This window comes from Cricetulus griseus, assembly GCF_003668045.3.
Source record: "Cricetulus griseus strain 17A/GY chromosome 1 unlocalized genomic scaffold, alternate assembly CriGri-PICRH-1.0 chr1_1, whole genome shotgun sequence".
Lineage (NCBI taxonomy): Eukaryota > Metazoa > Chordata > Mammalia > Rodentia > Cricetidae > Cricetulus > Cricetulus griseus.
The window spans coordinates 56,772,783-56,893,741 of record NW_023276807.1 but is presented as its reverse complement, the minus strand read 5'-3'; the positions used below and the strand labels follow the sequence as shown (position 1 = coordinate 56,893,741).

The 120,959-nt window shown below is 45.7% G+C and overlaps 3 protein-coding genes and 2 long non-coding RNA genes across 9 annotated transcripts in view; 3 read left to right on the top strand and 2 right to left on the bottom strand.

Annotated features, from left to right (window-relative positions):
• Window positions 1-20,800, bottom strand: part of LOC107978065 — a 49,992-nt gene extending 29,192 nt beyond the window's left edge. For both annotated transcript variants that reach the window (XR_004772581.1, XR_004772582.1), the window contains exon 1: window positions 20,637-20,800. This is a non-coding gene — a long non-coding RNA (uncharacterized LOC107978065). The remainder of the gene's footprint in view (window positions 1-20,636) is intronic.
• Window positions 20,801-35,431: 14,631 nt separating this feature from the next.
• Window positions 35,432-39,687, top strand: Znf703 (zinc finger protein 703). Of its 2 annotated transcripts, none has more exons than XM_027395378.2 (2): window positions 35,432-35,892; window positions 36,540-36,817. In XM_027395378.2, exons 1-2 carry the CDS (start codon window positions 35,637-35,639, stop codon window positions 36,659-36,661), a joined length of 378 nt encoding a protein of 125 aa, XP_027251179.1. In that variant the 5' UTR covers window positions 35,432-35,636; the 3' UTR covers window positions 36,662-36,817. The 2 variants fall into 2 exon arrangements, with proteins under 2 accessions (XP_027251179.1, XP_027251178.1); XM_027395377.2 differs by lacking the exon at window positions 36,540-36,817 and adding an exon at window positions 36,831-39,687 and having other exon boundaries at window positions 35,508-35,888.
• Window positions 39,688-65,731: 26,044 nt separating this feature from the next.
• Window positions 65,732-73,175, bottom strand: LOC118238930. Its single transcript, XR_004772259.1, has 2 exons — window positions 72,443-73,175; window positions 65,732-69,160 (listed from the first exon to the last, which is right to left on the bottom strand). It is a non-coding gene; the product is annotated as an uncharacterized LOC118238930 (long non-coding RNA).
• Erlin2 (ER lipid raft associated 2) lies at window positions 73,026-88,195 on the top strand. 3 transcript variants are annotated; one of them, XM_027395381.1, is made up of 12 exons: window positions 73,026-73,152; window positions 74,273-74,394; window positions 76,588-76,669; window positions 77,743-77,789; window positions 78,250-78,311; window positions 78,449-78,574; window positions 80,008-80,081; window positions 80,236-80,294; window positions 80,876-80,967; window positions 82,145-82,234; window positions 84,759-84,838; window positions 85,208-88,195. In XM_027395381.1, the coding sequence occupies exons 2-12, from the start codon at window positions 74,288-74,290 to the stop codon at window positions 85,406-85,408; spliced, it is 1,020 nt and encodes a 339-aa protein (XP_027251182.1). In that variant the 5' UTR covers window positions 73,026-73,152; window positions 74,273-74,287; the 3' UTR covers window positions 85,409-88,195. The 3 variants fall into 3 exon arrangements, with proteins under 3 accessions (XP_027251182.1, XP_027251180.1, XP_027251183.1); XM_027395379.2 differs by lacking the exon at window positions 73,026-73,152 and adding an exon at window positions 73,170-73,291; XM_027395382.2 differs by lacking the exon at window positions 73,026-73,152 and adding an exon at window positions 73,329-73,466.
• Window positions 88,196-91,089: 2,894 nt separating this feature from the next.
• On the top strand, window positions 91,090-105,222 carry Plpbp (pyridoxal phosphate binding protein). Its single transcript, XM_027395383.2, has 8 exons — window positions 91,090-91,246; window positions 93,741-93,848; window positions 93,927-93,962; window positions 94,482-94,557; window positions 98,951-99,085; window positions 101,120-101,262; window positions 102,681-102,779; window positions 103,685-105,222. Exons 1-8 carry the CDS (start codon window positions 91,148-91,150, stop codon window positions 103,814-103,816), a joined length of 828 nt encoding a protein of 275 aa, XP_027251184.1. The 5' UTR covers window positions 91,090-91,147; the 3' UTR covers window positions 103,817-105,222.
• The last annotated feature ends 15,737 nt before the right edge of the window (window positions 105,223-120,959 follow it).

Below are 120,959 nucleotides of genomic sequence, written 5' to 3'. Positions count from 1 at the left end.
TACTGCTCAGAACAGTCAGGATATGGAATCAACTGAGGTGCATATATGGACAGGTAAAAGGATAAGGTACATGTTTATTCTGTGGAATATTATTCACCCATTAAAATATTTAATCCTATTAATCATGTCATTTGCCGAAACATGTGTGTAACTGAAAGATATTATGTTAAGTAAAATAAGTCAGATAAGAGGTCAGAACTGTGTGATCTTACTTGTCTCTTGTATGTGGGAGAGCTTTCACTGCTGTGCCAGTACTACTCACACTACTAATCTGATTGCCTGCAGATGGCTGTGGTTCTCCTCTGCAGACTAAATGTTGTGCTCCCACAGGGTTATTGTTCTGTTCCCAAAGGTTCACATCTTGTCCCCATAGCTGTGCCCTAATGACAGTATGAGCCCTCTGCTTCCTTGCCCGCAGTAGCTAACAGCTGCTACCCTAGAGAACGGGTCCATATCATGACTTTTATAGGACCTGAGCTCTTAACTTCAAGGGTCTTTTTCTCTATAATGCAAAAAAAAAACAGATTATTTGATCTTTAAATAAATGCTTAGATATTAAAAAGTATATTTCATGCCATCATCAATAGAAAGATAAATACATTCACATGATATTTTTTTAAATCTATCTAAATAGTTTTTCTCTCGTCATTCTAAAGGAGCTGAGACGTTTTATAGGAATTTAAAAGTATTACAGGCATTAGGTAGTAAACTATAAGGTCAGTGTAGATGCTGGCCACCGGAAGGATGATGGAGGAGAAAGGCAAAGTCAGCTCCCAACACTGAGCATGGATCACCTCTTCCACCCCAACAGACAGTGCTCTCCCTATGTGCTTGCTCCCCCTTAAACTCCCCCATATGCCCTCCCTATGTGCTCCCCCTATGTGCTCTCCCTAGATGCTCCCTCTATGTGCTCCCCCTATGTGCTCCCTCTATGTGCTCTCCCTAGATGCTCCCTCTATGTGCTCTCCCATGTGCTCCCCCATGTGCTCTACCTAGATGCTCCCTCTATGTGCTCCCCCTATGTGCTCCCCCATGTGCTCTCTCTCATTATGTGCTCCCTCTATGTGCTCTCCCTATGCGCCAATGACCAAGGAGCTTGCAAGGCACTAAGACACAGTTATGTCAGAAAAAAAACAGCCTCCCAGAGGAAAGAACTTTCCCACCTAGATGCCCAGAAAATAAGAACAAGAATCCACAGTGGGGTGCATGAAATTAAAAGGCTTCTACATTTAAAAGAAAACAACAGAGCCAGGAGACAACCTACAGCATGAGAGGAAATCTTCGCCAGCTACACATTTGACAAAGGATTAATATCTAGAATATATACTCAGAAAGCTGAACACGAAAACATCAAAAGATCAGGTCACCTAATAGGCAAATGAATTGAACAGTCTTTAAAAGAAGAAATACAAACAGACAATGAATATATGAAAAAGGGCTCACTATCCTTTGCCATCTGGGAAAGGCAAGTAAAAATTATACTAGGATCCCATCTGACCCAAGTCAGAACAGGAATCATCAAGAAAAATAACCAAAAGTGATGGCACTATGGAGGTCAGTATAGATGATCCTCAAAAAAGAAACAAGAAAATGAATAAAAGGAGGTCTGCTATCCGAGTTTGCCTTCTGTTGCTGGGATAAACACGGTGACCAAAACCACAGGGTGGCAGTGGGGGTGGGGGTCGTTGTTTAGCTTACCTTTCCAGGTCATAGTTCATCACTGAGGGAAAGACAGGGCAGGAACTCCCCCAGAAGCAGAGGCGGAACCATGGAGGAAGAGTGCTTACTGGTTTGCTCCTAGGCTTACATTCAATTACCTTTCTTTTTTTTTCTTCTTTTCCTTTTTTTCCATTTCTTTTTTTTTTTCAATTTTTTTTGGGGGGGAGGGTTGGACAGGATTTCTCTGTGTAGCTTTGGAGGCTGTCCTGGCACTCGCTCTGGAGACTAGGCTGGCCTCAAACTCACAGAGATCCCCCTGCCTCTGCCTCCCAAGTGCTGGGATTAAATGCATGCACCACCAACGCCCGGCTCAACTACCTTTCTTAAACATCCAACTCTCACCTGCCTAGGGATGGCTTTCCTACATCAAATTATTAATCAAGAAACTGCCCGCAGAAGTGCCCACAGGTCAATCTAATTAAGGCAATTCTTCAGTTGAGGTGCCCTCTTTCCAGGTGTATCAAGTTGACAACAATGATTAGCCATTGTACCTACCGTATGAGCCAATTATACTACTCCCGGCAACCTAGTGAAGGAATCTAGTCAAGATGCCAACGAGGTACCTGCACAGCCACGTTTATTGTAGCAATAATCACAGCTTCCAAGGTAGAGAACCAGCCTCAATGCTCATTAACTTAATAAATAAAGAAAATGTGGAGTGCCCATGTATGAACTCCTAAAAGTTAAAATTAAAAACATGTGGAATAAGAAAAAAAGAGAGAGACGCACAGTGGAGTTTTACTCAGCCATGAAGAAAAAGTTAAATTAAGTCATTTGCAGGGAAATGGAGGGAACTAGAGATCATCATGGGAAGTGAAATAAGACAAACTCAGAAAGACAAACATTGCATGGTTTTTCTTCTGTAAGAGAGTAGAGAGAAAACTATTTTGGGAAGAGGAAGCACGCCAGTGGAGGATGGGAGAAGGACTGGCGCTGAATAGCCTGATACATATATATGATACACAGGATGGAAATGTCACAGCAAACCCCAGCATTTTGTCCAATGAATGTATGATAATAAAGAATACAAATAAATAAATCTTTTTAAAAGTATCCCACTATGAGGACTTGAAATAAGTATCCCTTACCCCAAATGTGTTCCTACCATTATTGTCAAAAGCAATGTAATTTGACAAGAGTATCTGCCCACACAACATGGCCAATATCACACCTTCATTAAAGGATGAGAGCTACTTCCATTCTTCACCACCATGAACTGTTGAATGCTTTACAAAACATCTGACTAATTCAAAAGTACATTTTGTTCTAAACCGGTTTCCTTTATTTTGCAACCTACACATATTTATAATCTAATATTTGCTAATACATTTAATTTTAGCTCATAGTCTGACTTATAAGGCATACTCACTCACTAAGATAACTAGCTCATCCCAGTCTTCCCAGAGCCTGATTTGGGTACTGAAATTCTTGCATCCCTCAGGTCCCAGGCATACCTGGACATTGATCAACCTATAATGATACTTAAATTTCACCAACCTGTATAGAATTCAATGCCTAGATCAATAAGACAAAACTCACTGAGAAAATCATTATTTTGGAAAAGATCTTCTCTAATGAAAACAATGTTGGGTTGTGGTTGTAGTTCTGGAAAGTGTACATGGGAACCAATCACACAGTTCAGAAAAAAGTGTGTGTCACTGAATGTGGCCACACAAGGTCCTGGGGCTCCCAGAGCAACTTCAGTGTGGTAAAGAGTAGCTGTGAGCTAAACACTGGGCCAAGCTCTGGGTGTTCAGTTGAAGAGAGGGAGGAGAGATTATGTGAGCAAGACGATGTCAAGATCATGAAACCCACAGAGACAGCTGATCTGAGCTTGTGGAAGCTCACAGACTCTGGACCGACTTAGGTCCTCTGCATCTGGGTGACAGTTGTATAACTTAGTCTTTTGTGGGGCCCCTGGCAATGGAACCAGGACCTGTCCCTGATGCGTGAGTTGGCTTTTTGAAACCTATTCCCTATGGTGGGATGCCACGACCAGGCTTGATTTCTAGAGGGAGGAGCTTGGTTCTGCCTCAACTTGATGTGCCATACTTTGTTGACTCCCATGGGAGGCCTGCAGCCTTCTGAATGGAGATGAAGGAGGAGTGGATTGGGGAGGGGGCGATAAGAAGGGAGGTTGTGGAGAGGAGGGAAGGGGTTGGTATGTGAAAAAATTGAATGATGTAAAGAAAAGAGTATCTGTGAGTTAGTGTTGCACCTTGGGTAAGTGTCTTGCCGTAATGGCTTGATCCCCAGGTGATTCCACTGAGAGGGAGTGAACACTTTAAGACCTAGTGTGAGGTCTTTTGGTCACTGGGGATATCTGTCAGAAGGAATTGCAAGGCCTCAGCCCTTTCTTCTACTGTTCCCTGGCTATTATGTAAGTGTTTTTTGTCCTACCAAGCATTTTTGCCATGATGTATTATTTTACCATGGCCCCAAAGCAACAGCATCAATCAGTCGTGGACTGAAACTCCAAAACCATGAGCCAAAATAAACCTTGTCTCCCTCTGTCTCTAAGTGATTCTCTCAGGTGTTTGTTATAGGACAAGAGACAGACTAATGCAGTCAGCTCCCACTCCTCTGGGCTCCCTGGAATGTTTCTCCCATGAATATTTTAGATGAAATAGCAAAGGAGAAAAGAGATTTGGGCAGTGATCCTCAAACCACAGTGCACTTAGGAAGAATCTGAGAAATTGCTTAAAAGGTTACAATTCTGGGCCCTCTCCCCAGAAAGTTTGGTTTGGGAGAGTCCAAGAAACAGTGATATTCACAAAGACCCAGGATGATCTTGATGAAGTAGTTGGTGGCCCGTGCTCTTTAAGATTCCGGGCAGCAGGGAAAGTGGTATAAACTACTTCTCCTCTTATAAAAAGTAAAACAGAGTCAGAAGCTACCCAGAAGGAACAGAAGCCATAGTTATTATCTATTGCCATGACCACAGCAACTCTTATAAAAGAAAGCATTTAATTGGGGCAAGTTTACAGTTTCAGAGGTTTAGTCCATTATTATGATGGGAATCGTGGCATCACGGAGGCAGGCATGGTGCTGAAGAAGTGACTTGAAAGTCCTACATCTGGAGCCACAGGCAGTGGGAAGAGACAGCCACTGGGCTTGACATGGGCTTTTGAAACTTCAAAGCCCACTCCCAGTGACACAGTTCCTCCAACAAAGCCACATTTACTCCAACAAGACCACACCTCCTAATCCTTTCAAATAGTGCCATTCCCTAAGCACTCAAACATATGAGCCTATAGGGGCCATTCTTATTCAAACCATCACAGTAATAAGGCAGGGGGTGCACAGTGTTGGGACTTTCCTTACCTAAAGAGCCTCTTGCAAACCTTACACTTGCTGTACTATGTCAAGCAAAGCATATCTGAACTAACCAAGGCAGTCATGCTCTCTCTGTGCACACATGCATGCTGTGCTGGGCAGCTATCATAGTAATATATGTGTATATTATACCAAAATGAGATAATAGCAATTAAACTGATTATCATATAACAGACAGTGTGTTTGGTGCATCTACGAGCCCTGGGGTGTGTTTAACTTATATCAGTAATCTTATTTTGACCGTGTTAAATCTAGGATGGCCATAATGAAGGTGTCCAATAGGCAGTTGGATACGGTAGCCTCTGTTATAGAAAACACTCAGGGGCCAGGATAGGAGTAGACATATAGATTCAGAGAAGCAACTCCATATAGACTCCTGGGCATCAATAAAATTCAAGCAATGACTGTGGGCCAGGACAGATCAGGGCTTAATATTAAGACAAAGTTTCTGTGTCCTACAGCCTTGTCAGCAAGCTAAGCTCCCTACACAAACCTGAAACTGGTAGAGTTAGGGTATCAGTAAACGGAAATTACAAAAAAAAAAAATGGCCCTGTGTGGAAGGCCTTGATCTCTCAAGTTCTGGATGTCCCTCATTACAAAAATCCAGAGGCCACCAACAGAGGCAAACGAGGAGGATCACCCCCATAGACAGGCCTCTACCGCCCAATCATAAACAAGGCAATATTCACATATACAGCATCCCCACAGGAAAATGCACTTGCAACCCAAACCACAAAACATGAGGAAGTCAAGATTCAGTGCACTGACCCTCCCACTCCACCCCTACTCCAAAAAAGAGAAGAAATCCTCTCAACGGTGGTAGAGATCCAATAACACTCTGGATGGGACTTTGAAATCACCACAAGTGGTAATCAAAAATCATGGAAAGGTTTGAAAGATGTGGTATGTGCTGAAATTGGTATCTTGGGTGTTTAGGATTGCACCGTCCTGGCCATTGTATGTCAATGATATGAGAAATTGGAGGGAGAAAGCTGGGGCCAGAGGCTGCAAGTCCAGTCCAGCGGCTTCACACCCTCCCTGTGGATAATTTCTCCTGTCGTCTGAGCGTCCATAAAATTTAACTGGCACATCTCTAATGACCTTACGGCCTGTTTTATAGTTTCTCTCACATATATAAACTGTATACAGGACCTGACTAAACTCAATGCTCCTTGTAGATGTGTGTGCAATGTGTGTATTTATACATACATACTATCTTTATACACATAACTTGTTGTGTACCTTACAGAACCTAACATGGCAATGCACATATGGGAGGTAAATGTTTAATATAAATTAATTAACATATGGCCAGGAACTTTGTAAATTACTGACAGATCAGACCCATGCACTATGGACCTCTCACCTGGACTAGGAAAAGAAAAGCCAGTTGATGGTGAATTACTATCCCTTCCCTTGGAACCAAATATATATGCAAACTCCCTCAGTCTATGTGTACATCATCTGTGACTGCATTTGTAAATCAGCAGAATTAGCTTTGAAAAGAAAATGTGTGCATATATGTGTGTGCAGGTCCACAGGCACATGTGTACACATGCTTTTGTAAGCCAGAGGGCAACCTAGGGTTTTACTTCTAAAGCACCTTCTACCTATCATTTTGAGTCCTGGTCTTTCACTGGCCTAGAACTCACCCCCATAAACTAGGCTAGCAGGCCAACAAGCCGCAGGGATCTGCCTGTCTCCAGATGCCCTGTGCTGGGATTACAAGCATGTGCCAACATGCCCAACTTTTTCTTATGTGGATTCTAGAAAACAAAGTCGGGTCCTCATTCTTACAAGGTTGAAAATATTCCCCAAAAAAGCTGAAATATCTTCCCAAGAAAGAAAAAAATCTCCTGCTGTATTTGGATTTCCCTGGAGCAAGCTGCTAAATAATTCTTCCTGAATGGAACATCAGTCCATTTGTGTTTGCTTGTATGTCATAGTAAATGGTGCCCTCATCTAACCATCCAACTCCTAACTAGAATTAGCTCTTGCCTTCCCTCTTTGATGAAAACTCTCAACTGAAGGACTGGGCCTTGGGAAATATCAATTCCTTAATAACTTGCACAGGGACACAAGCTGGCCACAGTGAATATAAAACTAGCAGATTCAGGACCTTTTGAGGTACCCATAACCATCCTTGTAGCCAAAAGTTTCCCACATAATATTGACAAGGATACAAGCTGACTTTAATCAAGCATGTAATGTTGTCTGCATTTGTCCTATGATCTCTAATACGGCTTGACATATAATACCTAATAAGAAAGGTACTAACATGACTGTCTTGCAGATGAGAAAATAAAAGAACTTCCCCCTAAGTTCACTGTAAAAATCTACTGTGTCAAGGTCAAGATTCACACACCCAGGTCCACCTGAATGCATTGTGTGTCCTCTGCTCTTCATAGTGTCCACCTCAGAGGCACAGCCTCCAGCAAAACAGAAAACTTGGATTTGGGAGCTAGAATTGTTTCTTATGACTCTGTAATGTAAGGACACACAAGCACTAACTTCCTGTGTTTTCATTCCAATCTTATTCATGGATTCTGGGTAAAGACTACATGTTTCTGCTCTTATCATGCTGCCTTCAATTCACTCCATAGGGAATCAGTGATCCTGTTTGGCTTTTGTGTGCCCAGTGTGAGGCCACCTGCTCACTCATATGGCCAAAGCAATGACAAATGAAGCATTGAAATCCTCTTGGGTTTCTTTAAGGTATAGAATAAGACCATGGTTCACTGCGTTTACTTAGACCATTGAAATGGTCCATTGCAAGCATGTCTAACAACACTGTACCCGATTACTAGCTAAGCTCAAAATAAACTAACTCCAGTAAATAAGTCCCAGCACAGAAACAGAAACACCAAAAATTTTGAGAGATCTCAAATTAATAACTTAATGATGCACCTGAAGGCTTTGGAAGACAAGAACAAACAACACCCAAAACAGTAAAAAGGAAAATATCATCCAAATCTGGACGGAAACGAATGAAATAGAAATGGAAAAAAATAATACAATGAAAGAAATGAAATGAAGAGCTGATTCTTTGAAAACATTAATGAGACTGACAAACTTTTAGCCAAAATAATCAAAAGAAATATCAAATGGATTCATATTAACAAAGTAGAAGTTAAAAGGAAGACATTACAATGGATACCGGGGAAATTCAGATAATCATTAAGGACACACTTTAAAAATCTATATCCTATCAAACTAAAAATATCTAAAAGAAACTGATTTACTTCTGGATGTATATGACCTACAAAAGTTATATCAAGATGAATTTAAATATATTCATAACAAGCAATGATATAGTAGCAGTAAATAAAAATCTCCTAAGAAAAGGAAGGAAAGAAGAAAAGAAGAAAGAGAAAATCCAGGGCCAGACAGATTCGGCACAAAACTCTACCCAACAATCAAAGCCATCAGAGAAGAACTAACTCCAATATTCCTCAAATTATTATGTAAAATAGATCCAGTTTGACCACTCTTGGGAAAATACACAAAAGACTCTACATTCTATTACAGAGACACTTGCTCAACCATAACAGCTACTCATAATAGCCAGAAGCTGAACACAGTCTAGATGTCTATCAACAGATGAATGAATAATGAAAATATGGTACATTTATGCAATATTATAACAATGTTAAAAAAATTTCATAGGTAAATGTATGGAGATACAAGAAATCATCCTGAATGAGGTAACTCAGATACAAAAAGACAAAGACTACATATGTTCTCATGTATGTAGTTGTTATGTTTTAAGTTTTTGAAATGTATTGTACAATATGAGTAACCACAGAGGTTAGGTATCCAGTATTGGACCAGAGGGAAGGAAAGGATCTCCTAAGGAAGAAGAAAGGAATATAGTGCTATGGAGAGATAAATGGGAAACTAAAGTAGGAGGATTACATAGGGAGGGGGATGGGAGAGAAAGGTAAGAGAAGAAATATAAGAAGGGGCAGCTAACATTAAAGGCCAATAGAAAAATCACATGGAACCTGGTATGGTGGCACGTGCCTTTAATCCCAGCATTTGGGAGGCAAAGGCAGGTGGATCTTTGTGAGTTTGAGGCAGCCTGGTCTACATAGTGAGTTCCAGGACAGCCAGGACCGTGTAGAGAGAGGCCCTGTCTCAAATATTCCAGGTTGCTTGAAGGATCAATTCCCAAACATTATAGACTATTACCAAGACTATTGTTTGTTCTACACAACCTGATGGTAAAGTCCTATTGCTGAATATAGCACTTACTTATGTTGTCAAACACAGAGAAGGTGAGGTGGTGCCTAACTAAAGCCTTCACCCTACTGACTAGCATTCATGATACTGGAAGGTATTCTGCACACTACCAGAGGAGAAATGTAATCACCAATATCACCAAACAAACCTGTACCCTCCATCAGTGACCTGTATATAAGATATGTTGGTGCGAGGATAGTGGCATAAATGTTATGAGAATAACCAACCGCTTTCTAATCTGAGATGGAACCCATACCTGACACTGCTAAAGCAGCCAAGAACCTGATGGGTCTTGGGCTTAGAGGAAAACTTAATAATATTATTCTGTTGAAGGAACATCACAGTGCAATGAGTCCTAATGACACACTGCTATACCCATAGATTGGTGCCTCACTCAACCCACATAGAGAAGCTTCATCTTTGAGTAGATGGGAATTAACACAGAGACCCACAAAGGGTCAATGTTCCGACAGTGAGAAACTTCGGAGCATTCAGTCCTCTCAAAGTTCAAGGATCTCTATAGAAAAGGAGACAGAAAGAATATAAGAGCCAGAATTGATGGATGATTCTAAGGACACAACAGGACTGACAAACAGGAACTCACAGAGAGTATGAACCCTGACAAGACCAGCACAGGTTCAATCAAGATGGAGTCCTACAAGTGAGAGAGGGAAGTGAACACTGGCTCTCACCCCTAACCAAGCAGCATTCTGCAACTCGTACCTGCTGGCAAAGGTGTACAGGCTGGTTTTGTGTGTCAACTTGACACAAACTAGAGTCATCAGAGAGGAAGGAGCCTCTGTTGAGGAAATGCCTCCGTGAGATCCAGCCGTAAGGCATTTTCTCATTTAGTGATCAATGGGGAAGGGCCCAGCAGATGGTGAGTGGTACCATCTCTGGGCTTGTGGTCCTGGGTTCTATAAAAGGGCAGGCAGAGCAAGCTAGGAGAAGAAAACCAATAAGCAGTTCCCTGCCATGGCCTCTGCATCAGCTCCTGTCTCAAGGGTCCAGCCCTGCTTGAGTTCCTGTTCTGACTTCCTCCAGTAATGGACTATGATATGGAAATGTAAGCAAAATAAACCCTTCCCTCTCCAATTTGCTTTTTGGTCAGGATGTTTCATCGAAGCAACAGAAATCCTAACTGAGGCGAAAGGAAAGCCCTGGTTTTCTTCAATGGAGTGTCACTGGGTATATCAAATATATTCTGGGGCAGGCCCCGTGCCCAAAAATAATTGGACAAACACAAAATGAACTTGATTGAAATTTTTGTGGACTTTGCCCCTCATTTTTATTTATTTTGACTTGGGGGTTAGTCTTAGTGGGTTTTTGCTTGTTTATTTTGATTTTGGGTTTTTAGTTTTATGGGGGGATCCTGTTTCTTACTTTTTGTTTTTGTTTCTTCTTTTGTGTTTGTTGCTTGTTGAAAGATAGAAAAAGAGTATAAATCTGGATGGAGGGAGAGGTGGGGAGAATCTGGGAGAAGTTGAGAGAGGGTATAAAAGCATAATCAATTTTTATTACATGAAATTTTTAATAAAAATAATAAAAGAATAAAAAAGGATGTGACACTTGTAGATCACCCACACTCCAGTATGTGAACCCACACACAGAATTATATGGACAGCACAAATTGGAATCAATGGATTATTACATTTAAATACATAATGAAGACATGACATTGAGGAGTAAGGAGATAGGGGTGTCTCTTGGAGGAATTAAGAGGAGGATTGGGGTGAATATGATCAAAATAAATTATATTTTCTTAAGGAAACTTAATATGAAGGGCTTTTTAAAATGTTTCTTGGGCTTATGTATATAATCACAGCTCTAGAGAAATTGAGCCAGAACAGTAAGTTTAAGGCCAGCCTGTGCTTTATATCAGGATCCTGCCTCACAAAGAAAAAGATTCTAACAAACCACAGGATCATCAAGACAGTAGAAGAAATACAGTTTTGGTCCATTCACCCTGGGTAATACTAAAGTAGTAAAAAAATAATAATAATACATGAGTCACAGCTACTTGCAACAATACAAATGAAGCTTAGAAACATAATGTTTAGAAAAGAAAGAAAAAAGGGAAGGAAGAAAGGAAGGAATGAAGGAAAATAAATCCACCTACTACATGTGTTTGTCCTAAAAAAAAAAAAAAAAATCACTCACAAATCCTTTCTTCTTCCCCTCCTTCTTCCTGACTTGGAGAACTGTCAATGACTTGCTTCAATATGACAAGTCATAGCAAAAAGTGGTAGATGACTTCTCGGGGTAACCTTGGGGACTCACACAGGGAAGAGCTTTAGCCTTCCTGTCAATACCCAGAGAGAACTTTGCAGCCACATGTGGGAGCTCAGAGGGAAATCCTCCAGCTCCACTTCAGCCTTCAGATTACCTTCAGATTAACTTCACATCAGGAAAGACCCTAACTCAGAACTGTATCATTAAGCTAATTCCATACTTGTTATCCACAAAAAGTTGTGAGGAAAGTATTTATCATCTTAAGCCTCTAAATTTAATAAGTTGTTCTCCAGACATACAAAACTCATACAACAATGTGATATAGCTTTTATAAATCTCAAAGCAAGAAAGGTGCTTATATAAATACATTCAGGTGATATATATATATATATATATATATATATATATATGTATAATGGAGAGACAGAGAAAGATAGAAAGACAGAGAGCAGAGAGCTCTGGAGTCCTACAAGTCACTATGTAGACCAGGCTGGCCTCAAACTCACAGAGATCCACCTGCCTCTGCCTCCTGAGTGCTGGGATTAAAGGCGTGCGACACACCTAGCTAACAAAAATGTTTATTTAGTTAAATAATATTAAACGAAAGCCAGGTGGTGGTGGCACACGCCTTTAATCCCAGCACTCAGGAGACAGAGGCAGGTGGATCTCTGAGTTTGAGGCCAGCCTGGTCTATGGAGCAAGTTCCAGGACAGGCTCCAAAGGTACACAGAGAAACCCTGTCTCGAAGAAACAAAAACAAACAAACAAAAAAGGATATTAGACAAATCCTTCCACTGATAACAACTATAATGGTTAAATTAAATGTACAATACAACAGCATATAAGCATCTGCAAGTAACAAACTTTGGAAGAAATGATAGGCCCAAGAGCACAAAGGGAGGAATTTGAGATAAGCCCTGTTTTTGTCTCAGGCCTTTCCTCTGGGTCCCTTGTCATGGCATGATGTGACACGAAGTAGACTGAAGGCAAAGCTAGGAAGTCAGAGGTCAGAGTTCAAGGCTGTCAGTGGGGAAGTGATCTAATAAAACTTGGGAATTTTTAGTTGAGATCCCAGAAAAATTACTTGTCTGAAAATGAGTTACATCCTACATTAAGGAGAACTATCTCTGAGATTTCTGAGAGTACAAACACCCTAATAAAGCTCCTTGATAGCATCAGGATAACTTGACCACTCTAACTCCCTGACACAAGAAAATTAAATAATTTTTGCTTTGTTATTTACAGGGTTAGGGATGGAACCCAGGACCTTGGGCATACTGAGCAAGCCCTTTACCCCTGTGCACACACCAGCCTTTAATATTTAGAAAGAAACAAAGTCACATCATCCAGAGACCACAGTTTTGTACATAGTGCCTGAGTTCAACTGAAATTTACCAGACACACTAATAAGCATGATCAAATGAATAAGAAGCAGAGGGAAAAAACAGATAAGACAAAACAGCAAAGACATAATTGAAATTATCCAACAGACTTTAAACTAGTGTTGGTGTGTTTAAGAAAATAAAAGAGGGATGGTTTTACAATAGAACTGTGGTCTGCTTCTTTATAAAAAATTTGAAACTGAAATCCTAGAGTATTTACTGAGATTAAGAACAGAATAGAGCAATTCAAAGTAAATTAGACATTCAGGTTTTGTTTTTTTAAACAAGGAAAGGTTTTTTAAAACAGAAAAGATACATAGCAAAATCATCTAACATATTTGTGACTCGTTCTCAGATGGAGGAGAAAGAGAATGGTAATGAAGCAAATTCCAGCTAGGAATCTTCCAAAAAAAATGATGAAGACAGAATAAAATAATGCTACAGATTTTTAAAAAAAAATTGTAAGTCCATGTAAGATAAATATAAAAGTACTACAGCAGTATATATTGTGGAAAATCTACTAAAAATGAAAAACCAATAGCAAATTCATAAAGGCAGCTGCAGGAGGAAGCAAATTCTTTCAAACAAGTTAATAGTTAAAACTGGAAGTAAGCAACAGGAAAAAAAGTAGAATCGGAAGAGAGTTACAGAGAATCACTAAAGTAATCTAAAAAATAAAACTTAAAATTCTGTGCTCAGTGACAATATCCCTCAAAATGGAAGGCATGGCAAAGACATTTTCAGGAAACAAAAGCAGAATTTGGAGAATTCACATAAAAGAAACACCAGAAGCATTTGGAAGGCAGGAGATCCCAAATGAAAACAGAAATGACTAAAGGGCTAAGCAGTACCAGTAGGTAAAATTTATGACGAATTTAAATTAGTGTTTACTGGATAAAATATAGTATCTTATAAAAACCAAGATAAACAGAATGAGATATATGCTTAAAATAGTACAAAATATAAGGGCCGGGTAAATGGAGTACACATGTTGTTAGGTTGTCGAATTGTTCAGGATGTGATATAAGTACTACTTAAGGTAGTTTATAATAAAATAACAACAGACATTGAAATCTCTTGCATGATTACTGAACTCACTTCAGAAAAATACACTAAAGCAATACAGATTAGTCCAGTCTCTGTGCACCAATGCCATAGAGATTACAGAGTAATCATAGAGAATAATTTTAAAAATTACAAAAAAAGCAACTAGAATAGGGAAAGGGAGCAATTTTCACAACAGTTCCAAGGCAGGAAAAATGAGAGCAAAATTAACAAAAATCACTTGTAAAAAAGTAAAAAAAAAAAAAAGTATAGGATGATAGATTTAAATTTTAATCTCCAAGGTTACTTTAAATATAAATGGACCAAAGACTTCAGTTAAAAAACAAAGATTGAGCCAGTGAAAATGTTCAATGGATGAAGGTTCTTACCACCAAAACTGATAATGTAAATCAATCCCAGGATTCACATGGTAGAAAGGAGTTCATTGACTCCCCCAAGTCCACACATGATGGCATGCCCTCACCCACACACACATATGAGCTAGCACACACACTTAATTAATTAACTAATTAAAATACAATGAAGTTGCTGGATAAAAATTACAAAAAATCTAACTATTTGGTGCTTACAACAACAACTTAATCATGAGGAGAGCTGTGGAACAGTTTATAAAACACAGCCACAAACCCTCTGGCACATCTCTCATTAAGAGTTGGGTCCACTTGTCTTCACCAATCTGGGCCTGTTTGTGGTTCCTTCCACCCACAGAGAATGACAAAAGCAACACTGACTTGGGAGGCAGATTATAAGAAGCAGCAGTGCATGCTTTCATGAATCAGTCACTCTTTGCAATCTGGGCCACTGTTTAGGAGATCTGACTACCAAGACTGTCGTGTCATAAGGAAGCCTAAGCCATATGGAAAGACCACATGTAGGAACTCCAGTCAATACAATAGCTGGGCGACACATCACATTATCCAACTCCAGGTACCAGACACAAATAAAGAAGTCTCCAGACAGTGTTCCAACCAAGGCTTCAGATGACATAAAACAGCAATAAGAGGCCTCTGTTATGTTGTGTCCAATTTACTGCTCAATAAAGCCTATAAGTATACCAAAAACGCTTGTTGGGATGATTTATTATATATGAACAGATAAAGGTTAGTACTGAAAGGATGGAAATGATACACCAAACAAACTTCAATCAGAAGAAATCTGGTGGAGCTAGACAAGGATGAGACAGGGTAAACCAGCACAGGCATGTCACCTGGTGATTGAGTGGTTAACTCAATAGAAAAACAGAGCAATTCTAAATTTGTATAGACATACTAACATAGTCTCAAAATACATAAAAGTTGAAGAACTAAGGGAGAAAAATACTCAAGAACAGCTGGAGAGTTTTTTTTTAAGAATTGAAATATTTCAATGTGAAACTAGGGGTGTCTCACTTGGTAGAAAGCTTGCTTTGCATGCACAAAGCCTTAGGTGCAATCCCAAGGCTGCAGAAACCAGACAGTGTGGTTTATATGTATGTACACACACACACACACACACACACACACAGGGGAGGGAGATATTACAAAATAAATGTTTTATTTTGCAGCTCTGGGATACCACACCTAGGGCCTTAAACATTCTGGGTAAATACACTACAATTGAGTTACACTCCAAGCTCAGAATTGACAACAAAAATAGTATCTCAAAGACAGTCTATAAATTTTACTCAACCACAAAGAAAAAAATGAGATTTGCAAGAAAAATCAATAGAATTGAAAATTTTTGCATTAAGTGAGGTTTCCCAAGCTCAGCAACACCACATATTCACTTTCATACACTAATCTTGGCTTATAATTCTTGTATACATATGTTTATATGGGACTCCAGTTCTAGAATATCTGATGTCCTGTTCTGGCCATGAGCACCAGGCACACACATGGTACACAGATGTACATTCAGGCAAAACATCTATACACATAGAAACAAAGAATTTTTAAATAAAATTAATGTAAATGATTCACTGATGCTAACATACAAGAGGACACATTCATTTGTTTGTGACTTCTTAGCATTTCCCCTTCAAGAGACCGCTTTGAGGTACAGCAGTAAGCCTAATGAGCATTGTTGAATACATACTATCTGTAGTTGTAAATGATTTACATGCATTTAATTGTCATATAACCCTATGAGGCCAGGGCTGTTATCACCCCAATTTAACAGATGGGGAAACACACACAGGGAGTTCAAGTGATTTGCCCATGGCCTCACAGCAGGCAAGCAGTAGAGCCAGCATTTGAAGCCTGGTTTTGAATTGCAGCCTCTGCCCCACTCTCCCTCTCATAAGGAACACAACTTGAATGTCTGCACCTCTGGGAAGAGCTGGAATAGAGTTCCTGGTGTTAAACACACCTGCTTGATAGAGAAGGGTATTGTGATGTGGCTGTGATTACAATGGCAATGAATTATATTGTCATTACAGCCAGTAACAACAGGCATTAAGCCCACAAGATACTACATTATGGAGCATATTAAAAACCTGACATGATCCAATGGCAAATACTGTGCTTAATTCTAGACCTTCACTAAGAAGAACCTGAATAAATTATCTTCTCTCTGAACTCTCTCACTCTCATCTTTTCCCGGGATATAGTGCCTACCACTCAATGCACCAAGTTAGATTTCATTAGCTGTGACTTGTAGCAGGCTTTCTTTTGATCCACCAACCAGCTCCCAAATAAAAACATGGAGACTTCACATTAGCTATGACTGCTCAGCCTTATCTTATGCTTGCCCCCACTAGCTCCTATAACTTAAATTAACCTGTTTCTCTTCATCTACATTTTGCCGGGGGAGGGGGGAATACCTTTCTTTCTGTATGTCCTACTTTCTGGCTTTTCCAGCCTGGCAGCTGCCTAGCTGACTGGCTCAGGTGTCTCCTTCTTTCTCCCTCATTCTCTCTTCTCTCTCATTCTCCTTCTCTCCTCTTCTATTTCTTCTCTCTACCTGCTAGCCCTGCCTATCCCTCTCCTGCCTAGCTTTTATCCAGTCAGCTTTTTATTAGAACAATCAGGTGCCTTAGGCAGGCAAGGTGAAACAGCAGCACATCTTCACACAATTAAACAAATACAGTATAAACAGATGTAACACACCTTCACACAGTTAAATAGTCACTGCATAAACAAATGTAACACGCCTTTCCATAGTTAAATATTGCACAGAAGTGACTTTCTTCCAAGAGAACAGAATGCCTTTCCAATTCTTCTTTGACTCCTGATGCAAGTAACTTAGACATGGAGATGTTTTGCAAATATCTGCCTAATGAGTGCACACTCATCAAAGAAGAGTAAAACACATGGGTTCTTTGTAAAGATTCCCATACATCATATTCACTGCTGTATTCCAAAGATTTAGGAAGGGACCTGCAGGTTATAAGCATCTACCAAGTATAAAATTCCTGTTAGATGATGTGGGAACTGTGTCCCTCACAAGAGGCACAGCGGGGCAGATACTTAGGGAACAATGCACAGAATCACACTGTACTGACACATGATTCATCCTCACCTCTGGGAAAAGCCTCAACATGTCTATCAGCATAGATAACAAAGGCACTGTGCACTGCTGGGTCTTGATGACAGGACAAATTAGTTCACATTGGCAGGATGGGTAACTGGCTCCTTACAGAACATTTGAGAGAAAGCCCACACACACAGTTGGGATGGTGGCCTGTGTTGTGACTTGGATTTTAAATCCCTTACAAAGGTCCTTGTACAAAGGCTTGGCCACCTGCCATGGCACTCTTTGAAAGTGTCAGAATCTTTCGGATGGGGCCTGGTAGAAGGAAATTAAGTCACTGAGAGCATGCTCTTGAAGGATCTGTTAAGACTGGTACCTCCCCTCCCTTTATTTGCTTCATAGTCACCATGGCTCATGATTTGCTTTGTCACAAACCCCCGAACAATAAGGCCCATGACTATCAGCAGAAACCTCTGAAACTATGAGCCAAGTGAATCTTTTCTCCTTACAAGTTGATTGCCCGAGCTGTTTTGTCATAGCAGCAGCAAGCTGGCCGATGCAGTCTGTCTGCAGGATTTGCCATGAGCAATTCTTACCATCCCCAGAAGGAAATAGGAACAAAAATGTTTTCGCCCTTTGTGTAGTAAGAATTGAATACAATCTGCAAGGTTGGGCGAGCAGAGCTCCCTGCTCCAATGAGTCCAAAAGCTTCCCTTCATGGGTCCTCTGCTTCAGTTCTAGTCTCATTTTCTTTAAGGAATTACTCTCCTAGAAGTGGACAAGCAAGTGACTGCCATTTTTAAATGGAACTATCACAGGTCAGTGGGGCATCTCTGCAGCAACTTTTTTTGAAAGGGACTGGGAGCTTCCTTCCCCAGTAAGCCTGCCTTGTCTTTGTAGGCAATATGGTTGAGTTCCTCCCTCACAACACCCCCTTTACCACTTGCCCGTCTTTCAAACTCTATGTGTCCCTTTCTCCCTACCCACAGTTTTCTTTAGTCTGCAGTGGGGAAAGCCAAGAGCTTGATCCCAGGTGCAGAAAGAAACCACAAACCAGCAGAGAATCTCAGAGAACTTTGCAAGAGTAACTGTTTTCTTAGGGACTCAGCAGACTGTCTGAACTTGTGGCTAGAGTCTAACGCAGTAGTTCTCAATCTGTGAGTCTTGACCCCTTTGAACCTTTTCACATGGGTCACATATCAGATGTTCTGCATATCAGATATTTATATTATGATTCATAACAGTAGCAGAATTACAGCTATGAAGTAGTAACGAAATAATGTTATGGTTGGGGGTCAAAACAACACAAGGAACTGTATTAAAGAGTCGCAGCATTAAGAAAATTGAGAACCGCTGATCTTACGTGTCCTGTTCATACCACCTTGGGTTCGGCCTGTGCCAGTTCTGATGCCTGAGACACAGGGAGTGGAAGAGCAGCACTTTGACCTCTTTCCTGTACCCTCTCCACCATCTTTCATTCCCTTGACCAAGTGACACTTGAGGAGAAGTGAAGAAAATGACCTGATCTTGAATCTACTGTCTGACTCTAGAATCAGAACCTGGGGTCTAAGAATTTCACCCAGAACACATTGTCTTCCGGAAATGTGTGTGTAGGTGTCCACTGTTAGGAGTCGGGTTTTCACTACACCTGCCATCTCTTACTGTAGTATCCCTTTTCTATCTCTCTCTCTTTCCCTGGTTTCTTGTGTCTCTTCCCATGGCCCTGTCTTTTGGAGAGTCTTCTGTCACCACCCCTTGTGTCTCCTCTGCCCTCCCTCCAGGGGCCCTGGGAAATGCCTGAGAGCCTGGTGTGTTGCACCAACGCTTTCATCCCGATCCAGGTGGCTGGAATCCAGTACAGGATTTACACCGCCCTGACCCTGAGCCGTCTAGAGGGAACAGCCAGATTAATGGGGTGGGCGGGCTGGGGTAATAATCGTTTGTTTGATGTGACAAGCCTGATAGGCGTTGATTTACTTACAGACTGATGGGCTTTTAATTGAGCACCTCCATCCCAGTCACTTCAAAGGCAAGGGAAGTTGACAAGGGGCCCCTTTCACGCCGGGCTCCTAGTGACTGACAGGCCCCCTCCGCCAGCGCTATGCTGGGCCAGGATTGGCCCGGGCAGCCCTAACCCGACCCTCTGGCAAAGTAACACATTTTCTGTGTAACTCAGAAATGGCCTTTTGTCTGCTGCCAGAGAAGGCAGGCCCTGCTCGGAAGGCCCGGCGTCTCCCAGAAAGGCTAGCGACGTAGAAGAGTGGGTGATGTGTGTCCGTCTAAGGAAAGGTCCCTCCGGGGGCACCCTCCGTGTGCAAATGGCTACTTTGTTCTCCCGTCGTTGCCAAGGGAGGCTGTGTTCCACAGCTTTCTCCTTCTTCCCCTACTTCCTCCGTCTTATTAAGCACTTCTTTTTTTCTTTAAGCTTCCCAGGGTCCTTCCTTCCCCTCCTCCTTCTCCTCCCACTTCCTCCTTCCTTCTCCTCCTTCAGAGGGAAGGCCAGAAAAGGTGGGGCCCACTTCTCCTGGCCCTGCTAACACCAGTGCCCTCCTCTTGAACATGCGCTTTCAGTTCTCAGGCTGCAGGCTGCTAGGCCCTTCAGACCAGAGGGTCTTAAATGCCAAGACCAGCCCTCCACCGAGAACCCTTTCTTCCTGTAGGCAACACTGCCTGCTTCCTGTAGGCAGTCCTCTCCCTCATTCCTTACCTGTGGAAAACCTCTGTCTACAAGCATTAAATGGATAATTCTAGAAATAAACAATTCGTTAGTTTTAAACAGCATTTGTTACTATATATTATTGCAGTTTCATTATTCATGGTTGTTCATCTCTTATGTGCCTAGTTTATATTAAACCCTAATACAGATATTTATGTGTAGAATCTGAAGTCTCGGGCATCCACTGTAGGTGTTGGGAGACAGGCTTGTGGAATTACTGTCCCTGTTCTCATTTTGTGTAGAAGAGCATTCAAGTAATGTAAACTTTTACTCAGGTTAACATCTTAGAGCTAACCTGTCAGGGAAATGTTGTGAGAATATGTTTGCCTTGGAGTGATTGGGTTTGGTATGGTTTATGAAGTCCTGATTTATTGGCTGCTAAACTTGCTTTATTGTCAGAGGAGAGGCCCTCCTACCCAGTCAGCTTGTAGACCCCACTGCAGGGCAGAACCTGAGAACCCGGGAAAAGGGGACCTTCTGGGGCAACACCAACCTTTTCACCGGGTCAGCCAGGAACAAGTGAGATGCCAGCCAGGCGGAGGTTTGAGCTCTAAGACACACTCCTCTGTGGACGGCCCCTGTAACTGGGCAAGTCCCATAACCAGTGTTCTTCTCTGTTCCTCTGTAGGGACTTGTCCAGGCTCACAAAGCAGGTACTTGCCTAGAAAGAAAGACAATGATAACAACTGGCGTTTACATAGCATTACTTCATTTGGAAAGTGCTTTCACATCTGTTATCTTAATTGATCTTTTAACAGGTAAGTCACTGGGATGTTATGATGCCCATTAGCTAAATGAGGAAACTGAGACTAGGTGGGTAATTTGCTCCTAAGCTGTACAACTGGGTCTCAAACTCAGGTATCCTCCCTCCAGGTTGCCCGCCCCCTTCCACTCCACTTTCATGGGAAGACTATTTTCTCTTTCTTTGAGGGCTTCTTCGGGTGTGTGCTAAGCAAGTGCTCTGCCACTGAGCTACACCCGAACCCATCCCAGTCCTTTTGGAGCTGTATTTCCTTACTTCAGATGGTGGTTTGTCCAGTTCCTTTCCACTTTTCTCCCTCTGCAGGTCTTCCTGTCTCTCTCCTGTTCCAGCTTGTGTGCAGGGGGCCTTTAGAAGGCCAAGCCTCTTCCTTTGTCTCTGCCTTAGAGGTAACTTTCCAACCTTGCCTGAGAGCACCTACCCGCCCCCTTCCTCTGCCATCTGTATGATAAATGACCCCGGGCAGAGAACCTGTGCAAGGGTTGTTCATCTGAAATCCTAAGCAGGAGACAAGACACGGAGCCAGGCAATCATGTACCTCTCTCTGACCTGCTGGAAGGGCATTTCCTACCCAGGGCTAAGCTCTCGGGCGAAAGCTGAAAGCCGGGAGTAATGAATCATCTTTCCCTTCTCTGCCCCATGACGTGATACACTGATACACTCAACACCCTGAGATGATGACGTGGTACTCTCAATGAAAAGCCTGACCCTGGGATAAGCACTCACCTTTCCACTACATTCCCCTTTGTCCCAACAGAGAAAATTTAGTTGCAGTGTTCCGTTGCTGAAATAATTGACTGAAAGAGCAATAAGAGTAGCTGTAGAGTCAAAAAGCTCTGCTGCTTGCAGCCACGGCCCTCAGAGGAGCCATTTATATTTGCTATGCTTCAGTCTTCTTACCTCTCAAATGGGACAACACCAACACCTACTTTGTAAAGTTCCTGTGATGCCTGAGTACGTGAATAACCTCCTTCGTCTATCCCACAATGCACTGTTATTTTAGATCCAACAAGAAGGAAAAATGCTGTCAAATAATCTGCACTACTAGGTTTTCATTCAATCAGTGTCAGAAATGCTAGAATTTGAAATAGCCACCTCAGAATTGATGAATGATAGTCAGGTAAAATACTCAGAACTATAGCATACAACGTGTGCTGTGGAGGTATTGCTCTTGCTACTGCTCTCATTGTCGTTCGTGGCCTTTAACCTCATTCTCTCCAGAGCACTATGACGAGTGGGATAATCCTCCTTTTACCGATGAGGAAACAGAAACCGGGAGAGACGAAGTGATTTGACCAAGCTCCCATAGCCAGGGAGTTCTCAGTAGACATCTAAACCTGCTTTTGAGGTGCAATAATCTATAGTTATTTTAAGAGCTGGCAGCCGCCCACCAAGCTACCAGGGAGTTCAGAGCTGCGTTTTGTTCTCAATTGCATTAGCTTTCTTTAATCTAAGTTTTCCCCCCTCTGGTATAATTACTCTCCTTCTCCATCCCCCCTCCTCCTTTGTACTTGGCTCTGATCTTTTCACTTTTCTGTTAATGGCTTCAGATTTTACAGTATCTGCATTTTGAATCATAAGCAACCTCAAATCTTTTATGGAGGTGGGGGGATATAAATAAATATAAAGATCAGCTTTTAAGGATGACAAGCATCAAGGGAAGAAATGGAGCTGTGCCCACAGCATCACGAGGTAATGTGGAGCACACATGTATACACTCCTGTGGAATGGCCTAGCATGTCTCCGTGACCACAGCACACTCTTGGGCTCCTTTGTCCGACCACTGAGAGCCCTGGGAGTTAAGTGTGATAAAAATACAGAAAGTCCATTTGTTCCTCAGGCTTGTCTGTGTGGACGCTGGAGGGCCACAGTAATTTTGTCTGGGTCAGTCAGGATCTGGTGGGGAATTTCTAGGTGGGCAAGTTTCTTTCTAAAACTTCTTCCCATTGTTATAGCACAGATGATAATTTTACAGACCACTGTGCACATGTGGCCCAACTAGAGGCCTTTATTAGCCAGTACAGAGAGAGGGTTTGCCCTAAAGAATTCTTGGTACCTAAACTCAAGGGCACAGTACTCATAAAGGCAAAACCCACAATGACATCATTGTCAGGTGTAGGCCAGGGAAACCTAATATCACTTGTTTTGGTAGAACACATTGGTTGTTTGTCTTATACAACTGGGCAATGGTCAGAGTCAAGGAAAGTCTTGAATGTGTTGCCAAGGTGGACACCACTGCTCTGGGGCTAGGGGCTTGCAAATAGTGCCTAGTCAGACAGAAAAAAATGGGGTGAGGGCAAGATGAGGACAAGAGAAAAGTCTGTTGCGTAAAGGTAAAACTGAAGGTGACATGAGGAAGCCCCTAGAGACAGCTGTACGAGGGAGCTTTGTCAAAGGAAAGAGGGGAAGCATGCCACCACTTGGTACCTAGGAAGAGACTACTGCTCTTCTGGGGCTGAACAAAAGGCCCCAGGCTCAGCTCCACAATACAAAGCAAGCAATATCAGCCAAAGAGGGAAACAGGAAAAGCGAATATTTGGCACTTCATTCATATAACGTAGTTCATCTCTATGGCTCCCAAGAAAGCAACCACACACCAAATCCCTTCTGATGCTGTTTAAATGTGAGCCCTCTGTGAGGTAATCTCTTAATGGAATATTTGAGAAGTCAGATATGTATCAGCAGCCCTTTTTATGTTACCTGCAGTTCCTATACCACAGGATGTGTTGTGCATGTTTCTATCTCCACAAACGGTTGCAGGTGACTTTCTGGGTGGAAGGGGCTATGTTTTTAAGTTGGATATGTTTTTCAATATCTAACTGTAGATGGGAAAGCAAAAATACAAATTTTAGAGATCAGAGCCCAGATGTACTTTGAGATAATTTGAAATTAAAACCCATATCCCTCTGGAAACATTTTTCATCATTTGTAACTGGTTTTTAAAAAATACCTATTGTTATTACACACTCATAAATAACCCAATTTTGGCATATGCTTTCATACCAAACAAAAATGAATAAATTGAACTTGATTTACAACCCTTTTCACTTTTATTAGTAGCGCTCCAAAGAGTTTATGTAAGGGACGTGCCAGCACAGTTATGCCAAATGTTTTAGGGCGTTGATATTGATATTATATAAATTAAGGTGTTTTAATTTGCATTCTTTAATTAACTAAATACTGGCAGAAAAATAAAACACAAGGGCAGCCCTGACTTATTGCCTCTATTAAACTGCTGACATCTCCAAAAAGATGTGTTAAGTAATCCAATTCACAAGGGGGTGGGAGGGGGATATTAACACGCTCCTACTTGGCACAAAGTGCTGGGGTATAAGAAATGAATCTCCTGCTTTGCTTGCAGAGAGAAATGGGGGAGGGTGTGCTATAAGGTCTGAGTTTGTGTCCGCAAGGAAGAAACCAGCCAACTGCTTGAATTACCCATGCTGCCCTTGTCTGAACCGAGGTCACCAAGCTTGGTTCCCAAAGCACACTGTGTAACTACTACTGCCTTTGCCACCCAAGGCCGAATTGTGGCTCTTCTGGGACGAGATGAACTAGTCCAATTAGGCGAGTGTGCCCTGGGTCAACCTGATCACACCACAGACCAGGAGAGAAACAGCTGAGATCTTCCGTGGAGAAGCAGCTTCCTGCGCATCGAAGCCCACAAGAAACAGAGTTCTGGTAGAGGTGCTACGTAGCAGTGGTCTCTCAAATTCCTCCCCTAACCCTGGGTCCTATCACCCCCTCTAGGAATTTTTTTATTTACTTATTTATTTTATCATCATCATGGAGGCATTAGCTTTTTTTTTTTTTTTCCTGAGTTCATTCTTGATACTTGCTATTCTTCACTCCTGCAGAGGTAAACAGGAAGAGCTCCTCTAATTTCCCCTCAGACGTTCAGGGAAGAAAGGCTATGGGGAGAAAGCAACTCCCATTGGTTGGCCCTAGGAAAGCTATTTTTCTTTAAGCACGGTCTGAAAAGGCTATATTTCTCTTCCCTAGCACACAGGGTCCTCAATGAGCCATCTGTTTACTGTTCCCCTGCCATCCTGAGGGTGTCTGTCTTGCGTTCTTGGCCTAGTCTGGGAAGCATCATGTGGAAGGCAGATCTAAAGTTCCCAGAATTCTCCAGAACTGACGCCTGCATTCACTTGGAGAAATGAGGCTGGGCTTCACACACACACACACACACACACACACACACACACACACACACACACGAGACCCCCATGCTGCCCTACACTCTCAAAGTACTGTGTTCTCCCCTTTAAAAGGTCCCAACAAGAGGCAGTTCAAGCAAGCCAGCAGCTAATTGCTCAAGCCTCTGAAAACTGTCATTATGCAGTACCCTCACCCCTGCTTCCTTCCTGGATGATTTTCTTTATCTGCTCAAGGAATAAAGGATGAATTCCAACTTCAATAAGGAAAACCCTGCTCTTCTGTGCCAGCATCCCATGCCCCTCCCCTCTCAAAAAAAAAAATCGCACTTTCTTGTCGTTTCCCATCTTGCAGCTCTGTCAGTTGTTTTAAAACAACTGTTTTAAAACATGTCTCCTGTCATAAATAAAATCATCATTATGCATTTTGACTGCAGTGGTGAAAAATTCGCAGCATAGATAGAGGACAGACCTGTGGGAGCCTGTTCAACTCTGGTGTTGCATGGAAAGACAGGGTCCCATTCTACTCAGCTCTCAACTGCTGTGGTTTTTCTAGTCTGGCTGTTGGGGTGGTTTAGATATGGTTTATTGTTTATTGCTGTGAATTGGGTCCTCAGGGTGATGGTGATGGGACCTTTAAGAGGTGGGATCTAAGAGGCCGTTGGAACTGTATGATTAGAAGGGATTAATGTGGTTCTCATGGGTCTCTTGTCTTTCTTGGCTTCCGGTATATCCATGTACTCTCTCCTCTCACATATTACTGCCATGACGACATACAGCAAGGCAAGCGGGTAAGGACAAGTGCCAGAGCTGAGTCATTTAAAGTCTATATACTATAGACTTAAATGAACCTCTTTTCAGTATTACCTAACCTCAAGTATTTCATTATAGTAACATAACATAGACTAACAGCTGTTTGGAGATTCATTTAATTTTCAATCCTTGGTATATTGGTTTGTTTAAGGAAATTAATGAGAAAAGCAGGCAGTTTAACGTAAAGCAATTGTGCTAATTACCAACATCAGATCTGAAAATGCCTAAAGAAAGTTCTTCAGCATAAAAGACAGACAGGCAAGAGACATGTGCTCAGTAGGAGTTGGGATTCTTGTTGAAACTTTACTTTAGGAGTTAAATTTATCCAGAAACCCTAACTAGCCCTGACCCTTTTTCCCACCATCATGAAGCATGAGCTTTGGCCCAATGACTCTAGGAGACTCCAGGCCTAGGACTGAAGGTAAAAAGACAAAGATGAGTTCAAGTTGATCCTCCTGTTTCAGCTCCCTTGAACCCATTCATATACACACAAACACTTACTGAATATATCTATTATTTAATAACCTTAAATATCCATCAGTAGAGAACTAGTTAAAGAAACTCAGGCCCTTCACATAACAATGCAATAAAAGAGACAGGGAAAGTTAAATAAGACACAGACACTCATTGTAAGATCTTTAAAATACACTATTTTTTTAGGTTCAGAATAGTTTGTGTACTATGTTCCATTTTTGTATAAGGCGTCGAGTAGATACGTATTTACTAACGTATGTGCAGCTTCAGAAAGGAACACAACAAATTCACAGCTGTGACACACTGAGGAGGGATCAAATGGCTACAAAAAGTATTTTCACCTTCCACCTTACAACTTTGGATGGGGTGTGGTGAGAATGCACTTCATCGTGAATAAATAAAACCATTTTTTCAACAAGAAGCAAGTTTAAGCCACTTTTTTTTTTTTTTTTTTGATTTTTCGAGACAAGGTTTCCCTGTAGCTTTGGAGGCTGTCCTGGAACTAGCTCTTGTAGACCAGGCTGGTCTCGAACTCACAGAGATCCACCTGCCTCTGCCTCCCGAGTGCTGGGATTAAAGGCGTGCGCCAGCATCACCCGGTCTTAAGCCACTTTTAAAGAACATACATATGCATACATACTCTGATGGCCTCTCTACTTTAACACAGGTTTGGTTGAGACCCAACCCCTCTGGTCTTTCTCCAGGCAGAGGCTAGAGTAAGGGATATCAATACTCATTGGAATTTTTCTGACATCTTGCAACTCATTTTTATTAGATAATAGTTGTAATAATCAAGACATTACCTGAGAAACCATTTTTGCTAATTTTTTTAATTTTTATTTTCATTTTTATTTTAGTCATGATCTTGCTCCATAGCCCAGGTCAGCCTCAAACTCAAGACCCTTCGGCCTCTGCCTCCAAAATCCAGGATTTCAGGTGTACACCCATAGACCTGGCATTCCTTTTTTGCATGGTTGTGTTTGGGGCTGTGTGTCTTGGATGGCTTAGGAAGGGGCACAATGAACAAATTTGGATGAAAGAGAGTACAAATATCACCTTCATGACCAAATCTCATGAGAAAGGTCAAAAGCAGATGGTATCAGTTCTGTACAACTGAGATACACACCGACTGCCACCCACCTAGATCTTCTCTGGGGCATCAGTTCCCATTGGCCCCAGTCCTTGATAACTCAGCACATGAAGGCAAATTGAGAGGAGACACACTGGGGTAGACATCTGTTCCTGCTCCCTGTTGCAGAGTCCTTTTACTCTTATTAGTGACTCCCCTCACACTTAAATGAGCGGTGTCCAACCACCCCTGGAGTGATATCTGCACCCCCAGGCAGCGTTTAATAAATGGAAGTGGAAATCTGAATTGATCTTTTTTCAGATATCAGTCACACACCTATAGACCCAATACTTAAAAGGCTAAAGGAAGAGGATCATGAGTTGCAGGGCTAACCTGGACTAAGAAAATTCCAGGCCAACCTAGACTACATAACAAGATGCTGTCCCCAAATGGGGGAGGGAATGAATGTTACTTAAGAGGTAGTGGCAGATGAGGAGCAAGCCAGTAAGCAGCACCCCTCCATGGCCTCTGCATCAGCTCCTGCCTCCAGGTTTCTGCCCTGCTTGAGTTTCTGCCCTGACTTCCTTCAGTGATGGACTGTGGATATGGAAGCATAAGCCAAATAAACCCTTTCCTTCCCCCCAATCTCCCCCTAAAAAAAGGGGTATTCCATCATGTGACAAAAAAAAGAGTGAAAGATTTATTTTGAAAAATTATTTTGAACCCTCAAAGGTTCAAAGGTTTTATGCATGGTGGCTTTGTCCCTTCACTCTGGGTTTAAATTAAGACCAAAGATCATGACAGAAAACATGCAGCACAGCAAAGCCACTGCCCTCATGGTAGCCAGGAAGTGGAGCGAGCAAAGAATGGACTCAGGACAGGATACCTATCCCCTTGTAGAGCGAGTCTCCAGAAACCTGCTGTCTCCACTAAGCCCTCCTAGTGGTCTCTGCTTTGAAAAAAAATGGAATTATGAATTCATCAACTGATAAAAGATTAGGGCTGGAGAAGACCGAAGTTCAGCCACATTGGGTGACTCACAGCTACCTGTAGCTCCAGGTCCAGGGCGTCTGAAATCCTCTTCTGGCCTCTGTGGCACCCTAACACACACACACACACACACACACACACACACACACACACACACACACACACACACACACACACACAGTTTCAAATATCTTGATAAGTCGTTGTCCTCATGATCTAGTGTCTCCCCAAAAGGCTTACCTCTGAGCATTACCTTGGGACCAAACCTTCAACACATCAGTCTTTAGGAACATTTCATGTTCAAACTGCAACAGACATTAAGCAGGAATTAAGATCAGGCCTCCTGGGTTTTCTGTTGTTGTTTAATCTATAAGAGCACATGATACCCAAAAGCCTGGTCCCTTTCCTGAGATCTGAAAAAGCCTCTGAGGCATAGGAGGCTGGGCTCCACACAGTTGCCCCTCTTTACCCTCTGGGGATCACCTCAGGACTACACCTACCAAGTGATCAATGAAGAGTCATTGAGAGAAAGATTCATTGACTCAATCAATCCAATGCAATTAAACAGATTAATGAATGTTTCCTTCGCTCCTTCCTCAGCCTCAGTTTCCTCTCTACCATATTTCTCATTTCTCAAGATGAAGGGAACTCCTGGTGTGGAGTGAACAACCCTCTAGAAAACTATGAAAGTAATTTGTCTTCAGTGTGTTCTGCTGTCCCCCACCCACCCACCTTGAGCAAATTCCTTCCCCTTTACTGCCTAGGAGCCACCTTCTTGCACCGTAGTATCAGCTCTACCACTTCCAGGCTGTGTAACCTGGTAAATTGTTTAACCTTCTAGGTCTGAATGTTTCACATATAAGATAATAAGAAAGGCCTATCAATAGTACCCGCCTGATTGATTTGCTTCGAGAAATAAATGAGTTAGTACATGCAAGGTGCACAGAACGGCATCTGGCATCCAGTAAGTGCACAATAAATGTTGCCCTACATGCAGCCCTCCATGCCTGCTATCTCAACTGGAGTGCAGGCTGTTAACAAGGGTGCGGTACCTCCCGGCGATATTTGCAGCTTAGGAGAGAAGTTTCAGGGCTGGCGATTTGAGCAATTATCCAGCCTGTACAAGACCCTAAGTCTGATCCCCAACATCCATCAGGGAGTTTCTAAGAAACATATAAGCCTAAATGGATGAAAGCAATCAAGGATGAATGCCTAGGCTGATGCATGAGGACAGAACAAGCAAGGAAAGCAGACTTCAAAAGCACACCTACCCTACCGCATCCCCCTGACCCAGGTCTGTGTGGCTCCCTGCGGCTGATGGGAGATAAGGGAAAACACTTCTTCAAAGAGTCCTGCTCAAAGGCCTGAATCAAAAGAGCAGGCTTGAAGATAAGCTGTGGTCTACATTTCCTTCTGTCCCTCTTCCTGCCACATCTCCAAAGGAAATTCAGGAGGGAGAAAAAGGAGTTAATTCCCACTCCTTTTATGGGGGGGGGGAGCCGCCACCACTCCCCATCCACAGAGGAATGGAGGTTAATAGACCAACTGGGAGGAGTTAACAAGAACTTACTGAAGGCCCTACTCCCACCAGTTTGCTGTGTGGCTTTCAAACTCTCCCATCAGTTCTTAGAACCTTTGCCTTCATCTGTCACAAGAGATAATAAAACTTGCCCAAAATAACTCTGAAATTCGTTTTAAGCAGAGGAACATAAGGACTCACTTGGGGGGCCTGAGATATGACTTGGTGGGTAAAGACACTTGCAGCCATGCCTAACCACCTGAGTTTGATCGTCAGGGCTGCCATGGTAGAAAGAGAAAGCTAACTCTTTAAGGTGTCCTCCTCTGACTTCCTCCTACACAATCCTCAAGCACACATATGTGCACATGCGACACACACACACACACACACACACACACACACACACACACACTTTCAAGGCTAAGTTAGGAGGATTGTGGGTTCAAGGCAAGTCTGAATTATAAAGCAAGATTCTACCTCCAAAATTTGCATGGGGCGGGTCAGAGGGCATGGGGGATTCCTTTCACATAACCACATAGTCAACATTTTGTAAGCTACAGTTCTCTACCTTAAATTTTTCGTGAATATGGTGAGACGAGATATAAATAAGGAGCCCTGTATATGTAAAACTCATATATGCATTTAAGGCTGGAGTTAAAGCTCAGAGTGCTTGCCTAGCACAAGCAATGCCCTCAGTTTGAGTCATACCATCACAAGGGAAGAGTGAGAGAAGAGAAGAGAGGAGGGGACCAGTGGCAGAAAAAGAGAAGGAAGAGGAGGCGGGTCAGACAAAAAGGAAGGGAATGTAGAGAAGAGAGAAACCACCTCACCAGGCACTTTCTGCACTGGATCTTGGCCAACTTCTTAACCTTTCTGGGCTCCCCCATTCCACATAGAGGAATACTCCCGGAGCCAAGACACACATGGGGGGGGGGGGCTAGGCCCTATCCCAAAGGATACGAGGATACAATAGACTCTGATGACACCCTATGGAAGGCCTCACCATCCAGGGGGAGCTGAAGGGATATGTGATAGGTAGGGTTTTAGTTGGGGAGGGGGTGGTAGGGGAGGAGGGGAGGGAGAAGGGAACTGGGATTGTCATGTAAAACAATCTTGTTTCTAATTCAAATAAAAAAATCTGAAAAAAAAAAAAAAAAAAAAAAAAAAAAAAAACCCTTTCTGGGCTCCCATGTCTTCCTCTGTGATTAGGGCTAAACTACTTCACTTCCAGGGGTTGTGCAGGGGTGAATCAAGAGTGTATGCTTAGAACAGAGTCCGTTACTGCCTTGACAGTCGAACACTGCCCACCAGTAAGAACACAAAGGGTAAGAAAAAGAAATGCATCCACAGTTTTATGGGAGGTAAGAAAAAAAATGCAGGTAAATACAGATGCCCAGGGACACCTGTAATGACAGAACTATGAGGTCATGGAGTAGTCTTCCTTCAAGGCTGACTGGTCTGGCTCTTGCCAGTTTGCTGCCACCAATCCTTAGTGACCCTGTCATGCCCCAGGCGGTGTCTGAAGCCTGGGGTGGGGCAGCTGAGAAAATGCCTTCAGAGCCCTGAGTGCGCTAAGTCAGGGCTTCTGGCCAAGGCAGTAATTACCAGCTGCTGAAAGATATTAAACGCAGGGAAGGAAAAGCAAGTTCTCTACAGGACAGACTTTGTAGAGTTCTTACAGCTTGTAAAAAAAAAATGTAAATAGTTACCCAGTGAGATATTATTTCATGTTGTTGCCATTAGGGTTCGAGTGTTATGCAGAGAGGTGATCATTCAGGCAATTTTGCCCCAGCAAAGAGTGAAAACTACCCATTAACCCCTCACAACAAATCTGCCACCTCTCCGTCTCCACCTGATTCAGGCATTTTTTTCCTGGGTGGCAAATTTTATGTAAATTGAAGTTGTGAAAAAAAAACTATAAATATTCACAATTTTCTAGAGGCTCTTTGTTTTCAATAGCTTTTGAGGGACATAAAAAAAAAAAGAAAAGAAAAGATAACATTGGGCTAGAGCCTGAGGGAGGATTTGCTGCCACTTCCACCGAATTCCCAGTCTGGGCTAAGATGCAGACAGTACACTGTAACTGCATCACAGCCATCATTGCCATCATTTACCTGGGACTTTCTTTGTCCCAACACTCCACACATGAGGTGTGTTGTCTCCCTGTGGCCTCCTGAGTCTGGTCTGGCCACTCTTAGATTTTATGCATGGGAAAACTGAAGCTCAGGGGGTAGGGTAATGTGCCCAGGGTCACCTTGGCAGCATGCTTTAGAGGCCTGTCTCCCAGTAACCTAACCTCACAGAAGTACTCTGCCTCTCAGGATCCAGCATCTTCAACCCATTCCTCACTCTCAGACCTAGCTGGGCTGCCTAGGGCATCCCAAGATTATGGAAAGCATAGCAAAAAATCAAGCACACTTGTAGTTCCTGCTAGGGACATCATGAGTTCTAGCCCAGTCCAAGCCACATCGTGAGATCCTGTGAGACAGAAGGAAAAAGAAATGACTAGAATGCATATCATTCTTTACCACAGTGTCATAGAAGCAGCCTTAACCCTGTCCTGTTTAACCACGCTCCTCATTCCCAGGGCAACCGGTGAAGGGCTGGCAAATAAGGTCCCATACATCTGCCACACTTTTGCAAGGGAAGACTTACTCTATAGGCTCTGTACTGCAACATTTTACGGGAGCTTTTTAACCACACTCCTAATACAATGCTTTATCCACAGCTGGCCCTCAGTAAACACGGCCCAGTTGATTAATGAGTCATATTCTCTCCCAGGTGGTAAGCCATTCCTTTGAAAACTGAACTTACTTTCAGTCGGCTGGGGCCCAGTATATTGCTCTGTACGGGGTAACAATTTTGCTAGGTAAATGTCAAATAGTGATTTTAATAACCATCTGCAAGTGTTTTAATTAGGCCTTTGACCTAGATCAGTACAGTTTTTTTTTTTCATTTTTCTCTCAGAAGAAGATTGAATAGATCCAGTCAAAGGAACCCTGCTGCCTCACCAGCACCCCAAAGTGTGTCCCTACCCTCTGGTATGCTGTGGAGTGTGTCCTACTCACTGTGCAAAAGCAGGAAGCAGGCCTGGCTGGGCAGCATGATGCCTGACACCACGATCCCTGTTCATGCTGACTGCATTAAGCTTAGGGAATTGAGTGTCTTAAAAGAACAGTGTATCATTTCATAGGGAAATTGCCTGACCCCTTCCAGAGTCCCTACATCCTATTCGTACCCTTTCTCTCCTCCTTTTGTTCATTTGACATCTTTCTATTCTCCAAATAAAGGGTAAATACTCCACTGTCCTTCTGCTGCCTCCTGGCCTCTTTTCCACCCGAATTCCTAAGTGTCTACTCTCTTTCCCTCTAGCTTATTTCCTATTAATCATTTCTAACACACATCTGCTTGGGTCCTAGAAGGATCTCTTGGCTCACTCTTGCAGATGGACTGCTTATGATAATCAAGGAGTTCTTCCTCCAAGGTACCCTTGAAGAATATCCCTTCTACAGTCTGCCTTTCTCCTGCTCTTTTCTCCCAAAGGCCAAAGGACTGAAGTAGCCCTGCAGTGGACTTTGTTTTGAGATAGGGTCTCACTCTGTAGCACAAGCCGGTCTGGAATTCACTAGGTAGGCCAGGGTGGCCTCAAACTCGTGACATGATCCTCCTGCCTAGCTTCCTGAGTGCTGGGTTTGCAAGCATGAGCCACCAGCCCCAGCCTGGAGTAGAATTTTAAAGATAGATAAATGCTGGCAGTGACCATGAGGTCAGAATGCAAAGACTGGTGTGAGCAGAGCTAATGGGGGTGAGAAGGAAACCGTGACACCATAAAATAAATGAGATCGTCCTCCTCCCCTCCATTCCTATGACCCTCTTGCTGCAATAATGAAGATATCATCAGAGTCAGGACAACACAGGCCATTGGTTTTCAACTAATTTTATAAGAATTAAGGATGAGGGAGGGGACAGTTGAGTAATTTCTAAGAAATCTATACACTCTAGTCACCAAACAGTGTGGAGTCAGGGAGTGCTTGAGTTTAGTATATGACTAGTGTGGTCTATTCTCTCCAGAGTATGAAAAGGGTGTGATGGCTCTCTCACTTTGAAGATCCCTTTGAAGTCGCCTGCCCCAGTCTTGGGTTCTCACGTTGTCTTGAGTCATTGGTACCAGAGTCAGAGAAAAGACTGGATCAGCACCACAGAGTTGGAACCAGGTAGTCTTGGGGCTACTACAAAGACAGACAGACCTTGATGATCCGAGGAACAAATCAGGACTGGGAAAGTGGTACTCAAAAGGAATGGTGACACCAGCGCGCCTCTACTGGCCGCCGAGGGCAAGCAGAAGGGGTCACTCCAGAGCTAGGACACAAAGGACCAGTGTCACCTGATTGAGCCCGAGGCTCTCAACTTTAAGGTCAGGTCCGTGACTATGTTAAATCTCTGTGTGAATACATACTTTTTCCGGAAGTCTAGGGCGGGGGAGGGGGGATGAGAGAGGGTACTGTTATTGTTAATAAAAAGGTTTTATTTCGAAATTTCCCTGGGGGAAAACCAGTGAAGCAATCTCTGGAGTTGTGCTGTGCTAAGACACCCTCCGCTAGGACACACGGCTTCTTCAGTGATGCTACCCCTCACCCAAATAACAGCTAGTCACAGCACAGTGAGGAAGCTTTACTGCTTTAAACAGGACAAGAATCCTGAAACACACGTAAACACGATCTATAATTCAGTGTGCCCCCGGGGCGTTCCAGGAGCTTCAAGGCGGCGCTCCGAGGGGGCGCGCCCTATCCCGGGTACTGTGCTTCATCTAGACCATCTCACCAGGAAGGGAGTCCTTCAAACTTGCAGGCTGACTGGACAAGCCCAAAGTAGTTGGAACCGCTCACCCAGCGCCCAGGGAATAGTGGATGCCCCTGAGGCTCCGACGCTTCCAAGTGAACACATCCGGGAGAGGCCAATTAGGGGAAAGAGAACTGGCCGAAGCAGCTTGGAGAAGGGGCCCGGCTCCCTAGGCAATGGCCCGCCCCCAGGCGGCCTCCAGGAGAAGCTTGGATCCTAGGACCAGAGCAGGCTCTGTGAGCTCCCACCGTCGTTCCCACCCTAGACACTGGCGACAGCCCCCGCCAGCACACACACACACACACACACACACACACACACACACACACACACACACACACGCTAGTGGGAAGCAGCGGACATCAGAAGAGCCAGAGCAAGGGAGGGCGCAGAGCCTGCGTCCAGAAGTCCCATCCCTTGTATGACCCGGTGGCGAGGGCAGCCCGGCAGAACCCGGAAAGAGAGAGCAGTCCCAGTGCGCAGCGAAGGCTGGGAGGCGGCAAGGGGGGCGAGGGCCCTTTAAGACTCTCCCCGCCCACCGGCGGCGCCCGCCTCCGCCCGCCGCTCTCCCCGCCCCGGGGTCCGGGAGAGAGCTGCGATTGGGCGGGCGCGGCGATCCCTTTGAAGTGTGGCTGCAGATCGCGGCTATTTGACGTGCAGCTCGCGGAAGGCGAAGGTTTTTGTGTTGCTCGCCTGGGCTAGCGGCGGCGGCGGCGGCGGCAGCGGCGGCGGTGGAGGAGGGGAGGTGGCATCCAGGCGCAGCGACTGCTGCACGGCGTTCGACGCAGCGGAGCGAGCCCACCCGCCCCGGGAGCTCGCCTCCCGGAGCTTCCCCTCCCTCCCCGCCCCCCCAGTGGCGCTGCCTCCTCCAAATGAGCGATTCGCCCGCTGGATCTAACCCAAGGACACCCGAAAGCAGCGGCAGCGGCGGCAGCGGCAGCGGCGGCGGCGGGAAGAGGCCGGCGGTGCCGGCGGTGGTGTCCCTCCTGCCCCCGGCGGACCCCCTGCGCCAGGCGAACCGGCTTCCTATCAGGGTCCTGAAGATGCTGAGCGCTCACACCGGTCACCTCCTGCATCCGGAGTACCTGCAGCCGCTGTCCTCCACTCCCGTCAGCCCCATCGAGGTCAGTCTCCGGGCGCTGCCCACCCAGAACCGAACCCATTCTGCCACCCATGCCGGGCCCATGGCCCTCTGCTCCCTTACCCACTCTCCCCACCCCCGTAGCTCAGTGCGACGCGACTCTCGAGACTGGCCACGCTGGCGGACCTTATGAAGAAGGGCGAAAGGCAGGAATCAGACCCCTCCAGGTTCTCCCTAGACTCCCGGGTGGAAGGGTTTTTCTCACTCGCCCTTCGGAGCTGCGTGTTTTCTGTCGAACTGGATTTACTCCTGTGGTGCCCAGAGTCCTTTACTTTTCCTCTGGCCCCCTGTGTCCTGTCCAGAGATGGCTCCTGGGCCTCTCTCGCCTCCACCCCGACCTGTTCTCTTGGAAGCCGCCCGGGTTCCCCCGCATTTTCCCAGGCCTGTTGGGGCACACTGCAGAAAACCCAAGCACTCGCGACCCCGGGTCTTTCTTCATCCCACTTCTCTTGGTGTTCTCCCCGAGAGGGAGGGAGAGGAAAGAGGGAGGGGCTACTCATAGGGCCAACTGCAGCTCTGCCTTTAGAAGGAGCCTCTCCCTGCTCCTGCCCCGAGCGCCATCATCAGAAACCCGTCCCAAACGAAGTTCTCCCAAACTAAAGGCTTAAGTTTTACCCCGGGCCAAGAAGAGAAGGAGGATTAGATGGAAAGGGGCGAATCACCGCCCCGACTCCAGAGAAGTCACCTTTAACCAGGAGGGCGGGCGTTGAACCGTTTCTCCTGTGCGCCAGCGCCCATGACACAGTCAGGGACTAACGCAAGTGCCATACCGCCCTGCTGCTCCGCCGGAGCCAGGCCTCCTTCTCAGTGACCCTCTTCGCTAGGCCCCCGTCGCGCCGCCAGTGACCTGCTTTGCGTCCCTGCGGGTTTACTGGGTCCCCTAATCTCACCCCTTCTCCCTCCCCTTTGCCACTGTCTCCCGCAGCTGGACGCCAAGAAGAGTCCGTTGGCACTACTAGCCCAGACCTGCTCGCAGATCGGCAAACCTGACCCGCCGCCCTCGTCCAAGCTCAACTCAGTAGCCGCAGCGGCCAACGGGCTGGGATCCGAGAAAGACCCGGGCCGCTCCGCCCCCGGCACCGCCTCCGCGGCCACCGCGCTCAAGCAGCTGGGGGACTCCCCCTCGGAGGACAAGTCCAGCTTCAAGCCCTACTCCAAGGGCTCCAGCGGCGGCGACTCTCGCAAAGACAGCGGCTCCTCGTCAGTGTCCTCCACCTCCTCTTCGTCCTCCTCGTCCCCCGGAGACAAAGCGGGCTTCAGGGTCCCCAGCGCCGCCTGCCCTCCCTTTCCCCCGCATGGAGCGCCTGTCTCCACCTCGTCAAACTCGTCTTCACCGGGAGGCTCCCGAGGAGGTTCCCCGCACCACTCAGACTGCAAGAACAGTGGCGGAGCCGGCGGCGGGGACCTGGACAAGAAAGACCAGGAAGCCAAACCCAGTCCGGAGCCAGCCACTGGGAGCCGAGGCAGCAGTGGGGACTCGGCTCACGGTGGCCCGGAAGCCGCGGCATCAGGGCGCAAGTCGGAGCCGCCCTCTGCTCTGGTGGGGGCCGGCCACGTGGCTCCAGTGTCACCCTACAAACCAGGCCACTCGGTGTTCCCGCTACCGCCCTCCAGCATCGGTTACCACGGCTCCATCGTGGGCGCCTACGCCGGCTACCCGTCTCAGTTCGTGCCTGGCTTGGATCCTAGCAAGTCTGGCTTAGTGGGAGGCCAGCTGTCCGGGGGCCTGGGCCTGCCACCCGGCAAGCCCCCCAGCTCCAGCCCGCTCACGGGGGCCTCCCCGCCCTCCTTCCTGCAGGGATTATGCCGTGACCCCTACTGCCTGGGAGGCTACCACAGCGCCTCGCACCTCGGCGGCTCTAGCTGCTCCACTTGCAGCGCGCACGATCCCACCGGGCCCAGCCTTAAGGCCAGTGGCTACCCGCTGGTGTACCCCGGGCACCCCTTGCAACCCGCTGCGCTCTCCTCCAGCGCTGCCCAGGCCGCCCTTCCGGGCCATCCTCTCTACACCTATGGCTTCATGCTGCAGAACGAACCGCTGCCACACAGCTGCAACTGGGTGGCGGCCAGCGGGCCCTGCGACAAGCGCTTTGCCACTTCCGAGGAGCTTCTCAGCCATCTACGGACTCACACAGCCCTGCCCGGCGCAGAGAAACTTCTGGCCGCCTACCCCGGGGCCTCGAGCTTGGGCAGCGCCGCAGCAGCGGCGGCAGCCGCAGCCTCTTGCCATCTGCATCTCCCCCCGCCCGCCGCCCCAGGCAGCCCTGGATCGCTGTCATTGCGGAGTCCACACACTTTGGGGTTAAGCCGATACCACCCCTATGGCAAGAGCCACTTATCTACAGCTGGGGGGCTGGCAGTGCCATCCCTCCCCACAGCCGGACCCTACTACTCGCCATATGCGCTGTATGGACAGAGACTAGCCTCCGCCTCGGCGCTCGGATACCAGTAACTACAGCTCTGGCCCCTCCCAGCCCTTCCTCACCCACCCCTTCCTCTCATGTCCCACTGCCCTCGACGCTGCAACCTCCACTACTGCTTACCCCTACCAGGATACAGCCCAGCCCCTCCCCATCGGACTGTGTATTTATTTACTATAATGTTAGCTTACAAGCTGGGAATATAAGTGCATTAATGGCCCACATGAGTCAATGGTATGCAAAAAGTCTGTCTCCCCAAATAATAATATTAACCACCCAGATAACGACATGATCCCCTTCCCTCTCCCTTCCTTTTTTATTTTCTTTTTCTTAGGTATATGTTTTAAGGGATTTTTTGGTTTTTTGACTGGTTTGCTTTTAAGGAATGAAGGGAGAGTTGGGGTTCTACACTTTTAGTTTTCCCATTTTGGGCAGTCTCTTGCATGACTCTCAACTGTTAAAACTGCATTTCTTCCCCTTTCCTTCCACCCCTCTTGTTTCTCTCCATGTGAGGTTTTAATTATTTTTTTCCTTTGTACAAAAATATTGTAACAATTTTTGGGGGGTCGAGGGGAACCTTGGTGGCTGGAGGTCTTGAGCTTTGTTGAATCAGAACGCTGCTGTGTGGCCCTCCCCAGCAACCCTCCTTTCCCATGTGAGCACTTGGTTCTAGGCCCTGACCCCTCAAATCAAATCACAGCTTTGATCGTCCAGGGTGCTCAGCTTGAAGAGTCCAGGTGCGACCGGCAGGATTCACCCCTGCAGTGGTCCCAAAGGCCTCCAACAGAGCCTGTCATCCATTCTGCCTTCCTGACCCTTCAGGGACCCACACCTCGCTGGGCAGTCAGATTGCCAGCTGATGGGGACCTGGCACATCCCGCCAAACGTCTTAAAAGCCCCTGCTGGCACAAAATTGCTCTCTATATTTTATGAAGTACTTTATCGTCATTATTTTTTCTCTCCCTAGTTGGGACTGTGACCCCCATCCTCCCCTGGTGATAGGGGCAGGGCCCGGGGACCCTTGATGGATCCCTCCAAAGCAGACTAGTCCCAAAGTCATCAGACCAGACAACATTAGTAGCTCTGTAGGGGGCAGGCTGGGGACTCAGGGAGCCCTAGGATCACAACACTCCCTTCGCCCTGTCCCAGACCTGAGCCAGCAATCTCCAAAGCTGGCGGTGGGTTTCTGTGGGTTCCTGCGGTGGCTAGGATTAAAGACAACCCGGGTCTTCTCCCCACACCTTCCCTCCTTCCCGGTCTTACGCAGCAGCGCCGGGGCTGCGGGGCCTCTTGTGGGGTGAACAGAGCTCTCCCTTGCTAAGACTATTTTGTTAATAAATGGAATACTTGGCTATATTCACACCGTGGTGTGTTTCTCTCTTGCCTCACCATAGTCCCACTTCCAGACACCTAAGCGGATGTCCTTGTTTTGTTTTGGTTTTTTCTTCAAAAGCTTTAGGATTTCCTTCTGAGACTGCGACTCCAAGACGAGTTTAACTGCCTTTCCTCTAGGAGGGGACTTGCACCAATATATTACAAATTACATAAAACCACTTTTACTTTTCTTTTTCCATTTGGTGTTTAGCTCCCAGCGTTACTTCAAAGGCCTTGGCATTTCCTGGGGACAAAGTGGAGCAAGGGCGTGTGTGAAAGTGGATCTTCCTCTGGGCGGGAATTCAAAGACTGAGAAAGGGAACCAGGAAGAAGGGCTGAATCTAACTCCCGGGCAGCTTTATCCCAAGTCCGGCAGGAGGGCTAGTAGAGACGTGTCTCTGGCGCCATCTCGTGGCCATAAGGAGATCCACAGGCTGAGAGGTCTCAACTAATTCTAGTCCTATCACCTTTCACAAACCCCCAAGACAGAATTTGTACTTGATGTTCGTGGGTACGGGTGACTCTTTACACGATCAACACTTGCTCCGAGGAATGTTCCGTGAGGTTTGGGGGCTTCTCACCCAACTCTGCGACTTAGGTCCCCTGAGACTGAAAACTCCTAACCGGGTTTGGGTTTTGCTGAGAATTCTCAGCAACGATACAGGAACCTGAAGCCTTTCTGATACCGGGGAAGCCAGACACTGAGACCTGGCTATTTTTACCGTATTTCATTGGACTCACCTGTGTCCTCTCTCGGTGGAGAACAGGTGCTGTTTAGTAGGGTGTTGGCCTGGTACTTGCCTACTAGCAGTCCTGCAGTGAGTCCAGGATGCCCTGAGCCCAGGTGCCTGAGTCACCAACTGCCTAGTGCCATTACCGACTGGCTGTTCTCCACTGGGAACAGCCACAGACCCTGGGCCACCAGCCCTACCACACTGCGCATCCCTGGATGCGCCACGTGGGTACCACCAGGCTTTTGGATCTGTTGGTGCGCTGCGCTCTGCCCTCTGTGTGAGAGTAACTGCTTAACAGGTAGTTTGTACCCTGCAGACTTTCTGCTTCTGAAACTTGGTGGGCAGGAGTCAACTGCGCGGGGGGGTGAGGGAGTGGGAGCCCGTCTCCATCTAGATGTATCAAGCTTGGGTTCACAAACTGAACCTCTGGCTCCGTGGAAGGACCCACCTCTCGGACTCTTCAATACGAAGCGCACACTTTTGTGTCCCCAGATCTTTGTATCTAGGCAAAATTCTTCTGTCAGTTAAGAGAACATCAAGTTGTTGTGTTGTTGTTCTTTTTTTTTTTTTTTTTCCCTTACCAAGTATTAAGGCCATTCAACGACATGTTTCGGGAAAGTAGCCTGGGCTGCTGACATCTGTGGACAGAGGGAGGACACGAGTCCAGGATAGACTGCAACAGGTAACAGGCAGAGAGAGTGACCCTGAGACCAGCCCCAAGTGGGCCTGGGAATCAGCATCCTTTAGTGGTTCACTGTTCTATCCACCTGAGATGCAGACTCCTGTCCCCCTCCCCCACCCCTGTTGTTTTGTTTGCTACTTACTGTTTCTTTCCCAGCTTCCTTTCCCCTCAACCTTCCCCCCTCTTTTTCTGCAGACACCTTTATATTTCTTTCTCAAAGCCTGTTAAAAGTAATGGAGAAAGCTCCTAAAACCTTTTCCTTCTGCTCTTCCTTCCCGACATAGGGGCTCCTCTGATTAGGAAGGAAGATGAAAAAGATTCTTTATCTCCCACAGCTAATAACTCCTCTCCATACCAAAAGAAAACAGCTAATAGCTGCTTGGCTTATACCTTCAGTGTGGGAATATATATATATATATATATATATATATAATATATATATATATATATATATAATATATTGGAAAACTATTGGCTTGGGACTAGGAAGGGCACACAGAGCCTGGTTGAACTTACTTGCCCCAAACTACCATGGTAACCAAAGGGCTGGAAATAAAGTTTTTACCCTTAAACACCCCCCCCACACACACACACACTCATAAACTGGAAAGATTCCTAAGAAATTGACTATTTTAATTAACTGGTGAGGAGTTTGTTACTTTTGGTAGCTAAATTCCCATTAATTACCATTTTAATAGAGAACTCTTCCCCTAATTTAGCTGCCTATTTGTATCTGGCACCTCAGGCCTTGTTATTCCCTACCCCCTTTTCTCCAAATTCCTCCTCCTCCTCCTCTTCCTCCTCTTCACCTAATCTCTCAGGCTCCAGAATGGGACTGTGCTCCCAGGAAACCATGGTGGAAGCCATAAAGCGGGAACCTGAGCCACTGGATGTCCCTGGCTCCAGGTCCCATTTTCACACCTCTTGTTAGGTTATTTTTGTGGCCCTAGGGGCAGTGGAAAGGAAAGGAAGGGGGGGAAGGCTTGCCCTCAGATATAGTCTTGACTCAGAGTGGGTTGCATTTTTAACCTTCCCAACCATCCTCTGTCATCCACGAAATCCACCATTCTCCATTCGTAGACAGCTCAGATTGCCTGGCCCAGCCCATCCTAACGCACTGTATTTATTTATATAAGTGCTAACTCCTTTCTCACGCATGTCGAGGTTGGGTAGAATCCATCTTGCAATAATCCTGAGGCCTTCACTTTATTAATCATTCTGTAGGGAAGCTGCACTCTGGTTTTCTGTTTGATTTGATTTCATTCATCCTGTCTTTTTGCAAAATAGATGGTTGAGTGCATCCGATAATGTATGGTTTAATTTGGAGCACTATGGGTTTGAATTACCATTTTCATAATGTGGTGTGCATTAATGTGTTACATCATTTATAAAGAGGAATGTGCTAGATTTCAAACTTTCTCCTCAAAGCCAAAGTCACCTGAAGGAAACAAAGCTCAAATGGCATTTACTTATCTTCTCCTCCCTCCCAGAGTGCCTCCTGCCTGCTGCACAGGGTCACACAGCCAGAGCTCATAAAACCAACATGAGGTTTTTCATTCACGTAACAACACAGGTGGGTGTGGAGGTTTGGGGGCAACTTGCACATGGCTGCCCTGAGCTGTCCATGGCAGTACAAAGCGCCCCCTCATTATTGTCTAACAACAGCTTTGCAGCCAACCATCTTGCATTTTCTGCCTAGACCTCCAGTGGATGGCTCTCTGTCGACCCTAATCCCAGCACTCCCTCTCCGATGGCTGTAATAACACCAGCTGTCTGTTACTCAAACTCTGAGTGAGGAGGAAAAAGCACTGATTATCCAAATACAGTCATTAAAGGGGAAATGTGTTTTTAGGACTGTCAGAGTGATTAATGAGGGCTAGCCGTCTTTGCAAATGCACTTGTTTAGTCTAACTGGCAGCTTCCATTTTCCTATTGATTTATTGCAGCCGTTGCCGGGCCTTGGTGTGTGTGAAGTCAGGGCACTTCACAACTGTGCCCTGTTTAAACAGGAAAAGCATGCACCATTTTGTCCAGGAGGGAGGAGACAGCCTAAAGTCTCTCTCTTCAGTGCAGCCTCCAGGGGCGCAGACCAACAAAGAGGACATTAAAACCTGCAAGCAACGAGGGAAGGAAGCAGGCTCCCCTTGGTCTTCCCAGTCACTTTGCTCCAAGGTCAGTGGAGACACATCAGGCCCCTTGACAAAGCCTGCCCTATTGTAACCCTCAGTCTGACCACATTTCTCCTCCAGTGGCCAGAATCCAGCTGCCAGTCACTGGGTCATAGGACAGGAAAGGGCCCCAGCAGAGAAAGAGCCAAGAGAGAGAACTGATGAAGCCAGGAAGGAAAAAATAAAACAAAAAACAAAAAACAGAAGTCACCAAACCCCTGTAGTCCAGCAAGGGGTGGGTACTAAGTACACCGATGGACACTAACAATTGGGCTCAACTTTTAAAGAGAGATGGGGAGACCACTAAAGCCATACTTCCATTTTGGATCTACGTATTTCCTGTTTTGATCAATAAGGTAAGTAATGACCCAAAAAGAATGGCAGCTTGAAAAGTCTCACAGTTGGGGCACTGTGCTTGCAGGTGGTAGCTAATGGTCCCAGAACAGAGTTTACAGACTGTGTCTGTGCCCGGCACAATGCAGGATGCCAAGGCAGTACCAGAGGCAACTCGGGAAACCACTTGCCCATGAGACCGGGAACACTATAGGATGGCACTTAACTATAGTTCTGCACATCTGACCTGGCACCACACTCTGCCATGCAAACAGAAGGGCATGGAGAGGCACCGGAAGGTGTCACTGTGCTGATGAGACCCACACTGTAGAAGACAGGACTATCAAGGAATAGTGGTGGGACCTGGGGCTCCAAGTTCCTGCTGGCCTTCCCTCTTCTGAAGGCTGTGGGTCAGTTGAGGCTTTCTGTAGTGGGGAGAGGGATGGATTTGAACCCCTAGGTCAATAATTTTCACCACTGGAGCCAATCAAGAAACAGGCTTTGGGGCTGGAGAGACAGTTCAGTGATTAAGAGCCCTTGCTGTTCTGCTAGAAGACTTCAGTTTGGCTCCCAACCACCTGTAACTCTACTTCCAAGAGATCTGCCCACTCTTTCCTAATCAGCGTGCATCTCCCACTCACCAGTCCTGAGGTGGAAAGAGTTTATACTTCTTCCCAAATGAAGGCCCTTCCCAACATTCCTAGGGTGGTGGCACACCACTTCCTGTAGCAGGAAAAGCTGCCAAGGGATTTTGAGTCGCAGATGAACTGGGAGCATTTTTCTCAAGACAAAATAAATTAAACCTACAGCGTAGGAGAAGAGAGAGTGATTGCACTCTATAATCTTCAGAATGGAGACCAATGGGATCGGCACACTCCAGTGGGCTTGGAGACTAACATGGAAAGTCCAGCCTGTCTTATCATTGTGCGGCTTGCAGGAAGAGCACTGAACTGGGAAGGCAGGAGAGGTAACGGTTGCTCTGCTTCTAACACCTAACCGCATAACAAAATCCATCACCTTGCATACTAAATTTAAAACGTTAAAGGAGGGGTGCTGAAGAGATGATTCAGTTAAGAACACTGACTGTTCCTCCAGAGGACTGAGGTTTGATTCCCAGTACCCATATGGTTCACAGTCATCCATGAACTCCAGCTCCAAGGGGTCCATCACACTCTTCTGACTTCCATGGGCACCAGTCACACATGTAGTGCACAGGCATGCATGTAGGCAAAACACCCATACACATAAAATAAATAAATTTTTTAAGTAATTTCTAGCCAGGAATAGTGGCTCACACCTGTAACCCCAGCACTCTGGAAACATGGGCAGAAGGTCACCCTGTTCTAAGGTCTAAGGTCACCCTGAAGTATACAACAAGCTCCAGGGTAGGATACTTCCAAATAATTTAATTAATTAATTATATTAGTCAAAACCCAATTGCTGCTGGCCTCTGCTGAGTTTTGTGTTTGTTTCTTTAATTTCTGAAATCAGATTCTTAAGCTACATGCCTATCTTATCCTAGCTGAACTCTTCTATATTTTTAAAGGTAGGATCTTGCTATGATGTCCAGGCTAGCCTAGACAACCTCCTGCCTCAGCCCCCAGAATAGCAGAGATTACAGACATACACCAACACACACAAGTCCTACAGATTTAGGAACCTTTTAAAGAATAGAGCATTGTGATGGGTGTAACCGGCTGGGATGTTGTCAAGTGTAACTGTCAAGTGTAACTCTAGAATCCCTATCAGACCTGGAGACATAGCTCAGTGGGAGAATGTACCCAGCACTCATGAAGCCTCGGGATCCATCAGAAATGAAGCCCTATCAGAGAAAGCAATGTGGATGATCCAGTAAAAGAGGCTCCCTGGCCTCTCTTCACCAGCAGGCAGAGGGAAGGGGCGCCCATGAAAAACTCCTGCAGTTTGGGATTCTTCGCCCCCAAAACAACTCCTTCATGGTGAATTGCTGCCATGTTTCCTTTTTAAATGAAACCCTCGGTATGGGCTGATATGTGTATTTCAGAAATTGCATGGATGGGTCAGGTGGGGTAGAAATTATTTTAAATAATTTTGAGACTCCTGAGTTAAACCAAGGTCTCCAAACCAAATTCAATTCTTTGTAGCCTACAGCCAATTGCTTTCAGAGAGTGGGACTAGCTCGAAAAAAAGTGAGAAGCAGATAAGCTTCACTGGAGGCCCTGGCTCTGCCTGGGCAGTGGACATCTCTACACAGCTCAGAACATGATGTGAAGTCTTGGAGCTTTAATCAGTGTCAGATTTAAGAATAGAGACAGCAGTTAGGAAGCACTATTGCACGTCCCTCCACATCCTGTTTGCTCTCCTGGGTGTGTGGGTTTGTGAGCATATGTGTGTGCATGTGTGCTATATACAAGTTTGTGCTCAATCCTTCCAGGAAATGGCATGGGTCTGCTTTTCCAGTGACTTCACACATATGGAACTCTAAATCAGGCATGTCTGGGGAAATCAAGAAGCACTGCTCTGTGTTCATCATAACTTATATATTGAATTGTGTGTGTGTGTGTGTGTGTGTGTGTGTGTGTGTGTATTCAACATAATAAGATACACTGAGTACGTGTGTGTGTGTGTGTGTGTGTGTGTGTGTGTGTGTGTGTGTGTGTGTGTGTGTGTGGGGCTGGACTCCAGGGCCTGACACATACTAAGTAAATGCTCTACTCTGAACTATAGGCCCAGTCCCAGCTACTTAATTTTTCTGACAAGCCATCATTTTCCTTTGATGATAGGCTGAGATTTAAAGAGGTTAATTACCCAAGATTTCATAGTTAAAGGACTGTGGAAAGCTGGCTATAGAAGAACCCACCTATAGTACCAAGTACTTAGGATACTGAGGTGGAAAGGTAACTTGCCAGATTCAACAATGTGCTTCCAGCCTAGGTGACGTAATAAGACCCCATTTCCAATAGAAACAAACAGAAAGGCTGTACTCAGGCTCTCACTGTTCTCCTAGCTTTAAACACTTTGCACTTAGCTCTGGACTTTGTATCTTGGATATCTCCAAGCTTGATGATCTGGAGGCTACTTGTCATTCAAAAGACATTTGAGAGCTGTGTGTGTGTTGCAAATGTCTTAGACCACAATGCTGGTCAGGACAGTAGGTTCGGCTCAGTCAGTAAGTGCTCCAAGTGACTACCATGTGCCAAATAAAACCAATTGCTATGGGACCCAGGGTGCCACACATAAGAAGAATGTTAAGCAATCTCTTTACCTCTGAGACAGATTCCTCTCCCAAAATATTTTTAAAGAGCTACATAGATTCTGAACAAAGATAGTGGCAAGGTTTGTACCTTGTCATCATTCCTTAAACAATACAGAGTAACAAATACTTATATAGCATTACATTCTATTAAGTGTTAAGAACCTACTGGTGGTTTAAATAGTAAGTGTACCTAGGTAATATGTGAATCTTATGCCATTTATATAAGAGCCCAACATCTGTGGATTTGGGCACCTGAGGCAGGCCCTGGAGACAATCTACCTTGACACCAAGGGACATTAGTACTATAATCTGACCTAGGATTCAATAGATATGGAGGAACTTGTCTTATTTCAAGGAACTTATTGTCAAATATGGTGTAGAGACACATTCGAGTCAATACATGATAGACTAAGGAATCCATCAATGCTGTTTCAGTAGCCAGTATTAGCTAGATTCTTGGTGACAGCAAATTAACACCGAAGTCCCAGAGCCTTAACACAATGAAAATCTTTCTCTTTCACTCATAATTCCATATCCGATATGGACCGAAAAGCATTCCATCAACCACACTTCAACCAGACAGCAGTAGCAAGACACTTCTTTCAAGTTATTGGTCTATGCAGTTGTAGTAGCTAGCTAAGCAAATCAGAAGTCTGTGGGGCAGCGGGCAGAAAGGGAGGATCACAAACATGCTGGCATAAGCCATGAATTCAGGGAAGGCCTAAAACCTCTCTCAAAGGGCTCACCCGATTAGACTTGGCTCACCCCAGACCATCTCCCTTTTGGTCAGCATAAAGTCCACTTCTTAGGAACTCCAATTATACTCTGCACACCTGTCTCACAGAGGCACTTAGGGTGGTATTTGATTGGCTAGTGGGAGTATGGCTCAGTCTCATCAAGCAACATGTCTGAAAGCATCACATGTGCTGACTAATTAATCAGACCCACTGACTAAGAGGACAACAGCAGAGGATAGTGAATGAATTGTTGCATGCTTCAAGCCAAAAATGGCCCTGGTTAACTCTTGTGCCATTAGCTGCAAGGCTAATATGCAGATCCCCCCAATGAGCAGAAGGGAGGTCTAGAGGTGAGTCCAGCCAGATGTTGAATAGGCACCTCCCATCCTGCCATCCTCAAGCTCATTGCTCCTAGAGAAAACCAGGTCAGTGAAGAGATGAGGGTATCCTGCAGCTGCTGAAGGTCATATCAGATGCGGCAGAAAGTTCACCTCAGCACACCCCCATTTGCTTCCTCAAATCTCACCACACAAGAGGCTCTATGAAGCCTACTGAGTCTTGTTTCCCTGGGCAGAGTTGGTATGGAAGTCATAGGGAACATGAGAATTTGATAGTATGGTCGGTGATACCAACCCAAAAGGGGAGAAGCAGACGGGTCATGAGTTTGAGGCCAGCCTGGGCTACATAAGGAATTCCAAGCTATTCCAGAATGAGATCCTGTCTCCAAAATAGAAGTAATGGTGAAGGAATGGGAGGGGGAGAAACTATAGGAAACACAAGCACCTCTAGGGATGGAATGGCCAGGCAGGCAAGTCTGGCATCACTGAGGGCAAAGCAGAAGGCTCAGAGCTACTCAGAGATCAAGACCTGCACCCTCCATAGTGCTGAGGCTTGCAAAGAACCACAGATCTGACCACTTCAGGGGGCATAGAAGCAGTCCTCTCTAGCAAAAAGGCTAGGGACCTTTGATGTGTTTAAGGATAGCAATGGCCTCGTGGAAGCTAAACAATGGGAGCGAAAGGTTGACATAAAGTGATAATGATCAATGGTCACTGGCATCATGGTCACTGACAGGTAATGTCAATAGAAGGTGTTCCAAGTTCAAATGAAAAAGTCTGGACCAAGCCGGGCATTGGTGGCGCACACCTTTAATCCCAGTACTCGGGAGGCAGAGGCAGGTGGATCTCTGTGAGTTTGAGACCAGCCTGAGCTACAAGAGCTAGTTTCAGGACAGGCTCCAAAGCCACAGAGAAACCCTGTCTTGAAAAACCAAAAAAAGAAAAGAAAAGAAAAAGAAAGGAAGGAAGGAAGGAAGGAAGGAAGGAAGGAAGGAAAGAAAGAAAGAAGGAAGAAAAGAAAAGCCTGGGCCAAAGGGACCAGACCTAAGTGAGCCCTTTTCTCCTCTAACATTAACTGAATGTTTACTGTGTACCAGGCACTAAGCTAGCATTCTGCACAATGCGCTTTCATCAACAATTCCCTTCAGTAAATCTTGATGCAAAGTCACAAGAGACAGAAGCAAGATCATCTGATTATAATGTCTGTGTTCCCACCACATACTGTTGTCAAGGTGGAGCCCACATCAGTCAAAACAGAAAGCAGGGCTCCCATGAGACCCAACCTGAGCTGAGTCCACAAAGACACCACGTGGGGAAGCAGCCAGGGGAGCCTTACTCACCTCTGACCCTGAACTCCAAAGACCAAGGTCAAACAGGAGCCTTTGGGCCCTGGTCACAAGTTCCCCTCCCAAAGTCTGACACTGATCACAGACTTGTGTCATGCTAATCACCAGCTACAAAAGACTTCTTGAAGTCCAGTGTCCAACACCCCAAATCTCAGTCTTCAGGAAGCTGAGGCACGAGGATCCCAAGTTCAAGGCCTGCCTGGGTACCTTAGTAAAAAGCTGTCTCAAAAAGTTTTTTGTTTGTTTCTGGAGAACTAACAGTGGGTCTTAAATGCTATTGGGCACACCGTGTGCACCAAATTGCCTGTGATCCAGTATGAAGAGAAACACAAACCCATGCTAATAATGCAAATATGATTGTGGTTTAAAAAAAAAGGGGGGAACCCCCCCAAAGTGCAAGGCCTTCACAGCACCCTTAGAGGCCCCTACAAGAAGAGGAAGAAGAGAGCGTGCTGAGGGGACAGCCAAAGCAGGACTGTGCCGGTGTGCTGGAGATGGCACCCATGCACCTGTTAACCTGCTTGCACACAGTAACAGAAAGACACCTATGGCCAGCAGTTCATTTTGCTTCTGGGCCTTCTACAGTGGTGCAGCCAGTCAGCAGGCAGACAAGAGAGGGTCAGGGGCTCAGTGCAGGAAAGTAGCATGACCAAGGAGCTTCAACAGGAGAAAGGGCAGCTCTTAACTCGATTTGAAGCGAGTGCCATGCTTCCCCAGGACCAACTTTGCAGGTCCCAGCTGCCCGCCCTGGACTCTCATCCCCACACCATAGAGCATCAGGGTCCAGATCACAGGGGGCTCTCAGGAACTTTTCCATGGTCACACCTGCAAACCTGGACTTCACCCAGATCTCCTGACAGTCACCTATCTCCCCTGACTTGGCTCCTCCCTCCCTTCCCGACTGTTGGGAAGCTCTTAGCATATTTCTTTGCACCCTTGTACCTTGCTATAACTCTCCCCCTTGTGCCCCTCCCCCTCCTAGAGCCATTCCTCCCCCAAGACACACTCACACGCATGGACCCTCTCACCCTCACCCCCCCTTCCCCTCCATTTGTTTCAATGAACAGACCCTTTTATCTATTCTGTAGGTACAAATGAAGCTGTCAAATTTGATCAGGAGCTTGATATGACAGGCTGTGGGAGTCAGGACCCCTTGAACAGAGTGGGCCTTGTCTGTCACAGCCCGCCTGACACTTCCCATAATGCCCAGACTGATGAGATTCTGAGTAGGGCCCAGCACATTTTCAACTCTATTTTGGGTGAAAACCCTTCTTGAAAGGTCTTGAAAGGAGCTGGCAGTTCCACCGCCCGGATGATTAATGAGAGTTGGCTCCACTGGATGGATTTCTCCTGGTGCCAACAGCCGTCCTCCCAACAGGCCAGAACGTGTTGCCTCTGACTCCCCCAGTGTGTCCTCGCAGGCATCACCCCCAAAAGTCCCTTCCCTTCAGCCTTCAGACTGCCCCCTCCATCTCTCACTCCTTCCACCAGCCACCATCGCCGACAGCCCTCCCCACTTTCTAATGGGAGTTACCCCCACACATGGAAAAAAGTTAGCCTCGAAGCTGAGGGGCCAACTTGAGGGAGCAGGGCCTTCTGGACATCTTTTTAAGGAGTGGGGGTCGATGAGGGACAGCTGGGCAGGGACTGTGGAGGACTGTAACCTGTGGACTCCTTGTGTGTAGGCCATGTCCTGAATGGGCAGAGTGGGCCTTTCTGCTTTCCCTTCAAGGATCTTGGGGGATCCAAAAGATAAAACATCAAATTACTTGTTTGTTTTTCTTTTCTTTGGGTGTTCCTTAAATGGGACAACTACTGCAACTACTGCCATTCAAGTCAGGAAGGCACCTGTCGGGGGTAGAAGGCTTAATATCACAGTAGAAGATAACAGCTACCATGGAGATAGGTAGAAGTGCTTCCCACAGCTCCAAACGCCCCTGGGGCACTACCAGCTAAACCAACAGCCACCATACTGCAGAAAGCTCTTCTGGCCCAGGTACTTAAGGAACCAGACTCAAGTGAGGCTTCCATGAACTCCTGTACTCTTCAAGTCCCGCCCTCCCCACCCCACTCTACTTTGAACTTCGTGGGGGGTGGGGGTTCCCTACCCTCCTACCCTCCCCCTTCCCTCCCCAGTCTTTCTCCCTCCCTCCCTCCCTTTCCCATCCTATCAACCAGCAGTGGCCAGATGTTCTTGGGACTTTCAAGCTCAAACCCTTCAGGAACCAGCAGGTTGGAGGTAGTTGGGATTAGGAATTTATTTGCCCTTCCTTGCTTGCTTCCTGCTTTCTTTCTTCCTTTCTTTTCTTTCGTTTTGACAGGATCTCCCTAAATAGGCCAGGCTGGCCTCAAACTTGAAATCCTCTTGTTTCCCTAGTACTAAGATTACAGGTCTGCACCACCATAGGAGAGTGGCTTCTTTTCCCTCTAAGACACTGATCCCAGCATCATGAGTAACTGTTTATATGCCTACACCACTTCACCGACTGGGCATTTATTCTGTCTTTTTTAAAGCACTTATCTGTTTCTTTTTCAAACTAGGTTTGAGGTCTGGGGAAGAAACCATATCCATGTGACCAGAGGGTCCCCTTTTATCTCTTCCTTTCCTCTGAGAAGAGGGAAAGGAACTTCAGAATACACCCAGCCCACTGGGTAAATGCCTAAACAACTTGGAGATCCCCCTGAACCCACCCTTGAAGCTGAGACTATCTGCCCTTTCTGTAGGCACTGAACTGGCTCTGAGCAGATAACAGTCAGCCAAGTCATGCAGCTTCCACCTTCACGCAGCTGACAGGTAAGGAGATGAAGTCCACACAAATCAATATATAATTGTGAATTGTAGGATAGTGATGAGAGAAGCACCGAGCGCTGTATAAGACCTACAGGAGGTATAATGAGGAATCCTCATTTAGAACAAAGCTCTGAGAAGGTCTTACTGGAACATGACACTCACACTAATACCCAGCGGCTAAATGACATTGGCCAGGTGAAAAATGAGTCAGGCTGAAGAAAGTCATGAATGATTGTCAGCCAACCTCCTTTGTCATAGGGGTCCTGTGATCTTGACCTGAGACTTCACGGAAGGACAGAAACTCAGAAACCAACCACACCTTGGCAGGACCAGCCAAGCAATGAACCAGGAAGAGAAACGAAGCCCGGGAATGCAGAAGGAGGTTGCTGACCACAACAGCCTAGGCAAGGCAGACCCTCTACACCCAAGGCTGACAAGAGCAAGCCTGGGACCCATGGGGTGGCACTAGGCAGCCTTCTAGCTCCTGGACTAACTATACAAGAAAGCCTCCAAGAGAGACAAAAAAAAAAAAAAAACAACAACAACAGGTAATCCTGCACATCAATACAGCCCTTTGCCAGAAATGTGTAGCTTGAAGAAAACGTAGTCTTCTCTCTTCCAGAAGATAATCTTTAAAGGAATTAAGGAAGAGTATGTTTCTTTCTTTTGGAAAACTCATAGGCTCTATTTTTAGTTGGTTTTCCTACATACAACAAATATCTGAGATAATCAACCTTTTGTAAAAAAAAATGAAAAAGTTTTGGGGTTAAAAAGATGGTTGAAGAGTTAAGGAATTTACAGTTCTTGCACAGGACCCAGGTTTGGTTCCAGCACCCACATGGTGGCTCAATCAGCTGTAACTCCAATTCTGAGGGATCCAACAACCTCTTCTGGCCTCCACATGCACCAGGAACATACACACACACATACATACATACATACATACATACATACACACACACACACACACACACACACACACACACACACACACACACACAGGCAAAAGACTCACACACACAAAATAAAAGTAAGTAAAACATTGTGAAAGCATTTAAACAGGAAGGTTAGGCATGGTCTGGTGGTTTATGTCTGTAGTCCAAGTACTCAGGAAGCTGAGGCAGAAGGATAACTACCAGCAGAGGCAGGCCATCATGAACTGCACAGTAAGTTCTAGACAGCCTTGCTTATAGAGTGAGACTTTATCTCAAAAAGAAGCAAACAGTCAAACAAAGACAAAAGGTTTATTTTGGCTCACATTTTCAATCTATAGAATGTGTCCTGTCCCTCTGGAGCCTGTGGCCAAGCAGCATATCGTAGAGGGACACATGCTAGAGAAATCATCCTATTCATGTTCAGGAGGAGGAGGGATGGGGGGAGAGGAGTAAGAAGAGTAGAGGAGAGGATGGGGAGAAAGAGGAATGGGGCAGAATCCTATAATCTTCCTCCACGTTATGTTTCCGGTGACATTAAACCCTCCACTGGTCCCACCCCTTAAAGTTCCACCAGGCTTGCTTAAAAGTTCCTTTTAACCACTGAACCATCTCAGTGGCCTGCAGATATTTCTTAGCTACAATTTTTTTTAATTTATAAATGAATGAATGAATGAATGAATGAGACTGTGAAAACGTGCTGAAAATAGACCTGAAAAGGAAAACTAGTCTTTTTCCTTTGGATCCTGCAGAGGGACCTGGAAGGCAACTGAAATGCAGTCTGACCTGCTAAAAGCAAAACTTAGAATGAGGAGCTCATTTTCCAGCAAACCAGGTCTATGCCAGCAGCTTGGGAAAGATGCACTTCACAAACGTACCCGGATCTCTTCAGTGAAAAAATAATAATTTTCCTGCCCAAGAAGCCAGGATAGAAAAACAAGGCTATATAAAATAGGTCTATGAAGGAAAGAGGAGGCCAAAAACAATAGGCTCACCTCTCACATAAGTTCTTCCCCCAGGACCTCAGCTTCTTTCCCAGTGGTAGGGGCCAGGGGAGCAGGGTGAGCCTAGTGACCCTCTGGCCCTTGCCAGACCAGAGGGCCCTCACAGTCAGTCAGGGAGTCAAAAAACAAAACAAAAAAAAGCTTTGCTGATTACCAAGAAGGAAAGGAGGTACACGGAACACATGTGAGCAGCTCCTCGTTTCCAATTCAGGACTGTCAGGTGGTGATTAATGACTAACAGCCACAGAGCAGCCTTGATTGCCAAGTGCCGTATTGTTAAGCCTGACATTTAATGAGGCCGGACACAACTCCAGCACAATTCCACACCATCATCTGCAAATAGTGCTCGACGGACTTAATTGGTTAAGTATTTGTGTGTGTGTGTGTGTGTGTGTGTGTGTGTGTGTGTGTGTGTGTGTGATGCATATGTGCATGGGGTGGGGAGGCAAGCTGTCCTAGTGTGAATTTGCCTTCTGTGGGCAGTGGGTTTTTCCATTTTAATGTGCAGGGTGGGGTTATCACTGTAAGGGCTGATGTTGAACCGGCCTACCTATATACTATAACCTCTGGCCCCGATGGAATGAAACCTGCCCACCCAACCATATCAGTGCCCTGCTGTGGGCTCCTCCCCACCAGGCCACTTTGTCTGCCACTGTCTCTGAGGGGCAGCTGGAAGCTGGCATGTTTGTGAAGTTAAAACACATGAAAGGAAATTGAAAGAGGAAGTTGCCCAGAAGTGGGCCAGGATCCAGGGCTCCTGAGAAGCCACTTTTCACTGGACTCAGATCAATGGTGCCTTGGCCTGCCTCACTGGGCAGTTCCTTCTTTGCCAAAAGAAAACTATGTCACCGCCATTCCGGAACTCAGGGCTCTCTTGGGAGATGGGCTGAATCCATCTTACTGTTCTAGAAACAACATCCCAGGCAATAGGGGCTGAGAGACAGGCCTGGCATAGATTTTTGGGGCTGATTGAGCAAGGTGACATGGGGCTTAGGAGAGAAGATGTTGGCATCAAAGGGCAGATCAATTCTGGGAACCAATGCCTGTAGAGTACTGACTGTCTCTCCAGTCTCGTGTCTTACAAGGACAGATGGAAGTGAGTGGCATGCAAGGAACAAGCCATCTAGCTGGGGGGGGGGGGGTAACAAACAGACATGTGGAACAGCCTAGACAGTGAATGCTAAGGAGCACATGGGCAGGAAAGACGGTCAGTGTCACAAGGGTGTTCTTAGAGGCCAGCAGAGGGGCTAAAACAAATCCAGAAACAGTGTGTAAAGAAATCCAAAAGGTTGGAAGCACTGGGAACATTGAGAAGACATCTTCCAGGTGGTGACTTGAGGAACATTAATCCCCATTAATTACTCCCCATAAACTAACTCAAGGCTTGTGCCCCCAACTTTAGAAAATTTGCAGCATCCGCATGGCCTGGCCACCTGTTGTAATGCAGACGCTGGAACACGACTCTAGATCCACAACTCCTCAGCTGTAACTTCACTTGAGCCCCTAAGTAACGGGTGTACATTGTAGATGAGAGATGTGCTCAGAGTGTTGGCCAAGAAGCTGCATGGAACAGCAAGTCTGGTCCAAAGACATGATGCCTGGCATTCCCGATAGGGACCCGCTGTTCTTCAACATTAAAAAGAAGAAGAAGAAAACAACTCTGTGGACCAGATGTGGTGGTGCTTGCCTGTAACCCCAGCCTTGGGGAGCTGAGGTAAGAGGAATGCCAGTTCAAGGATAGCCTGGGCTACATGGGAAGAGGAGGGGAGGGGAAGGAAGGAAAGAAGAAGGGAAGTGAGTGGAAGGGAGGGATGGTGAGAGAAAAAGTTGGAGAGGAGTAGAGAAAACGCAGTCCTGGTTCTCCAGCTACAATGAGAACACACTGAGAAACTTCGTAAGGCGCGGTGACCCTGTACACTGAAGAGCTCAGGTCAGGGGAAAGGGCAGGTGATATTGTGCTGTGGGTGTCCCAGCTCTGGTCTTTGTTCCAGTCCAGTGGTTGGAACCTAAGGACCCCACGCTGAGGAATCTGGCTCATTACTGAGGCCTGGTGTAATTACTGCCAGCTAATGTTGAGCCCAAAAGGCATTCCTAGCCTCCCTGATTGCCCTGCTCCAGCCCCTCCAACTGTGGGAGGGCTGTGTGCCTCAGAAAACAGGAATTAACAGTTAGCATTTTCCAACGTGTGTACCCTGCTGGGGCTCAGGCCGACATGCCTTCCCACCTCAGTCTCTCCTCTCAGAAACCATCACAGAGGCACTGTTAAGGGCCTCTACCCACTTGGCATCAACTTGTCTCCCTGTGACATAGAATGTTCCTGTGACTTCACCCTACGGCTAGTCTAGTTCCAACTGTGTTCCAAGTGACCATGCCACATTACTGGCCTCCATCTTACTGCTTGTAGAATATTATGATTTGACTGACATGTCTGCCAGACTCATGGTCTGTTGGCAGGATTTGTGGAGGCTGCCTGCCCCATTTAGGAAGGGCACAAGGAATAGGGTTCTGAAAGATACAGCCCAGGTCCCTAGTTCTGGCCTGTCTGTTTCTTGATCAGTTATTATGTGAACAGTTTGGCCACATTCTCCTGCTGCAATGCTTTCCCTGCCAAATCCTTAGCCAAAATAAGTCTTGCTTACCTTGGGTTGTTTTCATCAGGTGTTTGGGTCACAACTATACAAAAGTAACTGATACTGATACATAGAATAAGGAATTGCTTAGGATGGTTGATTGCCAGTCTCCTTTCAATGGTGACCCTGATTTTACTGGAGAATGATTTTGAGGACTACAGAAATGAGAGCTGTTAAAATTTGCTACAGCATCTTTTATATTTTTTTAATGATATATATTTATTTTATGGGGATTGGTGTCTTACCTACATGTGTATCTGTTGGATCCCCTGGAACAGGAGTTACAAAAGTTGTGAGCTGCTATGTGGGTGCTGGAAATTGAACCCAGGGCCTCCTGGTGCTCTTAACTGCTCGAGCAATCTCTCCAGCCCCTACTAAAGCACCTTCAAAGACTATTAGCTCCTGGACCTAAGGAGATGGCTCGCTCGCTAGGACCCCGCCAGCACGTGACTGAAAGTGTTGTGGTCCTGTTTTCCTCACCAGATGGGAGGTGACATGAGATCAAAGATGGAAGCTTCCATCTCTTTATGTCCTTCCAGTGACTGACACCCACAGAAGCCACTCTTAATGCTGTTTGCACGAGGTAGACTAACCTCCAGCTGCTTATTCATTTAAATGGAGTTGTTAGAGGCTTAACAGAAAAGTAGTCACCAAGCAAAACCATTCTCACGTGTGTGTGTGTGTGTGTGTGTGTGTGTGTGTGTGTGTGTGTGTGTGCGAGAGAGCACATCTTGCTTCTCTGGAAGAAGACAAAATTAGTTTAGCCATGCTGGTGTGTGTGCACACTGGCAGTCATAGTACTTGGGACTGGTGCTGGAGAAATACAAGCTTGAAAGTAGCAGGATTATACAGTGAGATCCTGTCTTTCAAAAAGGCTGTGTGATGGCTCAGTAGCTAACGGTGTTTGCCTGCCATAAACTGACAAGCTAAGTTTGGTTCCCACTTAAAGGTGGAAGGAGAGAACCAACTCCACAAAGTTATCCTCTGACCTACACAGCACGCACACACATACACCAGAAATACACTAAAAACATTTTTTTATTATCATTCAAACCCATACATTGGGGATACCCTTGGCCAGAGAGGGCGTCTTCCCGAATTACTGATAATAAGTAAGTGGCTGACGAGTGGTCAGCCCTAAAGAGGACATTGTAGGAAAGGGAGGGTGCTGTAAAATGCTATCTTCTACACACAATGTGACCGATGCTCTTGTGAACTCACTGCACTATAGTTACCTGCACAAGGTGAAGTCAGCAAGATCAGTCAACATCAGTGCACACAGAGCCAACCAGACTCAAGAGAGTTACAAAAGAAGAGAAAAAGGAGACCAGCAAGATCAATCAACATTCATGCACACAGAGCCACCAGACTCAAGAGAATTACAAAAGAAAAAGGAAAGCACCGGAAATTGGGTGAGGGCTGTGTTGGGAAGTTCCTAAAGGGGGGTTGGGAGGGAAGAGTTGGGGGGGTGAATAAGCTCATCATACATTTTACACATGTATGAAATTGTGAAATAATAAATAAAAGGTATTAAAAATATTTTGGCATGCAAAACAATCTTGAAGCTTTATTTAGACATCCAAATGGAATTTCTAATACTGCCTTGCAAATTAACACCACACTAACATGCCCTCAGTTTAATTCCACTCCCCAGGTTCCTATTGAGTATGGTGTGTGCCAAGCTCTGGCTTAGCAGTAAGGGAAACACAGAAGCAATAATGTCACATGACAGTTTGTTTGAGACAAGGTCCCACCCTGAGGAGCCCAGCCTGGCCTCCAATACACTCACTATATAGCTGAGGCTGGCCTTAAACTCTCAACTCTCCTACTTCCACTTCCTAAGTGTTGCCATTACGGGTGTGCACAGCAGGACTTAGCAAAATAAATACTGTCCATTCCAAATGGCCACTTTGAAGAATGTGTGCTTTTTGCACTGTGTTTCCTTGCTCAAATCCATCTTGAAAAGCTTGTGGCTTTCTGTATTGAATCTTCACATACTGATGTAGGCAGGGTGTTAGTCAGTTTTCAATCACTATGATAAAATACCTGAGATAAACTGGCTTATGAAGAAGAAAGCTTTGGCTCCTAGCTTCAGAGGCTCTAGTCCATTGTTACTTGGCCCTGTTGCTTGGGCCTGCAGAACATACTGTATCACTGCAGGAATGCATGGCAGAGGCAGCCTGGCTACTCTGTGGCAGCTTCGAACAGGCAGAAGGGGGGTTAGTTTCTCAGTATCTCCTCACAGGACATGTCCTCAGCAGTGACTTAAGTTCTTCCTACTCTTAATGGTATGGCCATGTCCCAGCAGCCCCACAGGCTGGAGACCAAGCCCTCAACACATGGGCTTTTAGGGAGCATGTCAGGTCCATAGCAAGGGGAAATAACTGTTGAAACCAACCCTGAACATTGAGATTTTCCTAGTCAGGCCCAAAATCTAAACAGAGGGCCAGAGAGATGGCTCGGTGGTTAAGAGCACCCTGTCAAGCAGCTCACAACGACTCGTAACTGCAGGTCCAGGGGACCCAACACTCCCTTCTGAGCTCCACTAGGTACCTGCATATACATGGTGCAAATACTCTCACAAAGATGTACACACACACACACACACACACACACACACACATACACACACACACACACTAAACCTTTAAAAAGAATCTAAGTGCCACGTATTTTATAACAAATCCCTGATGAACATGTAGTTCACACCTGAAACCTCAATATTGAGGAGGTGAAGGCAGGAGCATTCCCAAGAGTCCTAGGCTAGCCTGTGCTACACAATGAGCTCTAGGTAAGCATGAGCCACAAAGTAAAACCATGCCTAGATGAATAAAAGAGTATGAGTGCTCGAAAAGTCAGATTTCATTGAGTTGCCTAAGTTCTGCATATTTGCCAAAAAAAAAAAAAAAAAAGATAGGGACTGGGGTGCAACTTAGTGGTAGAGCACTTGCCTAACATGCATGAGTCCCTGGCAACAGTCCCTAGCATGAACATGCATGCATGTACACACACACACACACACACACACACACACACACACACACACACACAATCAGCCTCTATCTTGGTCTTATTCTATACCTCCAAACCCCCATTCATCTATCCCCAATTTAACAGCCAAAGAGATCTTTGTAATACTACAAGTTAGATCATGTCACTCGTTGGTTAGAAACCTCGGAGTAAAGACCAAGATTCCCAAAGTGGCTTGTGAGGCCACACATGACCCAACACCCTATCCCTTCTCTAATTTCTCTCACCATGGTCTCCTTCTTTGAGTTGGCTGCCAGCCACATGGTCTCCTTGCTATCCTCAGACATGCCAGGCACGCTCAGACTGGGGCCTTCTCTTCTGAGTATCCACTTGACAAATTCTTTGTTTACTTCATGTCTTTCTTCTCAGTGAGACCCAGCCTGACCTCCCATTTGCTACCTCAAAAAATGATTGCTTCTGCTTCATACGTCTCATTAATTAATATGCAGCCTGCACCACACATGCGTGCCTTCACCTACCTATTCACACTATACTCTATAATTTGTCTCTATGTTAGCCGTCATGTTACTGTTATCTGAGTCTCCCTATAAGATTCTATGCTCAGCTCTGGGAGTCCTTAGAAGGAGGGGGAGGAGGGATTGGGGGAATGGAGGGGTCAGGGCCACCAAGAGAACCTGGTTCTCAGAATCAATTGACCAGGACTCCTGGGGGCCTGAAGAGATAAGGGAGCCTGTGGAGGTCTGATGTAGGTCTTCTGCATGTATGTTATGGCTGCGGGGGGGGGGGGGGCAGTCACTGGCTCTTTTGCCTGCTTGTGGGACCCTTTTCCTCCTGCTGGGTTGCCTCATCCAGCCTTTATGTGATGGTATATAAACTAGTCTTATTGTAGCTTATCATGCTGTGTTGGTTGATGTCCCTGGGAGGCCTGCTCTTTTCTGAGGGGAGACAGAGGGGACCATGGATCTGGGGTGGGGAGAGAGGAGATGGGGGGATAAAGACTGGGGGAGGGGAGGGCTAGTTGGGATGTAATATATGAGAGAAGAATTAAAACAAAGAATCTATGCTCAGAAGGGCCAATAGCTTTGTCTATTAGGTAGACTCACAAAAGCCTAGAACTGGTACATAATGGGCACTTAATAAATATATGCCACATTGGACTAGATTGGATTAAATCAGATTGACTTGCATTGTATTGACTTGTGTAACACAGTGGATGTCCCCTGCTTTTCCATTTTTACACAGCTGATTAAGAGACCTAGAGACACCCATTAGTTTGAAGCGCTGAAGGGGCTCATGGACAGCCCTAGCATTTGGCTAGGGAGATTCACAGTGCTTCTGTGGACATCTAGGAGGAACAAGGTCAGTATGAAGAAGGAGAAAGGACTGGAGCAATCCTCTACCTGGTCAGTTGTACTGTCTCTCCTGTGCCGAGCACATGCCCAAACATCCCAGCCCCTGCTCACTTGCCATTGCTGTCCCATGGGCTATGGCACCCTTGCCTCTTTTTGCCCTGTTATCCCAACCTCCAAAGTTCAGTGCCAAGCCCCTTCCTCTGTGCAACATTCCTGGTTTGCTCATTGCTTCTTTCCCCTCTCAGCTTTGTAGCACCTACACAGAGCTTCATGCTGAGTTTTAAAGTAAAAACACATGGGAAAAGGGAGTGTGTGGGGGCTGGAGAGATGGCCCAGAAATTAAGAGCACATATTACTCTTTGAGAGCACCTGAGTTCTAATCACAGTGTGCACATGAGGTGACTCTCTGTTGCCTGTAACTCTTGCTCCAAAGGGATTTGACACCTGGGACCTCTGCAGCTATTGATCCTCACGTACCCAATCCCACACACAGACCCACATACATACACATTGTTTAAAATAATCAAATCATCTCTTTAAGGTATATAGGCGCATTATTTACCCAGCTAAGAACCACAGTTTTTGTTTCTTCTTTTATGTAAATAGAAACATGCATGCTGCAGGCAGGAGTATTAATGAGTGACCAGGCAAAGAAAAATGTTTCAGGTGAGGAGATCCCTAGCATGAGAGGACAGAGAGAAAGCAAGGAAGGGGTGTGTGTGTGAGGGGGGGAGAGAATTAAAGTGTATATGTACATTTGTATGTATTAAGTATGTATGTACATACATACGTATGTATGTATGTATTTATGTATGTGGGAATGGAAAAAAGACCCAGGCATCAATCAGTATATTTTCAAAAGTCCGCCAAAGTGACTGTGGTATGTAGCTGGGGTTAAGAACAACCATAGGATTAGAGAAAACATAAGAGGCAAGAGAAATAAAAGTATGTAAGGAATTGGGAAATGGCCTGAAGTACTATGATCCTCACCTCACCATCTCTCTCCATCTATCTCCATTTACCCATAGAGGAAGCTCTATGTATCAACTGTGGTCACAAGCTACCGTCCTCTACCTAATACTTGGAGGGATAGCAAGAAGTCAGTTCACAAACAGAGCAGACCAGCACCAAATGATGCAGCCAAGGCCCTGGTCAGTGTGAAACTCCAGGCAACGGAAAGGTGTGGGGAAATGGAGGGCTATTTCCAGCCACTGGAAACTGTGTCGCAATTTCTCCCCTCCTTAGTGTTAGCGATCAGCTTACTCTCCAATGCCTGCCAGCAGGGCCCTGGCATGGTAAGCTATATGAGGCCACCGTTTCAGAACGTCTTGGCTAACCCTCATACTCCTAGTCCCTCTCCCTGCTGTGAAACTGAGCAAAAGTCCAATGTCCTCCTTCCAAGTGGCAATTTGGCCCAAGTGCCCTAAAGCGCCTGCAAGCAACCTTAAGAGCCGGGCAGTCTCCTAAATGACCCACAAGGATTCTGTACTCCATTTTCTTCCTCTGGTCCCTTTCTTTGTGCATCCAACCCAGAGGCACAGAGCATGTAGCCAAGTTGCTCTCCTTGTGAGTTGACTTCAGGAGCTCGTACACACCTCCATCACACACACACACACACACACACACACACACACACACACACACAGACACACAGACACACACAGACACACATACACACACACACACACACACACACACACACACACACACACACACTTTCCCTCTCATACACCAGACATCACTTTTCACCATATGCTCCTACTAGGAATGAGGCTGGGAACAAAAGGGCCTCTGGGAATGGAAAAGATGCAGTGGGAAAGTTGCAGGAGATGAAGTCTTTCTGAGAATAGATACCGCTTATTTGGGAGTGGAAGGCAGGGGCCAAGAAAGTGTGCTGGCATTCGGTGGCCGAATACGAGAAGGTGTGCCAGAGAGCCAGGGGATATGGAAAGGTGGCCTGGAGAACTGACAACAAACCTCCTGATCTTATGGCTGTCAAGGGTGCAAGGCAGGCTCTGGAGGCCACCCCTTTCAACTTTCTCATTCCCCTCTGGTCCTTGCGTGCAGGGTCATTGTCAAGCTTCCAGGCCCTGACCATCCTGTGGCTTCTTTACACCGAAAAGAGCCCTGGAAAAGCAGCCACAGGAGAGGAGACCAGGGCTCAGCAGGGAACCACACATCTACCCGGAGGTAACTCTAAACTCCAGTGGGCCAGGGGAGGGGGTAGGGGAGAGGGGGTGAAGTTTTTCCACTTCCATTCGCAACTGTCAGGCGGGTGATTAATGACCAACAGGTTTGGAATCGCCTTTATTGCCAGATCAGTATTGTTGCCCGTGACAGCTAATGAGGTTGGACAGGCTTCTCCACACTGAGTTTTATGGAGCCCGTTCCCTCCCCTGCAGAGCTCACAGCCTTGCCAGCTTTTGTGCACTGGAATGTTCAAGCCCCACCCCCACTTCATTCCTCAACACCACCTCCCCCAACTCCCCAACCACCATCTCACCCAGAACCTCGCCCATCTACAAATGGCGCTGGGTAGTGCAGCACTGACTTGCCCTGCTGGAGATACCCATCTGTGACAGATATCTAAGTCCCCAAGGCCTCTCCCCACCCACCTTGGGGCTTGAGCAGTAGTACTGGAAGAAGGAAGAGGAATAGACACTAGCATCGCTGGAAAAGCCAACGATTGTCTGAAGGCTTTTTATGGACAGCTGCATCCGGGTCCATCACCCTTGACAACCACGCCAGTCAGCTGTAAATCTCAAGACTGGTTTTACATACTCACCGTGTCCGCCTGCAATATGTTAAGGGAGTTAGGAGGTAGAGGCAATCTGAGTAGAGAGAGAAAGCTTAGAACCATTCATAGAGATTTCTAAAGCAAGGGGCCTGCTTCAGTTAGTTAGCTGGGTACTGGCTTAGTAACACGGACAAGTCCTTGAGTGCCACCCCAAGAAATGAAGGGGGGAAGAAAACTATTTTAACCCTCACCATATTGGAGATCCACAGACCCAAGTTTAAGTTCAGAAATCAAGACGGTCCTTGTCTGGGGGTTAAGGAAACACTGGTTTTGTTTTCTTCCCTCTTACAAATAATATTTACCTTTGTCCTAGCCCACATCTTGATACGGTTAAGCACATGCTTGCCTGTGGTTTAATATTTGAAGGAGTTGGAGCAATGTAGTAAGCAAACAGCTTAAAAGGCCCAGAAAGACCCCCTCAGCGTAAAAATCTATTACTTTGCAGTGTGATATAAATGCATTTTGCTTCTGCTAGGAGCAATTTCCTAGTTTGCTCTTATTAAACCAGGAGACGGCTTAGCAGAGTTCTTGATTTATGAAACACATACTAGATTCATTAAAACCTTAAAAGATTTAATACATTTTATCAGGACATTAAATCTGTGCAGGCTTTTTAAATCAAATACCTGCCATACCTCATTCCCCACGCCCTGTACACTTGCTTGAGAACACTGCGATGTGGACTGACAAACATTATGGGTATTTCAGGCCTGATTTCCAAGTGCATTAAAGTCTTTCCTTCTCAGGATTTACAGCCCAACCTCTCCCCAAGCTTGATATTCCCAAGGAACAAGTGACTCGTCTCTTTGGAATTTGGTTCAGTAGGATGGGCTGATCACACAAATGTTCCATCCTACCCATTACCAACCACCAACCAGTGGCTCTCAGCCTTCCTATTGCTGTGACCCTTTTATACAGTTCCTCATGCTGCGGTACCCCCCCAACCGTAACATTAGTCTTGTTGCTATTTCATAACTGTAATTTTGCTACTGTTATGAATCATAATGTAAATATTTGTGGTGATAGAGGTTTGCCGAAGGGGTTGGGACCCACAGGTTGAAAACTCCTGCCCTAGACAGTGGATTCTGTTCTCCAGAGTTCTATAGGAACTCATCCTCCCCATCAGCCATCTTCCTCTAGAACTCCTCTGGGCTCTGTGGATTTGGGTTTTCAATATGCCCCCAAAGGCCAGTCACCAGCCTGTGGGGTGTGGGGAAATATTTAGAGCACCAGGCTTCATGGAGTTAGGTCACTAGAGAAGTGATCTCAGAGGGGTTATTAGAGCCCTGGTCCCTTGCTCTCCCCTCTGGCTCCTTCCCAACAAGCCTGAAGCACATTGCTCTCCTCCCACCACACACTCCTGCCATGACATATTGTACCCATCAGGCCAAAAGCAACCTGGCTCAGCAACCACAGACTGGAACCTCTGATGCCACAAACCAAAGTAAACCTTTGCTCTTGAGTTCTTTATCTCAGGTGTTTTCATCACAGTGCTGGGAAGCTAACACATTCCTTCCAGGGGCACAAGCCCACATCTCAGCCATTCTCAGCCCTTGTGAAATAGCTGGTGCAAAGCCACATCCGTACAATGTGTCACACTTAGGGAGCCTGCAGGATGAGGCTGCCTTCTTATTCTTAATGCCTCACTTTTAAAACCTCTCAATGATGCTTCTGGGACACTTTTGCGACAATACACAGAGGTGGAGATGAACCAATATTTGGCAAAACCTGAGACACATTTGCTGTCACAATTGGGTGAAGCAGAGTGCTACTAGCTCCTAGGGATGGACGCCACATTTGCAAATGAAAGCTCCTTACTCCACACTTGTCAGGAGTGGGGAGGGGAGAGTTAGAGTTACCCACCCTAAAATGACAACAGTGTGGAGACTGAGAAACTCTCCCATAGCGTCATGGCAAGTGTGTTCATCAGTTTTCCATCTGTAATAACAACAACAGAATGCCTGAGATGATCAACTCACAAGGAGGAAAACACTCTTTATTTGGATTCATGGTCTTAGAAGTTTCTGTCCATGGTCACTAGCTCCATGGATTATCGTGGCAGGGAACAGGTCCACAGTGGAGCAAAGCTGCTCAGCTCACCATGGTGGTCAGTGAGTGCTTATAGCAAAGCCCCTCCTTACAACCCCATTCATCTAGGAAGCTGTCAGTGAGCTGAGCCATTGACTGTCTCAGAGCCTACACAGTCTGTTCACCTCCCCAAGGCCCCCACCTCTAAACACATAAACTTAGGAGGATATGAAAGAGTCAAAGCCTAGCAACAGGTATCAGGGGCTCTTTGCTCATAATGTGCTTCTGTAGCTTGTCTCAGAACCAGCTAGTTTCCTACACAATATCATCTGCAAATAACCAAAATATGGAGTGGGCTGGAAATTTGACTCAATGGTCAGTGGATGGAGAAGAGCTCAGACTGTAAATGCATCCTCCCTCCAACATCTAGGACTGGGATTTTACCAGGAGTAGGTTGTGAAGAGTGTGGTACCCATGTTGTTCTCAGAGGTTTTTATGGAGAGCAAAGGGGGTTTCCATGGACCAGGGTGGAGGTCCTTTATTCCAGGACATCCAGGGCTACACAGAGAAACCCAGTCTCAAAAAGAAGAAATAGTACTAAAATAAAATAAACTTTAAACCACAGTTACAACCCATAGAGAAACTGGGAGCTTCATATCTAAATTGAGATTTTTTTAGAATTGTCAACATTTGATATTATCTTGACATCAAGCAAGTTTTTCTTTTTTTTATTCCTTTTGGCTTTTTCGAGACAGGGTTTCTCTGTATTTCTCTGTGTAGCCCTGGCTGTCCTGGAACTTTCTCTGTAGACCAGGCTGGCCTTGAAACCCAGGTTATTGAGTGCTGGGATAAAAGGTGTCCGTGACCACTGCCCAGTTTAAGCATGCTTGTGTTTATCATAAAAAATATAATAATAGAAGGGAACAGTCAAGATGGTTTTCATAAGAATAAAAATGAAGGGGAGGGGGTGTTCGGCAGTTAAGAGCACCAGCTGCTCTTCAGAGGACCCAAGTTCAATTCCCAGCACCCACCCAGTGGCTCACAACTGTCTGTGACTCCAGTCTCAAAGGATCCTCCTCTGGATACCTTGGGCACTGTATGCACATGGTGCATAGACATTCACACTGACAAAACACCCATACACACAAAATTAAAATAGTTTAAAAAAAAAACATGTACAATTAATCATTACCACAGCTACTGTTGTGATTCAGTTTTCCCAAAAGGTTAAAGTTTAACTGACATTAACAAAGACCTAAGTGATTAGACATACATTTTAAAGTCGGTTTTTGTCAGCATGGACAGAGTCGACTATCACCTTAAGAATTAGCAAACTTGCCTCAAGACATCCTCTGTAACCCTTGTGGAGCTTATTTGGACTTTTTGTGACTTGGTTTTAAACTTTTATGGTTTTGTTTGGTCTCACAGATCCCGAGTGGATGAGTTTACATCTTAACAAGAGATTTAGACATATCAATGGATTTTGGATGAGGGAACAGTCTTTGTAAACAAGAACTCACAGGGGGAGCGTCCTCAGAACTAAAAATCTTTAATGCTGTTCTGTAACTATAGCCTTACATGACAAGCCGTGTTGTTCATGCTTTTTAATCCTCATTAGAAATCATCCAGGAGGGGCTGGAGAGATGGCTCATTGGCTAAGAGCACTGGCTGCTCTTCCAGAAGACATCCCGGTTCCATTCCCAGCACCCACATGGCAGCTCACAACTGTCTTTAACTCCAGTTCCAGGGGATCTGACATCTTCACACCAATGTACATAAAAAGAAAGAAAGGAAATCATTGAGGACTATTACCTCTTATTTGTTTTCTTATGTCCAAGTTTTGGAAACATTCAGACATTTTAACCTTTCTTAATACTCTGAGACACGATTAACAAACTTACTATCTGTTGTGAGACATCTTCCCTGGAGGAAAATTTAAAAATTGAACAGTATCTATTTATGTATGACAGTTTTTCTTTACCTGCACAAGGGGAGGCCCCTTTTAAGTTGCACGCGTGTGTGTGTGTGTGTGTGTGTGTGTGTGTGTGTGTGTGTGTGTGTGTGTGTGAGGCCCTATGTAGTCAGGGCCTAATTATATACAATTGGCTGGGATGGCCTTGTCCATTTTTTCTTTTGCGAAGGATTAATAATATATAACAAATCCAAATATATAACAAATCACTTAAGGCAAGCACAGCTGAAGGAATATAGATGTCAGTTGTCAAAAAGAGAAGATATTGTGTAACACCATCTTAATGAGAGAAAGTTGGATCTAAATTATATAGGCAAGTATAATATGATAATTTAGTCTGTGAGGAAACTTTGAGGCAGACATGTTTTTGTCTGAGGTGGGTGGGTCAGAACCCATTGCCAGAGCCAGCTTTTTACAGCATGTGACAACTTATTGACATCATCTAAGTCAAAAGGGCACTGTTTAATAAGACTGGGCCTAGTAGTTTACATTAGACAGGATGCTCAGTCTTGAGTCCAGTGACAAGAAAATGGACCCGAAGCATCTAACCTCCTTGTAGTCCTCGTGGAGCTGTCTGGATGAATCTTATCTCCTGGGTCTGATGGAGATGGTGGTCGCAGAAGATCTCGATGTTAGCAGGACCACTTATCTCTTCTTTCTTACTCCTCAGATGCTATCCATTAGGGGTTCCTTTGTGGAAGTCTTGGACCTGCTGTGCAAGGGGCGTGCACGTAGAAGCTGCTTCATCAAATGTTCTTTCCCTTCCTTTGGACAGGTTGAAAGGTTTAATTATAGTACATCCTTAGTTGCTCAGGCAGGAGATGGAAGATGCTTTCACAGTTCAGACATGAAGTTCGCTTCCTTATTCCCCTCCTGATTCCTAGGATGTGGCTGGAGCCACTCATCCGCCTTGCTGGTATGGCTCACTGATTTCTTCACAGGTTGCCTACACCTTTTAGAGAAAGCCTCTTGAGCTGTTCGCCTTTTCCCCACCTCCACTGTCCCTGGTGCATCCTCATTCTCTTCTCCAATTCTTGCTCCTGAGAACTTATTTAATACCTATTACCTTGCAGGCGGAACTCCAACCACAGTACCCGTGCTCTTGGCTTAACCACAAGTCTATATTTTCAGGATCTTCCTCAGTATTCATAGATGAAAATTTGGTGAAATCAGTGGGGACAGCAAAGGAATAAGTAGCTGTTTTAGGAATGAGGTCCCCAGACATCCATACTGTAAACCAAACAGCAAGCAAGGCCTGTGATGCGCAAAATTACAGCAAAGAAGGAGGCTGAGGAACTGCAACAAGTTCAAAGCCCCAGAATTCTTAAGGCTGAGCACTTCTTGGCCAAGAAACCATCTCGCCAGCCTGTTTGTTTTGATTGATAAATGAACTGAGGAGAAAGAGTCAAAGAAGAAATCAGAGGATGAACACTTTGAATTTCATTCCAGATCTTGCCCTGCTGTGGAATATTCCTTTACACTGTGTGAATATACATCACTATGATTGATTTAATAAAGAAGCTGACTGGCCAATGGCTGAACAGAATAAGGTTAGGCAGGAGAACCAGACTAGGAGAATGCTGGGAGGAAGAAGGGTGGAATCTGGAGTCACCAGCCAGACACAGAGGGAGCAGGAGATGAGCATGTCATGTTTATTAAGGTACCACCATGTAGTGGAGTGTAAATAAGGAATATGGGTTTACTTAAAATGTAAAAGCTAGTTAGTAATAGACCTGAGCTATAGGCTGAGCACATATAATTAATATAAGCCTCAACGTGTTTATTTGAGAGCAGCTTGGGGACAGGAAAACTCCACCTATATTGCCCTACTAAGATCTTTGGATATACTGTGTGTTTTTCCTCAAAGGCACCTCTATTCACTGCGCACAAGTCACCAGCTTTTGCACCGAACAAGAGTGTGTTCACCAGAGAAAATGGTGACATGCTGGCTGGCAGGAGAACTGAAACAGCAGAAAGCAGCAGCTTACTTCAGGGCTAATCACTCACCATGTTCTCCCAGGAGCCCTTTGCTCCCTAGAAAGGGGGAAACAATCATTGCCGATCATCAGAACCTTTTCAGCCATCCACTGAGAAGAGAGTCAAGGAGCAGCAGAAGTTCCAAAAGAAAATGACTGAAATGGAAGTCCAGAAAATGTAGCATTTGTAGAAAGACAGGCAGCAGGAAGGAGAGCAGAAAAAGGATGATCTAGGTGGGCTATAAAAAATACAGCGCAAAGCAAATCCAATCATGTCTGTGCACCATTTTTGTGCAGTGCCCGTGGTGTCCAGAAGAAGGCATCAAAGCTCCTAAAACAGGGAATATAGATGTCAGTGAGCCGCCCTATGGGTGCTGGAAAATCAAACCAGGGTCCTCTGCAAGAGCAGCTAGTGCCTCATCCCTCCTATTTGATGTCTTTAAGTCAGTCACACTGCCTCTTTAGAAATCCTGTCTTACTGGGGAAGTGGGTAATTTGAGAGGGAGGGCTGGGAACTTTCTAAATCAAGGCTGTCCTCAAAGGAAAGCGCTGTGTAACTTCTGTCAGAACATCCTTCCACATTTCATTAACTTCTTCTCCACATGCCATCCAATCACAAATGTTATATCTTCAGTCAGAGTATCCTTTTCCCCCAAGTGAGCTTTTTAATCATCTGGGAAATGTAGATGGAAGTTTCTGCCCCACCCGGTCCCACAGTTGTTCAGTCCCAAATAAACACACAGAGCCTTATATTAATTATAAACTGTTTGGCTGGTGGCTCAGGCTTCTTATTTGCTAGCTTTCTCTTAATGATCAACCCATATCTATTAATCTGTGGTCCTGGCTTACCAGAGAATGCCCAGGCATCCTTTCTTCCCGGCAGCTACATGGCATCTCCCTTACCACTCACTCTCTGCCTTCCTCTTCCCAAAATGCTCCTAGTCTGGTAGCCCCACCTATACTTCTGCCTGGCTACATCCTGCCTGTCCATTGGCCAAAACAGCTTTATTCATTAACCAACTATTAACCAATGTATGTGAAACATACATTCACAGAAGGACAGCCCCCATAGGGTAACTTCTTCCATCCATAAGACACAGTTCATATAAAATCCTCTTTAGAGTCCTTTACTTAAGGAATAGTGAGATGGCTCAGGGGATGAGGGGGTTGGGGTGGCAGGCTTACAAGTCTGACAACTGAGTTTGATCCCCTAGACTTACAGTGGAAGGAGGCAGAATAGGGAAACTCTATTTGCCATTTCAATGCAGACATTTTGTTGAGGTCCTGCAAGATGGTTGATTGGAACCTGAAAAATTTAGGCCAGCAGTTTTGGTTGTCAAGGGGCTATTAAGTCCAGATCAACATCTAACTTGAGGCCCAATTATTTGAAAAAAAAATTTTTAAAGCAAGCCAAAGGACTGCCTTTGGGAACAGAGGGACTATTGCCATGTTTGTAGGTCTGAAAAACGGGCCAAGGCCAGTTTCCCGGTCTGGAATGTCCTCCAGGGACAGAAGTTTCACTGGAATGAAATTCCCAAGAGTTTCCAGAGAGAAGAAAGACTCCTGAAGCAGAGTCGAATTCCCAGGATGCTGCTGTGAACAAATGGATCCTTACCCACATGTGTGTTAAGAGGGAGAGCAGATGTTGTGGGGTGTAGTTCTAGAAATAGCAAAGGCAGGCCTCTGGGGACTCCAGGTCTCCTCAGAGGGTAAAGGCAAGAACACTTACCAATTCAGCCAACACAGACTTCAGACTAACCAGCCCCCTCCCCCTTCACCTATCAATGAGGCTGCTACGGCCCTAGATGGGACCTGCTGTTTAGCCTTAGTGAGTACTAACTAAGGTGGAGTGGCATTTGATAGAGAAAGCAACTTGAAACTGGAGATAGGGGATAGGATAGAGGTGAGGAAAGGGCCCTGTTGGGCTGTAATACCCTGGAAGCCCTTCCTGGGTTTTGGAGAATTCAGATGACCTCACATAGCTGAAGCAGGCTTTTGTTTTTAACGACAGAGAGATGCCTTCTCAAGCTGTGACCACACCCTCATCAGGGCACAGGACCCAGTCACTCCATGACCAGAGTTCAGGGGAATACAGATTCCATGCTTCAGGCTGGAGTTTGTACCTAAGAGTGGGCAAGGAGGGGATTCATTAGGGACAGAATGGGGAGTTAGCCCTTTCCCTCAGATAAGCTGTTTTTGAGACAACACGGTCTGTTGTCTGCTTTTGTAGCCACTGGGCATCTGGGGTTGGGGGCAGCTGCTTTTCTTCTGCAGTCCCCAAACATCTGGCTTCCCGGAACTTTGATTCGGTTTCAGGGCCTTGGCTTTGGGAGAGGTTCTTTCCAGAGTCCTAAAATCGTCTAACTTTGACAAGTGACCATCTGCTGTATGGAAAGGTTTTTGTTCATTTACTTAAAGCTAATATTAAAGTGGGCACTTTCTAATCTGCAAACAAAATGACTTTAGTGGCTGGTTCAGAAATTCCCTGCTAAGGAAGCAGCTTGGAGAAAGAGTGGGGCCACAAAGCGCTTGGTTCCACCCCCAGAACAAAATAGAAGAGAAGGCTCAATATGAAAGTCCCAATACCACGCTGCTGCGGGGTGAGAACACGTGAAGACCTTAGTCTAGGAAACATGAAGTCTGGTTCTCTTCCTGGTCCACTTTGTCCCTAGGTGCAGATGGCAGACACAAGCTCACCGTGGCAGGTGTTAACCAAGACAGGAAGCTCCGACTATTAAGAAAACGCAAAGGAAGTTTTCCATGACTGCTGTTGGCCTCACCCCTCACAAAATCAGATTCCGTCCATTAAAATCAGGGCAATAATTCCTTGTTAATCACTTTATGTTGCTGTGGGGACCTCGAGGCTAAACAAAGCTCTCAAAGTCTAAAGAGCAATTCAGTAGGGCTGTTGACTAGCGACGTCATAATCTGCACATTTGGAAGTTTTTTCATTTGGCTGGTGCGAGAGAAAAGCAGAGAAGAGGAGGAGAAGGCTGCATCGCTCTGGTACCTGCTCCGGAAAAAGAAAAACAGAAAGAAATCCAGCTCTCCCGGGATCGAAGGAGAGTATCTAAGCCATCTCCAAAGTCAGAACTTCGGAAGGTGATACCAGAGTCGTGGTGTCGGGAACCCACTTTCCCAGCGCTGGGCATCCTCAGACCTGCAATCCCAGGTCCGCCTGCAGCCACCGGGTCGTTTCGCGAGCGCCCCCTGGAGGCACCGCCGAGCACTGCCGTGCGAGGGGCGGGGCGGGCGGACAAACCCGGGGTAGGGGGAGGAGTTTTGCGCGGATTGATGGCATCATCGAAGCGACTGGTCCGGAAGGAAGTAGCGTGCTGAGGGGTGTGGCGGTTTCTGCGGTTGCACGGGGGTTCAGACGTGTACGGAGCGCCTGGAGGGACAGCCTGGTACGCAGCCCCCGCCCCTCAGTGCACGTTGGGCCTCGCTGCGGCGCGGGGATGGAGCTGATCCTGGCAGAGCTCCAGAGCTCTGGACCCCGCAGCCGCTCACTTTCAGTCCGCCCACCCGGGAGCAGAGAGAACCCCTGTGTGTCCAGTCTCCTGCCCACGGGTCCTTCAGCGGGTCCGAGCGGAAGCTCTCGGACGTGCCTGTCTCGTGGAGGAGGGCGGGGAAAGGGCGCGAGGTGGGGCGGGGTAGTGGTGGTGGTGAGGGCATTTGCAGAGAGGACGCTACTGTTGCTCGGCAGCTGGAGGCCGCCACGGTAAAAAAAAAAAATAAGTTAGATCTGAGCGTTGGAATCCGCGCCTTGTGCCAATGTGCCGGTCCGTCACCATGGTTTTTCCAGACGCTCGGTCGCATCTCGGTGCCTGAACGTTTGGGACCCTCCAGGAGCCCAGAGTACCCCAAGCTGAGGCACTCCCAGTTTCCTATAACCACCGCACTTGGGGGCAAAGGATATAGGAGAGTTCGGTTTCAGTTTTGTTTAGAGATCTGACCCGTTTAAGTCCAAGGGAATAACTGGGAAGATAGATGACAGGCCAGAGAATTCCTACCTCGGAACTCAACTGCCTGCTGTCTCTCTCCTCAGAGTCCCAAGGGAATAACTGATGGTTTCCTTCGAAATGGCAGGCAATTAGAAGTAGGAGGCTCTGTCCAGAAATACATAGCCGCAGCTGCCTGTCATTTGACATCCTCTGTAATTTGGGCCAACACACTGCAGCTGCCTCTCTTCCCTTACTTACAAGTGGCTCCAGTGACAACACATTAATGAGTAGTGAAGAGAAGGCTGTGTTTTGAACCCTGCCCAGTTGGCACCGGATCTCTGTTAGGTATGCCTAGGGAGCTAGTGCCTGTTCGCTGCAGTGGGCATTATACTCCCACAATTAAGGAACCGAATGTTGACCAAGAACAAGGATGATATGAGATGTAGATCTGGCTAGCATTGTGTTTCTACAACAGTCTGCTTGTGAATCACTTTCCATGAACTACAGCTTGGTGAGCTACTCTCAGTGCTTCGGCCTCTCTCCTACATGTCAAGCCATGCATTGTCCCCTCTCTTATCTCTAGGATACAGGTTCACTGATGGCTCAGTTGGGAGCAGTTGTGGCTGTGGCTTCCAGTTTCTTTTGTGCATCTCTCTTCTCTTCTGTGCACAAGATAGAAGAGGGACATATTGGAGTATATTACAGGTAAGGCAGAAACAGGTGGCTCCTCTCCCTTGTCACTGGCTAGCAGATCCTGCCAACATCTGTATATTTTGTTAAATAGGGGGGCCCTTTTCAGGTGGAGCTTCTAAGGCAGTGGCAATGGGTAAGGGTGTGTGTGTGTGTGTGTGTGTGTGTGTGTGTGTGTGTGTGTGTGTGTTTATTTAAATTTAAAATTGTCATTAGCATTTTTAAGGCAATGCCGATACTTATATTTATAGGATTACAGACAGAAGTCTCAAGGAATCACTACTCTCTCATGATCATTTCCGAGACACTGTTTTCCCTTGCATCCCTTGAAGAATCTTGTCTCCACACCGCCAGGCTACCCCTTCAGAAGTTGTGGAGCCCCAGTTCTTGATGGCAACTTGAGAAGTGTGCTCTGCTAATTTGAGAGACTGTTTTGTGTTGTTGTTGAGTTTGTTTTCCAGCCAGGGTTTCTCTGTGTGGTTCTGATTGTCACGGAACTCGCTCTGTAGATCAGGCTGGTCTCAAACTAAGAGATCCACCTGCCTCTGCTTCCTGAGTGCTGGGATTAAAGGTGTGTGTACCACCAGTCCTGGCCTGAGAGAATGTTTTAAAGTGAATATTTCAAGAAAGTATAAAGACTCTGCAGGCTGATTTATAGCAATCAAGGCAACTTTGGGAGAGTGACCCTTTAAATACTCTTGAGTTACTTTCTTTCCAGTGGCTTCTTCGACTAAGGTTTTCGTTTTAGGTTTAGAAGGGGCAATTTGCTAGGCTGATAGTTTTGCTTGTGGTGTCAAGGATTAAACTCATGTCACTCTACCACTGAACTACACCTCCAGCCTTTATCCACTGCCCCATTTTTGAGAGAGGGTCCCACTGTGTAGCTCTGGCTAGTCTGAAATGGTCTGTGTAGACCAGGTTGACTTGAACTCACAGAGATTTACCTGCCCAAGCTTCCCAAATACTAGGATTAAATGCAGGCATCGACATGTTCGGCTTGAGCCCTTCTTTTATATGGGTCTTATTTAGTGCTTGCTTATGGAACAGCAAGCTCCAGAATGCTCGTTGAGTTAGAATTGTAGCTCAGTGGAAGTGCTTCTGACTAGCATACTCAAGACCACTAATTAAAAAATAATAATAAAAAGGTTTAAACTTTTGTTGAGTTCCCACTTCCTCTTTAGTAATTTGTCTCTACCCTCTGCTTTCTTTTCCCCCAAAGCTTTTAATTTTGTCACTCATATACAGCTTGATTAGAAATATACATGTGTCAAAACATATATTGTATACTTAACATGTATTGAAGTGACTTTAAAATTATTCTTGAACCAAGTGTGGTGGCTCAACACCTGTAATTCCACCACTTGGGTGAGGGCTGAAGCAAGAAGGCTACTATAAGTTTTGGGTCATCCTGGGCTATATATAGCAAGTACTACAGAAATCAGGGCTATGTAGCAAAATCTGTCTCAAAAATAGTGAGATATCGTATGTGAGTCCCCAGATGCTTCTGAAACATGGTGTAGCTCATGACAATACTTTACCACAATGTGTGACAACCTGGGTTCAAGCCTAGCACTGCCAAAACAATTATTGTTTTAATTGCTTGTGGCCTTCCAACAGAAATGCTCCTCGTTGATGATTGTATTACTGGGTTTAACATTTTGGTGACTGCCACAGGCCCAGCAGCTGGGACAGACTTCTGTGTTACCCTTGTGTAGCCAGGGATTCTGCTGTCCTTGTTTTGCTTCATCTGCATATTTACTTTTCTGGTGGAAAAAGTATGACTAATGTTTTTTTGTTTTCCCATCAGGCTCCCTAGAGTGTTGGAGTTGAGACAGAAGGGAGAAAGGGAGAAGGGGTGGGCATGTCACTGGCATGTGTCACTGTACATTAAATTTTAAAGGAGAAGAGAGATGATTGGCCCATAAGTATTGATCTGAGGCAGTGATTCTCAACCTTCCTGATGCTGTGACCCTTTCAGTTCTTCATGGTGTTGTGACCCCTGGCCATAGATATATTCATTGCTATTTCATAACTGTAATTTTGCCACCATTATGAATCATAATGTAAATATCTGTGGTTTTGATGGTCTCAGGCACCCACTGTGAAATGGTTGTTCAACCCCCCCAAGAGGGGTTGTGGCCCACAGGTTGAGAAGCACTGATTTAAGAGCTGATTGAGATATTGAACCCCCTCTCTCCCCCTCTACAGAGGTGGTGCCCTGCTGACCTCCACCAGTGGCCCCGGCTTCCATCTCATGCTCCCATTCATCACATCCTATAAGTCTGTACAGGTATATGCGGTGTGTGGTGCGGTTGGATCACTACATACATATTCGGGTTGTTGACTCATACACAATTTGAAATTACTTAGCTGTTAGATGAATCAAATGCCTTTTCCGAGGCTTTCTTAAGGACCTCTCTCACACACACACACCCAGAGAGAGGCAGGGGCAGGGGCTCTTGTGATATTACTTCACCATTAAAATAGCTGGATGGAGCCATTGCCTTGCCTTGGCCTGTCAGCCCCAAGTGGAAATTATTTCCTTACTTAAGAAGAATTTGTTATGAATGTTTAGAAGAAAAGTTGGGTATTTGTATATATTAAATCACAGATTACCTGACAGGTGGAGATAAAACATGGAATTTTGCTTGTATTATATGAACGTAATTGCATGGGGAGGGAAGTTGGTTGGGTAAGGGCCAATGCCATGGAAAATGGGAGGAAGTTATAGTTAGTTGTACCTAACCTCCTCCCTGCTGAGGTAGACTTAGCATCTCTAGAATATATCCAACTAAGAAAACTCAGCCAACCCAGCAAGGGGCTGGGGATGTCACACAGAGACAGATAGGGACAGAGGCTAGTGTACACCAGGCTCTGAGCTCAGTTCCCAGCACAAAAGAGTGAGAGGGAGGGAGAACATGAAAATAGCCCAGCACAGTACTCACCTGCCCTTGTGAGTGGCTTGCCTCTGCCTTGCTGATGGACTTCACAGCATGCTGGGTGCTTTTTCTTATCTGAGGCTCACAGTAATGCTGAACAGCTACTGTATCCAGAAAGCAGTCAGAAAGGGAGTCTGCTGCTTCAGCACTAGGAAGACACACTCATCAGGCTCCAAACTCAGTGCCATTTCTTTATGATCCTGCCCATTCATATGTGCTTCAGGCACAGGAGTACCAGAGTAGGTACTTTTGCTTGGTTTCAAATCTCAGCCTGTTAAGGGGGATTAGGTGAGACAGTCCTGTTTAGCAAGGGCAAAGCTCAGTCCAAACAAGCAGTCAATTACAAAGGCTTTGGGGCTTCCAAATAGTAGGTTGGTCTCTGTCACTGCCTGTTTACATGATTTGATGTTTCCTCTGTCTCTAGACCACTCTCCAAACAGATGAAGTGAAGAATGTACCATGTGGGACCAGGTAAGCTACCAAGAGGAAAGCTGATGAATTCCAGCCTGTAAGAGGAAGGACTGACTGACAGCTGCAATGAAATACAGTGGCCTGGAGAATAGTGAGGGAAAGGCAGTGCCAAGATGAAGTACTGGTGAAGCCAGGATGAGAGACAAACTTCTGGGCACCCAGTGCACCGTGAAGCCTGTTAATCCTTTTATTCTTTTCCATGTAGTCATTTGCTTTGATCAAAAAATACTAGAGACTCAAAAGATAAGAGCTATCCTTTCTTCCTCACGCTGCAAAGGTCTTGCTGTTTCCTTGTGGGGGTTATAAGCTCTGCACATCTACTCGGAGGTGTGAGCTGCCTCACATCCCATGAACGCTAAACTCCTGTCCTTCCAGTCACGTGTCTAAGCCCTCTCCTTAGGAGATGTCACCAGATTCCAGAGCTCACTGGTAACTTCTTTGCCGATTCTCCCTCCAACAGTGGTGGTGTGATGATCTACTTTGATAGAATTGAAGTGGTGAACTTCCTGGTCCCAAATGCAGGTATGTCTTCCAGTTTGGCCCTGCACATGCCCACGCTATTTGTGGGCACAAGAACTGAGAAATGAGGAAGCTGAGGAAGTCTTGAGAGGTTTGAAGTCTTGACTTTTTCTTATGCTGAGCCCTCTCCTTCCCCACAGTGTATGATATAGTGAAGAACTATACTGCAGACTATGACAAAGCCCTCATCTTCAACAAGATCCATCATGAGCTCAACCAGTTTTGCAGCGTGCATACACTTCAGGAAGTCTACATCGAGCTGTTTGGTAAGAATGTGGCCATCATCAGTGTCACCCTACCCTTCTCCCTGAGACCTGTCAGCCTTCAGCAGCCCTATATCTGTCTGCTTCTGAGCTCCACACCATAGAATGGGAAGTACACAGGAGCCAGTCACCAAGAGAGTTCCACATAATGCCAAGAGCAGCCAAGCATGGTGGTCTTTACCTGTAATCCTAGCACTCAGGAGGCTGAGGCAGGAGGAAAGCAAGTTTAAGGCCAGCCTGGGATACAAAGTAAGCATTTTCCTAAATAGATAACCCCCCAAAAAGAAAAACTAAGATGTTGAGAACAGTGGGAAGATCTTTGGAGAATAGTCAGACATAGCACCGGAGTAAGAGTATAATAAAGGAGTCCCTGCTGGCCTGAACAGAGGACTGGAACAGAAATGTTTTCTCTGTCCAAGGACTACTATTCTATTGTGAGAGTGCAGTGGCTTCTAGAATACTCTGACAAGGCCACATAGCCTAACACACTCATTTTAAAATAAGTGTACTGGGGCCAAGAGCGAGAAAGCGGGAGAGCTGTTGCTAGTAGACAGCAGAGCTGCAGCCAGACCCCCTCCTCCCCTGCTGTCACTTGAGTGTTCTTCCCACTGAGTGCAGGGTGCCAGGGATTTGTGGTGGCAATGGTAGGTTTGTGCCATGTGAGATGGGTGGGAAAATGTCTGCAGAGTCCAGCAAGGACATCGGATCTTTAGAGCTGGAGTTGCAGGTGCTTATGAGTGGTACATGGGGCTGGTAACTGAACTTGGGTCATCTGGAAGAGCAGCAAGTGATGTGTGTTTTTGCTACAGGGTCTTAGGCTGTAGCTCAGACTGACTCAAAACTCACTGTGTAACCTAGAATGATTGCAGATTTATGACACTCCTGCCTCAGCCTCCATGATGCTGGAGGCCCCTCTCCCCATACCTCCAAAATTGATTCTTGATTTGATAATATCTATAATACTGTAGCAAGTGCTCTTAAACACTGAGCTATCTCTCAGCCCCTTGTTTTGTGTTGTAACTAATAAGATTACTAAATTTAATAACTACCTTTTGGTGACAAGATCTCCTAGTATAGCCCAGGCCAGCCCTATGGTTCTCCTTCAGTTTCCTAGGTGCTGGGTTATAGGCATGTACTACCATGCCCAGCTTTCCTTGCTTCTTTTCTGAAAACCTGACATGGCTATTCTACCCTCCTCCTGGAAAGTCTGGCTGATGTTTTAAACAATGAAGAGGCTTTATTTTGAGGCCAAAGTGAGAGATTTCACTTAGCTCTCACTTCATGGAGGACTGCTCCAGGGTCTCAACTTAGGCTCCTGGGTTGTTATATACACTGTTTCGGAAACACCAGTCAGTGGGCTAGTGTTTTCACTCGTGCTTTCTTCTCTCCTCACCCAGACAATCTAACATTTCCATTTGTGTCTTTCTTGATTCCAGATCAAATTGATGAAAACCTCAAGTTGGCTTTGCAACAGGACCTGACCTCCATGGCCCCAGGGCTTGTTATCCAGGTAAGCATTGTCCCAGTGGGGAGTGCTTGTGTTTGACATTTCGTGCTCTCTCCTAAGGGACACTATTTTAGCACAGGACACCAAGAGCCCATTGGAGCGTATGTCCCTGGCCATTTGCATTCTCCCATCAGTTGTTATTTGTGCCCTTCTCCAGGCTGTACGAGTGACAAAGCCCAATATACCTGAGGCAATCCGCAGGAACTATGAGCTGATGTGAGTATGCCCTGTGCCTAAGCTGTCCACTCTGAACTTCCCCCCAATCCATCCCAGAGCAGCAAGCTCCAATTTTTCCCTTCCTCGAGCATTTGTTAGTCTTTTGTACTCTAAGGTTGGGCAGGTATGTCAGCACTCAGGACTCAGAGCAGCCCTGGAGAGCAGCGAGGCTTTTTAAACAACAAAAGAATTATAGCAGAATTGGAAATAGCAGGGACAGACAGGTCAGCTTGCCAGCAGGTCTGCTTTATTACAGTAGAATGTTACTGTTGTGTTTTACTCTGAGTGGGCCGTGTTAAGTGTCCAGGCTAGCCTCAAGCTCCTGTGCTCAAGCTGTCCTGCTTCAGCTTCCCGAGTCTCTGGGACTCCAAGCATACGTACATGGAGGCGTTGAGTTTTATTTCTCACGAAAGAAAGCCTAACAACAGATCAATAAAGGCTGAGCCACTGAACACCCTGCACAGGAGCACAAAGATGCCCTAGTGGGCTTCTTCTCAGCCAGGTTGGGTTTCTCAGGGAGCACTGAAGGTCTCCAGAAGCTGTCCAGAACAGCCTCACAGCTGTGTGCTTCTTCCTTCCAGGGAAAGCGAGAAGACGAAGCTTCTGATTGCAGCCCAGAAACAGAAGGTGGTAGAAAAGGAGGCCGAGACAGAGAGGAAGAAGGCCCTTATTGGTCTGCACATGGTTCTCTAATCCTCCTTCAGGGAAGAAGGGGTGGGAATAGTGAAATAGTGTAAGGAAGGCCAGGGCACAGTTAAGTCCTCCACAATGCCTCCAGTGTGCTGGGATGGCATTCATCCCCGGGAGCCAAGTGGAAAAGGTCCGATGGTGGACACAGGTAGTGAGTCTTGAGTTTTTCAAATGTGAAGTGACTCAGTTGGCATATTACCACTAGAGGAAAGTACTGTCATTTGCTTGGACTTTTTTGTTTGGTTGGTTTTTAAATTTTAATATATATTTGTGTGTGTGTGTGTGTGTGTGTGTGTGTGTGTGTGTGTTATGTACCTGTAAGTAGGAACTCATGTGCCATGGCACAGGTGTGTGTGTGTGTGTGTGTGTGTGTGTGTGTGTGTGTGTGATAATGTGCCTGTAAGTAGGAGCTCATATACCACGGCACAGTTGTGGAGGTCAGAGAACAACTTTGTGGACTGCTTCACTCCTTGCACTGTGTGCTAAGGTTGCCAGACTTGTCTGGCAAGCACTTTTACCCACTCAACCTTCTTGAGGTGCTTGCTTTGATTTACTGAACTCTGAAATTTGTAAACATGTGGCAAATAAGAGGACACATTGGAGCTCTGCTCCAGATCTCTGGTCACAGCAGTCACCTGAGCTGTTTCCTAGAGTGGGTGTCAGGTGGAACTTAATTCTTTAAAGTGTTGGCTTGGGAGAGAAGTTAGGCCATCCATACCCCTCACTTCAGGAAGCATGCATTTCTCCTGGGTCAGTGTCTCCAGTTACTGTTTGATGCTGATGTACTCATATGCTCACTGGAACATTCGTCTCTCAGGTGTGCCCATTGCAGCTGCCCCTTGTGGACTTGGCTCTGTGTGCATACCCATTCAATTATTAGGGCACTCAGGTCAGGGGAAGGTACAGCCAATCCAGGTTTTCTATTTTTACATTGACTCTCTATGTGTGAGTGTATAGGCACATGCATGCATGGCTGCTTATGTGGAGGCTAACAGCCTGTGGGAATCAGGTCTCTCCTTCCACCATGTGGGTCCTAGGATTGAACTTGGATCATCAGGCTTGACAGCTGGCAGGCACCTTTTCCCACTGAGCCATCTCACTGCCCTAGCCAGGCTTTTGGCATGTCAGCACTAAATCATTTCTCTACGTCATTTACTCAGAGGCAGAAAAAGTGGCTCAGGTTGCAGAAATCACCTATGGGCAGAAGGTGATGGAAAAGGAGACGGAGAAGAAGATTTCAGAAATTGAAGGTGAGTAAACGAGATTTCGTGCCTGGCGGAGCACAGTGACTGAGTCATTTCCTGTGCTCTTTAGTCTCTATTCTGGGGTGTGTGATGTCTCTGAAATTAGCTCTCCTCTGCTTAGACCTGGGTTTAGAACTTTGAACCAACCCTGCACAGTAAGCAGATCTTCACGGAACACTTACTCAGCAAGTGTCAGTTGTGTTGATTACGTACTGGGCAATTTGTTAGAAATGAAAAAGAAATCAAGGGCCGGTGACATGGTTCAGTGAGTTAAAGTGTTTGCTGCCAAACCTAAGGACCTGAGTTCCATATCCAGAACTCTCATGGTGGAAAGAGAACCAACTGCTGAAAGTTGTCATCTGATCTCTGTACACTCACCATGGCATGCTTGCACACACACACACACACACACACACACACACACACACACACACACAAATAAATGTTTGTAAGTAAGTCATTTATTAAATAGGACTGAGAGCAAGGGTGTCAGTCCAGACATGGTAACATATTCCTATAGTCTGAGCACTTGGGATAAAAGCAGAATGGTGGAATGAGTCAGAGGACATCCTGGGCTACGGAGGAAGACCCTGTCTCAATAGGAGAGAAAGTGAAGAAAAGAGACATAATGGTCCCTGTTGACCTGAAGCTCAGGTGAGCAGGTATCTCTTGAGCTTTGGGTATTAACTCTGACACTGGGCTCAAACAGCAGCCCTCCCCTGCCTTTGCTACCTCCTCGCCAAAAGTCCCCTAGGGCCAGGCATGTTGGTGCACACCTCTGTCCTGCCACAGCAGGATCCTGTTAGGGGAAGGGGAGTGAGCTGGTTGCATTGTTTTCATCTCAGTTTGCTGTCCAGGTCCATTTGGGTACTGCGATGCTTTTCAGCAGCAGCAGCAGCAGCTCTGGAGCTGAGGAGAAGTAATGTTGCTAGCTTTCTGACCATTGCCCACCTTCAGTTCCCCTCACTGTGCTTCACTTGGTGCTTTTGTCACTCGATTTCCAGGACAAAAGTGGATCCTCAGGGAAGCTTCAGGTCACAGTGTTCTGTGTAATATACTGTCAAGGGGAGCCTGCAGGATTTGCAGGGACCCACTGAGGAGCTGATCTCTCACCAGGGAGCTCTTAGTAAAACAATGCTTTCATTTCCTATAAATACTTGTCATGGGGCTGAGAGAGGTGCTGAGAGAGGAACTGAGTTCATTTGCCAGTGCCCACATTGGGCAGGTCACAACCACCTTTAAATCCCACTCCAGAAGTACTTGACACCTCTGGGATCCATGGGCATCTGCACTTACATGCACAAAATCATATACAGATAACATAATTAAAAATCAATAAATCTTTAGTAAGACATGTCATGCTGGGGTGCAGTAAGATATCCCAAAAGTGTAGCTCAGAGTCTAACATACTTGCCTTGTATGCTCAAGGCCCTGGGTTCAGCAGACAGCAATGAAGAAAGTAAGGACTTAAAGTTCTCTTGGATGGTGAAACCTATAATCCTAGGACTTTGGAGGTAGAACAGGAAGATTTAGCATTCCAAGCCAGCATGGGGTCACAGAGAAAAACTCTGTCCAAGTCACCAGCAATAGACCCGAGAAATGGCTCAGCCAGTGAAAGCACTCGATGCTGGGCCTGAGGGCCTAAGTCTGAGTGTGGTTGGAGAGAACTGATTTCCCCAGGTTATCCTCTGATATCTACACATGTGCATGGTGTGCATGCCCCGCCCCTAAATAATAAATGAAGGTAATCATTAAAAGGTTTTAATTTGTTAAAGGGTTAAAGGAAACAGTAATAACCACAAAACAGCATCAGCAAAGAGTGACCTTTGTCCCTGAATATTTTGAGACCCATGTGACTGGATTGAGGCTGGCTGGCGCATTCCCAAGGCAGGGAGCTCAGCATTGAGTGGTGCATCAACACTGAGCAGGGAGGTGCACTGCTGCACGATGAGATGAAGCAGGTCTGAATCTAAACAGTGTCCTCTGGACCACCATATGTAATTCTAGAGTTGCCAGCTTTATCACTTTGGGGAAATGAAGTTGGAAAGGGAACTGAGCTACTTTTCATTTGTGATATTCAGTCTTAGGGTGGACCCATGACAGGCATGACAGTGCATGTCTGTAATCCCAGCACTGAAGAGGCTGAGGCAGAATGATGCCAAGGTAGAGGTTTTCCTTTTGAATTAAATTGAAACTCTTGCCACTGTCTTAAAGATCTTAGGTTACTTTGTTTTTGAGAAATGCTTTCCCTGTATAACAGGAAGGCTACATAGTCCAGGACTAGCCTGAGCTATAAGGTGAGGCCATTTCAAAAAAAAAACACACAGAAAGCATCTCTCCAAGCTCATAGAGACCAGGAAATGTCTTTGTTGGTTTTTTGTTTTCTGCAGTGCCAGGAATGGAAGCTGGGGCTTTGTTTATGCCAGGCAAGTGCTAGCCCACTGATCTATAATTGCCAGCCCCAGAGCACGGGCTTCTGCACCTTGTGTTGTTTTACTTGATCCATTTCCCTGCACCCTTCATCCCTTAGATGCTGCATTTCTGGCCCGGGAGAAGGCGAAGGCTGATGCTGAGTGCTACACTGCTCTGAAAATAGCAGAAGCAAATAAGGTAAAGACCTGATCCCACAATACTGAGGATGTGTTTTGACTTGCCACTCCCTACTCAGAGTCTGCACAACAGTACTGAGGAGTACTATGTGCTATGTGAGGTAGTCACTTTTCTTAGGTGGGAAGCCTTAGTAGAAGTTCCATTTTTGTGTTAAACATGGAAACTCTTGAAACTATTGCTACTCTGTCATAAGACCTTAGATTACTTTCTCCTAGAAAAATGGTTTCTGGGTAACAGGAAGAAGACTGTGAAAGGTAGAAGGAGCATGTCTGCTTGACAGAGACCCTTTCCAGGTGAAAGTTGAAAGATTGCCACCAAATTTTTCTCTAATGTCATCTCTCCTAAGCTTTCTTCACTGTTCTATTACAGCTCAAGCTGACTCCAGAATATCTGCAGCTGATGAAGTACAAGGCCATTGCTTCCAACAGCAAGATTTACTTTGGCAAAGACATCCCCAACATGTTTATGGACTCTTCAGGTAGACTGGGCAAGCAGTTTGAGGGGCTGACTGACAAGCTGGGTTTCAGCTTAGAAGATGAGCCCCTAGAGGTGACCACAAAGGATAATTGAAAAAAAAAAAAAAATGTATACAACCTCTGATTGTGACGCTTAGAGAGAGCTTTATTTTTTAAGATGAAACAGAATGCTCCTCCTTCCCACACCACCTTCTTAGACTCTTCGAGTTACTGTGGTAAAAAAGGAAGAAGTGGACATGAATCTACCCCCCTTCTGGGAAGGGAGAGCAGATGGAGAATTGTTTTTTATTTTAATTCAGGTAAGTAGGTTATATGACTTCTGGTAAGGTGTGTACATCCTAGGTTTGACCTCTGACCTGCAGGCACCAGCTTAGTGGGAAATGTGTGACTGCTGCTTCCTCATGGTTTGATTTCCTTCATGGGAAAATTGGTTCCACAGTTCTCTTCCTTGCCTCTGATGAAGGCAGCGTTGTCTGCATGTGGGGCTACCAACTGACCAGGCATCTGCTATGGCACATGAGCCACAGAGAGCAGTGGTCTGCTGGGCTTTTTAACAGTGCGAGTGGGTTACTCTCGAGTTAAGCTGGGTTGAGCCCTCCTTCGGAAGAACCTGGTGCTAGGTTTTGCAAGATTTTCTATACACTGTACTCTTGCCCTAGTGTTTTCTGACTACATCTCACCGCAGCAGGGCTCAGTCACCCCACACACTCCTTTTTCAGATTTTCACCTGATCTGTGATTTGATTTCTTCTTGAATAATCTATCCATTAGTTCCACTCAGCATCAAGATGGGAGCAAGTGTCTGACTGGCTGATGAAGTAGTCCCCTTATACCATTAGGCACTGTAGTACTATTTGACTACTTAGGAGTATACCTTTAAGACCTTATCATTATAGAGCTTCTTTATTGAAGAGCTCTTGACACTGGAGGAGAAAGAGCCAGCCAGTAGGTATACAAGTAGTAGTGCCTATGGCGTGTGCTGGGGGTTTATCTGACACATTGATAGAGATCTTTGAAATCCAGAGCAGCTACATAGATGCAAGTCAGAGTTGATGCCCATGCCCTGTGGGCAGCATTGAATCCTCATGTTTTGTTTTTCATTGCTAGTTAGGAAAACAAAGAGTCACCCTAGGAGATTCAGGATGGGAAGAACAAATATGAAAGAACAGTATTTCTTAGATCCTGAAATTGGGTGGGAGCAGGGCTACAACTTGTATGGCCTGTGAGTGCTGCACAGAAGACCTTTGTGTACGGCAGCTATGCAGAGTTAATGCTGCCATGGCAGTACCCTGTGTAACTGTGCCCAGCTCCAGCATAGGACTTGGCCTTGTTATTAGCTGCTCCCCCCTCCACCCTCCCACACACACAAAGCACCTATTGTTATCTTTAGGTGAATACTATAATTATATGATATAGAACCAAAAATGAGGATTGATACCAGAAAATAAGTCAGGCCAATTTGCTTCTAAGTGACTGGCACTAGGCTTGTCGGGTATTTGGCTAGCATTTGGCCTGACTGGAAAGAAGCACACTTGAGATGTTGCCCTTCCCTGTTCTAACTCCTTGTACAGAGATTTCTCAGGCCACTGGTCCTGGTCACACTTTGTACAGACTACAAAGTGTTCCTGGAAAGGATAGATACAATGTGCTCAGAAGTTCTTGCGAAAGTGGGGTCCCCCCACTCCCAAGACCAACTCATCTTCCTCCCACTTGCTGCTGATAATCACTTGTTGAGAGCAACCTGCCATAGCCAGCATCCCCTCTTCTTCCTGAGCCTCAGAAACACTATTTCACTGGAGTCAGTGCAGGAGTAAGTCTGAAAGTCTGGCTGCTACTTAGGTTCAGATAATTGGTCCCTTATCACAAAGAGCCTCCGTAAAGTCCTGCTGCAAGTGCTGCTTCCCCACCTTTGAATGTCACTTCTTTAACAAAACATGTGAATGTTCCCATGTCATTAACACAAATTCAGTAGATGTTGGTATCTGTCCCAGCAGTAAAATCATGGAATTCAGCTGTCTTTTTAGAATGGGACACGTAGCCCATCTGTCTGTATGACTTTGTTTTTTGTAATACTAGAAAATCTGATTGTAAAGCATTTAAATTTGAAAGATGTGAAACGTGATAAGCAGGCAGTGAAGTCATGGCTGCTATTTATATAGAGAACTTCTATCAAAATAAGTAACTTGTTTGTAAAATTCAGTTTTTGTAGGATTTCCCCAAGGCACAGCCACCTTGGTAAAATATTTCTCACTCACTAAACTTCACAGAAGCAATTCCTATTCAGAACAGTTTTTAGTCGCTTTCCAATATATGGTCAATGTTTGTAAGGAAGCATAAGTTTAATAACTTTTTATAACTAAAAATAGAGGAATCAGTGTGGTTGCTAAGTTGAGGAGCAGGGAACCACTGAATGATCTGAGTAATACAGTGATCTAAAGAAGGCAGATGTTTCATAAATGACTGTGGGTGTAATTGTATCTTGTAGAACTGAGTTGGAAATTGATAAGCTGTACCTTGACAAATAGCTACTCTGTAAATTTCAGTGGTTGTCTTCAGTGGGTTTCTAGCCACTGTTTATTTACTTATAAAAGCTGTAAAGGGCAATCATGTGTCTTTACTTCCATTCCTTTTTATCTATACTTGTGTGTAAACTGGTGATTGAATAGTCATAGCAATTTTTTCAATGTGCCCCAAGGGCATTAGTGAGCCTTTATAGCTGAAAAATGATTCTTGTTATATTAATCATTCCATGAATACTAGGTTAATTACCTTGGGTTAATAACTCCAGGAATTATTTTAGACAACACAAAAGGTCTCATGTGAATATACTTATATCTTGGATTTAATTTCAGTCTTGCTAAATAAAATGTCTTTTGTCTTTATTTTTTTTATTAAAATAAAGTTTACTGGTAGCTAATACTAGGAGAGGTAATAGAAACAAACTTTCCTGTTAGACTTTCCCTAAAATATATCCAGGTGATGATACATTCTTCCCAGCATGATGATGCAAGCCTTTAGCCCTAGTACTCAAGCAGAAGCAGGAGGGCCTGTTTGATTCCAGCCTGATCAGCATAGTGAGACCCGGTCAAAAACAAACAGAATGAACACACGGCTGCATATCTCCAAAAGATAAAGGCATTCCCCGTTGACCCAAAACTCCTGTGATAGCAGTTTAAATAGGTAATGCCCAGTCTGGGCACTGGCAAACTGCCTAACCTGGTGTCACCAGATAAATGTGAATGTTAGTTAATTTTACAACTATATCCCATCCCAAATACTGCACAAACCTACTTTTGGTTTTTTGAGACAGTGTTTCTCTGTGGCATTGGAGGCTGTCCTGGAGCTAGCTCTTATAGACCAGGCTGGTCTCAAACTCACAGATCCACCTCCCTCTGCCTCCCAAGCCCTGGGATTAAAGGCGTGCACCACCAACACCCAGCTGCAAACCTACTTTTATAGAAGTATTTTCTTTTTATCTGAAATTCACATTTAACTGAGTATTTTAAATAGGGTTTTTTTTTTTTTTTTGATGTGTAGTGCAGGGTGTTTGCCTGCATGTGTGTCTGTGTACCACATGCATACCTGGCACCTATGGAGGCCAGGAGAGGGCGTGGAGCCCCTGTGGGCTGCCGTGTGGGTGCTGAGAATCAAACAGGGTCCTCCTAAAGAGCAGCCATCGCTCTGAACCTCTGAGCCATCTCTCCAGCCCTCATTGTTTTCTTATGTCAAACTACGTTTTATTTCCTTTTGAAAATGAATCTTTCCGCTGGCTGTGGTGGCACACGCTTTTAATCCCAGCACTCTGGAGACAAAGGCAGGGGATCTCTGAGTTCAAGGCCAGCCTGGTCTACAGAGTGAGTTCCAGGACATCCAGGGCTACACAGAGAAACCCTAACTTGGGAAGAAAAAAAAAAAAAAGGCAACCCTCCCCCCCCAGAAAAAGAAAATGATTCTTTCACAATTCATACTTTGATCATATCCTCCCACATTATCCTCTTAGTCTTTTCCCTTCCCACCAAACCTTTTCTTCGCAACAAGTCCCCTTTCTACTCTGGGTTGCTTGCATGAGCCTCAGTGGGGAGTTACTTGAGCAAGGGCAACACCACTAAGAAATATGCCGCTCCCACCCCCCACCCCCCACCCCCAGCAATTGCAACTGCCTCAAGCTCCCCAGAGAATGGTGGGGCCTCTCGAGTGCATTCCTTGTCCACAGTGGGATGTTGATGGACCCAGACTTGTACAGGTGACCACTGTTGCTGTTGTGAAGGGATACAAGAGCCATTGCATACCCAGAAGATGACAGCAGTTCACAGCTCTCCTCCCTAGCCCCTGGCTCTTACATCTTTTCCCATCCCTCTCTTCGAAGATGTTCTTGGAGCCTGGTCGGGTGTGTTACAGATGCTCCGTTAGGGTTCAAGTCACGTACTTTGAACAATTTGACCAGTTGTGACTATTATTCTTTTTTTTTTTTTTTTTTTTTTTTTTTTTTGGTTTTTCGAGACAGGGTTTCTCTGTTTAGCTTTGGAGCCTATCCTGGCACTCGCTCTGTAGACCAGGCTGGCCTCGAACTCAGAGATCCGCCTACCTCTGCCTCCTGAGTGCTGGGATTAAAGGCGAGTGCTGGGATTAAGGGCGTGTGCCACCAACGCCTGACTCATTACTCTTAAGAAAAACGGTTTCTCTGACCAAGGCTGAAGTCAGCAGTAATCTACGGATGTAAATACTTAGAAGGCAGCCGGGCAGTGGCGGCGCACGCCTTTAATCCCAGCACTTGGGAGGCAGAGCCAGGCGGATCTCTGAGTTCCAGACTAGCCTGGTCTGCAAGAGCTAGTGCCAGGACAGCCTCCAAAGCCACAGAAAAACCCTGCCTCGAAAAACAAAACAAAACAAAAACAAAAAACAAAAAACAAACAAAAAAAAAAGATTAAAAACTTAGAAGGCAGTTTGGCCATGTTTACAGTAGTAGGCGTGAATTCCTCCTATGGAGTGGGCCCCAAGTCAAGTCAAAAAGCAGTTGGTTGCTCACCTGCCCGGCGTTGGTGGCGCATGCCTTTAATCCCAGCACTTGGGAGGCAGAGGCAGGCAGATCTCTGTAAATTCGAGGCCAGCCTGGTCCCCAGAGCGAGTGCCAGGATAGGCTCCAAAGCTACACAGAGAAACCCTGTCTCGAAAAACTAAATAAATAGCAGTTGGTTGCTCACCTAATAGTCATCGCACTACTGCACGTCTTGCCGAGCAGGTTGATGTAGCTCATGAGGTTCAATGCTGGATGCCACTGCTGGGTTTTCTCCCTCGGGAGCCTGCATAGACAGCACCCTCTGGCATTACTAGAGTTAACCAGCAAGGAGAACCCGCTCAGTTCTAGCCTGATTTCTGTATGGTATCTTCAGCAACAGGGTCTCATCATTTAGTTAAGCAACCAAGAACAGCAATAGCCTGAATTTTTCCCCGTGACCAACAGCTTTTAAAGAGATGTTCCACACTCGGGGATTTCCATCTAATGACCTAAACAGCATTATCCACCCTTGTCTGGTGTTTCTGTTAACATTTGACAACACCAGTTAGGCTTGCTCGGGGATTTTGTATTGTTTTTTAGTGTTTGGGGACAGAGTCTCACTCCAGGACAGACTGACCTCAAGCTCAAAACTTGGGGGCACTCAGGTTCCCAGCCGGGAGAGCCTCCGACCTCCCCAAGATGGCGCCGGCCTCCTCCGCCAGCCTCCATTGGGGGCGGTGGCTGGATGGGGAGCGGTGATTGGGCCTCGCGTGAAGGGGGCGTGACCGGAAGTTGGTCTTCGTGGGTCGCCGGTACCCGCCTTGGCATTCTCCCGGGAATGTGGAGAGCTGGCAGCATGTCTACGGAGCTGGGACTCGGGTTTGCGCTGCGGGCCGTGAACGAGCGCGTCCAGCAGAGTGTGTCACGGCGGCGGCGGGTGAGAACGGGCCGCAGGGGACTGGGGCGGGCTGAGGGGGACACCAGCGTGGGGCCAGGTGTCACAGTGACGCAGAAGGGGTTCCCGGAGGGGAGGGACCGCGGGGGCTCTCGAGGTTTCCTCAGCGGTCTGACCTCAAGGCTCGGGGCTTTCTAGAGGATGGCTTGGTTGGAGAGAAGGTGTTCATTTAGGGAAAGTCATCCGTGTTCAGGTGTCTCGCCATTTGCCATTTCTCATCGCCACAGTTCTAGAGCCCTCAGAGGGCCACAGCCACCGGCGATCACGTGCATTGCCACGGCGACCCTTGGTCAAGGTTTTACTTCCACAGAGTAGGGGGAAGCTGTCAGGTGCCCAGTCACATGCATTTTTAATTTTCTTTTTTTTTTTTCTTTTGGTTTTTCGAGACAGGGTTGCCTCTGTGTAGTTTTGGAGCCTATCCTGGCACTCGCTCTGGGGACCAGGCTGGCCTCGAACTCACAGAGATACGCCTGCCTCTGCCTCCAGAGTACTGGGATTAAAGGCGTGTGCCACCAACGCCCGGCTGCATTTTTATTTTCGTACTGGTAGTTTTGTCCCCTACTGGACTTTTTATTAGACTAGACTCGGTATCTGTTTCTGTAAGGTATGTTGTGAGACAGAAAATAAAAGCCCTTTCTGATCTAGCGTTTATGGTCAAAATGATGGCCGAAGACAGTTTTCTTAACTGATGTCTAGACCTTAAACAAGTCCTATTAACTTCTCTAGCCCTCAGTTTCCTTATTGCCGAAGGAAATGAGATGGAGCTCTTACCTCCTTCGTGGTATCAGTATTGTCTTGGGATTTCCCTAATGCACCTCGCTGGGGATTCCGGGGAGTTAGGCCTGCTAGTGCTTTATCCCTTCAGTTTATCATCGTGCTGCCAAGAATTAGACACCATCCATGAGACACGGATGACTGTTCCTCAGATGGAAGCAACAGGAGACTGGAGGGTAATGGATGTGACTTCTCTGAGTGCTTGAGAATACTGTGGTTCTGTGAAAGCCTCAGAAATGGTGGGGTCCTTGAAGACAGCTGTGTGAGGATCTGGCTGCAGCCAAAAGCAGGGAAACCCTGCATTTTGTGTAACAGATGTAGAGTGTGGATGAATCTAATCCTGAATACAGAATTGTTTGTGTCCTGTTGTTAGCTCTGCCAGTGGTTGGTTTAATCAGAGGTTGAACAATACATTATATGTCTTTATCCCAATCCAGTCTCTTTCAGAGAGAAGGGAAGCATTATCAATAATTACATCATGCCCAAAATAAGTTTCTCAACTGTTTACTTTGTGGTGAAGAAAGCCAGAAGTGGCCTCCTGCTCAATACGATGCTGCCTTCCCTTAATGAACTGATTCTGTTAGGTTTTTGTTTTAGTTTGGTTTTCGGGACAGGGTTTCTCTGTGGCTTTGGAGCCTATCCTGGCACTTTGCTCTGGAGACCAGGCTGGCCTCAAACTCACAGAGATCCGCCTGCCTCTGCCTCCCGAGTGCTGGGATTAAAGGCATGCACCACCAACGCCCGGCAGGATTCTGTTGGGTTTTGTTTTATCTTTTGTTTGTGTGTTTTGAGAGCTGGGGATACAACTCAGAGCTTCAGGATGCTAAGCAGTCACTGCCACTGTTACCAACACTGTTGCTGCACCCTCAACCCAATAAAGTGATTCATGTACGTGTTATATGCATGTATATACAATTGCATACCGTGTGTGTATGTTTGTGCAAACGTAAACCTTCACGAGGTATACTCACATATGTGCAAGTGCACATGCCCATGCATGCACGTGTGGAAGTCAGGTCAATGTCAGTCATCTTTCTCTGTCACTCTCCACTTTCTATTTTGAGTCACTGAATCTGGAGCTAGCTACCCAGCTCGCCCCAAGGATCCACCTGTCTTGACCACCCCCCCCCCCCAGTACTGGGATTACAGACAGGTATCGACACAACTACCTTTTATGTGGAGGTTGAGGTCTAAACACAGGCATCTATGCTTACATGGCTAGCATTTAGCCCTCTGGGCTACCTTTTCTGCTTCAGATCTTTAAACCTCCAGCACTGTTCTATGTGAGAATTGTCCCAAATACTCATTCAAAAGGGAATCAGCAGACACGGTTGTAGCTCTGTGGTAAAGTGCTTGCTTGGTGTTCCCAAAACCCAGGGTTCTATATCCAGCACCACACAAACAAAAGAATGGGAAAATGGGTCTTACCAAGTGCCAAGCTGAAATCTGTGCCAATCTGTTTTATAAGGTGTATCTTTTTGTTTTGGTTGTTTTTTGAGACAGGGTTTCTCTGTGAAGTCTTGGCTATCCTGGAACTCATTTTGTAGGCCAGGCTGGCCTTGAACTCACAGAGATCCACCTGCCTCTGCTTCCCAAGTGCTGGGATTAAAGACTTAACACCACCACTGCCTGGCACTACTTGTTATATATCTTATTGGAGCAATATTTTCACACATTCACTTATATGGCTTTTTCTTGGCAGGATCTCCCAGCCATCCAACCCCGGCTAGTAGCGGTCAGCAAAACTAAACCTGCAGACATGGTGATTGAGGCCTATGGTCACGGCCAACGCACTTTTGGAGAGAACTATGTAAGACACCTCTTATAAAGAGCCTTTGGAGGAGTTGTGACTACCAGGCTTCTGACTCATTCTGCTCTTGCTCCTTAGGTTCAAGAACTACTAGAAAAGGCATCAAACCCTAAGGTGTGTAGACATGGGAAGTGATTTTTTTCATATGGAAGTCTTAGCTCTTAGCTGAAAGTTAGACCCGAGTTGGTGGTGGAGTTTTAGAGCAGAAAGCTGGGCTAGGCATGGAAAGTGTCCATGTTGCCCTTGAGCCCCTAATAATTCTCAGCTTTTCTGTCCTTATTCAGACTTTAATATTCTCTCTTATGGCAGTTTGTGAATAGTGACTCTAAGAGCTACCTGAATCTTGGTAGATTTGAAAGCATAAATTAAAGGGTATGGGATGCAGCTTAGTGGCAGAGTATTTGCCTTGAATACAAAGCATTTTTGTCTTTAATGAGTAGCATCAGAAAAATACAGGAAGTTGATGGGAACAAGGAAGGGAAACAGCACTGGGTTTAGTTTCTTGTGTCTCAGTGGGAGACTGGCTGAGAGAACTATGGTCCTTCCCAGTCAGGGAGAGCACAGGAATGAAGGATGCTTGGGTTGATGGGACCTGCATGAAATCTGTATCAGTGATTCCCTCTTTCTCCTCAGGTTCTATCTTCATGTCCTGAGATCAAATGGCACTTCATTGGCCATTTACAGAAACAGAATGTCAACAAATTGATGGGTAAGACAGGCCTTCTCTTTGATTGTATAGCTCCCACCACCTTCTTATCTGAGTAAGAAGAGTAAGTAGAGCTGCTTACCTTCTGAGTAAGCAGCTTTGAGAACATTTCCAGCTCACCATTCATGTTGTGGGATTTCTTGGAATAAAACATTAAAATAAAGATAGAAATGAGGCATAAGGATTGGGGGTGTGGCTAAGCAATAGGGTGCTCCTAGCATTTATAAGGCCCTAAATCAATCCCCAGCACAGTTAAAAAAAATTACTAACTACAGAAAGGTTTAACCATGTGACATGTGAGGATTTCGAATAACTTTTCTCAAGATATCAAAATTTAAGAATCCTGGGTTTTTTGTTTTTGTTTTTCCTCTTTTGAGGGGGAATAGAGCAAGGCTGATAGTGTATATAGAGGTCACAGGACAACATAGAGGAGTTGGTTCTCTTTCCAGTGTGTGGGTCCCAGGGTTGAACTCAGGTTGTCAGGCTTGGTGGCAGGCATCTTTATAAACTAAACCATCTTGCTTCCCCTGGTTTTTTGTTTGTTTGTTTGTTTTCTTAACAGTTTAATCAGAGTACAATTGAAAACAGCAAGCTGGGCATTGGTGGTGCATGCCTTTAATCCCAGCACTCAGGAGGCAGGCTAGTCTTACGGAAACATTTTCTCAGTTGAGGCTCTCTCTTCCTGGATGACCCTGGCTTGTGTCAAGTTAACAAAAACAATGACAACTGGTTTTGCCATTCTGAATAATTTCATTTACAGTGCCTAATGCCTAATTTGTCAGTTATCAGAGTTTGTCATCTGATACATTGTAGTTTGGGGGAGGGGCATTTGTTTTGACTAGAAGTTTGAGTCTTCAGATACATGGAAGAAATAACTTACTGTCCTTATCTACTAACTCTTTTGGTTTTTCGAGACAGGGTTTCTCTGTGTAGCTTTGGAGCCTATCCTGGCACTCACTCTGGAGACCAGGCTGGCCTCAAACTCACAGAGATCCGGCTGCCTCTGCCTCCCGAGTGCTGGGATTAAAGGCATGCACCACCAACACCCCGCTCTACTAACTCTTTCATTTCCTCTTTTTTGCATCAATTTCAGCTAATGTAACGTCTCATCATATACCATCCTGTGAACAATTGCTTTTCACGTTGCTGGTTTGGTTTGCCTTTGTTTTATGGTTTTGGGGTTTTTTTGAGCCAGAGTCTGACTCCAACCCATTCTGACCTGGAACTTACTCTAGACTGACCTAGGACCTGTGGTGACCTTCCTGTCTCACCCTGATTGCTGGAACTGCAGACATGAGCCACCAATACACCCAGAAAGATGCCTGGCAATTTTGTTTGGATTTCAGACATGAATTTTGTCTTGCTTAGTTCTAGCTATTTTTATATTCCTATAAATATTCTTCTGCTTTGTCCTGGAGCATAGTTTATATTTTATTGGAACAATTTGATCCCTTTAGGGTTTTGGGTTTTGTTTGGTTGGTTGATTGATTTTTTCATAACAGGGTTTCTCTGTGAGCTTTGGCTGTCCTGAAACTCTCTCAGTAGACCAGGCTGGCCTCAAATACAAAGATCTGCATCTGCCTCTCTTCCCCGGTGCTGGGATTAAAGTTGTATGCTGCTATCCAGCTTTAAGTCTTGTTGTTAACAGCAGTTGGTCTATAGCCAGGCCAGATCAAAGTTTAGAATTACTTACACTACCAAGGCATAGCCGTCCTTTACATACTACTTTCTCCATCCTGACCGGTGTTCCATGTGCTTTGTGAATCTCAGGCTGTATTTCTCCTAACTTGTAACTTCCTTGCGTGTGTGCACGCATCAGTGCCCGGCTAAACACTCCAGTCCATTAAGTTCACCGGTTCACTGAGTGCAACTCTGTCTTCACTCACACTCTGCAGAGTGAACTCTGAGCCCTTGCTATCCTCACAGCTCAAAGTCCACCACATTCTACCTGTGTCTTCTTCCCAGTGCCCTGTTGCGGAAAGCCCTCAACTTTGGGCAGTTGTGGGGCTCACATCATTTGTTTCCCACTCTCAGAGATCACGTGTCTTTTATTCCATGAAACTTGGTCCTTATAAATTGTTGTTTCAGAGATGTATGATCCCCGCCCTACTTGGGCTACTTTAAAGGATAAGAAGAAGGTCAACCAGATGGCTCAGTGAGTGAAAGCACTTTTAAACAAGCTTGACATTTGTAAGTTTGATCCTCCAGTTCCACAGTGAAAGGAAAGAACCAGTTCCTACAAGTTGTCCCCCAATCTCCACACATGCACCATGTCACACACATCATATATATAGAATGAGAATACAAAAACAATAATAACAAATAGAATCTGGTTCCTGTACTTTTTTCCTCTCAGTCCCTTTGGGGACTGAACCTAGGGCCTCTCTCATGCTAGTCAAATTTTCTCCCACTAAACTATATCCCTGTCTCTTTTTTAAGTTTTAAGTTAGGCCAGGTATGGCCAAGTTACTTAGGCTAGAGTTGAACTCATTTTGTAGTCCAAGTAGACATTGAACTTGTGATCCTCTTGCCTCACCCTCCCAAGCAGCTGGAATTTTACAAGCCTATACAGCCTATACTACCTAGACTACCCTAAGAAGTCTCATAAGTGATTTTGGTACAGAGTCTCATTTAGCCCTGTTTGGCCTCAGTCTCATTATATAGCTGAAAATGACCTGGAGTTTCTGATTCTCCTTCGTCTACTTCTTAAATGCTGGGATTACCAACATGTACCACCACACTGGTTTTTGTGGTGCCTGGGATAGCATTCTTACCAACTGAGCCACATCCTCAGCCCCGCCCCCACCTCCACCCTTTCTAATTGGATTTCTTTAAAAAATATGGAAGATTGCTAACATCCACTCTTTTGAGTAGTAGATCAGCACTCTCAGGTTTTCACAAAGATTCCTTTGTGTCAGGGCCCTACTGGAGTGTCACTCCAGTGTGCCAGAAGCTGGGGGTTGGTCCCCCAGCAAATCATCTCACAGAGACATGTGTTGGTTCAAATCACAAGCTCTAGTTTTGTTGATTTTGTCAACTTGGCTAACCTCTCGCTGTTGTGCATTCGATCTCCCCTCTCTGTAGATAATAGTGATCCTCAACTGTGGTAAAAACTACAAAGAGTAATGCTGATCAGGCATAGTAGCCCATGCCTGCAGTTGCAATTACAGATATTCAGAAAACTGATACAAAAATAAATCTAGTGAAGCCCTGGGCCCTGTAGTAGTTACTTTTCTGTTTCTGTGAAAAAAATTCAATGAACCAAAGTGACTTAAGGGAGAAGCTTATATTGGCTTGTAGTTCCAGAGGATAGAACCCATCATGAAGGCATGGCACGGCAGCAGGAGTAGGAAGCTGGCTGATCACTCTTCCTTCCACACAGGAAGCAGAGGGAGAAAGAACAGGAAGTGTGATGAGACTAAACTCTAAAAGCTGTGTCCTGCTCCCGATGATGTACTTCCTCCAGCAAGGCTCCACCTACCCAAAGTTCTATAACCTTCCTAAACAGTGCCACCAAGGGTGACCAAGGGTTCAAATACATGAGCCAATGGGGGACACTTTCCACTCAGACCATCACAGGCCCTATCTCAGAGAGAGGGGGGGAGGGGCAGAGAGAAAAAGAAAGAAAGAAAGAAAGAAAGAAAGAAAGAAAGAAAGAAAGAAAGAAAGAAAGAAGCAAATAATGCAAGCTGGTGACATGCACAGGCTCTGGGTTCCGTCTTCACCATGGAAGAGTAAGACAGCGGGGACAGAGGTCAGGGAAAGTAGTTAGCCAACTGCCTGGAAGATTTCTGTGCTCAGTACAGTAAGCTGGTGGGGTTGCATCACAGTCATTTGTCTGTGGCAAGAGTCATAGTTCATCTTCTTAGAAGATGGCTTTGATGACCTCACTGTCTGACTGAGCATCCAATGTGAGCTCTGGTTTCCTTGTCAAATAAGAAGAGCCATTCCAGAAATTTTAAGAACATGATGATATCCTTCCAGGCTAGTCTTTTGGCCTTTGGACAGCCTCTGTTCTTTGTCATTTGACCTGTATCACTCAGTTTGAACTGAGTCATAATTAGATCTGGTCTACTATTCAAATCTTAATTACCAGCTTCTTTTTTTTTAACATAATTTATTTTACTTTATTTTATCTTATGTGCATTGGTATGAAGGTGTCAGATGCCCTGGAACTGGAGTTACAGACAACTGTAAGCTGCCATGTGGGTGCTTGGAATTGAACCCAGGTCCTCTGGACAGACTCTCATGTTTGTCTTCTTGGCCAGTCATAACATTTAACTGTTCTTTTCTTTTCCTGGAATACTTCTCCCTCTATCAGATCAAAGTTTTATAGCATGCTTCCTCCAGCAACAGGGAAAATGAAGACTGCTACCTTCCCTCTTTCTCATTTCAGCTGTCCCCAACCTCTTTATGCTGGAAACGGTAGACTCTATGAAGTTGGCAGACAAGGTGAACAGTTCCTGGCAGAAGAAAGGTTCTACTGAACGACTGAAGGTTATGGTCCAGATTAACACCAGTGGAGAGGAGAGTAAGTGAGCTGACCTGACTGTAGATGTTTGGTGCCTTAGATGGCTGGTGGAGTGGGGAGTGTAAGTGGCTGGTGCAGAGATTGTGGGGCGATGCACCAGCCTTTTAGTAAGCTGCTTTGTCACAACTTAGCAGTGTGATGATCCTGGTAGGTGTTGATTTTGAGCAATTATAACTTTGATGTCCTAGAAATCCTCAAAGATCATCATCACCATGAATCCCCTCCTTAAAGGGGTTGAGAGTTGGATGCATAATACTCCTTAGGTCTCAGGAAAATTACCCAGTGCATCATCGGGCGAGAATAGATGAGAAACTGCTGAACACCAGTGAGTGACTATCTCCCGGGCCTGGCCTAGCAGTGCAACAGTGAGTTGCAGAGCAGCATGGACTCCATATCAGACAGATGAGAGTTTGAGCTCTACCACTTTCTAGTTTTGGAACTTTCAGTCAGTTACCCTAATCTCTGTACCTGAATTCCCGTAAGTGACAGTGGCATGAGCAAGTGCCCACCTTCAAAAGTGTATGAGGATTCAGTGCAGTGATGCAAAACCCTGGATATCTTGCTTACTTTTTTGTTAAGAGTGAATGCCAAAGCCAGGCGGTGATGGCACATGCCTTTGATACCAACACTCAGGAGGCAGAGGCAGGCAGATCTCTGTGAGTTTGGTGGCAGCCTGGTCTACAAAGCAAATTCTAGGACAGCCAGAACTGTTACACAGAGAAACCCTGTCTCGACAAACAAACAAACAAACAAAGAGTGAGTGCCAGGCATTTTCGTACAGCCATCTTCTAAGCGCTCACATGTAGCAGATCTTGGCATGAAGGAGCTCAGTATGGGCATGTTTCCCAGATGTGCCCTAGAGTCAGGCTGGCTGGGTTCAAATCTCAGGTTCACAGTTCTAGTCATGTAACTTAAAAGGGACTTAGCTTCCCTGCCTCGTTTCCTCTGGAGACTGATATTAGTGCGAATACTTAGAGTTACTGTATGAATTGTAAAGTCTTAGGGCTGGCACAGTGTTCAATAGATTTTAATGGTTACCATGGCTGTGTTTTGTGAATGCTCCCTGACTGGCTACATTGCATGTAAGTAGATACAAAACTGACTCCAGAGTGCCTTTATTACATTTCTTGGCAATTAGCTGTGATTTGCCCTAATTAAATAACAGTGAAAATTCCTGGACTCCATTTAATAAATGGGGGCAAAGCAATAATAATAGTTCTTAAACTACATAACAAATAACCATCTGCTGCAGTTCCCCCAGCCATCCTTAACTAGAAAGTTAAACTTCGAAAATATACAGCCCCAAATTTATTGTGTGTATTTAATTTTTTCATTTCTATTAATAAATTGGTAAAAACCATAAAGATGCCAGGTTTAGAAAAAAGTTCTGAGATTCATCTAGGACTTCGTCAGTGTGGCTGTCCCTCATGTTTCAAGGCAACTTACAGAAGGAAGAGTTTATTTAGTTTGTGGTTCCAGGGGGATAAGGTCCGTGGCAGGCGAGCATGGCAGCTGGAACAGAAGCTGCAGGCTCACATTTGAACCACAAACATGGAGTAGAAGGAGAGCTAGGAATGATACATGGCTTAGCAATGTCATGGCTGGCACCCATGACATACTTCCATCAAGGCCACATCTCCTAGTCCTAGGCAAATAGTGGCAATAACTGGGAAGGAAGTGTTCAAACACAGAATCTTATAGGGGACGTTCTCATTCAAACCACAATGTACTTTTCCTTTTCTGTTCCTCCCCAGCCATTCTCAGCTAAAATCCTATGGGGCGTGGCTTAGTGTGTGCAGATCTATGGGTTTAGTCTCTGGCACTGGGAAAAAAAAAAAAAAAAAGATAGACTAAAGGGAATCTGATCTAAACGTAGACCCTGAGTGGAAGAGAGGCTGGCATGAGGACCCTTAGAGTAAGTTACTTCATCAGGTTTTCATCTCAGTCACCTCTGTTGTAGGAAGGGATAAAAGTGTAGCCTTCTTCTGGTTAGTTAAGACATGCTGACATACCCTTCTGTTTCTTTTTGTGAAGGTAAACATGGCCTTCCGTCTTCAGAGGCCATAGCCGTGGTGGAACACATAAAGGCCAGTTGTCCCAACCTGGAGTTCGTGGGGCTCATGACCATAGGAAGCTTTGGACATGATCTTAGTCAAGGACCAAACCCAGACTTCCAGGTACTGGGATCAGGGTGATGCTCTTGTGTCAAAGAAGCATCCTGGGGCTGTGGGTGTGGCCCACTGGTAGGATGTATCCAGCATGTGCCTTGCCTGTGCTTGATCCCAGCACTGGTGGGGTACAGTAGCATCACATGAGCTTGCTGGGCTGGCTGTGTGGTGAAAGTAGACGTTTCTCTCAGTTTCTACTTGCAATTCCTCTGTTCCCTGCCCTTCTTCCCATCATTCTCAGTTTGGTTGTCCTGCCTGTACTTCCTGCTGGGCTACCAGCCAATCAGCTTTTTGTTAACAATGAGAGCAACACATTTTCACCATGTACAGGATTATTCCACAGCAGTGTGGTACTTCAGGGACCTCTCAGAATGTAGCCTGTCAGGCACAGTATCACAGCCTCTTCTGAACTCTCCTCAGAAAGAAATGGAAGACTAGGCTCCCAGACACATGTATACCTTCCTTAACTCAGTTTTAACTTGGCTAAAACAATTTTTAGAACAAACTTTTCTTTCTTTTTAGTGACTGGCAGTTGGCATTTTTATTGTTGTTGGGTTTGTTTTGTTTCACTTTCAGGGTGTTGTTGGTTTTTGTCCCCACTGCTTGGGGTGGAATCCAGGGTCTGGAGCATGCTGTGAAAGCATTCTACTACTGAGCCACGCCCCTGGCCCTGGTAGTTTTCTTTCTTTCTTTTTTTTTTTTTTTCAAGATTTTATTTATTTATTATGTATACAACATTCTGCTTCCGTGTATATCTGCACACTAGAAGAGGGCACCAGGTCTCATAATGGGTGGTTGTGAGCCACCATGTGGTTGCTGGGAATTGAACTCAGGACCTCTGGAAGAGCAGTCAGTGCTCTTAACCTCTGAGCCATCTCTCCAGCCCCCCTGGTAGTTTTCTTGAAAGTAGGGAATGTGGCTAAAAGCTTATAGTAACTTTTTTTTTTGGGGGGGGGCATTTTCAAGGCAGGGTTTCTCTGTGGCTTTGGAGTCTGTCCTGGAACTAGCTCTTGTAGACCACTCTTGGTCTTAAACTCACAGAGATCCACCTGCCTCTGCCTCCCGAGTGCTGGGATTAAAGGCGTGTGCCACCACCGCCCAGCAGTAACTTCTGATAATTATTACACACCCCAAAATCATGAAGAATAGAATAATCAGAAATATTTTGGTTTGGTAACTTCCCTTGTTTTCATTTTGATGGGTTTTGCGTTTCGTTTAGTTTTTTTTTTTTTTTTTTTTTTTTTTTTTTTGCTTTATTTTGGAGACAAGTTCAGCACCCTGTGTAGCCTAGGCTGGCCTTGAACTTAGGATTCTCCTGCGTGTTCCCAAGTATTATAGGCAAGCACCACTATGCCTGGCAGATTTGGTCATCTTTTGACATCACAGGAAACAACCAGAATAAAACGGTAACCCTTATGTTTGGTCAGATGTTACTGCGCCTGAGGCAGGAGCTGTGTGAAAAGCTGAACATTCCTGTGGACCAGGTGGAGCTGAGCATGGGCATGTCCGCTGACTTCCAGCATGCTGTGAGTGTCCTTCACAGGGGCAAAGGGGGTAGGGTAGGTCCTAGATAGAGTAGGTTTGGGTCAGGGGTCCTTTAAATGACTCATCCTAGTAACAGAACAGTCACAGTGATTCAACCGTTCTAACATTTATATAAATTACAGCTGAACACTTAAAACTCAACGTAATCCACTCCATGTAATCTGGGGAAAGGCTGTGGTATAATTTAAGGTTTAATGAATGTGTTATACCATGGGTTTGCTCTCCCAGCACCAAAAAAGAAATTTAAAACTGATTTTTAAAGGCATTTTCATACCTAAGTCATAGAGCATTAGCTATGTGACAGGAAGTATAAACTGAAGTTAAGTACTGTGTTAGCAACTGACATACATGAATTTCTAAGACAGTAAATAATAGCTGGGTCTGTGGCACACTCCTGTAGTCCCAGCATTTGGAAAACAGAGTCAAAAAGATTGCTGTTGAGTTTCAAGCTAGCCTAGTCTACCCCATAAGTTCCATGCAAGCCAAGGCTGCATAGTGAGATCATGCATAGATAGACAGACAGACAGACAGAAATTGTATTTTTAGAATACCATATATATGAAAACAGTGCAAAAATTCTAAACTGGAGTTTGAATCTACATTTAGGTAATTACAGGTTTTTCCATTTGGCCAACCTCGGTCCTTTGGTCATGGTCTGCTCTGTCCCACACACCTCAATCTCTACCATCCTTTGTCGCCACATCGATAAACTGCCTAACCACTGTGCAAGCTGAGATCACTGCCTAAGCAGTGGCCCTGCTCCAGGGACACCAGAGCACCTACCTAGCCATCTTCAGCTGCAGCTTGGTTGTTCCTTATGCAGCCTCTGGGCATTGAAAATGAAGTACAGCTACATTTAGCGTTTGTGCTTTTTTCTTTCCCACAGATTGAGGTGGGATCTACAAACGTCCGGGTAGGAAGCACCATTTTTGGAGAGCGGGATTACTCCAAGAAACCTGCCCTAGACAAGACTACAACAGACCTGAAGACCTCGGTGTCATTGGTGCAAGAACAGTGAGGCCAGGACAGCTAGAAAGATCAACTATGTACCAGCCTAGGTTTCCAATTTGGTGTTCTGCATGTTCCCAGTCACACTCTTCTGTGGCCTGTCTAGAGCGATGAGGATCACATGTGTTGATGGGAGCCACCTGTGCTTCGCCTCTGCTCTAGGAAGCTGGATTCAAGCAGTAGCTCAGGCTGGAATTTGAGTTCTAAACCAACACCGAATCAGCCAGGAACTGAGATCAAATGAACCCTTCCAGGAGCACCCAACCCTCCATGAATGCCTTTCCCACGGCATTTTCTGGGTTGCTGGTGCCCATAACTGAGAAAATCAGAGGGATTCCCATTTGCCATCCCACTCTTAATAGAATACCCTATTCCTGGGTATTCTGGGATGGGATGATTTTTGCTCCCAGTTTCTACCCTGACCAGTAGATGTCTCTAGTAACAGCTTGTCTGTGGCACTGACCTGAAATTCCAGGGTAACTTGTAAAGAGCACCTGGGCCTTTCTGACATCATCCTGCTGCAAAGGTGGGACTTGGAGCTTTGTCCTCAGGGACTATAGTGATGGGAAGAGTGTGACAGGATTTCTACTTGATCATAACCCTTTTGTGGCTTTAGCAAAGACTATCTCCCACTGGGAGACATAGCCCTTCAGAATCAGTTCCACCACATGGTTTCAACAAGACTTCACTTGCTTTTTCTTTCCCAGGAAAGTATTTCCCAGGTGCGCTGATAGCCACCCCCAACACACACACACTGTATTTGTAAGCAGAATTTTGCAGCTCTTGGTTGCTCATAATGCAGCAAAGATCTTCAAAACCCAAGAAACAGCTGTGTGGGGTAGCACCTGCTTGTAACTCCCGGCTTCTGGGAGGTACAGGCAGAAAGAACAAGAGAGTTCGACATCAGACAAAGGCTCAATGAGACCCTATTTAAAAAACAAATAGAGTCTGGAGAGATGGCTCAAAGGTTAAGAGCACTGGCTGCTCTTCCAGAGGTCCTGAGTTCAATTCCCAGCAACCACATGGTGGCTCACAGCCATCTATAATGAGATCTTCTGGCTTGCAGGCATATATGCAGAGAGAATACTGTATACATAATAAATCTTTAAAAAATAAAATAAATAACAAAACAGTCTAGGAAGCACAAGTCTCCAGCCATCTTAGAAGAGCTTCGGTACACGCTGTTTGTCTCCTGATTGCTTTATCTCTTGTTCACTCTCGCCCTTGTTATTCCTTTATCCAATAACTTCAGAACTTGCTGCTGCTGAATGTAATTTCATAAAGTTAGACCACTGTGATCCTTGTTCTGTTTCAGTCAAAGCTAGTGTGGTATTCCAGAATCTGCTAAATACAAACGTGAGCTTGAATTATACCATCTGTGCCAACTACCAAGAAATTAAAGGTTTATTTTTATGGTCTGGTGTAATGAATGAATGTAACAAAGGGGACATCGGGGCTGATAGGAAGCAGCTGTGTTCCCTGTCTGGCATAATGCCAGCCTGACTCTGGAGAGGCCTTTCCTTGAGTCAGAGATGCCACCAAAGCCATGCCATATATACAAGAAGGGTTCTGAACTTCAAGAAACTGTCTTTGTAGAGCTTAGTAATGTTCCTGTAAACACAACACGTGGATAGTGACAAGTTCTGGACACCAGCCAGGGCTACATAGCAAGTTTCATGCCACCTGGGCTGTCTGTATATTGAACCTGCCCCCTCCTCTTGCATGAAGCTCCTTTGATTGCCTCTAGATGGCGACATTGTCCAGCCTGAAGAGCACACATACTTGGCTCTATGGGCAGTTTTTCGGCTAGGGACTATTCAGTTTTACTTGGTTAGTGAGTAGAACTGGAGGCCAAAGAAGACTGACATGTTCTCCCTGGTGACACAAGGACTTTGAGACTCACGGGTGCTTCTGGCAGCCTCACTTATATGCTGACTTGGTTAAGGGATCTGAGGGTGGCTCTGGAAGCTTTGGGAAAAGTGAAATGGTTAAGCAATAAAAGGTCTCCCTGGCTTATCCTTAGAGATTTAGAATGTAACCGAGGAGAAGCCAGGGGAGGCTTTAGTCCAGTCGAAGGAAGCCAGACTATAACCAGTGCTCCCATAGCAGGATGGCTCTCTTGAGAAAACTCAGCCAGGCTATGAAACTGTCTTTGTTTCGTGTGAGGCAGCTGGTTGGGTTACTCCCATATTTTTATAGCAGCAGTGACAGCATCAGGGCAAGTTTAGAGTCTGACCCACCCATGCAGAATTAGCCATCTCTCTCTGACAGCCCATGCCCTGGGTTTTGTTCTGGGGTGTGTGTGTGTGTGTGTATGTGTGCGTGTGCGCGCGTGTGCTCGCACGTCTGCATGCATCCCCTATGTTAGGATTCTCTAAGGAACAGAACAGATAGAATGACTATTTATATGGGATTTATTAGAGTGGCTTACAGGCTGTGGTCCAAGTAGTCCAACAACAGATGTCTCCTGCTGGAAAGGCCAAGGATGCAGTAGTTGCTCCATCCACAAAACTGGATATCCCAGCAGTCCAGGTGCTGGAGTCCAAGGAGGTCCTAGAGAGCTGCCAATTCCCAATCCATATTGGAACCCCAAAAGGAAGATTTTAACACCGGTAAAGCAAAGACTCAGGATAGATAAGCTTGCCAATAAGAGGGGGGCAAGCAGACAGAAAGCACAAGCTTCCTTCTTCCCAGTCTTTTTAATTGGCAACCACCAGAAGGTGTGGCCCAGATTTAGGGTGGGTCTTCCCACTTCAAATAGCCAACCAAGAAAAATCCTTCACAGGTGTGCCCAGATGCTTGAGTTTTAGTTACTTACAAATGTCAAGTTGACAGCCCAGATTAGCCATCCCATATCTCAGAAGCCAGCATGGGGTTTGAGAGGCTCAGGAGGCCCAGGGTAATGTATCAAGGACTTGGTCTCTTGGGAAGAGTCCATACACACAGACACATAGCTATGGCACTGGTGATGGAACCAGGCCCTAACACATGCAAGGGAGTGCAGTGCCATGAGGCTGCACCCTGACCTTTACCGCTTCACATTTTTTTTTAAGATTTTATTTATTATGTATACAACATTCTGCTTCCATGTATGTCTGCACACCAGAAGAGGGCACCAGATCTCATAACGGATAGTTGTGAGCCACCATGTGGTTGCTGGAATTGAATTCAGGACCTCTGGAAGAACAGTCGGTGCTTTTAACCTCTGAGCCATCTCTTCAGCCCCTCATATCATTTTTATATGCACTAATTATACAGAATAACGGACTTCATTGTGACATTCTCAGGCATGCATAGAATGTATCTTGATCATATTCACCACCCATCACCCTCTCTTGGCCCCCTCTCACCCCTGCTGGACCCCTTATTCTTCCCAACCTTTCTACTTTCATGGCTTTTTCCCCCTCACCACATATCTTAAATAATGAAAACTCTGCACCCCCCTACTCTCCCCCCCCCCTTTTAAGGTTCTTTTGTTTTGTTTTTCAAGACAGGGTTTCTCTGAAGCTTTGGAGGCTATCCTGGAACTCTCTCAGTAGAGCAAGAGGGCCTCAAACTCACAGAGATTCACCTGCCTTTGCCTCTGCCTCTGCCTCCTGAGTGCTTGAATTAAAGGCATGAGCCACCACCGCCCAGCTCCTACTGCCTTTTAAAATTTTTTTTTATTTTATGTGTATTGGTGTTTGCCTGTGTATATTGTATGGGGTGTCAGATCTCCTGGAACTGGAGTTACAGACACTTGTGAGCTGTCATGTGGGTGCTGGGAATTGAACCTGGGTCCTCTGGAAGAGCAGCCAGTGCTCTTAATCACTGAGCCATCTTTCTAACCTCCCCCACTCCCTTTCCTAAACCTTCATGGTCTGTAAGTCCTCTCCCCTGTATTCTTTCTCTTTAAAAATAAAACATTCAAGCTTTTTTTTTTAATGTGTATGGGTGTTTTGCTTGAATGTGGGTATGTGTACCATATGTGTGCCTGGTGTTCGTGGAGTTCAGAAGAGTGTTGGATTGATGGATGGTTGTGAGCCACCATGTGGGTGCTGAGAAATGAACCTGGGTCCTCTGAAAGGGCAACAAATGCTCTTAACTGTTATGGCATCTCTCTAGCCCCTACCCCTTTTAAAATATTTATTTTATGAGTGTGGGTGTCTTGCCTGCATGTGTGTCCATGTGCTGCATTTGTGCAGTTCCCACCGACGCCAGAAGAGGTCGTCAGATCCCCTTGAACTGGAGTTACTTTAGCAAATGCTGGAATTCACACCGAGGATGTCTGCAAGACAGCCAGTGTTCTTAACTGCTGAACCAGCTCTCCTTCCTCTTTTTAATCTGTGAATGTGCATGCACATTCATGTGAGTAGGTGCGGGCACGCCCTTGCCACTGAACGTGTGTGGAGATAAGAGGACAACCTCAGGTATGTTGTGGTCAGTCCTCACATTGTTTGAGACCGGGTCACTTTGTTGTTCATAGCTGTGTATGCCAGATCCATAAACTTTCAGGGATTTTCTAGTCTCTAGAAGCAGTGGGGTTACAAATGCATGCTACTGTGCTTGGCTTTACATGGGTTCTCTGGATTTAAACTCGGGTCTTCATGCTTGCATAGTCTTCATTTATCCACTAAGCCATCTCCCCAGCCTTATATTCTCCCATGACAACTCATCATCAGGTATTCAGGCTATCTGTAAGTATCCCTCTTTTGGATCCAGCACCAAGGCTGGAAGTGGGGACACTCACATAACCTTGTTGAAGGTCAGAAAAAAAAAAACTGGAGGTAGGGCAAGAAGTAAATGCAAGGCTGATATGACTATCATTGGCTGCTATTATTGTTGTTGTTGTTGTTGTTAATCTGGCAATGCTAAGACTGGCATGAGGCTTTCCTGCAGGCAGTCTACCAAGCCACATTTGGCCTCCATTGCTAGCTTTAACCAGTGATAAGTAGTGTATTAGATTTGCAGCTTTAACTTCAGAAAACCATATTGCTATGAAATAAATGCACATTTTTCAGTCCATTGTGCTAGTTGAGAACTGATGTATCTTAATACAGAACAAACTCTGAAACCACAAGCAGGGGGGCTGAGAAGGAAGGAGAATTAAGCCCAGACACAAGGAGAATCAGCCTCCCATCATCCCATTTCCCTGGCTTGCACATTCCTCCTCCAGATTGGTTCTCACACAGGCTACAGGGTTCCAAGTGTACAAGTCTGCCCCCACCCAAGCCCTGGGCTGGAACATCAGTGACTCCTGTTACCGTTACCCAAGGCTAGACAGGGAAGGAATGAGGTTCGCATCCACTTTGTATTAGGAAAGCAGGTAACTCATATGCTTCCTGACAAAACTTCCTGAAAGGGGGCTGTGTGGGGTGTTGCCAGGGTGCAGTTGGAAACTGTTTACTCTGAGAACTGTGACTGTCCTTACCATGAAATCAGTTGGATGCTCTTACATCATCCTCATGACTAAGGGCCAAGGAATTCAAACCACTACCATCCTCCCAAATGTTTTACTAGTCTTCCTTCTCTGGAGAAGCACAAAGAAAGGAGGGTTTTTGTTGTTTTGTTTTGGGCTTTGTTCTAGGATCTAACCCAGACCCTAACACATGTTAAGCAAGTATACTACCCCTGAACCACATTCCCAGCCCCAGAAAATGATACTCTTTCCCGACTGTTTTGTATCAACTTGTGCATACCATGTTTCTGTTTGTTTGAGCAGACATTTGTTTTTTAAATATTTATAATTACACCTCGTGTGCACAGCATGCTTGAGCACAGGTGTGCATATGGAGATCCCAGAACAACTTGCTGGAATCGGTCCTCTCCTTCCACCCTGATCCAGGAATCGAACTCTTGGGTCCTCATGTTTGCAGAACAAACACTTTTTCCCACTGAGCCATTTCACCAGCACTTGAGTAGGCATTTACAAGGTGCTTGCACTTAAGTTCCCCTTTAATGACTTAAGCAACCCTAGGGCCTCAGAGCTAACACTTTCTTCCCTATAAAGGTCTGGACAGGTCAATGGAAGGAGCATTTGGAAGGGGACAAGAGTGATGATGCAATTTCTTATATGTAATTTCTACCAGCCTGACTCTGAGATGCTTCCGCAGCAGATGGCTCCGTTTGGGTACTGAAGTGCTTCTCAGCTGTTAATGAGTTAGGCTACCCTGTGCCAGTTGCATGCTAGGTTTGTCCCCATCAACATCCAACAGTGGCCTGGTTCTGCAGCCTCGGAGCTCGGCTTGACTGGGGGCTGCCAATTTCCAAAATAAAATCAATGTGTGACCTTATTCAGCAGATGTACCAAAGAAACAAGCGAAGACCAGGGCCAATTCTAAAGCCAAAAAGGGAAGATGAGAAGACGGAGAGAGAGAGAAAGAGGAGGGGAGAGAAACTTGGCTGGACATGAAAGGTGTCTTGTCCGTCTGTTCCCCATTAGGAGCAATTCTCTCGCAATCTGCAGCCTCAACATAATTCTCTTGACCAGAAACTCTCCCAAGAGATAGTGTCAGAAGGAAAAACATCTTCTGACAGCAAAGTCGTTTAAAAACCTATTTGGGGGAAGGGAGAAGAGAGGAGATGTCAACATATCAAGAGAGGGCACTCTCCACAGCGGGCTATATGTTGACTGGGCCGGACAGAAAGAGGGGCCCAGGGACAGCTGATGAGCAAGGCGAAGGCTGCCCCAGGAAGCTATCCCCCAAGTGGTTTTACCCTGCTATCCATTCTGATGCCCCAGAAGCTGTGGGGCTTCTCTGGGTCTGTACTCGTCACTGAATTCCCATGAGAGCAGAGACTGTGGCTCAATGATAGAGTACTTTACCTGGCATACACAAGGCTCAAGGCTCCATCCCAAGTGATGAAAAACAAACTAAAAGAGTAAAAGACCACGGAGCCAGGCTTTTTCACCTGCCTGAAACATGGAGAACTCAAGAGTGTTTGGAAGAAAAGGGCCCCCACCTGTGATAGCACCACTTTCCCTTTTCCCTTTACCAGCCGCCAAAAGCAAAGAACTGAGCTCTCCCTGGAAACTGCTGCCAGTTCCCCAGACAGCTAAGGCCCACTTATCCCCAAGCCCCTTTGACTTGCCTTTGAGTTAAACAGCCTAGCATTTAGGAAGCAGGGCCCACCCCACCCATAGGAGCCCAGGGGAAAGTTCTGGAGGGGGAGGTGATACGGGGCAGGGCAGGGCAGGGCCAGATCAGGCCACCTTCTGTGCTCAAGTTTCTAGGCCAGGCATCCTGTTATAGGAGAGGCCCTCTTTAAAGGAAGAAAAACTAATCAGTAGAAAGAAGCGAGGCTCTCCCTGTGCCTTTAGGACTTGTTTATTAGCAGGCTATCTGATTTCAGCAAAGGAAGCCAGCTCCAAAGCAAGGTTTTTATTGGCCGCAAGCAAGAGGAATCCAGGGTTTGCTTTTGATTTGGCTTCTCCCGATCCCAAAGCACTGAAGGGTTCTGCTTTGATGGGACAGCTTGGTTGGGGGTGGTGGGGAATAGCATCTCACTGTTGCAAACAGTATCAACGATAGTTCCCTATGGAAGATGAGTGTAGAGCAAGGGTCCAAAAGGGAAGCTGGCCTCTAAAGATGTCAGAGACAATAGTTCACAAGGCCTGCATCTGGAACGCAGTGAAGGCCTGCCCTCTTCCCTGTTGAGCAGGGGAATGCAGGAGGCCTGTCTTCGTTGGCTGAAATCACAGTGTTCAGAGACTACCCAACGGTGAGGCCTCTGCAGTCCAGCTTGGGCCTGATGGTTTCAATGTGTGGGAAAGATAAAGCCAGAGATTGGAGACGGCCTCTGCCAACTGTACTCCCCAACTAGAATGGGCTAGGGCTCAGGGGAGGGAAGTTGCTGCTGGACCACAAAAGCCCCAGACTATAGAGAGTTGCTCTGCAGGGTCTGCAGCACCAGACATCCCTAGCTCACACTAGTCCTGTATTGCCATCTTGTTTCCTAAGTCTTCATAGGAGACACTGCCCACACTGGAGGAAACCGGAAAGTGCCTCATCCCTTTGGGGTCCTTGGATGAACCTAGCCATCTCTCCCATCTTCCTCCCCTGCCCCTTCTTACATGCTCTCTCAATCTTCATTTCTCGATGATGCCCATTGTCTCTCTCCTTCCACAGCCCACTAGAAACAACTGCATTCTGAGTGGCCATAGCATACATACGGCTCTCGGATTGCTTCACTACTTTGGGGGGGGGGGTTGTTTTGTTTTGTTTTGTTTTTGTTTGTTTGTTTGTTTTTGAGATAATGTTTCTTTGTGTAGCTTTGAAGCCTATCCTGACACTCGCTCTGTAGACCAGGCTGGATTCAAACTCACAGAGATCCACTTGTCTCTGCCTCCCGAGTGCTGGGATTAAAGGCATGCTTCACTACTTTGACCAGCACTTCTGAGTGAGGCAGGGGATGGCTGGCACCGTGAGGCTGCTGCTGCTGTGGGTGTACTGGGACTTGGGCCTCAGACTGAGATTATGGTGGGCAGCCCTTCGAGGACCATATGGTAGTGATGGCTCTGCCTGCATCTGATTCCCTTCCTTCTGACTGGAAGCAGCGGGTCCGTGGAGACAGCCATCCTTTCCCTCTTTGGTTATACGTGGTGTCCTTCCAGGATCTGTGTGTGCCTCCTTATGTATATCCATAGGCACTCTCTTGTCTTGGAGACAAATAAGTGCCCTGTTCTGGTGTTTGCTGTTTGTAGCATGCCCATACTCACCTGTGAGGCCCAGGGCCACCTTGGCAGCCAGTAGGCCATTTAGCTCTCTAAGCTGAGGCCCAGAGCCCGGGGCAGGGGGTGGGGAAAAGGGGAACAGGGCTCTCACTGTGTCCACTTCAAGGAGCCTAGTCATCAAAAGGACTTTGTACAGTGAGTTAAAGAGCATACCCCAAGAGGAGCTACAGGAATCGAAAAGACAGGCTTGACAAGTGGGGAGTTGCTATACACACATGCACACAGTCCAAGCCTATGCCATACCATATATGAATAAAACCACCAGCACACCATCGCATACACACACATACACGCTTACAGTGATGGATATATATGCACGTACAACACGCGCATGTGCACATAGCTACAGACATACACACATGTACAAGCACAGTCACACACACACACACACACATATACACACAAGTTACAATGGTTGCTGGAAGGCTGATGTCAATATTTTTTTAGTTTAAACAGCAAATCTGTTCCTTGCCAAGCGGATAACCTTAGGCCAAATTCTCACTGACAAGGGGAACTTAGTGGCCTTATCTCTAAGTAGGGGCTGATGTCCCAAGCAACATGACATTGCTGTGAAGGTGACATATGACCAGATCCTGGCACATACTGGAAGGCGGGGTGGCGCCCACCCCACTGCCTCAGCAACTTTGTCCTCCCTCCTTGGGATCTGCAAGGGGTAATAGAAGGAAAGCACTGATGAACAGAGCAGATAAGGACCTCGGGAATAGCTGCCTGCCTGCCTCCTTCACAACTGAAACCTGACACTGTAGGAGAAGGCAACCCAAGCTCCACTTTCTGAACAGTCTCCCAGCATGGGTCACTCATGGATGACCACTGACATAACCAGCTGGGACGAGGGGGTGGGAAGGCTCTGAGTCTCTTAGCTACTGCCCAAATATGGGCATCCAAGCCTTCCCTTTGGTACCTCCAGCTTAACCAGAAAGACCTGACTACTGGGACATAGGGCTGGCGGTGTAGCTCAGTGACAGGCCACTTTATTCAGCACAATGCATTTGTTCATGCTCAGAAACACAAAATAAAAGCAACAAAAAGCCTTACTGTAACCTGAATATATAAACAGCGAAATCAGCCTGGAGCAAAATGCAATCTGAACCTCTAGACTCCAGCAAACACTCAAACCCTTCTGTCATAATGCCCAGGATGGGGAGAGAAGTGACAACAGGTTCCACATGGACATGGATTTCCACACCAAGTTCCCAGGCTGCCAACCAACTTGGACAGTGTGTTAATGGAGGTGTTTGTCTGAACCCCAAGGTTTCTGCATTCCTGGTTGGACCATGGTGTTGACAAACAACTGTAAATGACTCAAAGAAAACCAGTCTGTATATTATTGAGGGAACTCCAGCTCTGAGAGAGGTGTAGCCTGGTGGGGTGCTGAGACATCAAAGCTGGATTTGAAAACAAATAAACAAACTACCAAACCACCAAACAGTGCCCTGGCTAGTTTTATGTCCACTTGACACAAGCTAAAGTCATCTGAGAGGGGGGAACCTCAATTGAGGAAAGGCCTCCATAAGATAGGGCTGTAGGCAAGCCTATAGGGCATTTTCTTAATTAGTGTTTGATGGGGGAGGACCTAGCCCACTGTGGGTAGTGCCACCCTTGGGCTGCTGGTCCTGGCTTCTATAAGAAATCAGGCTGAGAAAGCCATGAGGAGCAAGCCAGTCATCAGCACCCCTCCTTGGCCTCTGCATCAGCTCCTGCATCCAGTTCCCTGCCCTTTTTGGGTTCCTGTCCTGATTTCTTTCAGTGATGAACAATGATGTAGAAGTGTAAATCAAATTAACCTTTTCTTCCCCAAGCTGCTTTTGGTCATGGTGTTTTATCACAGCAGTAGAAAGAAGCTAAGACAGACAGGTATCTGGATCTCTTGAGCATTTAACCTCGTCCCTTTAGTGGCTGTTTCAACAGAGATCAGAGAAGAATGAAAAGTAGGATCAGTTCCAAGTGTCAGCCTCTAGGGAGCATGATGGAGAGGGGACCGTTACTTCCAACTCTAAGCTCTTTTACACTAGATCAATTCAAATCTGGTGGTGGGAGCCTGAAGCAGGTTTAGCGACAGAAGAGCTTTTCAGATTTGCACCAACCTTGGCTCTCTACATACACACCTCGAAAAGAGAAATCCACTCCTCACTCTTCCCAGCCCCAACCTGGGCCATCGTCCCCAGGACACCTTTGGACACTCTAGACTTCTTGTGTTCTCTCCGCATCTTCCTGCCTGAAATAAAGCCTACAGCTTTCTCCTCTCTTGCATGACTTTTCCTAGAAAACTGAACAAATCTCCATTCACCCCAGATAGATCACTGAAAGTTCATTCCAACTTGAACCTAGTGAACCAGGGAGTTTGTTGGAGAAGCATGGGTGACCACATTACTAAGCAGCCTATCCAGTGTGCATGATAACTCACAAAAGCTGTGTATCTAGAGTTCCTTGACCAACTTGCAGGCAGCTCCACCAGTCATCCCAAGGGCTGGAAGATTCTTGCCAGTTCAACACAGGCTACGGTTATCTGAGAAGAGAAAACAATTGAGAAAATGCCTTGTAAGATTGGCCCATAGGCAGGCCTGTGGGGTATTTTCTAGATTGGTGATTGATGTGATGGCTCAGGCCATTGCAGTGGGGGGTGCCATCCTTGAGCAGGTGGTCCCAGGTAGTAGTAGAAAGCAGGCTGAGCAAACTATGGGGAGCAGCACTCCTCCGTGGTCTCTACTTCAGTTCCTGCCTCCAAATTCCTTATTTCCTCACTGATTGACAGTTACCTGGAAGTGCAAACTAAAATAAGCCCTTTCCTTCCCAGGTTGCTTTGGTCACTGTGTTTTATCACAGCAACGGAAATCGGGACTGAGAGATCCAGCAATTATTTACCACTTACATGATCTCAAGGAATGGCTCCACAAGTCTTGGAATTTTCTGACCTTTAGGAGCCTTGTGTGTTTTGTGAGCTTTTTGGATCTGTCTTAGTTAGGGTTTCTATTCTTGTGAAGAGACACCATGACCACGGTAACTCTTATAAAGGAAAACATTTAAACTCTTATAAAGGAAAACATTGGGGTGGCTTTCAATTTCAGAGGTGTAGTCCATTATCACCATAGTGGGACACGATGGCATGCAGGCAGACATGGTGCTAGAGAAGTAACCAAGTGTCCTACATCTTGATGTGCAGGCAACAAGAAGTGGTCTGAGACACTGGGCATGGCTTGAGCATACATGAGACCTCAAAACCCATCCCCACAGTGGAACACTTCCTCCAACAAGGCCACACCTTCTAATAGTACCACTCCCTTTGAGGGTCATTTTCTTTCAAATCACCAAAGGGCTAAGTCTTCTTTCTCCCTCCAAAAGGGAATGTTTCAATTCCCAGGAAGTAGTTGCACAACCTACTGAACAGCCTTTTAAAAAATCATTATGCATAGATCAGGTTAGCCTAGAAATCATGATCCTCCTGCCCCAACCTCTTAAGCGTTTGTTTGTTTGTTTGTTTGTTTGTGGTATGTGTGTGGAGGTGTAAAATACAAGACCTCAAATGCTAGGTAAGCAATCTAACCCTGAGCCAATCGTCAAGAGTTCTCATTTAGTGTTGACTCAGGACCCTCTGTGGTGAGCAGTTTGGGGAAACCTCAGCTCTGGGGCAAGGACAGCAGGCTTTATTCCTGCCTACACTTAACACCAAAACACAGGGCTGCATATAGTCAGGACTTCACCACTGCTCAGCCCTGTTTAAAGCAGAGACCAATCCCCAAAGGAGGGCAAGCCTCCCCATACCAGTGAACAGTTACACACACACACACACACACACACACACACACACACACACACACACACACAGCCTTTAAGTTTCAGTGACTGAGCAACAGCCCCTAGTAGTGGTGAGTGTTCAATAAAACCTTGTGTATGTAACTTTGCATGAGAGATGAGCTGGGAGGAGGGTGTATTTTGGCACACAGTTCCGGAAGCAGGGAAGGTGTGGCTGCTTGCTCACATGTCCATAGATCAGGAAGCAAAGAAAGTGGAATGCCAGTACTGGCTTCTCCTTCCCCCTTTGCAGCACAGGACTATAGGATGGTGACACTCATTCAGGATGAGTCTTCTCCCGTCAGCTAATACTGTCTGGGAACACCCTCACAGACAAATGCAATGCTGTACTTCATTAGTGCCTTGAGTGTGTTTTTTCAATTAGCCTTTTTATTGTATCTTTTATAAAAACAACGTCTTTATTAACTCTGAGAATTTTGAGTATACACACCACCACCCTCAACTCCCCTCCCCTAACTACCCTTACCACTTTCTCATCCACACTGAATGAAAATGAGAACATGGCTGCTCATTGGTACAGTTGGAGAGAAGGATTTTATTGTAGATATGAGGGAGAGAACAGCCAGAGGCATCTCGAGGAGTCCAGACTGAACAAGGCCAGCAGAATGGAATGGGCCTTGAGAGGAGAGGGAGGGGGTAGGGAGACCAGGAGAGAAGAAGCCAAGAGGAACAAAAGAGCAGATGGGAACTAAGAAAGCCAAGAACAAGCCAGAAAGTCAAGAGCGCACATAGCCAGATTAGTTGAATTATATAGGATCAGTAGGGGGAAGGGAAGCCCCACCCCTGGGCTGAGAGGTTTAGGGCTGGTGAGAAATTCTGGGAGGAGCCACAGGTATTGAATGTCCCAGGTTTCTTTGGGACCTGACACCTTTCCACCTAATTTGAGTTTTCTTCTTTTTCTCCCCATCAAATCCAATTTATGTTGACCAATTAATCTTAAAAGTGGGCCTTCACTGGCTGCAATTGACCTACCAGGGTCATTTCAATAAAGAAAACTGATTCTCCCCCTCTCAGGAATTATCAAATGCCAATAGAGCCTCAGCTAGAGTAGGATTTCATGCCCACCCACCTCCTCTATGCTGGTATTTTATCTGGCTTCAGCCTTTGTAGGTAGGTCTTGGGCATGCTGTCACAAATGCAGTAAGTTCATATGTGCACCTGTGCTCTTGTGTTCAGAAAACACTGCTTCCTTGATATTGTCTTTCATCTATGACTCTAATAATCTTTCTGTGACCTCTTCCTTGAAGATCACTGAACCTTGGGGGAAGGAGTGTAATGTGTCTGTCCCTTTTAGGGCTCTCTATAGTCTCTTACTCTCTACACGTTGACCTGTGATGGTCTCTATGTTAATTGCCATCTGCTGTAGAACAAGCTTCTCTGGTGAGGGTTGAGAAATGCTCTGCTCTGTGAGTATAGCAATATGTAAGTAGGAGTCATTTTAATACTATGTACATTTAGCAGAATAACAGTATCGGGTTCTCCCCTGGGGCCTATGACCAATCTAGCCACAGATTCATGGCCTCTTTAACAATGCCAGGGTAAGTCAGGTATAGTAGCATGCACTTTTAATTCCAGCACTTGGGAGGAAGAGGCAAGTAGATCTCTGAGTTTGAGGACAGCCAGGGATATACAGAGAGACCCTGTGCCAGATAGCAGTGCCATCACAAGTGGTGGGCCTTAGATCCAATCAGAAAGTAAATGGTTACTCCTATAACATTTATGCCACTATTGCACCTGTAGCCATACCTTGTCAGGCTAGTCATTGTAATTTTCAGGGTAAGCTGGGTAAGATCAGTGATCTTTTTTTTTCTCCTCTGGCAATGATCATAGTACATTTCGGCAGGATGGAAGGGAATCAGTAGGAATGAAACTCACGGGTAAGTACAGCTTGATCTCCCCATGTACTATGGGTTCAAGTGTCCCTTATTGGTCCTGCTCCCATGAATGGCCAAGACCAAGGGGAAAGGGAGAGCAGCCAGCTAGTGCAGAAAGGGGTTGTTCCCACAACATTCTATTTACACAGAGAACTAAACAGAGTCGCTGTTTTAGTTAGACATTAGCCACATGAGATGGAGCGGGAGAAGAGGTATCATAAAACAATACACCACCTTGGGCACTGGAGGTGGTGTGTGCCTTTAATCCTAGCACTAGGGAGTCAGAGACAGGGGATCTCTCAGAAAACAAACAAATAAATAAATAAAACAAAAAACCACCACAACAAATAACCTTAGGGAGTTGTTCTTTTTGTTTGTTTGTTTCTTCTTTCCTTGTTTGTTTGCACATAACCCAGGCTAGTCTTGAACTCCTGACCTTCCCTATGTCCACTTTCCAAAGGCTGGATTAAAGGCAGGCACAGCCAAGCCTGGCTCCAAACTCATTTGGATGTCAACCCAAGTCCCAGGTGTGTTTCTGACAACTGGCTATAAATCTGGCTTCCAGAAACCTCAGGAAAATGTTTATTCACATTTGCTAATTTTATGAAAAGATACAGTGGACAAGGTGTCAGGGAAGGGCAAAGATCTGTGTGCTCCATGCTCAACTACTTGGAAGCTTGACAAACCCATCCCTTTTGAGTTTTATAATGGCAAGGTTACATAGGCATGACTGATGGAGTCATTGACTATTAACCTTCCCCACTACTTCCAAGGAGATCAGTGGATGGGACATAAAGTTCCAGCCCACTAATCCTTGTCCTGGTCTTTCTTCTAACCAACCCCCTTTAGGAGCTGTCTATCCTCTTTCAACTCATTAGCATACAAAAGACACTTATTTCAGAGACTCTAAGGATTTTAGAGTCTATGCCAGGAAGTGGGAACAAGACCAAATATTTATATCATGGTATCACTGAGCTCCAGTTTCACTACAAACATCTTGGTTCCTTCTCTCCCTCCCTCCCTTTCTACTTCTCCCCCCTCTCCCTCCCTCATCCTCTCTCTCTCTCTCTCTCTCTCTCTCTCTCTCTCTGTGTGTGTGTGTGTGTGTGTGTGTGTGTGTGTGTGACAGACAGGGTCTTTCTGTAGCCTTGGATACCTGTGTGGATCAGGTTGGCCTTATACTCACAGAGATGTTCCTGCTTCACAAGGGCTCCACCATGCCTGGCTTGGTTCCAGTCACTCTTGACCACTTTCAGCACCTTCTTTGTCTAAGACTCTTTTCTCAGAAAGACTGTAGTTCAGCTTTCCTTACTGACTCCTGTGTGTCCCACTTCTTACACTCCGGTTGGTTCCCCAAGAGAGGGTCAATTTAAATCTACTTCAGAGCCCAGAGTGGTGTGTTACATGAATGTAATTCCATCACTCAAGAAGGTGGAGTGGAGCCAGGAAATGGCTCATTGGGTAGAAGAGCTCAACGTACAGGGCAACTTGGAATAAGCAGAGAACCTACTCCCAAAGGTCATTCTGTGACACACACACACACACACACACACACACACACACACACACACACACACACACTATAGGACACACATTCCTCTTCCACAGGAACATAACTTTAACAGTATAAACAGAGCAGAAGGACCCTGAGTATGAGGCCAGTCTGTGCTGTACAGTAAGATTGCCCATAGTAAAAACTCTTCTCAAGATAAACAGGGCTGTGGACATAGCTGGTAGGTAGAATGTAGGGTGTCCTGGAAAGTAGTAATACGGCTCTTCCTCTTCTCCTCTCTCTCCCTCCCTCCCCATCTCCATATGTATATTTCCCTTTCTCCAGTCCTCTCTTCTCATGTAGAATAGAATCTAAAGTCTTCCTTATCTCTATATGTCCCCCAGAGAGTGAAAGGGGGACTTGGGATGAAATTCAGCAGTAGAGTGCTTACCTAGCATTCACAAAGCCCTGGGTTGGATTCCCTAGTATTGAGGGGGAACATCTACTAAACCACCACTATGGTGCTGCATCCCTGTAAACTGAGAACTCAAGGCCTAGAAACAGGAGGGCAGCTGTAAGATAGAGGCAGCACAGCCCACAGAGCAAGACCTTGTCTCAAAACAAACAAACACCCACTGGAGAAATTCCAAGCATTTTAGAATCTCTGTTGGGAACCAGGCATGCCTGTGCCTCAAGATACCTGTAAAGCCAGCAGTCCCAGCAGCGGGTGGGAGCAGGGCAGGAGAGGAAGGAACTCCACTTTGAGGCCAACTTGATCTAACTGAATTTGATTTTACACCAGCCTACTGTAACAGTGAGACAGTGTCACTCGCACACACGCATACACATAAAGACCAAATGATATGCAGCCTACCACATAGATACGATGCTTACCACCATCACATTTCCTCAGAACAAGGATACTTGTTAAGTAAACTCTGTAAGTGACTGGGCCGGGAATGTAGCAAAGGGGGTTATGTTATCTCACATGTGCAAGGGCCTGGGTTTGACACAAAGGAAATTTGCTAGTTTTAGAAGCCATTGGTTTAGACTGAACTCCTGAACTAGGTCCAATAGAAGAAAACAAAATGGACTCACTTATGTTTCACATCCGAAAGCTAAATTAAGCTCTTTTATATAACCTTCTGAGAAGGCAGGAGCTAGAAACAACAGCCAAGTCTTGGGCAGGCCAGCTTCCGAGCATTTTCACACACAGCGGCCTCTCTCTCCCCCTCACCTCTCC

Excerpts from the sequence above, each read along its gene's own strand:
- Plpbp (XM_027395383.2), top strand. The coding sequence starts at position 91,148 with ATGTGGAGAGCTGGCAGCATGTCTACGGAGCTGGGACTCGGGTTTGCG. Across the intron at positions 93,849-93,926 it reads GCACTTTTGGAGAGAACTAT|GTTCAAGAACTACTAGAAAA; the intron begins GTAAGACACCTC and ends CTTGCTCCTTAG. Across the intron at positions 94,558-98,950 it reads GAATGTCAACAAATTGATGG|CTGTCCCCAACCTCTTTATG; the intron begins GTAAGACAGGCC and ends TTCTCATTTCAG.
- Znf703 (XM_027395377.2), top strand. The coding sequence starts at position 35,637 with ATGAGCGATTCGCCCGCTGGATCTAACCCAAGGACACCCGAAAGCAGC. Across the intron at positions 35,889-36,830 it reads CTCCCGTCAGCCCCATCGAG|CTGGACGCCAAGAAGAGTCC; the intron begins GTCAGTCTCCGG and ends TGTCTCCCGCAG.
- Erlin2 (XM_027395381.1), top strand. The coding sequence starts at position 74,288 with ATGGCTCAGTTGGGAGCAGTTGTGGCTGTGGCTTCCAGTTTCTTTTGT. Across the intron at positions 77,790-78,249 it reads AATGTACCATGTGGGACCAG|TGGTGGTGTGATGATCTACT; the intron begins GTAAGCTACCAA and ends TCCCTCCAACAG. Across the intron at positions 80,082-80,235 it reads CCCCAGGGCTTGTTATCCAG|GCTGTACGAGTGACAAAGCC; the intron begins GTAAGCATTGTC and ends GCCCTTCTCCAG.